The 120,635-nt window shown below is 40.3% G+C and overlaps 2 protein-coding genes across 9 annotated transcripts; one reads left to right on the top strand and one right to left on the bottom strand.

Moving 5' to 3' along the window:
- Positions 1-12,523: 12,523 nt before the first annotated feature.
- NMRK1 (nicotinamide riboside kinase 1) lies at positions 12,524-42,539 on the bottom strand. 7 transcript variants are annotated; one of them, XR_011465146.1, is made up of 10 exons: positions 41,540-41,934; positions 41,106-41,141; positions 37,190-37,243; positions 27,255-27,345; positions 26,919-26,967; positions 20,109-20,256; positions 19,957-20,028; positions 19,226-19,332; positions 13,693-17,072; positions 12,524-13,349 (listed from the first exon to the last, which is right to left on the bottom strand). XR_011465146.1 is itself a non-coding variant. In XM_070375758.1 (10 exons), exons 3-10 carry the CDS (start codon positions 37,216-37,218, stop codon positions 13,330-13,332), a joined length of 600 nt encoding a protein of 199 aa, XP_070231859.1. In that variant the 5' UTR covers positions 37,219-37,243; positions 41,106-41,141; positions 42,488-42,539; the 3' UTR covers positions 12,524-13,329. The 7 variants fall into 7 exon arrangements, 6 of the variants coding, with proteins under 6 accessions (XP_070231859.1, XP_070231856.1, XP_070231857.1 ...); XM_070375758.1 differs by lacking the exon at positions 41,540-41,934 and adding an exon at positions 42,488-42,539 and having other exon boundaries at positions 16,989-17,072; XM_070375755.1 differs by having other exon boundaries at positions 16,989-17,072.
- OSTF1 (osteoclast stimulating factor 1) lies at positions 42,086-103,210 on the top strand. Of its 2 annotated transcripts, XM_070375754.1 has the most exons (11): positions 42,086-42,281; positions 73,401-73,447; positions 80,105-80,155; positions 83,067-83,130; positions 84,959-85,012; positions 86,491-86,598; positions 87,498-87,547; positions 91,242-91,320; positions 94,479-94,577; positions 102,214-102,244; positions 102,626-103,210. In XM_070375754.1, the coding sequence occupies exons 1-11, from the start codon at positions 42,248-42,250 to the stop codon at positions 102,651-102,653; spliced, it is 645 nt and encodes a 214-aa protein (XP_070231855.1). In that variant the 5' UTR covers positions 42,086-42,247; the 3' UTR covers positions 102,654-103,210. The 2 variants fall into 2 exon arrangements, with proteins under 2 accessions (XP_070231855.1, XP_005887913.1); XM_005887851.3 differs by lacking the exon at positions 102,214-102,244 and having other exon boundaries at positions 42,088-42,281.
- The last annotated feature ends 17,425 nt before the right edge of the window (positions 103,211-120,635 follow it).

Below are 120,635 nucleotides of genomic sequence, written 5' to 3'. Positions count from 1 at the left end.
TTTGTAAAAGTTACTGGAGTGGTACAGAGAGTTATCATATTCCCTCTATCCAACTTCCTCTCATGTGAACATCTTGCGTAAGCATTCTACAGTGATCAAAACTAAGAAATTGGTACAGTACCATTAACTACAGAATTTAGATGCATATCACCAGTTTTTCCACTAGTGTCCTTCCACTGGTCCGGAATCCAACCCAGTATGTGGCATTATGTTTACTCATCATGTCACCCTTGTCTTCTCCAGTCTGTCACAGCTCCTCAATCTTTCTTTTCTTCTCATGATCTTGACACTTTGGAAAAGTACTGACCGTTTGTTTTATGAAATGACCCTCAACTGGGCTTAACCCATGTTTAGATTGAGGCTTTGCCTTTTTGGCGGGAATACCACAGAAGTGACGAGCCCTCCCCAGTGCAGCATACTGGGGAGTACATGAGGTCAATGGCATGTTGTTAATCAAGGGAATGGCATGATACAATCTACAGTTTTGAAAGATAACTCTGGCAGTGAGGTGCAGAATAAATAAAAGAGAAGGAAGGTTGTTGTCAGGTCCCCCTTAAAGGGCTGTTGTAATAGCCTAGGCAGGCTATGAAGGTTGTCTGAACAAAGGCTGCAACTGTCAGGATGGGGGTGAAGGTCTGAATATGAGATTTCCAAAATAAAATGAATAGGAGCTGGGGAGTTGTTTCCATGAGTGAAGCGAGGTGAGAGAGGAAGTGAGGGTAATTACTAGGATATTAGGATATCAGGTAGATAGGTGACTCCATTATCAACTGGGCCAAGATCTTTGTAATCCAGATTCCCTAATGAGATTTTCTTTTTAAGTAATTTGCTGGTGTGTATGGCTGCTATAAGAGGTTGCTTGCGTGTTCGTGATACAAAGATATGGAGACAGGGGGAGAAAGAGATCTCCAACTACTTATTTACTCCTGTTTTTAAGTCTCAGGTTTGGAAATGCAGCATCTTTGGTCTGCATCTATGAGTGAGAGAGAAGTCAACATCTCATCACAGCCCTCATGTTCTTTGGTTTAAAAGGAATTTTCATACATCCTTGACAAATATTTATGAAATATTGCAGGAAAGAGTTAATATGTTTGAGTCAGGGGCAAAGGTGACCCCAAGATGTGATGGAAGCCACCGTCCCATGGCCAGGAGGAATATTTCAAAGAAGCTGCCTCTGGTCTTAGCCTGGAATGGTGAAGCCAAAATGGAAATTCAAGCAGAAAGCAGTGAAGGTGAATCTTTTCTGCTCATTTCTACATTAGATATAGAGGGGAAAAAACCTCAGATTTTCCTAATGTTGGAGAAATCTACCTGAGCTTCCATTGACCTAAAAACTGGTCCTACCCCTCAAAATGCATCATGGAGGGAAGAAAGTTCAGGTAATTTGAATTCAATGTGGTATGATTACATGTTAAATATGTCTACTTCCCAATCAAACAGACATTTTTAACTGGACTGCACATAAGGTTATCTGTAGAGGTTTAAAAAACTATAGATGTTCGTGACTTGTCCCAAGTGATTCTGGTACAGAAGGTGTTTTACACAGAGTTTCTTTGATCAGAAGCAGCAGAAATGTAACTCAATCAGTCTCAGCCCACAGCTGGAGTGAGTTGTGAATTATTATCTAATGCTGCACATCAAATTAACCAACTCAGATCTTAGCAGTTTAAAACTGCTAAGATCTGATGGAGGTGGCCTAATTGGTGGTTCTGCCTCAGCATCTCTCATGAAATTGAAATCAAGGTGTCAGCTGGCTTTCAGTCATCTAGAGGCTTGACTGGGGTTGGAGGACCCGCTTCCAAGGCGGCTCAGTTACATGGCTGCCAATCTGTCTCTGGCTACTTGTAGGTGGTCCTGTTGTTTTGCCACACAGGTTTTTTGCACAGGACTGCTTGAGTCTTCTCACAATTTGTTTGCTGGTTTTCCCCAGATCAAGCAATCCAAGAGAACAAGGCTGATGTGGTATTATACAATTTTACAGCTGGGATGAAGCTGTCTTTGAGTGGGAGGAGGGGGACCATTATAGGTGGGATATCTATTGTTCCAAAGGCTGAGGACCATCCTTACACAGTGCTTTAGGTCCTAGAGCAAATATACCATACGTTCCAACATACCTGTTCATTTTGTATAGGGTAAAAATGATTAAAAATGGAAGGCTTGAAGGTGAAAAATAAGAATTTTAAAAACCTCAAGGGGTATATGTGACTCACCTCTAACTGTGATGATAGACTTAGATCTGTCTTACTAAGTCTTTAGTATCTTTGACATTTGCAGATTCCTTTAGAGTTTCTTGGATGATTTCATAACATTTTATTTGATCTTAAGAATAACCTTAGGTTTGTAGGATGAAATCTGAAAGATAGAGCTAATAATAGTGAACACCCACCAAGTGCCAGGCATTTGACTAAGCATTTTATATTCATAACCTTTTTAACCAAATGCCATGAGGTTAATATTAGTCATTTCAGTTTTGAGGGAGGTTTAGCTTCCTTGGGCTCAGAGATGTTAAATGATGTGCCCACAGCCAAGCATTAGATCCAGAAGGAGAACCCAGGTTTTCCTCCACCAGTCCTATGTGCTTTCCACTTGGCTGCTTCCTTTTCCAGTCTCACCAACCACTGATGCTACTTTCTCCACAGGCTATGCCCTTGACTTAACCTTCATCTTATGGTAGACTGGGACTCCCAAAATACAGAGGACCCAATAATTGCAGACCCAGACTTACAGTACCCTAAGTACTGTTTTTTTTGTTTTCTTTTTTTTTGGCAACCACTTTATTACAAGCCTGTTGGAAAGAAAAAAAGAAAGGCAAAGGAAAATATATTGAAATAAAAAAGATAATTCACAGTTTGTACTGAAATAAATTCCATTTTCTAGGAAGGTGTACCTTTGTTTTATTTTTATTAAAAATCTGTCTCCAAACTAGACAACTTGAGTGGCCACAAATAGCATCTTGGCATCTCATTTTCCTTTGTTGTCTAGTTGGGTAATATTTCTTAAGTTTGGCCTAACTTTCATGGGTGTGGAAGGATGGGTGGCATGAAAGATAAAACGTACTTTGTGTGCCTACATGTGTTTGAGTTAAATAATTTTCAAGAGGTAAACATCATCTCTATTACTAACGACCTCAAACCTCTAACTCCTCTTATACCATAAAAGTATGCAATTACATTTCCATGTTGTTTATGGCTTATTAAAAGCAATACATAATAAAAATACCTGAGATTATCAAAAATAGATATCAAGTCTCTCATCAAATAAATCTGTTATTTTTAGCATCTGTATAGCTAAGCAAAATGTCCTCCATTCAGTATTGTCAAGGTGATCATAGCTCCTTTTCTAAGCTCTGTACAACCTTTGCTTCAGTAAGGACCACATCAAAATAGAAATCTGGATGTTCTCTCCTGTTACATACCCTACATATCCTGGCTTACAGGACACTCAGCCAGTCATTTTTGTTGTTCAGTCAGTCATGTCTGACTCTTTGTGACCCCATGGACTGCAGCACACCAGGATCCTCTGTCTTCCACTATCTTCTGGAATTTGGTTAAATTCATGTCCATTTAGTCGGTGATGCTATCTAACCATCTCATTCTCTGTCATCCCCTTCTCCTCCTGCCTTCAATCTTTCCCAGCATCATGGTCTTTTCAAATGAGTCAGTTCTTCGCATCAGGTGGCCAAAGTACTGGAGCTTCAGCATCAGACCCTCCAATGAATATTCAGGATTGATTTCCTTTAGGATTGACTGGTTTGATCTTGCAGTTCAAGGGACTCTCAAGAGTCTTCTCCAGGACCACAATTTGAAAGCATCAATTCGTAGGTGCTCAGCCTTCTTTATGGTCTAACTCCCGTCCATACATGACTACTGGAAAAAACCACAGCTTGGACCTTCGTCAGCAAAGTAATGTCTCTGCTTTTTTATACTCTGTCTAAAGGTATAGACATATCCCTCTATAGCTCTCCTAGGTTTGTCATAGTTCTCCTTCCAAGGAACAAGCATCTTTTAATTTCATGGCTGCAGTCACTATCTACAGTGATTTTGGAGCCCAAGAAAATAAAATCTGTAACTGTTTCTACTTTCCCCCCTTCAATTTGCCATGAAGTGATGGGACAACATGCCATGATCTTAGTTTTCTGCTTGTTGAGTTTTAAGCCAGCTTTTTCACTCTCCTCTCTCATCTTCATCAAGAGGCTCTTTGGTTTCTCTTCACTCTCTGCCATTAGAGTGATATCTTCAGTGAAGTCTTATTCTTTAACCCCCTCATTCCAGTCCACCAATTGTGTAGTCAAGCATTCCTGTTATTATGGTAGAGTGTAGTGGTTAAGAGCATGAAATTGCAAACCAAATTTGGATTTAGCTCTGCCACAACTTGTATGGCCTTCAGCAAGTTATTTTACCTCCTTGTGCCTCAGTTTCTTCATCTGGAAAACAACAGAATCTTCCACGGGTTTAAATGAGATAATATATGCAGGAAGTTTAGAATGATGCCTGGCACATGGTAAGCACTCTACAAGTGATGGCTACTTTTATTATCACATGTGTTTTTCATACATGGTTACTGTCTGTCATCATATGGAGCCCTTTCATAGTGTATAGATTAGGTGGCCAAGAGCTGTGGAGGTCTAGCCGCAAGCTAAGTGCAGCGACAACAGCAAGCTGGGTCACAGAGTTTCAGGACTAGCCTTGTAATACACAGCAGCACAGTAGTTCACCATTTACGTTCATGAAGTCTTTTTTTTTTTTAGGGTCATGAAGTCTTGGGCTCCAAATCTGGTTCCAAAAAATGTTAACACGGTGACTGGGTAGTTATGCTATCTTTCAAAGCCTCAGATTTACATAGTTGCTGTGAGGATTAAATAAAGTAATATATGTAAGGTAAACTGTCAAGATATACTTTCCAAAAGTTAAAAACATGACTCTCATACAAATATAAAGTGAGCATGTGTAGAAGATTCACTTCACATATGACTGAGAGAGAACAGACAAAATGGTTTAAAGAACATCGGAGAGATCAAAGTATTTATGGTGGCTAAAATAAAAAGGTTGAATAAGATACAAAACTGGTTAATGTACATAGCAATAAAACTATAACATGTGGGGTTGTCTTCTTTATCAGGTAAATAATTCACATCACTAGTGAACAAATTTAATTTTCTTCACAATCAGCAGTTGTTCTCAATTAGGGGTAATTTCTCCTTCCAGGGGATGTTTAGCAATGTCTGAAAGAAGCCTGGTGGGCTGTATAGTCCATGGGGTCACAAAGAGTTGGACATGACCAAGCAACTGAGCATGCATGCACGCGAAGACATTTTTGGTTGTTATAGCTAGGTGTGTGTGTGTGTGTGTGTGTGGCATCCAGTGGGGAGCGAGCAGGGATGGTCTTAAACATCCTTCAATGCACAGGACAGCCCCCAACAAAAAAGAAATATCTGGCCCCCAGTGCCAAAGGTGCTGAGGTTGAGAAATATTGTCTATCAATTTCTACAAGTTAACATCTACTCTTCTGAAGTTTATCAATAAAATGTCCTAATCAAGAGAAAATAGCAAGTCAAACAAAGATACACACTCCTGGAAACTGGCTAACCCTTGGTGGCTGGGTGGGTTGGCTAGAAAATGCTGAGATAACTCTGAAAGGATATGCAGGAGCCCTTTGGCCTATTTCTTAGTTTTGGAAAATTTTCTTAACAATAATTGACATCATACCTAAAACATGGTAGGTACTAAGTGAAGGTTAGTTATTTCTATAAATTTATAGGCCACTAGATAGAAGTCCGAACACCCATACAGTAAAATAAATACCATACTTTTACATAAGCATTGTCACTGTTAAATATTTTTTTCCTGTTTAGATTGTTTCATCATGGTCACTTTGAAGTTTTAAGAAAGTCCTCCAATACAACCTTCAGACTTATGATGATAGATCTATTAAAAAAGACAAGTTATATTTTAAAAATTTTCCTGAAAGGCTGATTCAAAAAACTGAGCCTCTCCTCCTGCATGAAAAACTTTACTGTCACATTGAGAATATCCAAGATATCCTTAGGGAATCCATTTAAAGTCTGTTACAGAAAGGATGGTAAGGTACAGATCATAAGATTGCAGGCTGTGGCCCTTTTTACTGGTCAAAGTGTGGGGTTTTTTGACATTTACAAATTGAAGTATAATTGACATACAATATTAGATTTAGGTGTATGACACAGTGATTCAATATTTATATACATTGCAAAAATGATAACCATAATAAACCTAGTTACTGTCACCATACGAATTTATTATAATATTACTGACTATATTCCCTATGCTTTACATTACAAAGGCAAAAAAAGGAAAAAAAGCAGCCCCACAGTTGCCCAAATTCATCTTGTATGAGTCAGTTGAATAGTATTAATATATCCACTGGTTGTATCTATCCACTGGGTCCAATAAGGGAAGAAAAACCAGACTAATATGAACAAGAAAAGTTTGATATAAAGAATTTTATAAATTCTTTACATAAAAATCAATGTAATTATTTTAAAAATAATTTATAGAAATTTAATAAAGAATAAATAGAAAATGTACCAAAATGGCTGTAAATAAGTATATAACATATATTTAAATATATATTTATATAAAGCATGTTTAATGTAAAATAAAAGTGTGTAAGATAAATATATAACACATATAAACAAATAATAATTAAACAATTAATGATAATATTTTATAAATAAAACACCAGCAAGAGATAACATTTTATAAATAAAACACAAGGAAGGCTGCTAAGGAGTAAACAGAACTTTGAAGAAGATAGAGGTAAGGAACACCTAAAACCACTAGGGCTGAGAAGAAACACCAAAGGAAGAGACTTTACCATACGCACTCCCACCCCACCCCCCACACCCCCACCCCCACACCCCCACCCCCCCCCACCCCCACCCCCACCCCCACCTCCACCCCCACCCCCACCCCCACCTCCACCCCCACCCCCACCCATCTCCATTACTAATGAGAGCCAGACCTTGCTGGCGAAGGTATTGCCAAGGCTCAGAGTGTCAGGGAAGTAGCTGTGGTGCAATGTTGGCTAAATTTGCTGGCAATCCATTTAATGGAATTTGGGGTAAATCCGCCTCTAGGATGCCATGGAAAAACTGTTCCTCAGGAGATGTCTCAGCAGAGGCACTCATGGACGGAGGAGCCTGGTAGGCTGTAGTCCATGGCGTTGCTAGGAGTCGGACACGACTGAGCGACTTCCCTTTCACTTTCATGCATTGGAGAAGGAAATGGCGACCCACTCCAGTGTTCTTGCCTGGAGAATCCCAGAGACGGGGGAGCCTGGTGGGCTGTCGTCTATGGGGTTGCACAGAGTCGGACACGACTGACGTAACTTAGCAGTAGCAGAGTCACTGCTTAGAGGCTCAGTCGGGTCCGACTCTTTGCCATCCCATGGGCTGTAGCCCACCAGGCTCCTCTGTCCATGGGGATTCACAGGCAAGAATACTGGAGTGGGTTGCCATGCCCGCCTCCAGGGGATCTTTCCAACCCAGGGATCGAACTAACATCGCCCGCATTGCGGATTCTTAACCGTCTGAGTCACCAGGGAAGCCTAATTCAGCGGAAGCTGAAAGCAAAATCTTTCTCCTGCAACGGCTCTCCAGCGCCCCCTATTGACAAAGCTTAACACTGTTCCACTTGACAAGAGAAAATTATTTAGAGGGCCCAGATTCATTTTCACAGAAGAAGCAAAAAAGAGATAATTTGGAGCTAAGAGTGAGTAAAACCAGTAACTGACACAAGAGTTATTCTGTAATACTTTTAAGGGCTGACAGTAGTGATAATTTCAGGTTGATGGTGTCTGAATAACAGCCAGTGTGGGTCCTCCTGGGCCTGCCCGCTGCTATTTGTCAGCTATAGAGCAGTAACTCCACATGATCCCTGGGTCAGCAATATCAACATCATGTGGGAACTTGTTAGAAATGCAGATTTTAGTACACTACCCCTAACCAATGGAACCAGAAACTCTGGGGTTGGGGACCAGCAATCTGGGCTTTTCATAAGCCCTCCAAAGAATTCTGGTACACACTAAGGTTTAAGAACCATTGTTAACAACAGTAAGTTCTAGAAACTTGCTGTTCAGGCACGAAGAAGAGTCAATAAGGATTTATTTGTATGAGTTTAAATCTCAATCTTTATTTTATTTATTTACTTATCTGGCTGTACTGCCCCTCATGTGAGATCTTAGTTCCCTGATCAGGGATCAAACTCAGCACCCCTTGCAGTAGAAGCATGCAGTCTTAATCACTGGACCACCAAGGAAGCCCTAGTCCCATTTTTTAATTTTGAATAAGACAACCTAACTTCTTTAGGATCTGGAAGCTACCAGGGAGCATGTGATTTTAACCTCTGCTTTCACATTGATGATGTGTTTCTGGACATGTCGGCACGAATGCATCAACTATGCTCACTTTGGTAAGAAATTCTGTTTTTGATGTGCTCTTATGTACAGGTCATGCTACCTTGATGAGGGCCCCAAAGTTGCTATTGCAATTTTCATCTGCTTCTATGGGTGCACAGATGTGGAGTGTAATACCTATTCTGCCTTTCCTATATGTGTGCTTTTTCCCAGGTCTCCACCATGGCTTCAGTTGTTGAAGAACAGCTGGAGCCACAAACCTAAGATCAGCAACAGCAGACAGCACCATGGAGCTCACATAAGCTCTCCACTGCACCTTGCCCCTCAGATAACCTCATGAGTTGGCTTGCCTCCTTGACAAGGCTCCAACTGTCCAGAACAGAAAGTTTCCCTTTCCCCTGACACAGCCTTTGCCTTTCCAAGCTCCTTAATTTTCACCTTCCAAAGGAAAGATGGAGAGATGATATACTCTAGCAAGAGATTTTTCTGCCATTTTTTGCTTTAAAATGGAAAGTGTGTGTGTGTGTGTGTGTGTGTGTGTGCATGTTTGTATGTTGTAGGAATTATGGCCTGGCCCTGGTTCTGCTAATAACTAGCTGCATGGGGTTGGGCAGGTCACCAGCTCTGGTTCTAATTTCTACACTCAAATACAGAGCATCAGACCAGCTGAGACTACTCCAACATCTTAAGATTCTATGTACTACACAAGTGTATCCTTAGAAGATAACTTGTTGGGCTTCAATGTCACCCTATAGTATAACAGTCTATGCACAAGGCCCTCTTCTAAACTCCTTCCTCTGGGCTTAACATTTAGCATAACAAAACCTTCCTACAGCAAATTCAACCTAAAGGGATTGAGGTTATTTATGCACAGAAAAGTGAAGTCTTCAGCAGATTTGCTCCTTTTAGCCTTTCTAAACAAATATCAGATCAGATCAGATCAGTCGCTCAGTCATGTCCGACTCTTTGCAACCCCATGAATCGCAGCACGCCAGGCCTCCCTGTCCATCACCAACTCCTGGAGTTCACTCAGACTCACGTCCATCGAATCAGTGATGCCATCCAGCCATCTCATCCTCTGTCATCCCCTTCTCCTCCTGCCCCCAATCCCTCCCAGCATCAGAGTCTTTTCCAATGACTCAACTCTTCGCATGAGGTGGCCAAAGTACTGGAGTTTCAGCTTTAGCATCATTCCTTCCAAAGAAATCCCAGGGCTGATCTCCTTCAGAATGGACTGGTTGGATCTCCTTGCAGTCCAAGGGACTCTCAAGAGTCTTCTCCAACACCACAGTTCAAAAGCATCAATTCTTCGGTGCTCAGCCTTCTTCACAGTCCAACTCTCACATCCATACATGACCACAGGAAAAACCATAACCTTGACTAGACGGACCTTTGTTGGCAAAGTAATGTCTCTGCTTTTGAATATGCTATCTAGGTTGGTCCTAACTTTCCTTCCAAGGAGTAAGCGTCTTTTAATTTCATGGCTGCAGTCACCATCTGCAGTAATTTTGGAGCCCAGAAAAATAAAGTCTGACACTGTTTCCACTGTTTCCCCATCTATTTCCCATGAAGTGATGGGACCGGATGCCATGATCTTCATTTTGTGAATGTTGAGCTTTATAGGTTTGGCCAAAAAGTTTGTTCAGATTTTTTTCCATAAGATCTGATGGAAAAACCTGGGGGAGCTTTTTGGCTAATCCAATCCAATACCTCATTAACTGCTTTGATGAGTAACTAAATGTGAAAGCACATAGTGGAAATGAAATACTAGTATTCTTCATTTCAAATTCCCAATTTGTTTCTCATTGAGAGAAGTAAACAAAAACATTTCATTCTTCCCAAAATGATTTGAATGTTTCCATTTTTAATGTCTGTTAGTGTTGCACTGCCCCCCACCCCCCACCCCGCCCCAGCACACACACCAAGATAAACAGTCTCTCTCTGATCTATTTTCACATGCTGAAATGGGGAAAGTCAAGTGTGATGCTTCTCAATCAACAGTGACAATATTCTCTGTGGGGAAGAGTATTTCAGAAATTTGAGGAAATAAAGTTTGAAAAGTCATATCTAGATTTTGATACTAAAAAAAAGAAAAATCTTGGGACTTCCCTGGTGGCCCAGTGGCTAAGACTCTGCACTCATAATATAGGGGGCCCAGGTTTTGAGACCTGGTCTGGGAACTAGATCCCACATGTAACAACTAAAGACCTTGTGTGCTGCAATGACAATTTAAGATTCCACATGCTGGAACTAAGACCTGGCATAGTCAAATAAATAAATATTTAAAAAAAATTTTTTAACTGTTTGGATAAAACAAATTACATTCATCTAAGCTTGAGGAAATTATAGCCAGAGAAGATAAGCAGAAAAAAAAATGTGGTAATACTTGCAAAATACTTGCAATTGCTTATCTGTTTCCTCCTCCTTCTTTAGTAAAAGTGTTCCGCATCCCCTAACTTTCCTCAACTTGGCAACATCCCCAGGCAGTGATTCGTAACTGGTTAGAATCTGTCCTAACAACTTCTTCCCAGCTTCTTTTGCAGTGAGAGTGGCCATGGGAGCCATGGCTGCTGGGGTCACTGTTGGGTAATTTGGGGAGCCCTATGGCTGTCTGCCTCCCGTACCCAGTTCCTTCCTTGATAGTTGACACTGTGCTGGGAGCTTCTGTGGGGCCTTCCTGTGACCTCCTGGTGATAGCTCCACAGGCCAAGGATGAAAGACTGTGGCTTTTCTATGACACTTTCGAGTTGTTGAATTTCCGAAGAACAAGTCTTAAATATGAAATAGTTAGGACTTGAAAGTTGTTTAGAGTTTATCTGAAATTCAAATTTAACTGTGTGCCTTCTAATTTTTTTTTTTCCCCCTTAAATCTGACTCTATGTAAAAACCCTAGACTACATGTCTTAAACTTTTGTTATATAAAAAGGATTACCTCAGTAAGTTACTATTAGTCAAGTTAACATACTGCTTGCATGTGAACTCATTCCTGATATAGTAGTAATTTATAAAGAGTACTCAGCATTTATTATGTTCACTATGTGCTAGACACTGTGCTAGTTAACAGGGAGTATTTGTAATTGAGCCTCAGAGGTAGGTCTTGCCTTCAGGGAGCTTGCAGTCTAGCTGGAGAGACAGCCACTGAATGAGTGATTCTGTAAGTGGCAGAGTAATTACAACTGTGACCAGCACTTTGAAGGAAAAGTAGAGGAACCTTGAGAGCACCTATGAGGGCGGGGTAAGGAGAAGGGAAATCCTTGAGAAGTGGCATCACAGGAGTGAACTGAAGGCGGAGTAGGAGTTAGCGGGCCAGTTGGAAGGAGGGTTGCAGAAGTTTGCTCTAAGCCTCAGGAACAGCACGTGAGGCTGCTGTGACATGGGAAGAGTCCTGGTGAGTTTGAGGAGTGGAGGTTCCAGTGGCTGAGCAGCAGAGAGTTGAGTGATGGGAAATGCAGGCAGAGAGGCACTTAGAAGGTGGATCATGGATGCCATGGGGGCCATGTTAAGGATTTCAAAACTTACCTTACTCTCCACTATACCCACAGTAAGTACTGTTGGTATCCTCACCTTACAAAGAGAAACAAAGACTTAAAAGGGTTTGATCAAAAACATAAAAAGTTATTAAGTGAATGAACTATAATTTTAGCCCAGATTTTTTTTTTTATAGTGTATGTGAGCAAAAAACCCCTAATCATTACTGAGTGCAAGCTAGTTACAAACTTCTAAGTAATGGGAGCTGATTAGATGAGTCTGTAGAGATTATTTAAAGTTAATTTAAGAATATATTTTATATTTATGTAAAAACTGTGAATGTGAGAAATCTATTATTAATAAATAAGAAGTTGATCAGTAATTTAAATTCCAGTATTGAATGGGGCATCAAGAAATTATACAATTTACAGATTACCTGTTTGTGCTTTCCAATGAAAGGGCCCCTGTACTGCATACCACTTAAATCCCTGTGGCTTACTTATGCAATTTTAGACCATCGGTTTGACAAAAACAAAATAAAACATGCACACAAAAATCCTTATTTGTAACAAAGTCTCAATATAAGTGACACAAATGATTCAGCAGTTTTAGATACATATGAGAAACAATTACAGCAGTAACAAGGACAAAACATACAAAAATATACCATTGCAAATTGTTGATTTATTCAATATGATTGCTACTCCTGGTAATCCCATTATTTGCAGGAGGTGGGCATCAGTATGGGATGGTAACAAATATTTTTAAAAAATTAAAAATAGAAAAATATAAAGAGTAAACTGTATGTGAAGTAAATGTTATATGATAATTGATATGATGCATGCAACAAATACAGACACATATGCATACATATATAGACTCATCCACACACACACACACATCAATAGATTACATATATACTGGATTGTGATCTATATCTTATTTTTCACTTTGGGTCCCATTCATAAAAGTTTGAAAAGATTTGGGAGAATGTCATTGAAACATGTGAAATGTCATGTATGAAACGAGATGCCAGTCCAGGTTCAGTGCACGATGCTGGATGCTTGGGGCTGGTGCGCTGGGAAGGCCCAGGGGGATGGTATGGGGAGGTTGGGAGGGAGGAGGGTTCAGGATGGGGAGCATGTGATTTTTTTTTAAAAAATAAAATTTAAAAAAAAAAAAAAAAAAGTTTGAAAATCATTAGTGTAGTGAAATGACTCAGTCTTTGTGAGCTATGCTGTACCTGTGCACTTCTTGGTGTGAGAACAGCATTAGGGTAAATTTCTGTCCATTATCATGGATAGCCACTTACTGTTCCATGTGTTAAAGAAATCATGTGTGACAGAACAAACAAACAAAACAACAGACTGTCACTGTACCAAAGCGCACAATGTGTCTTGGTTATGGCACTTGAGTAGATTCCTTTGAATTTCCCAGTTCACTCCAGGAAGGTTTCAGTCCCTTCCAACTTTATACTGTCACTTGCACACCTTGGGAACAATGACAAAAAGAAAAGACATTAATGAAGAATTCCAATTGTCATTTTATTAAATCTTCACACTAACATTAAGGTGTGTTAAGATTACACAGATTCTGGGACCAGAAATGCTGGTTTTCTGTAAAGAACTAAATTGAGTCCAAATCTCATTCTTTTAATCCTTGTGCTAAATTTAAGCCTATTTTCAGATATCCAGTATTATTTGCAATTGCTATAACGATCCTTGACTCTAAGTAATAATTTGAGAACTAGAAGAATATCACAAAAGGTGGCTGATACAGTAATATTCTTGTTTTAGAATGATATCCTTAGTTTGAAGAAAGAAGCATTCTTACCTTTTTTAAAAGTAAGGACGTCGAGCTGAATATTTAGTGACTTTGGCTTAGAAAGTCAATGATCAGCCTGCCGCATTCTTATCACACATCTCATGCTAAAAAGCACACATTTTTTTGTAATCTTCGAAGCATGCAAAATATAAAAATGATTATACTCTTTGACTCAGCAAGTGCTACTTCTGAAAATTTTAAATATCATTCAAGAAGAAGAAAACCAGCAACACACACAGATATTTTACAGTACATTATTTGCCAATGTAAAAATCTTTTTAACAATACTAAATATCTAACAGTAGGAAATGGTTCAATAATTTTAGGGCAATTATAGTGTTACTTTATAATTGGAAATTATATTTTAAATTCAACATAGAAAAATATCCCCCCAAATTCATTTTATTAAATTTTTATTTTGCAATTTTTATCCCTCTGATTTGACATCTTTCTTCTGCAGGAAGATGTCAATGTCAAGTCTTATAATTTACTTTTACTGAGCAAAACAGAACTCAACCTTGAATCCTTTAACTGGAAGAGCTATTTAGTTTTATTGTTTCATTATATAATGGACTCTACAAAGCTTATTCAACATTAAATATTAATTTAAAAATAAAAGTAAACATGGCAATTAACCATGTAAGCCATGTAAGAGAGATTTAAATTCAATCTTTGTTTCTGTTTCATTATTATTGCTGTATCACAATTATGATTCTATATGTTTAGAATAGAAAATTAGTTTATGAGATACTATAAGAAGCCTGAGGTATATTCAACTGAAACATTTGAAGGTGCCCAGAACAGCCTGGTTTAACCTCACTGAGGGTTAAACCAGGCTATGCTAAGGATCCCTCCAGGCTAGCTTTGCCAGGACACTGTGATTGGAAGAACTGGGAAAGGTGATGGGTTACTATAAATAACGCAGTAACTTATTTATACAACAGAAAAAAAAAAAAAAAAAACGAACATAAATCTTGGAGGTAGGAAGAGCTGATATTCCTTGGATTTTATGTCTCATAATATTTCTATTATTTTTTTTTCTTTTAAGCTTTATCCAATATCTCAAACGCAGGCAAGATAGTCTTATGAAGGAATACTTCCTTACAAACCTCTAGGATGTAGGTAAGGAAAGAGGAGGGTGTTACAGACATGGAAATGTACTTTCCTGTGGGTTTTCAGCCCCCGTCAAAACATGCCAGCTTTTCTTGGGTCTTGGACCAGATGGCAAAAGCTGGCATTCTGTATGCAATCTGCCTGAGCTACATGATCAAGGCTTGTTTTTATCAGCAGATACAGCATAAGGCCAAACGTCAGCATGTGACTTGGTCATTAAAGGACAATTGGACCCAAGCCTAACCATTATTGAGAGAATGGAAAGGTATAGGTGTTCAACCACTGCAAGTATCAACACCCTGTAAGTACCCTATCAAGGTCAGCAAGGGAGCAAACAGCTCTCAGAGAAGTGGCTCTGGCTCAGGTGCTATCATTTACAAAGGCTGAGCCCCTCCCTTCACTCTACATTCTCTGTATCCACTGATGCTCCGTCTGAGCTTCGTGATGAGGGGCATGCCTTTCATCAGAGTAACAGATGGCAGGGGTGAGCAGGCAAAACTGGCAAGGATTTTAAGTTCCACTTACAGGAAGAAATTTTAGTATGGTCCTGACATTTCTTTAAATAGGTTCATGCCTACATGAAGGGCTGATTCTGAAACTAGGAGTGTGTTAGGATCAATGAGCTGCCTGGCTGGACTCAAACTTCTAGTCAGTTAGGAATTTACTGAGGACACAGGAAATCTAATTCTTTCTGAGAGATGATGACATTTGCACCAGAGGAGTTGCTTCTCACCAAAAGAGCATGTAATATTCTTCACTGCCAAAGTGACTCATACTGTCTTCTCCTGAGCCAGCTGATGACTGCATTTTGTATGTTAGCCATGAAAAGTGTTAGCTCAAACAGTGCCAGTGAAAGACCTACATCTATAGTTTTGTTTCCCCAGCACACTTTGTCATCCTTCTTCTGGTTTCTACCTCCTACTCTGCCTTCCCTTTGGGGGATTTCTCCCCTTAAATCAGGACGCCTTTCCTAAGGTACTCAATTACAAGATGAGTACCTGATCCACTTCTAGCCAACAAAAGTAAGCCATCTCCCAGGCACAGTGATTGGTTTAACCAAAGTCATGTGACCCAAATAGGACCAATCAAAATGTTTCCTGGGACTTTTCAGCTGGGATAATATGGAAAATTGATTTTAAAATGTTTAAAATAAAGAATTTTAAATATATGCAAAACTAGTGAGAATAACATATAGACCCTTCTGTATCCAATACTCAGCTTTATCAACTCATAGACAAGGATATGAGTTGATAAAGGATAAAACTGTCTTTTTACTGGGGCTATTGGATTTAGGAGGATAGTGTTGCCAAAATACTTCATGTCTGTTAGTGGAGAGAGACTGACCTCAAAATATACCCAAACAGAAAATGAGAAATTGAGGCAGAACCATGAGGACCCCATCGGCGCTCCTTAACTCAGTTGAGTCTGAAGCCACTGCCACTCCTGTATTTTTTTTTCTGCTTAAGCCAGATTTAGGAGGATTTCTGTCACTTGCAAAATGTATTGTCTGATATGAAAACCTTAAAGAAATACTCAATAAGTTATTTTTAAAATCTTGTGTTTATTTTGGGAAATAAGTATTTATGAAAAATCTTTGAGGAATAAAGGAGAAAGAGAACTCTATACCTATTAAAACAAGATTATCAGCATTTAATTTCACTCAATTATAAGAATAATTTCAGTCCTATTGAAATAACAGCCATCTATTAAAAAATTTGAACTAAATAACAGAAATATCATTAAGAGAGATAACAAAGGGTGAATATTTTCACCCTCAAAAGAACTCAGAAAAGTAATCAAGTCCCTAGACCCATTAAGAGTCTCTGATTCTGAACTGTCTTCAAAGCAACGAGTGAATGGATACAATCACTCTTACATTAGCATTCTGGTATACCATTCTTGGGGCTTCCCTGGTGGCTCAGTGGTGAAGAACCCGCCTGCCCATGCAGGAGACCTAGGTTCAATCCCTGGGTCAGGAAGATCCCCAGGAGATGGAAATGGCAACCCACTCCAATATTCTTGCTTGGGAAATCCCATGGACAGAGGAGTCTGGTGGGCTGCAGTCCATGGGGTCACAAAAGAGTCAGACATGATTTGGTGACTAAAATAACAACAACAACATTCACGGGTATGTAATGAAATATTTTTCCTGGTTGGTCCTTCACAATCCACTTTGATTGGACAATACTAACCCTTTTGTTTTGCTAGTTCTTGTATTAGATCTTCATATACTTGTGAAAAGAGGTCTTCCTCAGATTTTGTTCCATCTAGATAAACTGAGAAGGGGAAAAAAGAGTAGTTCAAATGCTAACAGGCTTATTAATATGGGATGCTACTCTGGCATTTGGCATCTCTTGAGGACACCATAAGTTTAAAGAACCCAGGAACTTAATTTTAAAAGAAATTAATAGCCATTAAAAAGAAAAATACAAAGCCGGGTACAATAGGTAAGAGATTTGGGTTATTACAGAGAAATTCAAACTAGCTGATGTGAAAATTATAAAAACAAAAAAGACACAGAGTTAAGTGGCATTGTGCATACATCACTTTAGGAGCACCAAATAGGTGCTTTCTCAAAACAATCATTTAAGGGAATAGTTCTCAAACTTCTTTATCAGGATAACCTGTGAAGCTTCTTAAACCATGCCGTGTGTGTGTGTGTGTGTGTGTGTGTCTGCGTGTGTGTGTGTGTCTGCGTGTGTGTGTGTGTGTGATTTCTGTCACATATGTGCTGAATCTGCATTCTCCAGGCCATGAGATTTAAATTGCCATAGTCAGTTTGGTATAAGAAGTAGGTTATAAGAAAATTCTGTAGGTTAAAGGAAGGAAAGAGCCTTCTAGTCACAATACTGCAGAGGTAGGGGAGGTAGGAGAGAACTGTGCCTGTTAAGAAAAAGATGCTCAGTTTGGAAAGGCTAGAAGGTGGGGAGGCACGAACAGTATAGAAATTAGATTTAAGAGCAAGGCTCTGCCTTAGCCTTTGGAGACCTTGAGATCCTTCCTGGCTGTTTAGATTTTATCCCAAAGGGCTGGAGACTCTTTGGAACCATTTAAGCAAGGTAGGAGCATGAGATGGCAGAGGCGGGGGGGACAGGCAGTAGTAAGAAGAAGACATCCCTGCAACCAATGGTCTAGGTTGGAAATAATGTGACCAAAAATGTCATGAGAGGCCCTGGGGATGTGGAAGAGGGGGTTGGACTGGACTGAAGAAGGGATCATAAGAGCCTCCAGACCATGGGGAGGTCCCGTGTGCCTTCCGTATTTACCAAACAGGCCATGAAGTCTCTCACAGTAGGGGCAACTCCCTTTATTCTGAAAAGATGTATCCGCTCTGGTTGCTCCGGCTCATCCAAAAACCTTTGTCTCCAGCCTCCTGCATCTTCTCCATGTTGTACTCTGTATCCCAAGGATCTGTTCTCAGTCCAGCCCCATAGATCCAGGTATTTATATCTAAATCACTGCTTTAAGTCCCTCAGGCATCTCAACTGCATTACTGGCATGCAAAGCAGACTTGCATTCCTCCTTGCAAATCTGTGAGTCCTTCACGTTTTTCTGTTCTCTGAAATAATACCTGACAATTCCTGAGCTGTTGTCCTTGACACCTCAACTACCTGCACCTTCCATATCTATTCTATCATTCAGTTCCTCTGAATACATATGTCCCATTTCGCACCCTACACATCTACCCTTCACAAAGCCACATGGATCTGACTGAAACAAAAACTTTCTATCTACCATATCCTTGTAATAAACCTCTCTGTAGAGGCCTTCCCACTTTCCTTAGGACGATGACCTTTGGCCTTTTAAGGTCTGTACCCTTCCTGTACCACCAACATCACCCGTTGCTTTGTCTTTCTCTACCACAACCTTCTTGCCAGTGCCCGCTGGCCTTTCCATGCACCATACCCACTGTCTGGGGTGACCTTCTATCCCACCCCCACCTTTGTCCAGTTAAATCTATCATAAAGTGGTTTACATGTGGCTTCCTCAAGGAAGCCTTCCCTGGTTGCTAAGCCTGGGACAGTCCCCCTGAAGCTCAGTGTCACAGTACTCAGCATAGTTAGAAAGGACAGCTTGTGCAGCAAGTGTGTTTAACATCTGTTTCCCTGATAGAATGTTGGTGCATAAGACTGGAGACCAAGTCTGTCTTATTTCCCTTGATAACACCAGGGCAGTGCCTTGTTCAGGGAATGCATTCAATCAGTATTTGTTGAATGAATGACCATTTAGAAGTTGCTACACTTTGACAAGAGTCATAGAGAGAGAAACAGAAGCCAGGAGAGCCAATGTGGAAAAGGAGGGTTCTGGCTTAAAATGTCCTTTTACAATCTAATACATGAGAAATATGCCTTCTAAAATCTTGTGCACTCTTGTGTACTTTGAGGCAATGACAGTGAAAAGTCTTCCTTGAAGGGAAAAAGACACTCACCAATTTCCCATGAGACATTCTCCATTTCTTTTCTGTGTTTTAGGTACATGGGCCACACGTGGCCGTCAAAGTATCCTGGGGCGTCTGGAGGCTTGTACACCCTTGTACTGTCAAAATATGTAGGAAACTTCATGTTGACAGAAACACAAAACTGATAAAGTAAAATAATGGTCAGGACAATGGGGAAATTACTCAGAAATTGAGAAGGAATAAGACCATATTTTTTAGACTCAAGGCCAGTTACAAAGACAGCACAGGATAGACTCAGTGCTCTGATCTAAAAATGAACTTTGTAACTCGCTGACTATCATTCTTAATTATCTTTCCCCCCTCAAGTGATTTATAAAAGAATTAACAATATTAATATAAATAATGATAGCAATACTATTATGTTGTAGTGAGCTTTAAACTAACCAGTGTCCTCAATGGCTATAGCAGAATAAAGGCCAATTAATTTAAAATCATAATCAAAATGAAATTGCTCCATATGAAGATTTAGGAAGGATAAGCCAAACAGCTTGTATTAATACAAGAGCCTTTTCTTAGAAAAGTAATTTGCATTACTCCATGTGGGTGGCCACTTATGGAAAAAGGTCTTGTTCTTTGGGAAGAGTTGAGGCTTCCCTTGCTTGAAAAATAACATATATACATTGTTCAATAATGCTGTTTCCTTGCTTTCCTTAAAGTTTGTCTTTTGGATTACAATCCACAAAGGCATTTTCAAAACTCACCTCCTCCTCCGCTTACATTCTTCATACGGAATTGTCAGAAAATAGCGTCTATTCCATATAGTGTCAAGGGGCCTAAAATAACAGCATATTTAGTGCATATTTAGTTTTTTCCCCATTCATTCAGAGTCATTAATAGAGTGGGGAATGCTTACTTATAATGGAAGAGAAGGAAACCTTCAATAATTAAGATGGGAATTTCCTTAATGCTTTCCTCATGTGTTGATGCCAGAGAGTGTGTTGGGTTTTCCATCCAGCAGGAGATGGCGGACATCATTTCCTCCATGTTAAGTGCTTCGAGCACTTCAAACAAACAGACACAAATATGAAATAAATACAACAAAAGTTTTACACTGTGGCTTTTTATGATGAGGATATCCAGTGACCTATAAACATATGAAATAACACTATTCTATTTTTCCTTCAAAACACCTAATTAACATTTTAGACAAAAAATAATATAAACTCTAACATTGATAAGGTGGTATGCTTGATATATTTTCATTTTGGAAAAATTTAAACACATACAAAAGTAGAGTGTAGAGTGCAATGAACTCCCATGTCCCCACTTACCAACTTTGACAATTATAAACTCATTGCTTTATTTATAACTTCTATTCCCCCTTGACTATGTAAGTGTGTAACATTTTTGGATGACAAAATATTTATAAAATAGTTAGAAAGACAGTGACACATTGGGGAAATTACCTGCAATATACTTGGCAAAGAATGGGTATCCTTAATATATAAAGAGCTCTTACAGATAAATAAGAGGAGGTAAATCATTAAAATAATTTACAAAGGATACAAATATATAATACTCAAAACTTAAAAATGTGCATACTTTCAGAGGTTACAGTTGTTAATTCTAGAAAAGTACCCTATAACAGAGATTCTCAAAGTGTGGTACTTCCAGGAGCAGCAGCTGAGAACTTATCAGAAATGCAAATTCTCACTCCTACTTCAGAATAACTGAATTGAGCCATCTGTGTGTAGAGATATTTTAGTGGAAGGTTTTAAGATTATGAATTAATCCCTTTAATCGATATAGAGCTATTAAGCTTTTCTCTTTGTTCTGTTATTTGTTTTGATTAAGTTGCATTTGGTAAGACGGTTAATTTAAGTTTTCAATTTGCATAAAATTGTTCATAATATCCTCATCTTTTTGATATTTGTGGAATTTTTAATGATGTTGACTTTATTTTTCTCTATTTTTTTCTTGATTAGTTTTGATTAACTTTGAGGGTCACTCAGATTCATCAATCTGTAGGTTTACATCTTAGGCCAAATTTGTGATGTCTTAGACCATTACTAATTTGAATACTTTTCAGCACCACACTGTTTCTCCTCTCCTTCTGAGGCTCTGATAATATAAATGTTAGATCTTTTGTTATTGCCCCATGTTTCTGTTCATTTCTTTTCAGTCTATTTTCTCTCTGCTGTTCAGATTGAATATTAATAATTTCTATTGTTTTGTCTTCAAGTTCATTGATTCTTTCCTCTGTCGTATTTATACTATTATGCTCATCCAGTGATAAAATTTTAGTTATTATATCAGTTTTCAGTTCTAAGATTTCTATTTGGTACTTTTTCACATGTCCTCTTTCTTTATTGAGGCTTTCTAATTTTTTACTTGATTCAAGAATGGTTAAAGTTGTTCACTGAAGCCTTTTTATGGATGTCATTTAAAATCCTTGTTAGAATTCCAGCATCTGTGTCATGGTGATGTTGGTATCTGTCTTTTCTTATTGAAAATTGACAGTTGCCTGGTTCTTAGCATGACAAGTGATTTTCAGTCTCATCCTGGAAATTCTGGGTATTATGTTATAAGGCTCTGGAGCCTATTTAATCTTGTTTGTGCAGGCAGTTACTCTGTTCAGGGGTAGTGTGCAGGTCCAGGTTGGGTGGATGTTCAGCTGTCTGCTGAGCATCACCATACTGAGGTGTGGGGACAGCTGTGGAAGGAGAAAGAGGCATGCAGTAGCATCCAGGTATTGCTTCATTACAGTTCAGTGAGGACAGAAGTTCAGCTCTCCAGTGGGTCCTGCACACAGTAGCTGACACAAGTTGGTTAGGAAAAGTGGAGTGCCAACTCACACCACCCCACACTGCCTTATTCTTTTTTTTTTTTGCTGCCAGTTAGGTGTAGAAGTTCAGCTTTCCTTTTAGCATTATTGATATGATTCCTATGCTAACATGGAAAGCCAATGGACCCTGCTGTGCTGGTGCTGCTGGTCCAAAAGTCTAGAAATGCACTGCGCCCTGTTAACACCATGAGGGGAAGTTGTTTTTCCTTTTGTTTGGCTACAGTAAAGTGGATATTGCCAAAATAATTTTCTCTTCTGTTACAGCACTGTTTTCCTATTCCTTTGACTAAAGGGAACAGTTTTTTGGGCTCCAAAATCACTGCAGATGGTGACTGCAGCCATGAAATTAAAAGACGTTTGCTCCTTGGAAGAAAAGTTATGACCAACCTAGACAGCATAAAAAGCAGAGACATTACTTTGCCAAAAAAGGTCTGTCTACTCAAAGTGATGTTTTTTCCAGTGGTCATGTATGGATGTGAGAGTTGGACTGTGAAGAAAGCTGAGTACCGAAGAAGTGATGCTTTTGAACTGTGGTGTTGGAGAAGACTCTTGAGAGTCCCTTGGACTGCAAGGAGATCCAACCAGTCCATCCTAAAGGAAATCAGTCCTGAATATTCATTGGAAGGACTGATACTGAAGCTGAAACTCCAATACGCTGGCCACCTGATGCAAAGAACTGACTCAATGGAAAAGACCCTGATGCTGAGAAAGATTTAAGGTGGGAGGAGAAGGGGATGACAGAGGATGACATGGTTGGATGGCATCACCAACTTAATGGACATGAGTCTGAGTAAGCTTTGGGAGTTGGTGATGGACAAGGAAGTCTGGTGTGCTGCAGCCCATGGGGTCGCAAGGAGTCAGACATGACTGAGCCACCAAACCGAACTGAATTGAAAGGGAACAGAGTTCTTGGGGGGTTTTAGTTATAGCTATTGATGGTTCCATGTAGCATACTTCTCTACCATCTTTTTCCAGATATATATGACAGGCAAAAAAAAAAAAAAAAAAAAAAGTGCCCAGGGAACTCACAGCAATGTCATTCCTCAAGATTCAAAGTCCCTAGTCAATATGCTCTCTTCATCTTTCAGAGTCTTTGCTTGTTGTATTCTATCCAGGGTTTTTAGTTTTAAGAGGGAGGAATAGCAAGTGATGGGGCCAAGCCATCTTGGGTAGAACAAGAAGTACCATTAGTTTTAATATATTTTCTTTACATTCAGTTAAAATATTTTCTAATTTTCATTGTGATTTGTTCTTTGACCCAAGGGATATAATGAGGAGTCTTGCTTCAGATAGAATATGATGATGTCTGGGATCTGCTTCAAAATAATACAGAAGGAGAAAGTGGGTGAGGGTACAGATGAAATATAATTGGCCAAGAGTTCATCATTTTAAAAGCAGAATGGTGAATTCATGAGAGTTCATTATACTTTTTTTGCCTCCTTTTGCATCTGCTTAAAATTTTCTATAACAAAAAGTTTTTAAAATCAGAAAAAAAACACTGATTAATTTTCAAACACTTTGGAATTTTCTACTTACTCTTTTGCTATTGATTTCTAATTCAGTTCTCTGTAATTAGAATATATCTCTATATTACTTCAAGACACTGAAATGTATTAAGACTTAAAAAAATCCAAAGTCTGACAACCTGTTAACATGTTTAGTTGATTTAACTTAATATAGCTGATACATTTGATTTAAAGCTATCATTTTACACCATCTTCTATTTTTCCACCATCTTTTGATATTTTAGTTCTCTATTTTTTACTTCTTTTATATTTATCAGCTATATTATAATGATTCCATCTATTTATAAATGTGATAGCTATATACTTTAAAACTATTCTTTTGGTAGTTATAAAGATCAACATTACCTTGACTTAACTTAAACTTGTACATTTACCTAAAGAGCTCAGAATTCTGCTTAAGATAGATTCCTGGAGGTGGGACACTTGAACACATGGCATGAATATTTTAAGGTCTTTGGGACATATGCTCAACCTCCTTTTCAAAAAAGATTGTACCAATTAATATCCACCTATAAGTTATTTTGGAGAAGGCAATGGCAACCCACTCCAGTACTCTTGCCTGGAAAATCCCATGGACAGAGAAGCCTGGTAGGCTGCAGTCCATGGGGTTGCACAGAGTCTGACACGACTGAGCGACTTCACTTTCACTTTTCACTTTCATGCATTGGAGAAGGAAATGGCAACCCACTCCAGTGTTCTTGCCTGGAGAATCCCAGGGATGGGGGAGTCTGGTGGGCTGCCGTCTATGGGGTCGCACAGAGTCAGACACGACTGAAGAGATTTAGCAGCAGCAGCAGCAGCATAAGTTATTTTAATGGGCCTATGCCATTATTAATTTATTAGTGCTTTAAAAATCTATTCATGAGGTAAGTGGGAAAAAATAAGCTTAATTCTTTAACTACTTTTGAGGTTGACTTTTTATTGTACATTCATTAATCAAGTAACCTTATGCTTCTATGAATAACTTATTCACATTATTGGACAATTTTCATTTGAGATATTAGTGTTTTTCTTATTAGTTTGTAAGAACTCATTTAAATTAGGAATAAATCTTTATCAATTATTGAAAATATTTTTTCCTTGGTTAACTCTTACTGTGTAATAATCTTTCTCACTAACCAATAGAAGGGAAGAGAAGAAAAAAATATACTGGCTCAAGACATAAGAGCTGATAGCCAGTCAAGGATTTTGCCTCTCTTAAAGCTATCATGTTTCTGTAAGAATTGACTACACACACACACACACAAAAAGAACTGACTACATAATATTTTCCCTTCCAGGTTATCAAAGTTAAAAATAAGGAACATATCTCATGGCTCTTTAAGAGAGCTAGTTTGCATAAGTACTCAATTATCTTATTAAAAGTTAATAAGACCATTAAATATGGTTTCCTAGCACGATATTTCTTTACAGGTATCAGTTCAGTTCAGTTCAGTCGCTCAGTCGTGTCTGACTCTTCGCGACCCCATGAATCGCAGCACGCCAGGCATCCCTGTCCATCACCAACTCCCGGAGTTCACTCAGACTCACATCCATCGAGTCAGTGATGACATCCAGCCATCTCATCCTCTGTCATCCCCTTCTCCTCCTGCCCCGAATCCCTACCAGCATCAGAGTCTTTTCCAATGAGTCAACTCTTCACATGAGGTGGCCCAAGTACTGGAGTTTCAGCTTCAGCATCATTCCTTCCAAAGAAATCCCAGGGCTGATCTTCTTCAGAATGGACTGGTTGGATCTCCTTGCAGTCCAAGGGACTCGCAAGAGTCTTCTCCAACAACACAGTTCAAAAGCATTGATTCTTCGGCGCTCAGCCTTCTTCACAGTCCAACTCTCACATCCATACATGACCACAGGAAAAACCATAGCCTTGACTAGATGGACCTTTGTTGGCAAAGTAATGTCTCTGCTTTTGAATATACTATCTAGGTTGGTCCTAACTTTCCTTCCAAGGAGTAAGCATCTTTTAATTTCATGGCTGCAGTCACCATCTGCAGTGATTTTGGAGCCCCAAAAAATAAAATCTGACACTGTTTCCACTGTTTCCCCATCTATTTGCCATGAAGTGATGGGACTAGATGCCATGATCTTCATTTTCTGAATGTTGAGCTTTAAGCCAACTTTTTCACTCTCCACTTTCACTTTCATCAAGAGGCTTTTGAGTTCCTCTTCACTTTCTGCCATAAGGGTGGTGTCATCTGCATATCTGAGGTTATTGATATTTCTCCCGGCAATCTTGATTCCAGCTTGTGTTTCTTCCAGTCCAGCGTTTCTCATGATGTACTCTGCATAGAAGTTAAATAAGCAGGGTGATAATATACAGCCTTGACGTACTCCTTTTCCTATTCAGAACCAGTCTGCTGTTCCATGTCCAGTTCTAACTGTTGCTTCCTGACCTGCAAACAGATTTCTCAAGAGGCAGGTCAGGTGGTCTGGTATTCCCATCTCTTTCAGAATTTTCCACAGTTGATTGTGATCCACGCAGTCAAAGGCTTTGGCATAGTCAATAAAGCAGAAATAGATGTTTTTCTGGAACTCTCTTGCTTTTTCCATGATCCAGAAGGTGTTGGCAATTTGATCTCTGGTTCCTCTGCCTTTTCTAAAACCAGCTTGAACATCTGGAAGCTCACGACTCACGTATTGCTGAAGCCTGACTTGGAGAATTTTGAGCATTACTTTACTAGCGTGTGAGATGAGTGCAATTGTGCGGTAGTTTGAGCATTCTTTGGCATTGCCTTTCTTTGGGATTGGAATGAAAACTGACCTTTTCCAGTCCTGTGGCCACTGCTGAGTTTTCCAAATTTGCTGGCATATTGAGCGCAGCACTTTCACAGCATCATCTTTCAGGATTTAAGTAGATGCTTTTCTGATGGACTTCACCCTATTAGCTTCAACTCAGTGTTAGAGTGGGCAAGGGGGTGAAGTGAATCCATCTAAAAAATATTTACTAATCTTTTTTGAGCAGTGACAAGACCCAGTACTTAGGTCACTGGGAAAGTAAGGTCAGGAGGCACATAGTCCTAGAGTTTGACCGAGGCAAGATGGGACACAGATGATCGTCTAGGTAGCTGTGTGTGTCCTATGGAGGGATCAGAACAACAGAGACCTATCTTGCCCCACCTTCAAAAGAAAAATCTATTGTTCCAATGTTTTCAGCTTTAACCATGAAACAGGGGAAAGGGTTTCATTTATTTAAACAGCTGAACATGTATCAAAAACCCTTAAAAAAGCATGCTTAAAGTACAGCAACATATTTAAACTTATTCTTAGACTCTCTTCAGAGATAGCAAAGTTATTTGGGTTTGAAAAAGGAATGAACATTAGCACATGATGTTCTGTTAGCTCATCTACTTACCATCATACTGCAGAAATCCATTTTCATCTGTCTCTATCTCAGACTCTGGCTGGAAAAACAATAAAGTACCCAAAAGAACTTCAGTGCAGAAATAATAGAGTCATAGAAGGAAGAGGTGACCAACCTTTAACAAATGCTTTGGTGATGAGGATAAATAAAATCAAAGATTAGCTCCCATAAGTGTGCCATCTGGTGGATAAGTAACACTATTGCATTGAGCCTGTCTTCACTACAAAAGCTCAATCACTTAGCAAAGGCTTTTGGATGTAATTCAAGTAACATTGCTATTATAACTGTTTCTATTTAAATAAATAATTTGAGAAGTTTCATAGATACCTTAAAAAAATCATCCTGAGATAGGACACTGCAATTTGGAAGGTGTTTCTGCAAATTCTTAGCCAGTGTTGTCTTCCCACCATTTGTCACACTGAACCAAAAAAAAAAAAAGAGAATACTGAGAAGGAAGATGCATTAAAAGAACATAAAACATTTTAAATTGACCTTACAAAAAGGATATTTCACACAATAGGTAATAACCAAGAAGAATTATCTCCTTTATAGATAATATTTCTTTGTTTGGCAAAACTATAGGCCCAAGTAGGTCTTATGAAACAGACAGGATGGAGCAGAAAGGTAACTAACTGCTGGGAAAGTGAACTGGGTAATATTAAATACTAAGACTTAAATTACAGCTATTGTATTGGAAGTAAAACAAATTTTTGTCTATGCTGAAACATTTACAGGGTTCACATGGCACTCAGAGAAGGTGAGAAGCACATCTTAGTGCAAGTATATGAAACTGTACATGCTCACTATGATTCCGTCTCAATGTACAGTGAAGAAAAGTGGAGAATATTACAAGCCCACCTATCAAGACTTTTCATCTCCTTGGGGTGCCTCCTTTCCTTCTAATCTCTCTCCACTGGTTGGGCTGGTTGGGAGGTCCATTGTAGCTTATTGCATCCAGTCAGTTACTTGTCTTTTCTGACTGGACTGTGACATTAAGGAGAATGGGGACCCTGACCACCTCCTCTGCGTATGTATCTAGTTTTCTGGTACTCAGAAATGTGCATAGTGGGTGGAAAGCACTTCTCGACTCAGTAACTCAAACAGATTTTTTTTAACCTGGGGTTGACATAACTCTAAAGAGTCTATGGACAGATTCGAGGTCTTTGTGAAATTGAAAGAAATTTACATCTTTATTTTCACTAAATTCTAACAGATTTTAGGCATTTCCTTTCATTATAAATATAAATCAGAAACAACACTATTGTTAATTGTACCTGTGACTTTTTCACCAAAGGAAATCACAAATAGATAGTTTCATAACATGTTGCACTTGGGACAGAAATCTTGTATTAATACCACTGATACTCATTATTACTTCAAATTTACTGTAGTTTTTAGACTTACCATTGGACAGTGCTATTTAGTGAGTTAACAAAGAAGCACGTATATCACAATGCTACAAATTTGCTTTTAAAAATATTTTTATAACTGTACTATTATCACAGTTGGTTTCCTTTGCATTCCTCTTTTATTTTGTGCACTTAAAACCACTATTGTAAGAAATCAAGACTTCACCATACCAACAAATGTCTATAGTACAAAAAACTCCTGACTGCACATGTATTTGTAAGAACCCAGTAAGATGAACTGTAATACGTTTATAATCTAGAAAGGGGAAAAGGATCTAATATTTTTTCATCAAAATTGTTTACTAGATATAATTCAGTTATTACCCAAATACCTTATACCTACAAAGTAAAAGAAACTTGATTCACAATTTTCTTGTTGTTGTTGTTTAACCTCAGTTCAGTTCAGTTCAGTCACTCAGTCGTGTCCGACTCTTCGCGACCCCATGAATCACAGCATGCCAGACCTCCCTGTCCATCACCAACTCCCAGAGTTCACTCAAACTCATGTCCATCGAGTTGGTGATGCCAGCCAGCCATCTCATCCTCTGTCATCCCCTTCTCCTCCTGCCCCCAATCCCTCCCAGCATCAGGGTCTTTCCCAATGAGTCAACTCTTCACATGAGGTAGCCAAAGTACTGGAGTTTCAGTTTCAGCATCAGTCCTTCCAATGAACACCCAGGACTGATTTCCTTTAGGATGGACTGGTTGGGTCTCCTTGCAGTCCAAGGGACTCGCAAGAGTCTTCTCCAACAACACAGTTCAAAAGCATTGATTCTTCAGCGCTCAGCCTTCTTCACAGTCCAACTCTCACATCCATACATGACCAATGGAAAAACCATAGCCTTAACTAGATGGACCTTTGTTGGCAAAGTAATATCTCTGCTTTTCAGTATACTACCTAGGCTGGTCATAACTTTCCTGCCAAGGAGTAAGCATCTTTTAATTTCATGGCTGCAATCACCATCTGCAGTGATTTTGGAGCCCAGAAAAATAAAGTCTGACACTATTTCCACTGTTTCCCCATCTATTTCCCATGAAGTGATGGGACCAGATGCCATGATCTTCGTTTTCTGAGTGTTGAGCTTTAAACCAACTTTTTCACTCTCCACTTTCACTTTCATCAAGAGGCTTTTTAGTTCCTCTTCACTTTCTACCATAAGGGTGGTGTCATCTGCATATCTGAGGTTATTGATATTTCTCCCGGCAATCTTGATTCCAGCTTGTGTTTCTTCCAGGCCAGCGTTTCTCATGATGTACTCTGTACAGAAGTTAAATAAGCAGGGTGACAATATACAGCCTTGATGTACTCCTTTTCCTATTTGGAATCAGTCTGTTGTTCTATGTCCAGTTCTAACTGTTGCTTCCTGACCTGCAAACAGATTTCTCAAGAGGCAGGTCAGGTGGTCTGGTATTCCCATCTCTTGAAGAATTTTCCACAGTTGATTGTGATCCACGCAGTCAAAGGCTTTGGCAAGGTCAGTAAAGCAGAAATAGATGTTTTTCTGGAACTCTCTTGCTTTTTCCATGATCCAGAAGGTGTTGGCAATTTGATCTCTGGTTCCTCTGCCTTTTCTAAAACCAGCTTGAACATCTGGATGTTCACGGTTCATGTACTGCTGAAGCCTGACTTGGAGAATTTTGAGCATTACTTTACTAGCGTGTGAGATGAGTGCAATTGAGCGGTAGTTTGAGCATTCTTTGGCATTGCCTTTCTTTGGGATTGGAATGAAAACTGACCTTTTCCAGTCCTGTGGCCACTGCTGAGTTTTCCAAATTTGCTGGCACATTGAGTTTAACCTTAGTCCACACAATTGGGTTGGATATAGGCAACCTCCTTAAAAATGGAAAAATGGGGACTTCCCTGTTAGTCAAGTGCTTAGGGTTCCATGTTTCCAATGCAGGGGGCCTCAGTTCGATCCCTGGTTGGGGAACTAAAGATCCCACATGCCATGTGGCATGGCCAAAAACGAAGTAAAATGTGAAAAATAGGAAAAGTGGGAGGGTGGGTTTACCCTATATATTGAGTAAATGCCGTTGTGAGAATTTTCTCCCCCTCTAACAAAAATGTCTAATCCATATTGAATGCCCATAGTTTAGTTACTGAATTTTGGTTTAAAATACATAGTAAACAGGGGTAACTTTATTACAGTATGAGAAATCTGGCTCGAAAATGTATTATTTTCTAGACCTAACGTCTTTAGTTAAGATCATGTAGCTGAACTAACAGATTCCTTTTCACTGACTTCAGTTCAGTTCATTTCAGTCGCTCAGTCATGTCCGACTCTTCGCGACCCCATGAATCGCAGCACGCCAGGCATCCCTGTCCATCACCAACTCCCGGAGTTCACTCAGACTCACATCCATCGAGTCAGTGATGACATCCAGCCATCTCATCCCCTGTCGTCCCCTTCTCCTCCTGCCCCCAATCCCTCCCAACATCAGAGTCTTTTCCAATGAGTCAACTCTTCTCATGAAGTGGCCAAAGTACTGGAGTTTCAGCTTTAGCATCATTCCTTCCAAAGAAATCCCAGGGCTGATCTCCTTCGGAATAGACTGGTTGGATCTCCTTGCAGTCCAAGGGACTCGCAAGAGTCTTCTCCAACACCACAGTTCAAAAGCATCAATTCTTCAGTGCTCAGCCTTCTTCGCAGTCCAACTCTCACATCCATACATGACCAATGGAAAAACCATAGCCTTGACTAGATGAAACTTTGTTGGCAAAGCAATGTCTCTGCTTTTGAATATGCTGTCTAGGTTGGTCATAACTTTCCTTCCAAGGAGTAAGCGTCTTTTAATTTCATGGCTGCAGTCACCATCTGCAGTGATTTTGGATCCCCCGAAAATAAAGTCTGACACTGTTTCCACTGTTTCTCCATCTATTTCCCATGAAGTGATGGGACCGGATGCCATGATCTTCGTTTTCTGAATGTTGAGCTTTAAACCAACTTTTTCACTCTCCACTTTCACTTTCACCAAGAGGCTTTTTAGTTCCTCTTCACTTTCTGCCATATGGGTAGTGTCATCTGCATATCAGAGGTTATTGATATTTCTACTGGCATACTTGATTCCAGCTTGTGCTTCTTCCAGTCCAGCGTTTCTCATGACGTACTCTGCATAGAAGTTAAATAAGCAGGGTGACAATATACACCTTGACGTATTCCTTTTCCTATTTGGAATCAGTCTGTTGTTTCATGTCCAGTTCTAACTGTTGCTTCCTGACCTGCATACAGATTTCTCAAGAGGCAGGTCAGGTGGTCTGGTATTCCCATCTCTTTCAGAATTTTCCACAGTTGATTGTGATCCACGCAGTCAAAGGCTTTGGCATAGTCAATAAAGCAGAAATAGATGTTTTTCTGGAACACTCTTGCTTTTTCCATGATCCAGCGGATGTTGGCAATTTGATCTCTGGTTCCTCTGCCTTTCTTCACTGACTTAGCTGGAGCCAATGAAAAATAAGCACCCCATTTTTTTTAGACTCAGAGGAGACGGACCAGCTAGAAGGTAGTCTAGGTCAGAGAGATTTCGGGCAGGGGCAGAGGGGAGAATTTAACCTGTCTGAGCCTAGAACCTATTAGTCTGCAACCATCCTGGTGAGCTGACACCTTAAGACTCAACTCTTCTCCTTCAGCATGCTCATAACCACCTCGCACCAGGAGGCCCACAGCCTCCTGTATGTGCTCTCCAACCCCAGGGCCAGACTGTCCAGATGGAGCAGATTCCATCCTGGGATATGGGGAAGGAAATGGGTGTACTTTTGTTCGCAAAACCCAAATAAATGCACAACTTCTAGTCCATTTTTCCAGTGTGACAAAAATTTTTAGTCCGTTTTTCGTGTGACAGGTAACAAGAGAGGTCACTGTATTTGGAACATGGTATCTGGCTAGGGAAATGGCAACCCTTTCTAGTATTCTTGCCTCAAAAATCCCATGGACAGAGGAGCCTGGTGGGCTACAGTCACTGGGGTTGCAAGAGTTGGAAATGACTTAGTGACCACCACCACCATCATCTGGCTAGGGAGGAGTTAAAAAAAGCTGTCTATAATTACTCCAACAAGTGGAGAATTCCTCCTGCAAGAGATAGATATTAAAATTCTCATTGTCCAGTTGAGGAACTAAGGGTTGAAAAGTTGTATGTTCATAAAAACTTGCCTAAGGTAACAACTGGAGATGAGATTAAAGTTCAACTCTAACACCCAGGGAGTTTACATTTTTTAACATCAAGGAACTTCGTGAGAATCTGATGAAAGTTATAAAACCTTTCCTTAGAAAAATGAATATCTTCACACAAGCATTCAGTTTCACAAGGTTCATGGATGCCCCTTGAATCCTTCAGAAATTTTTTTATTCCTTGCAGTCTCAAGTGAATACTTAGTTCAGTTCAGTTGCTCAGTCATGTCCGACTCTTTGTGACCCCATGAACTGCAGCACGCCAGGCCTCCCTGTCCATCACCAACTCCCAGAGTTTACCCAAACACATGTCCATTGAGTCAGTGATGCCATCCAGCCATCTCATCCTGTATTGTCCCCTTCTCCTCCTGCCTTCAATCTTTCTCAACATCAGGGTCTTTTCAAATGAGTCAGTTCTTTGCATCAGGTGGCCAAAATATTGGGAAGAAGGAAATCAGTCCTTCCAAAGAACATCCAGGACTGATTTCCTTTAGGATGGACTGGTTGGATCTCCTTGCTATCCAAGGGACTCTCAAGAGTCTTCTCCAACACCACAGTTCAAAAGCATCGATTCTTCAGTGCTCAGCTTTCTTCACAGTCCAACTCTCACATCCATACATGACTACTGGAAAAACCATAGCCTTGACTAGACGGACTTTTGTTGATAAAGTGATGTCTCTGCTTTTTAATATGCTGTCTAGGTTGGTCATAATTTTCCTTCCAAGGAGTAAGCGTATTTTAATTTCATGGCTGCAATCACCATCTGCAGTGATTTTAGAGCCCAGAAAAATAAAGTCAGCCACTGTTTCCCCAACTATTTGCATGAAGTGATGGGACCGGATGCCATGATCTTAGTATTCTGAATGTTGAGCTTTAAACCAACTTTTTCGCTCTTTCACTTTCATCAAGAGGCTCTTTAGTTCTTCACTTTCTGCCATAAGCGTAGTGTCATCTGCATATCTGAGGTTATTGATATTTCTCCCGGCAATCTTGATTCCAGCTTGTATTTCATCCAGCCCAGCATTTCTCATGATCTACTCTGCATATAAGTTAAATAAGCAGGGGGACAATATACAGCCTTGATGTACTCCTTTTCCTATTTGGAACCAGTCTGTTGTTCCATGTCCAGTTCTAACTGTTGCTTCCTGACCTGCATACAGATTTCTCAAGAGGCAGGTCAGGTGGTCTGGTAATTAGTTCACAGGGCAGCAAATTTTAAGTACAAGAATGGGAAAAACTAGAGATCTCTTCAAGAAAATTAGAGATACCAAGGGGACATTTCATGCAAAGATGGGCTCAATAAAGGACAGAAATGGTATGGACCTAACAGAAGCAGAAGATATTAAGAAGAGGTGGCAAGAATACAAAGAAGAACTGTACAAAAAAGAGCTTCACAACCCAGATAATCACGATGGTGTGATCACTCACCTAGAGCCAGACATCCTGCAATGTGAAGTCAAGTGGGCCTTAGAAAGCATCACTATGAACAAAGCTAGTGGAGGTGATGGAATTCCAGTTGAGCTATTTCAAATCCTGAAAGATGATGCTGAGAAAGTGCTGCACTCAATATGCCAGCAAATTTGGAAAACTCAGCAGTGACCACAGGACTGGAAAAGGTCAGTTTTCATTCCAATTCCAAAGAAAGGCAATGCCAAAGAATGCTCAAACTACCGCACAATTGCACTCATCTCACATGCTAGTAAAGTAATACTCAAAATTCTCCAAGCCAGGCTTCAGCAATATGTGAGTCATGAGCTTCCAGATGTTCAAGCTGGTTTTAGAAAAGGCAGAGGAACCAGAGATCAAATTGCCAACACCTTCTGGATCATGGAAAAAGCAAGAGAGTTCCAGAAAAACAACTATTTCTGCTTTATTGACTATGCCAAAGCCTTTGACTGCGTGGATCACAATCAACTGTGGAAAATTCTGAAAGAGATGGGAATACCAGACCACCTGACCTGCCTCTTGAGAAATCTGTATGCAGGTCAGGAAGCAACAGTTAGAACTGGACATGGAACAACAGACTGGTTCCAAATAGGAAAAGGAGTATGTCAAGGCTGTATGTTGTCACCCTGCTTATTTAACTTCTGTGCAGAGTACATCATGAGAAACACTGGCCTGGAAGAAACACAAGCTAGAATCAAGATTGCTGGGAGAAATATCAATAACCTCAGATATGCAGATGACACCACCCTTATGGCAGAAAGTGAAGAGGAACTCAAAAGCCTCTTGATGAAAGTGAAAGTGGAGAGTGAAAAAGTTGGTTTAAAGCTCAACATTCAGAAAACTAAGATCATGGCATCTGGACCCATCACTTCATGGCAAATAGATGGGGAGACAGTGTCAGACTTTATTTTTTGGGGCTCCAAAATCACTGCAGATGGTGACTGCAGCCATGAAATTAAAAGACGCTTACTCCTTGGAAGGAAAGTTAGGACCAACCTAGATAGCATATTCAAAAGCAGAGACATTACTTTGCCAACAAAGGTCCGTCTATTCAAGGCTATGGTTTTTCCTGTGGTCATGTATGGATGTGAGAGTTGGACTCTGAAGAAGGCTGAGCACCATAGAATTGATGCTTTTGAACTGTGGTGTTGGAGAAGACTCTTTCGAGTCCCTTGGACTGGAAGGAGATCCAACCAGTCCATTCTGAAGGAGATCAGCCCTGGGATTTCTTTGGAAGGAATGATGCTGAAGCTGAAACTCCAGTACTTTGGTTGCCTCATGCAAAGAGCTGACTCATTGGAAAGGACTCTGATGCTGGGAGGGATTGAGGGCAGGAGGAGAAGGGGATGACAGAGGATGAGATGGCTGGATGGCATCACTGACTCGATGGACATGAATCTGAGTGAACTCTGGGAGTTGGTGATGGACAGGGAGGCCTGGCGTGCTGCGATTCATGAGGTCGCGAAGAGTCAGACACGACTGAGCTACTGAACTGAACTGAACTGAACTGAACTGAGATACAGCACAGTGCATTTGGAGGAAGGCAGGCAGGAACTATAGCTGAGTCTGGCAAGGGCTTTGCAGAAGCAGCAGCAGCAGTAAAACAAAATCCTCGCCCATGCTGAGGAAGAGACAGTGAAGAGAGGCTTTCTTAGGGAGTAATACACATGACAAGAAAGCATGACCCAGATTTCCACATGGAGGGCTGGAATACTGAGATGAGGGGCGTTTACTCGAACGTATGCGGAATGAAGGTTGGACTGGATCCTGTAGTGGATCTGGTAGTGGCCTCCCCGGGCTCCCCCTCCTGCCACCCTGTTCCCAAGGTCTGGTTTGGAGTGACCCGCTCTCAACTTCAGAGCAGGGCATCACTGGCCTAAACCAGTCAAGGTTGTCTCCTTGCTTTTGCCTTTGACTGTGACTATGGGTATGTGACACAGCTGGTCAAGTCTAAGAGACCCTTGACCTAGGGGAAGCAAAGTCCCTGCCCTAGTTCTAGGCTCAGAAGTAGCACGAGGTCCCAGGAACTGCTGGTGGTCTCCTGTGACCAAATAATGCAACCAACTTTAGATGAATTCAAAAGGAGGAAGACACAGAGAGAAATGGAGTCTTTGGTGACACCCCTAAGCTCCTACATCAAATCTTTCCTGTACCCTGCCTGCCCCTGATGCTTATACATTTCATTATTTTGGATGGTCCTCATATATCCAGAAATTCAGACTGCATTTTAAATAATTGGGAACCACTGGATATCATTCATCAGGTGAGAAAATAATCTAAAAATTTTGTATAAAGATTAAACTGGTAGAGGTATGTAGGACAGATTAAGAGGAGGAGACTGGAATCAGGGAATATAAGGGCTTTAATTAGGATGGTGGCAATGAGCATGGAAAGCAAGGGATGGACAAGAGAAGCCAAGGCAGAGAAAAACTGAACTTCCTTCTAATTAGACGGGAGCAAGTCCAGGCAAAGTTCTGGCATTTAATTCACTCAATTTTACTTCTAACTGATGACTCACTATAGTAATGTAATACAATTATATGATGATCTCACCCAAATCACAAACTTTTAATTTCAATAGTCTTAACTATTTTATTAACTAGACTACACATAATGTGAAAGTACTCAGAAGAAAGATGAATATAATGCACTAGCAAAACAAACAATGTCCTCTTGAGTTGCTGTAGTCTTATTTGAATGCCCACTTCTGGTTACATGGGTAGGGTGACCATATAATTTAGGATAATTTAGGACACTTCTAAGAGTGAGAGGGGTAAATGATTAATAATCATGCCACAGCAATAAGGACTACTTCAAGATAAAAAAGTATGTGGAAAAACGAGTAGAGGTGAGGTGGTTCCTCATTCCACATGTCCAAAACTGAGCATAACTGGAAAGAAACCATAGATTTTCTAAGTCACAGTGGAGGAGTTGTGTGGAGAATGATATATCACCCCAAACCAAAGTAGCATCTGATGAGGCCTTGCCGCTGGTGTCAGCTTCAGAAAATAAAGTCAAGCAGGTAGACTTTGTGTACTGACTCTCCTGTTTCTGTTTACAGGAAACTCTCCCATTTCTCGGCATCTACGTAGCCAATACTTAACTCTTTAAAATTCAATAGTGGCTTGTTCTCTTTTCTCTTTCCTTCTCACTGCTTCTCCTTCTCCCACCACATCCACATGGCAACACCCTTTGGACATCCTGAGTATCTTGACCAGCTATTGGTAGAAAAATTACTCACCCACTGATTCCAATGACAAATGTTTTCATAATTAGCTTTGAAAATCACGTCTTCCTAAAATTAAAAAAAAATCGAAGGCATATCACTTAGGTGTCCAAAGAGATAAAAGAGAGAGTCCTAACTTAGGAGGGCCAGCTGAAGGAGAAGATGCTACTGAACTCTGGGTTACCCTCCTTGGATTACCCACATTCCATAGGAGAGCTTCAAACAGTACCAGCTTCCCTCTGCCATACTCTCGTGCTAAGCGCCAATGGTGGGTAGTACTCAGGGCCTGAGAGCCAAGTCAAGGGAACTAAAAGGGCCCCTATGGCCAAGCACACATCCCTGAGGGTTTGTTTTCAAGGGCAGGGAAGAGCTGCAGAGCCCTGGGGCATATTACAGAGTTTCACGCTCCCCTCAGGCAGATGACTCATCACCTACATGACTCAATCACCCAAGAATGACCCATTAACCCCAAGGCAAGGAGTTGGCTGAGATGGCCTCTTTCTCCTGAAATGGGGAGAAAGTCACTGCTGGCCAGAGGCTGGAGGGTGCTCCAGGCACTTAAAGGGTGCTCCCTTTAAGGGTGCTATTTCCTCACTCTAGGGCCAGGGTAGAAAAATTTTCAGTAATGGGCCAGCGAGTAAATCTTTGAGGCTTTGTGGGCCAGGAAACAAAGTCAGGGTTATTATTTAAGAACTTACAAGAGAGAAACCATTTCCACAAACTTTTTGACAGAAGCCAAAACATAATAATAATTGAGTACTTTTTTTTTTTTTGTAATGCATGTCTACAAATGAGAAGAATGGGATTCCTTTTCTATTGGGATAACATTTCCCTTACTGGATTTCAGAATGAGTGTTTCCTATTACAAAATGTTACAAGTGTTCAGGCAAAGGGCTGGGTTTTAGCTGCAGGCCACTGCTGGCTGACCCCTGGTCTGGGGGATGGACGGCAGTTTAATGCATGGCCCCCTAAGATTTACCAAAGTACTCTTGTGGATATTCCAAGGACCACTGTCATCTCTTTAAGTGAGAAGATGAAGCCCAGCAGCAGGGAACCTTAGCACAATGGTTCTAGAAGGTTGTCTCTGACTGATGCTGCTCTTTATTCCTGACTGTTCTAGCGGAATGATTAGGAATCTAAGCTGTGCCACCCTGGGTACATGGTGGCTAGTCTTGGCTGCCCTCCCAGTTCCTACCCCGACCTGTGTCCAGACTCCCTCTGTGGGGTAGTAGGGAGAGAAATCTGGTAGAGAGAGGGATGGCGTTCCTTGGCTTTTCTTCAGCTCTTCCAGAACACAGTTGGCCCTTGGTGTCTGAGGGCTCCACAGATGCAGATTCAACCAACACTGGTTTGAAAGTATTTGGGGGAAAAAAATTTAGGAAGTTCCAAAGAGCAAAACTTGAATTTGCTGCACCAGCAACTATTTACATAGCATTTGCATTGAATTTACAATTATTTCCACAGCATGTCCATTTTATTAGGGATTACATGTCTAGAAATGATTCAAAGCACGTGAGAGGATGTGCATAAGTTAAATGCAAATACTCTGCCATTTTATGTAAGGGACTTGGGCATCTGCAGATTTTGGCATTCCTGGGTTGGTGGGTATTGTTCTGGAACCAATCCCTACCACCCTTAATACTGGAAACAACGGGTATTTCAAATTGAGTGCAACTGGGTAAGGTGAGGTTCCAATTTCATTTACTAGCCTATGTGAGACAAGAATGTGACTGTGACAGAAATAAAATAATACATCAGGTTGGACATCTGAGTTTTACTGGGAGTTGCATAATATTGAATATATTTATCCCCATCCAAATTGCCAAAGTGTATCAAGGGAACAATTACATATAATGAGTATTATAAAATAAATTTTTACATTGTAATTTTTCTGCTTTTGAATTATATTTTACCCTATTCTTATTTTCAGTATGTCAGTGCAAGCCTGCCAACTATCCTTTTTTAGGATGGGAAAGGCTGCCCTTTATCTTGAGATAGTAGATTTCTTACATCTTAACATCTTACACTTTTAAAACATGTCCTTTTTCCTACAAAATTATGTTGGCAGTAGGTAATAGTAGATTCATGTCCTTAATTAGCAAAATAAGAACAAAAAAATTCCGACTTTGTTGTTTCTTGCTTCCAGCTCACCTATTTTTGGATAATTTATCACAGCCTAAATTCTCAAGCCTGGAGAGATACAATCTTAAGAGATCACATGGTCCACACTCCTTCATTCTACACAAGTTGAAACTGGCCCAGGCAATGGAGTGACTTGCTCAAGAGCACACATACAGTACATGAAAAACCAGAGGGAATTCCCGGGTGCTCCATGGTTTAGAACTCAGCACTGTCACTGCTGGGGCCTGGGGTTGGATCCTGGTCGGAGAACTAAGATCCTGCAAGCCACACGGTGCAGTCAAAGAACAAAACAAAACTAGAAACAAAACTAAACCAAATAAGTTAACTTCTAATCATCTTTCAAAGCTGCTAAAAAGCACTTTACTACCAGGAGCAGAGAAAGGATGCTGTACTTGCGCTGCCTTAATTGTGAGGCTCTCCTGTATAACAGATGTTACTTTGATTGATTTATTATTGGTGGGGTATTTTCTGTGCCCCATCTGGAAAAATCATAGTTTTGACTAGACAGACCTTTGTTGGCAAAGTAATGTCTCTGCTTTTTAATATGCTGTCTAGGTTTGTCATAGCTTTTCTTCCAAAGAACAAGCGTCTTTTAATTTCATGGCTGAAGTCATTGTCTGATTTTAGAGCCCAAGAAAATAAAAAAATAGTCTGTCACGGTTTCCATTTTTTCCCATCTATTTGCCATTAAGTGATAGGACCGGATGCCTTGATCTGTTTTTTAAATACTGAGTTTTAAGTCAGCTTTTTCAGTCTCCTCTTTCACCTCCATCAAGAGGCTCTTTAGCTCCTCTTCATTTTCTGTCATTAAAGGCAGTAGATATTTCCCCTGGCAATCTTGATTCCAGCTTGTGAGTCATCTAGCCCAGCATTTCTTATGATGTACTCTGCATATAAGTTCCATAAGCAGGGTGGCAATATACAGCCTTCATGGACTCCTTTCCCAATTTGAACCAGTTGTTCCATGTCTGGTTCTAACTGTTGCTTCTTGACCTGCATATAGGTTTCTCAGAGGCAAGTAATGTGGTCTGGTATTTCCATCTCTATATTTAAATTATTTCACTACTAAACAGTGTACATTTTGTATACTAAACTGCAAAACAGTCAGAGGTGGCATGTGTAGAATCAGCAGATTATAAGAAAGCTAGCAACTCCGTAGTAGGAATGGATGATGACAAAACTAAAAAGGTTTTTCAATCAGTTAAAACAGCAGCCTGGTTTTTCTAGAAGAGTGAAATGTTTCAGGACTTCTCAATTTATTTTCTTCAACATTTTGATTATTTTCTATGTGACAGGTAAGTCTTTTTCTACTATTTTTTTTTTTTTTAAACTTTGCTCCCTTTTGGTAAACACCAAGGCTTGCCTGTCCGAATACACAACCCTTGCCCCTTTGTCTTGGAATCACTGTTTCACTTAATTCCTAGTAGACTTCGAAGCTTCATTTTACATAGACTCTCATGCAAGGTTTTTTCTTCTCAATTTTTATTCCTCCCCCCAAATACAAGTGATTTATCATATTGCCTATGCTATTCTAAATTTTCGCCCATTGCGTTTCTTGTCTGTTCTAGCCCCTGCCTCCCAGTGGAGATTCAACCTGCTAGGTCTGGGGTGGGCAAACTTGCTCTGCTAAGTTCTAGACCGTAAATGTTTGGGGTTTCGTGGGCAGCTGCTCAACTCTGCCGTTAGGAAGTGAAAGTGGCCGCAGGCAATTCAGAAGCAAATGAGCGTGGCTGTGTTCTAATAAACTTTATGGACATTGAAATTTGAATTTCATATAATTTCCACGTACCACAAACTCTACTTCTTTTGACTTCTTTTAATCCATCTAAAAAAAAAAAGTGAAAATCATTCTTAGGCTGTACAGTAACAGGCAACAACGAGGGGCTCTGTTAGTCACTCTCAACGCTAGAGGAGAAGACTGCCTCCTCCGGTAGGGATCAAGACCTCACCCCTACCCCAGTGACTTCTCCCCAAAACCTGTATGGTCTCCAGAAGACCGACTCCCATTTTAAGGATTATTAGGGGGCGTGAGAGTAGTACCCCATCAGGACAACACTTTCTCCTGGGCAGGCCACTTATCAGTCCATTTAGGGTGGTAGATAGCCTAACAGAGCTTGCAAGACACAGCCGGGCTCAGGCTCCAGCGCAGGAACACTCTGGAAACACCTCCAGGCCCCATCGAGTCTGTGTGGCGGGGAGCGGCGGAGTCAGGTAGGTACTCACCGGGCGCTAGTTCGTTCGACTGCTCCCGAGCAAAGTGGCACAGGCGATCGCTAAGCGCGCGCCTGTCACTAACCCGCCGCAACCCCCGAAGCTCGTTAACCAAGAGAGGCACAGCCTCTTTCCCCGCTCCCCTTCCGGGTCAGAGGCTGCCCAGGGTAGAGAAGGCCAACCTAGGTTCCGTACCACCTGGAGCGGACGCGGCAGCAGGCTCTGGCCGGCGTTGCGGGGGGCGGGCCTCCGGCGTGCGTGGCCCTGCGCCTACGCGCGCACGCGGTCCTACCCTGTCCGGCCCTTTCCCGATCAGGGCGCGCGCGGCCGGCGCGAGCCTGGGGCTTCCCCGTCCGGCTCCGCCTGGTTCTGCCTCCGGGCGCGCAGCCGTGCGCGCCGCCCGCGCTCCTGCTGCGGCGAAGCGGGCAGCCGGGGAGCCAATAAGCGCTCGGCTAGGCGGCGGCTACTTCCTCGTCTACGGGGCCGCGCGCTCCAGACAGCTCGGTCGGCCACGGGGCGGGGCGGGGCGGGGCGGGGCACTTCGCTGAGCTGCCTTGCCTGCCTCGGCTTGTCCGGCTGCCGAGAGTAGACACAGGTCCCTGAAGGGGCACCGCGGCAAAGCAGACAAAAAGAAACTGAGGCGCTCAGAGTGTCGGCTGGAGGCGCGTTTGGCTGACTTTTCGTGCGTAGTCTTCAGAATCAGCCTCTCCAGGAAGAGAGATGTCGAAGCCGCCACCCAAACCAGTCAAACCAGGTAAGGGAGGTGTTCGGGGATCCCGGGCCGGCCGCGGTGCCCCGCGCTCCCTCTGCCCCTTGGCAGGGCAGGTCAGGCACGTACCCCGCCCCGAGCCTCGCTTTCGCGACCGACGCACCAGGGTGGGAGTTGTTGCGTTCGCGCCAGGAGACAGATCGCAAGATTTTCGAGGAATTTAAAAATTTTCATTTTTAAAGAGGACTCACCCTCGGTTTTTCAGCGTTGTCATTCGCTGCAACTTTCCCATCGATGTGATGGCTACGTCCCATTGACGCTTTCCTGGAAGACAGGGCCATTGATCTCCCTTAGGGGGAAAAAAAAAAAGTCTTGAAATGGTTTTTTCTTCAGCCACTTCCTCTTTTTTTTTTTTTCTTCACTGTGTGTCAGTGTCAAGTTTGAGTTCTTGACCGGCCAAAACGAACGGGAAGTGCGCTGCTTATAGGGTGGGGTGGGTGAGCGAGTCTCCTTTGGGACTTTACAGGGGAGCAGTAAATTGACCTTAAGATCTTGGGAAAAGCGTTTAGGAAACTGCAGTTGAGCTCCTGACTAGAAGAATCTAGGCTGCGGCAGGGTAATCTCAGTTATTACTATTCGGAAGTGTCACTTTATAGTGCTATACAAGCCCTTTGCTTTACTCCCTCTGTGAGTTTGTCGAGTTAAACTGGAAAGCGTGAGATTTCCTCAAAGGAGCTCTTTTGGCGAATGTTCCTTGTTCATTTCTTCTTCGATCCCTAGAATATTTTCTGGGACACGGAGAAAGAAGTATTTAAAAGAGACTGACGTATTTCAGTTCGATACTGTAACAAATTCATGCCTTCTTTGGGTAGGTGATTACAGAAAACGTAGGAAATGGACGAGAAATGGCTCAGACATACTCTCAGCTTTTTTCTTCCTGGTCTCAGGTAACTTCAGTATATTACAGACTGAAATGTATCTATTTACATCCAGTTTCAAAGTAACCTTGATTAGGAGAGAGTCGTTTCAGTGATTGATTTTTTTTCTTGATTTTTCTAAACTTTTGTCAAGCTGTTCAACTTTTCATCTCATCCAGTTTTCTTTCTTCACGACATCATGCAGTGGTAGTTTCAAGTCATTTTATTTGAAAATTCTGTACACACTCACATATATGACATAGTCACCCGGGACTTGAATTTTGGTGGACTGGGTGTGACTTTGCTGGCACTTTGGCTCTGGTATGAGCAAAGGTGGGACATGGCTAGGATTGGGCTCTCTGTTTCTTTAGAAATGGAGTCTGATGAGGAATTTGCCTTCTAAGTGCGTTTGTGGAAAATGGCAGCTTTCTAAACTTATGTATAAATCAGGACCTCAAGTAATCAACACAGCAGAGTTATTCTTTGATAACTGAACAGAGTAGTTTATTTCAAAGAAGGTCCTGAGAAGCCATTCATGAGGTTTTTCATCTCTAGACATTCAGTGACGTCTGTGCTACAGCTGGAGGGGCACGGACGTGATGTGTTTTTGTGTATTTGCCTGGGTGTGGTTTAGGGATCACACTGTGACCAGTTGGAAATACACTTTCAGGAACCATTTTTGTTGTCTGACCTTACTGCTTTCTCCTGTTCAGTAAGTCAGAAAGCAAATTATTAAGAAATGACTACTATTCAGACTCCACACTGATTTGTAAATGAGATCCAAACTAAAATAAGATCACCCTAGAAATAATCTGTCAGTGACCTAATTTACAGTGAGAAATACTACTTTTAATCCAACTTGAAACTTTGTGTGGCCTGGCTTAGTTGAAAACAGAAGGGGCCTATTATAGTCCTGGCTCTCGTTTACAGTGTGCCAGGCACTGATCTAAGCACTTTCCGTGTATTATCTCATTTACCTCTCACAATAACCCTATGAGGTCAGTACCTGCATTGTTCCCATTTCACAGATGCGGAAATGAAGCTAAGTCAAGAAAGGTCAAGTTAAGGAGCCCAAGATTAGCCACTGAGTGGAGAGGAGTGGGCAGAATTAGAACCCAGGTAGTTTGGCCCCAGAGTCTGAGCTCTTAACCTTGATGTTACTATGCTTTACATCAAAGCATACCATTAACTCCTGTCATCATGTGTATTTTAACTTTTTTTACCTTCCTGGTAGGCAGGAAGTGGGAAGGAAAGTGTCTCTGGTCCTCGGTCAGACTTTCTTGTCACAAACGCACCCCTTGGCTGTAGCAACAAGAAGGGTGGTGCTGACATTTACTTTCTTGTCCTGCAGGCAAGATAGATGGGTGAAAATGTCTAAAGCATACTTGGAATTGGACGACATGGTGTATTTAATTCTTAGCTTTTTGGTTTGTTTATACCCCTGCCTCATCCTGAATGAAACTTGAAAAAAAAAAAAAAAGATGCAGGAAGTGGGGTCCTATAGAGGGAGGAAAGAATAATAAGAGGAAACTGGAGAGAAAGTTATCTTACAGACATGTATGTTGTAAGGTCCTGCAAAGTTTCTAAAGAAGGCCTGTAGATTTGGCTCTTTGCTTCAAGCAGAGAGAGAGAACAGATCAATTACTAAAATTCGCAGTGTTCATAAAATTAAAATGTATTACTTGCTCTGAGAAGAGTTATTACAGTGGTAGTGAGATCTGAAATGAACTTCTCATGGGTGGGTTCTCTTTAAGTATTGCAGTGGACTGGACATCTCTACAAGAAACACAAGTGGGACATCATAATGCTAGTCTTTAGAGCTTCCTGCAGTACAAGATCCGGGTGAAGCAGCATGGTTCAATTTCAGAGGCAGTGTGGAAATGAGGGGAGCTAGGTGAAGGAGGACAGAGGACTTACGGGAAGATTTTAGTAGCAGTGGACATGTAGCTATAATGTGGGCTGATGTATATCTGTCAGGGTGATTGGCGTATACTCAGTAGGGGTACCATTTTCCAAAGGAATGTTCTTTCAGAGTCCTGGTCAGCTGCTGGCAGGAGAGCCCTGCCACTTCATTTCCTTTTTTACCTTCCTGAGGTTATACCAGAGTTTGGGTTAGTGGCTATATCCAAAATTCGTTTGCTAAACACTTCTTAATACATGCAGCTTGTATTTTAGGCCCTGTGCTGGACCCTGGGGCTCCAAGGAACAATAAAATAAGATCTTGTCCCTGAAGCTTTTGAAACTAATGGGGGAGATTTAGGTATCTCCAGAAAATATCTTAGATTGTCGCCTATCTACAATTGGATGGCTGACTTATCCATTTTGCTTAAAAAAATCTTACAGCTAAAAAAGGAAGGAATATGTTTTTGTTATAGAAAATTTAGAAGCTATAGTACAGAGAACAATAAATAAATAAACGAAAGTATAAAAATCATCCCTAGCTGTCATCTAGTGATAGCTTTAACTGATTCATTTATTCAGAGAGGAAAAAATTTTACAAAACTTCAGATCATTTTAGATGAAAACCTTTTCCCTCTCAAAGGTGTTATATAAGCAGCCTATGTGTGACATCTTTGAAGATTTGTGATGTTTTTACTGTAAATATGAAAGAACCTAAAACATTGACATTTGCTTCTTCAAAGCCCCTTGAATTTATTTTCCCAAGACAGTGAAATATTTAGACCGCTTTACTTCCATCGCGAAAATCAATAAGCCATTTAAAAGAATTGGTCAAGGTCAGACAGACATCAGGTTTCCAGCCACATGGGAAGGTTATCAGACCTACTTAGAATGAGAGGATTCTAGTCCAAATCTCATTCAACGTCCTTTGGCCTATTTTTACATCTTGGGATGACATTTTCTGATCCCCTTCATCTCATACCTCAAGTCCAGTGAAAACCATTGCCAAATTTGTCTTCACTTGCGTAACGGCCATGGGAAACAAAATACATGGGCTTGGGAAGAGGGAGAGAGACGGGGGACAGACACATCCTTTTAGTGGGCTGATTTGAACTGTTAAGTCAAATTCTCTATTCATTTGTCATTTCATTCATACTTAAATAAAGCTGGGGAACAAACATTATCAAACAAATTAAATGAGCTTGGGAAAATAGTTTCAGATACCAGTATATAGAGAGATTTTTGATTCTTTTGAACAGCTTTCTAGTACTCTGTTGTATTTATTTAACCATACCCATGAACCACGCTTCAGTCATTTCTTCTGTTATAGCAAATAGTGTTAAAACAGCCTTGTTGCTTACATGTGTGAGTGTACACACAGGACAGAGTCCCAGCAGTGGGATTGTTGTGCCAGAGGGTATGTATTAATACATTGCCACATTCACACACACTTCCAAAACGCTCTCCCAAAGAGGTAGTTCTAATTTACTTTCCTACCCAAAATGTTTGAGCATGCCTTACACAGAAAAATTGCCACACATGTGATAGGAGGTATTATCAAAGTGTAGTTAGAGGGCTAGAAGTACAAGGCAAGGAGCTTGAAGACGCTGAGATGGTGTTGCTAAAGAGGGAAAATTTAAGCAGGGTCTCCAATGCTGAGTAAGAATTTAGTAGGCAGAAAAGAGGGAAGTCATTTGACATGTGGAGAAATGAAATAACTTGACACGATGGCCTGTCCATGTTTGCTTGACTGCACAGGGCCTGAGCTCCTCTCACAGAAGCCAGGGATATTTGGTGTGGAACTGTGAACTGGAGAAATTTGTCCCAAATTAAAGAGAAAGCCTTCTGCCTAGTGTCGCAGTTTGTGAAAAACATTATTGCTTCACACAGAAAATGAGCATTTGAATGTCCACATGTGAACCATCTACTCCCACGTTTATCAATTTGTCAGTTGTTAACAAGAGCTATGGGTGATTAGTTTGCAGACGTGAGTTAAAGAGGATCACAGCTTCAGCTCACTCACACAAGTCACTGGTGGGGCTGCTGAGGCCACGTCCTTTTTATTAATTCTTTCCAGTTGTTTCCCACTCAGTGTTTGAGTATCTGTAGAATTTTTAGAAAGTTACAAGGCAAATCCCTCAACTTACTCTTAGGGTAAGAGTTAGGGGAGAGTTCTGTATTTGTGCATTTTGATGAGCATTTTTAAACTTATTAGCTTCCTTAGAATTTGATAAATTGCTTTGGTTTTATATTCTTGGAATCAAAGAAGGTACTCATTCTCACCCCTGTCTCCACCTCCTGCCGCCCTTGTGTGAACTTGAATTTATTAGGGGCGCCAGGTCAGAGGGGTACAAGTTGCAGATTGGGAGAAAGGGGTAGTGGGCCTGGGCAGCCCTGTCAGCCACAGGCCAAGAAGACTGGAGGCCTGAGGGGCCACACCCAGTAGAGCACTGCATCAGCAGGCAAGCAGACAGACTGTTCTTCACTGTGCAAGTGTCAGGGCTGAGGGCATGACCGTAGCTTTGAGAGGAAGTGGAAGAGGTAGGTGCCTGGCTTCAGTGGCTGCTGGGAGGACAGAACAGTGAGGAAGCCCCCATTCAGGCACTTGTGTAAGACAAGCAAGGGGTGGGGATGGTGGCAGCAGCAGCAAGCCATAGAGGGGACCATGGAGTGGTGAGAGCTTGGGGTCCCTGGAGGGGAGGTATCTGGTGGTTCTTTCCTAGTCTAATGTTCCTGTTTCCCAGGGAGCCTTAAAGTCGTTTAAATTCAAATTAAGGAAGACCCTAGAAACTGACTCTAGGGTGTCTAGACCAGGTTTTTTCTCTTGCTGGAGGGTCTGCCTCCAGCCTCTTACAGTGATCTGAAAGCAGCCCTGAGAGCCTTTCTGACATCCCTGACTCAGGGATTTTGCTGGGTTCTGGGAAATTCAGGGCTTCTATGTCGGGATTCTCTTGTCTATGAGGACAGACTTGATTCAACCCACTGGTATGATACTTGTGTGACTTCCACTTGGAGAGTATTCTGGGATGGCTGTATCTTCTAGAAATGTCTTGATCCAATCCATGCTTATGGAGAGGATCCCTCCAAATTCTAGTTCTCTGAGCACGGATGAGAAATGCTAGGCTGAGAGAAGACCCTCCAGGTTTTTTGGGACAGTTGGCAGGTATCTCCAGACTCCAGATTTGGAAGATTCCACAGAGTCTCATATTTCCTTTCTTGGAAATCAGACTCTTAGGACTTTCTCTAAGTTGTTGTCTATGCAGGTTTACAGGGTTTGGGAGCTGCTTTTGGGGCCTGTTGTTTTGATGAGTTTGTGAAAGTTTGTTGACAGTAGCCCTGTTGTTGTTCATTCGTTCAGTTGTGTCTGACTCTTTGTGACTCCATGGACTGCATCAAACCGGGCTCTTCTGTCCTCTGCTATCTCCTGGAGTTTGTTCAGATTCATGTCCATTGAGTTGGTGATGCCATCCAACCATACCAGTGGCACCCTTCTCCTGCTGTCCTCAACTTTTCCCAGCATCAGGGTCTTTTCCAAAGAGTCGGTTCTTCACATCAGGTGTTCAAAGTATTGGAGCTTCAGCATCAGTCCTTCCAATGAACATTCAGGGTTGATTTCCCTTAGGATTGACTGGTTGTATCTCCTTGCAGTCCAAGGGACTCTCAAGAGTCTTCTCTGGCTCCACAATTCAAAAGCATCAGTTCTTCAGCATTCAGTCTTCTTTATGGTCCAGCTCTCACATCCATACATGACTATTGGAAAAACCATAGCTTTGACTATATGGGCCTTTGTCAGCAAAGTGATGTCTCTGTTTTTTAATACACTGTTTAGGTTTATCATAGCTTTTCTTCCAAGGAGTAAGTGTCTTTTAATTTCATGGCTGCAGTGATTTTGGAGCCCAAGAAAATAAAATCTGTCCCTGTTTCCAGTATTTACCATGAAGTGTTGGGACCGGCTGCCATGATCTTAGTTTTTTGAATGTTGAGTTTTAAGCCAGCTTTTTCATTCCTTTCACCCTCATCAAGAGGCTGTTTAGTTTCTCTTCATTTTCTACCATTAGAGTGGTATCATCTGCGTATCTGAGGTTGTTGATATTTCTTCTGTCAGTCTTGATTCTAGCTTGTGCTTCATCGGCCCGACATTTTGCATGATGTACTCTGCATATAAGTTAAATAAGCAGGGTGACAATATACAGCCTTGACATCCTCCTTTCCCAATTGTTAATCAATCTGTTGTTCCATACCTGGTTCTAATGGTTGCTTCTTGACCTGAATACAGGTCAAATAGCCCTGGGAGGACCTAAACTGAAGGTATTCTTACTGGTGTTTCAGACCAGAAAACTGTCTGAGAAACATAGCAACAAACACCAGTCTTTGCAAAGTTAGTTTCTGAATAATATATCACACCCAAGATTGTTTTCAGCCTAGTTTTTCTGCTGAGGACTTTTATTCCTCAGAACTCAGGTTCTAAATCGAAGTCACCTAAGGAGCTGCTAATCACAACCTGGGTGTACATTAAGAAGAGCTATTGAGTGGGAGTCAGTGCTTATGGTGACTGCCCACTTCCTCTTTCAGGGAGCCTGTCACATCAATAGAGCTGCTTCTAGTTCTTGCCTAATGTCTTCCTACTCAGGAGAGTCCAAGTTTATACCTAAATATTGAGTCTCTAAATGGTCCCTAGGACTTGACACTGACTTAGTAGGAGCTCTGTTCTCCACAGTGGGTTCCTGCTCATTTCCTGATTCTCGGTTGGCACGTATCTCTCTGAAGTTTTGACATCTAACCAGGCACTCTCTTGTTGACTGGCACTGGGATGTATACTGCTTGGTCTGCCCTGAACCCTTGTCTTTAGCTTGCTTGGACACATGTTTCCTGTTATATGGCCCTCTGGCTAACACACTGAGCCTTTCCAGCATGCTGTGACCTTAAGATTGGCATGGGTCTATGTCTGATCTTAGACAGATTTCCCATTGGGTGTCCATCCTTCTTCAGACCTAACCTTTGGTAGACCTGAGTGCCATAGTCCGTTGTTGTTGGAGCTCTGATTTGGGGACCAAGGCCACGTGCCCAGAGAGCCTTACAGCAATATCTTGCCCAGGCGCATCCTGGTTTTCGTCACTGACATCACCTGGCACTTGTCTTCCTCTTTTCTCAGTTCCATGGACCTCTGAGAATAAACTCATTGCTTCACATATGATGAGCAGATTTACCTGTGGTGTTAAACAAATCATTGATTTATCAGAATCGTCTTCCCCAATGTGCTTACATTAAAAAATAAGCTAAAAAAAAGATTCCTGAGAAATTTCCTTTTTCAGATGAACTAGTTGTTACTGATAGGAATTTAGGCATAAAGATGGGCTAATTAGGGTATTCTAAGACCAAACTCTGATTTGGAGGGGAGAGAGGCAGAATATAGTAATGGGAAATGAATGTCAGCTTTGGAGTGAAATTCTGATCTCAATTTTTTTTTTTTTTTAATTAACTTATTAGGTCACTTTGATAAGTCAGTCCATAGACTACTCGGGACCTCAGTTTTTTTGTTTGATTCTAAATCTGATTCTGAATCTCTATTGCCTTAGACTGACTTTTCAAATAATTCCTCAGATTTCTACATAATTTCATCCTGTGCTTTTTATAGAGCCCTGGGACATTTTTGATAGTCCCTTACCCATCTCCCTGCTACTCCCAGTGATCAGTACCATGGTAATGAAAACATGGAAGAGTTAAATACTTTTTAAGGGCAGTTCATAAATTCAGATTTCTATGAGAGAGAGAGGATGGCAAGTGGGCTAGGATGGGGACATAATATATTCTTAATTAGGTCTGGCGTGATTTTCACTTAGGTTTCCGGCTACACAGGACAGTGGAGTGTGTTCTTTTTTCCTTGCACCTGCCTAGAAGGCAACATTGGGGTGGTTCTGCAGAAATGTGTCTGGGGTCTGCATGCATGGATGCCAATAAGATGCTCGCAAAATGTGGCCATTGTTATTGCAGGAAGGGAGACTACTTCCAGGGCCCAAGAGTGGGCTTTTGTCTACACTCAGAAATTAATTGTCCAAGGAGACGCATGTGCTGACAAAGCAAGAGACTTTATGGGGAAGGGATGCCAGGGCAGAGAGAGAAGGAAAGAGAGAAGGGCAGGGTAAGGGAATCCAGGAGAACTGCTCTGCCACGTGGCCTGCAGTCTCTGGTTTTATGGTAATGAGGTTAGTTTCCTGTTTGTCTCTGGCCAGTCATTCTAACTCGGATCAGATCAGATCAGTCGCTCAGTCGTGTCCGACTCTTTGCGACCCCATGAATTGCAGCACGCCAGGCCTCCCTGTCCATCACCAACTCCCGGAGTTCACTCAGGCTCATGTCCATCGAGTCGGTGATGCCATCCAGCCATCTCATCCTCTGTCGTCCCCTTCTTCTCCTGCCCCCAATCCCTGCCAGCATCAGAGTCTTTTCCAATGAGTCAGCTCTTCACATGAGGTCCTTCCAAATGGCATGTGCATCTCTCAGCCAAGATGGGTTCCAGTGAGAAGGATTCTAGGAGTTTGGTAGGATGTATGGACTGGTGTCTTCTCTCTCCTTTTAACTTTTCCTAAATTATTCTAGTTGGTGATATCTTGTTACTTCTGCATTCCTTAACTAGGACCTCCTGTTGTAAGATAACTCATGCAAGTGGTTACTAGGTGCCTGGCTGGAGGGTGGTTTCAGTTAGTGCTTCCCCTAACAATTCCCCGCTGAGACTTTATACTCAATATACTTCCTGGGAGTTGAGGTAGAGGTCTCTTTTACAAATCCTTCCTGTTGAGAGTGGGAATAGTCCTGCCTAGTAGAGTAGAAGTCTCTCACCACCTGGCTTAAATCGAGGTAGTCTTCACCCAAAACCAGCATTCTCCCTCAGAGTAGCATGAGTTTAGTCTGAAACTGTTGGATCCTGTCAGAGGTAAACCTTGTAAGCAGTTGACAAAAACAAGAGCCAAACAGGAGGCCCAACAGGATGGTCATCGCTGGGCCCTGAAAAGGAAGGCAAAATTTGGGGTGGGGGCTGCACGGTGTGTGGCTCTTTTAAGATTGGTTGGTAGTGAGGTAACAGGGCAGTTGCTCCAGGAATCTAGCACTCAGCCTGAAGTTACCATTCCCCACCTGCACGGGGGTCTTATTTCCTGCAGAAGAACTCAAAAGTACTGTTATTCATAGTCCTTGAGGAGGAACTAGGACCTTGCTCTGAGGCTGCACCACTACTTAACTGCTCCTCCCCTGTTTCTGTGTCCCTTCCCTTCCCTGGTTAGCAACTGTTTGAATCTTTGCTTTAGAACTCAGGGAAGGTCATAGAGGCTGAATGAAGCTTGTATCCTACAAACAAGAATCGGGGGACACAGAAAGGATTTGTACCCTGGAGCCCCACAGAGCCTGCTCAGTTTCAATTCAAGGAACTGGACGACATTGGCTCTGGCCACTCCCTGCTAAAATTGGGCACAGTCCCTCAATTTGGAGAACAGGCACTGAATTGGACATATTTCTGAGTTCCAGGTCTTGGATCTGAACCTTGTATGATTAAAATCTCAATCCCTTGGCATTCTATTTTGGTGTAAAAGACCCAGTTAGAAGTAGTTGGAGGAGTGACACCTAGAATTTTAATAGACAAAATAAATCTCATTCCCTGAGGAATTTGGGAGTGTAAGCCTGAATGCCAGTCTGTGTACCTTGGGGAGACTTATATGTAGCCAGGTAGCCAATTGTTTGCTTTTATCTAAGTAGATTTTAACTTCAGATGTGCTATTAACATCTATATTACAGGAGCTATTGGTCACTTCAGTTCAGTTCAGTCGCTCAGTCATGTCCAACTCTTTGCGACCCCATGAATCTCAGCACGCCAGACCTCCCTGTCCATCAGCAACTTCCGGAGTTCACTCAGACTCATGTCCATCGAGTCAGTGATGCCATCCAGCCATCTCATCCTCTGTCGTCCTCTTCTCCTCCTGCCCCGAATCCCTCCCAGCATCAGAGTCTTTTCCAATGAGTCAACTCTTCACATGAGGTGGCCAAAGTACTGGAGTTTCAGCTTTAGCATCATTCCCTCCAAAGAAATCCCAGGGCTGATCTCCTTCAGAATGGACTGGTTGGATCTCCTTGCAGTCCAAGGGACTCTCAAGAGTCTTCAACACCACAGTTCAAAAGCATCAATTCTTCGGCGCCCAGCCTTCTTCACAGTCCAACTCTCACATCCATACATGACCACAGGAAAAACCAGCCTTGACTAGATGAACCTTTGTTGGCAAAGTAATGTCTCTGCTTTTGAATATGCTATCTAGGTTGGTCATAACTTTCCTTCCAAGGAGTAAGCGTCTTTTAATTTCATGGCTGTAGTCACCATCAGCAGTGATTTTGGAGCCCCCCCAAAATAAAGTCTGACACTGTTTCCACTGTTTCTCCATCTATTTCCCATGAAGTGATGGGACCGGATGCCATGATCTTTGTTTTCAGAATGTTGAGCTTTAAGCCAACTTTTTCATTCTCCACTTACACTTTCATCAGGAGGCTTTTTAGTTCCTCTTTACTTTCTGCCATAGGGGTGTGTCATCTGCATATCTGAGGTTATTGATATTTCTCCCGACAATCTTGATTCCAGCTTGTGTTTCTTCCAGTCCAGCGTTTCTCATGCTGTACTCTGCATATAAGTTAAATAAGCAGGGTGACAATATACAGCCTTGATGTACTCCTTTTCCTATTTGGAACCAGTCTGTTGTTCCATGTCCAGTTCTAACTGTTGCTTCCTGACCTGCATACAGATTTCTCAAGAGGCAGGTCAGATGGTCTGGTATTCCCATCTCTTTCAGAATTTTCCACAGTTGATTGTGATCCACGCAGTCAAAGGCTTTGGCATAGTCAATAAAGCAGAAATAGATGTTTTTCTGGAACTCTCTTCCTTTTTCGATGATCCAGCGGATGTTGGCAATTTGATCTCTGGTTCCTCTGCCTTTTCTAAAACCAGTTTGAACATCAGGAAGTTTATGGTTCACGTATTGCTGAAGCCTGGCTTGGAGAATTTTGAGCATTACTTTACTAGCATGTGAGATGAGCGTAATTGTGCGGTAGTTTGAGCATTCTTTGGCATTGCCTTTCTTTGGGATTGGAGTGAAAACTGACCTTTTCCAGTCCTGTGGCCACTGCTGAGTTTTCCAGATTTGCTGGCATATTGAGTGCAGCACTTTCACAGCATCATCTTTAAGTATTTGAAATAGCTCAACTGGAATTCCATCACCTCCACTAGCTTTGTTTGTAGTGATGCTTTCTAAGGCCCACTTGACTTCACATTGAAGGATGTCTGGCTCTAGATGAGTGATCACACCATCGTGATTATCTGGGTCATGAAGATGTTTTTTGTACAGTTCCTCTGTGTATTCTTGCCACCTCTTCTTAATATCTTCTGCTTCTGTTAGGTCCTTACCATTTCTGTCCTTTATCGAGCCCATCTTTGCATGAAACATTCCCTTGGTATCTCTAATTTTCTTGAAGAGATCTCTAGTCTTTCCCATTCTGTTATTTTCCTCTATTTCTTTGCCTTGATCACTGAGGAAGGCTTTCTTATCTCTTCTTGCTATTTTTGGAACTCTGCATTCAGATGCTTATATCTTTCCTTTTCTCCTTTGCTTTTCACTTCTCTTCTTTTCACAGCTATTTGTAAGGCCACCCCAGACAGCCATTTGGCTTTTTTGCATTGCTTTTCGTGGGAATGGTCTTGATCCCTGTCTCCTGTACAATGCCACGAACCTCATTCCATAGTTGGTCACTACATGTCTCATTTTCTGCTAATATCTGATCTAATGCAATTTCATTTTCTAAAAATTTAATAGTTACAAGAGGATACCTTGAAACCATAATGGTGCACATACCAGCTATTAGCAGACATTGTTTTGAAAATAGCTGGTAGTGTCTCAAGTTTGACCCAGCTCAGAAGACTGAAATTCTTAGCAATACAAGGACTTGTCTGTAATCACATACATAATGTCACCTAGTATTACCTTGAATATTTGAACCACTCCTATTCCATTTTGACTTTCAATTACATTTCTGTCCTTAGTGGCCAAAGCAGTTGACACTGTTAATGATTTTAGTGCTTTTCTAGATATGAGAAGATGCAAGAATTGGGGTGCATAAAATCTCCTCCTGAAAGTATCTATCTGCAGGCCAGTTCTGCTGGTTTTTCCCAGTGCACAGTGTGTCGCAATTCTGATTTCCACCCTGAACTCCTTTCAGGGTGTGTTGAAGGTCAGTGGCTGCAGTGGCCGTTGGCCTAGTCCTTGAAGAGGCATATCGCAAGTGCCAATTTGGCCCATTCAAAGTCATACATTTGACTATGGTTTGGGGGCATTTCATGACCATTTTGTCCCTTGGTACTGAGAGTGCTCATTCCTGGGTCTGGGAAAGATTTCACTGACAGGCCACTCTATCTGCTGTTACTAGTCTAGGCCTTACTCAGCAATAGCCAAAAGTGTCTGGACCACCTGTCTTAATAGTCTTTTATGGTCCCGGAAAATATTCCCTGTTGTTTCTTCTTCCTATAATTAGAGTTACACTATTACCATTGTTGATCTTGGTATGCTATGGAACTTCATTTTTTCAGAGCCAGAGTCACACTTTTGGTAATGCAGAGAACAATTTAGCTAGCAGTATTAGTAAAGTCCTAAGTACTTACTTCTTGGAAGGAAAGTTATGACCAACCTAGATAGCATATTCAAAAGCAGAGACATTACTTTGCCAACAAAGGTCCGTCTAGTCACGGCTATGGTTTTTCCAGTGGTCATGTATGGATGGGAGAGTTGGACTGTGAAGAAAGCTGGGCGCCGAAGAATTGATGCTTTTGAACTGTGGTGTTGGAGAAGACTCTTGAGAGTCCCTTGGACTGCAAGGAGATCCAACCAGTCCATTCTGAAGGAGATCAGCCCTGGGATTTCTTTGGAAGGAATGATGCTAAAGCTGAAACTCCAGTACTTTGGCCACCTCATGTGAAGAGTTGACTCATTGGAAAAGACTCTGATGCTGGGAGGTATTGGGGGCAGGAGGAAAAGGGGACGACAGAGGATGAGATGGCTGGATGGCATCACCGACTTGATGGACGTGAGTTTGAGTGAACTCCGGGAGTTGGTGATGGACAGGGATGCCTGGCGTGCTACAATTCATGGAGTCGCAAAGAGTCGGACACGACTGAGTGACTGAACTGAACTGAAGAATTTAAGTCAAGAACTTCCATTAGGTGTGACCCGTTATATCCCAGATCGTCTTAATCTGTTCTGTACCAATCCTTATCTTTAAGGGAAATTATGTATTGGCACTGTTCATAAGGCACCTAGCCCAGTTTCTTAGTGTTACTATGCTGGTTATCTCTGCTGCTGCTGCTGCTGCTAAGTCGCTTCAGTTGTGTCTGACTCTGTGCGACCCCATAGATGGCAGCCCACCAGGCTCCCCCGTCCCTGGGATTCTCCAGGCAAGAACACTGGAGTGGGTTGCCATTTCCTTCTCCAGTGCATGAAAGTGAAAAGTGAAAGTTAAGTCGCTCAGTTGTGTCTGACTCTTAGCGACCCCATGGACTGCAGCCACCAGGCTCCTCCATCCATGGGATTTTCCAGGCAAGAGTACTGGAGTGGGGTGTGCTGGTTATCTCTAGTATGGTTTAATTTTCCCCAGCATGAGGGGAGCCTTTATGTTTAAATGACAATACGCGGGTGTTAACCTCCCGGTTGCAGGTCATGGAGCACCTGATCTTCATCCAAAGATAGGTTACTCAGTTGAGCTTCAGAAACAAACTTAGAGTGCCTTTCTCATAATTCAGTTAAACTTTGCAACAATATAACATAACAGCAAGGAACTAAGAAATGAGTCTCAGGGGATACAGACCTCATTAAACAGAGTTAGATTTTGATATCCACTGAAACATCTCTTGTTCTCTAAAATTACCCTCATTTTTTAAAATGTAGTCTACTGCTTGGTCGCTCAGTCATGTCTGACTCTGCAATCCCATAGACTGTAGCCCACCCAGGCGCTTCTGTCCATGGGATTTTTCAGGCAAGCATATTGGAGTGGGCTGCTATTTCCTTCTTCAATATAGTCAAATCAAGGTTAATTTTTTCACAAATTAAGTGTGATCAATTGATGAAAGGTATCTCTGAGCCAGGAAAGCCAAGTCAATGACTTGTCACAGATTTCTGCTTAGGTAAATTCTTCTTACTGAGGCCTACAAAGTACCTTCAGACTCCTGCACCTGTCAGGAGGTGGCTTTTCTGTTTTATCTGATAAAGCTGCTGGCAGCCTAAGAGTTTCCAGTCCATGGAGGGGTCAGGTAGAGATAAAAGAAAAATATTTCAGTCCTGCTTACAGAGGTGTAATTATTAAATTGCTGGTACATCATAATTAGTTTGAGGGGAAGGGTTTTTTATATCTGGAAAACACAGATTAAAAGTAATGTTTCGGATAGAAAAATAAGCATTATAACTGTATTCACCAGTTCACTCAGTAACTAATCCTCTTGTTAAACTTTTGATGAAGTCATCAAGTTTCCTTAAGATTCTTTCTTAACCAGTTCCTCAGTATAATTTGAGATTTAGCAGAGTACAACTGTCTATAAATGACAGAAATATTTAAAGAGTCATGATTAAATATCCAATCATAATGTAGTTGATAAGAAATTTGCTATGACATGCAACATTTTGAAATAACTGCTGCTGCTGCTAAGTCGCTTCAGTCATGTCTGACTCTGTGCAACCCCATAGACAGCAGCCCACCAGGCTCCCCCGTCCCTGGGATTCTCCAGGCAAGAACACTGGAGTGGGTTGCCATTTCCTTCTCCAATGCATGAAAGTGAAAAGTGAAAGTGAAGTCACTCAGTCGTGTCCGACTCTTCAAGACCCCATGGACTGCAGCCTACCAGGCTCCTCCGTCCATGGGATTTTCCAGGCAAGAGTACTGGAGTGGGGTGCCATTGCCTTCTCCTTGAAATAACTAGAATAGAGCATACTAAATTTTTAGAAATTTCATGTAATTTCTAGAATAACCCCAGTTTTAGTCACTCAGTCATGTCCAACTCTTTGTGACCCCTTGGACTGTAGCCTGCCAGGCTCTTCTGTCCATGGGATTTTCCAGTCAAGAATACTGGAGTGGGTTGCCGTTTCCTTCTCCAGGGGATCTTCCTGACCTAGAGGTTGAACCCTGGATTCGATTGCAGGCATATTCTTTACCATCTGAACCACCAGGAAAGCCTAGACTAGACTGTACTGTATTAATAATGTACTAATAATGTACATTATTAATGATAATAATGTACGAATCCATACTGTATTAATAATATCCATACATTATGGATATATATATTTTAAAAGGTTATCACTCTTGTAATAATAATGTTCACTAAATAATTTAATGTACTAGTTAAATATTTCTCTCTGAGATGCATTATGGCCTTCTAAAACATCTCAAAGTTAGCTGGAGGTCAAAAGAATTACAATTAAAAGTTGATATTTTGGAAGTTTGTCAGAAAAATATCAAAAGATTTTGAAGTTTGTCTGAAAGATATCAGTCCTATCTACTCAGTCAAATAGGATCATGGGTCGCTCTGAAACAGTAGTTATTCACTTAGCCCAAGTAACAGTACAGTCCACGGGATTGCAAAGAGTCAGACACAACTGAGCAACATCACCAAAAAAAAAACAAAAACAAACCCAAAAATAACAATAAAATATTTCAAAGGCAAATACAGAACAGATCACTTAAAAGGTAAAGAAACTTAAAATCTGTTATCAAAGGCAATCCAGTATTTTAAGAAAACTTGTCCTCATCAGAGAGAGAAGCTTAAGTTATAGACCAGTTTAGTTTTAAAATATACTCAATTTAATTTATTCTAAACTTAGCCAGTCCTGACTATGTACAAAGCTCTTTTTTCAAGGTCCACTTCCCACAATCCTCCCCTCACTTTCTGTATCCATTACTTTTTCTTTTTCATCCAGAAATCATTAGCTCTCAGGCAGACTTCTTTTCTTTTTTCTAATAAAATGCAATTCTATTCCTCATATACCCTCTTTATTCCTCATATACCCTCATATAGCCGAAAACATATATCCGGCTTCCTACTGTATACAGAAATGCTTCCTTTATTATTTCTGTTAACCCTAATTACATGTTTGAATTAGACTCCTCAACTCTTGAAAACCTTAATTTCTAGTGAAAACTAAGAATGAAGCAATTATGAACTGTCTTACTTTAGCATTCTGTAGATTGGTCAAAATAAATGCCTGTGATAATTTTAAAAAGATTTGCTTTTTTATAGAGAACATCTCAGGGTAGCTCCAAGCATATTCATTAATAGTCCTAAATATCTTTAGTTTCTCTATTTAGTAATTGATGTCTCAGTATCTTATTTTATTTGGGAGTGACCAAGCTATTCAACAGATTTTCATCATTTAAAGCTTAATTTAACACAGCTGTAAAATTTCACATTACCAAATATCTGAAGAGATCATGCTCAAGTAGACATTCCTAAAACATAATTATTCTTTAAAAGTTCATCCAAAGCATTTATTGCACTTACAAAAATTTCATCATACCAAATTATTTTTCTTGCTGACAAATTTGCAACAGATATAATAAGGCCTTATTTGACTTCTATTAAACCGAGGCACAATAAAGATATTATGTTTAATGTTGGTGACTTTAAAGACGTGTCTGTGTTAATTAAATCAACAAGCTTAAACGTTAATACCAAGTATTAATGTAATATTGAATATTTCCCAGTTCATGTGAACTGAAATTAATTCTGGCCAGTTATCTTGTGTGTGTGTGTGTGTTGTTTTTTTTTTTTTTGAGAATTTATATAAGCACTTAATTTCCTTTAATCTAATTAAGTAGTGCTCACTTACAAATTAATTTTGATAATACCATCCAAAGGTAAAAACAAGGATAATGCACACATAAACGTATAGACAGGCACAACCAGAGATCCCATAGCCTCATTTTCTAAACTTAGTTATGAATCAGATATTACAATATGAAACTCATTAGCTTATAAATAACAGTTGGAATAGGTAAAGTTTAAAAGACTTCTTACCCATTCCCCGAGCCTGAGAGCTCTGATCAGGCACACAGAGAGAAAATCAAATTCTCTGCTCAGTAGTGTTCAACTCTTTGTGACCTTGTGGACTGTACCCGCCAGGCTCCTCTGTCCATGGCATTTTTCAGGCAGGAAATACTGGAGTAGGTTGCCTACTCTAGGGGATCTTCTTGCCCCAGGGGTCAAACCCTTGTCTCTTGTGTCTCCTGCATTGGCAGGCGGATTCTTTATCAGAAAGGAGGGTTTTCATTGCTTTTCTCTAAAAGTTAATTGATAGTCCTCCTCTAAGAGAGTGATTCTCAGCCCACCCTTTACACTGTCAGCTATGTAGATCTGACACAAGAAACCAATTTTTTCAAGAAAATAACATTTACATATTTACAGGGCTTCTGATATAATGGCAATATTAAGAACGTAGACTTGTACTAATGGGAATAAGTTTTATTGCTGTAACTGTAGACTCAAATACAAAAAATTTGGTTCACAGTTGAAAATTATTATAGTGATCTTGAGTGTTAATTTTTCACTGAATGTCTTTATAGATAAGGGACTGCAATTTGTTAGGACAGATGACAAGAAGGGAGGGCACTTCTGCATCTGGATGGTGGGACACATTCCTAGCAATTATTATGGAAGCCTGCAGTTTGGGTGACCACTGAATATTGGTGGAAAGCCAAACCCTAGAGAGTGCAGAGTTTCCCCTCTTCCGTCCCTGTGGGCAGAGCAGTTATTTTCACTGTCTACCCTTCCACATTATAAACAGCAGATAGTTTTGCAAGCTCAAGGGAGGGGACCAGAGGTTTTCCTAGAAGTTTAAGAACAAATTCCAAATTCCCTATGACCCCATGCCCATGTTTCTGAAAAAGAGAAATGATCTTCTGGGCATCCATTAATGAAAAAGAGTTAAAAAAAAAAATCCATAAGCAATTTGCCTTGGGTCTTAGAGTGCTGAGGTTAGTCCCTGAAAGTAAGTATGTAACCCTCAGGAATTTTATCACAGCTCCACCCAAGGCCTCGAGTAGAAGGAAGATTTTCCTAAGAATGGTCCTATAATTATCCTGTTTTAATTATAGCTCCAGAAAACTACAGCTCTTTGTGTTTGTCTCTGTCTAGCCTTTGGGGAAATCCTCAGGACTTAATTCTCACTCCCTTGTCCTCCTAATAGCTAATCTGGTTTGGAAAAATACCTGAACGTTTGTTTGGGTTAAGATTCTCCCCTGACCTTTTCCAGGAGTCATTTGGACTCTTTGGGTCTTTCCAGACCTTCCAGTTGTAGCCCCTCCTTTCCGTAAACAGTGTTGACTTTCAGAACCAGGTTGAGTTGGGTGGAGGAGCTCACAACCGAGCACATCCCCTTTCTGGGGCTGAGTCTTCAGCAATGCCAGGTCTGGCCCTGGGATGGCCACTGGGTGTAGCTTCCAACAGAGGTGTTATGTCCAACTTTTCTGGGGCCACCAGGCAAGGTTCACCACTGTCGCACCAGGAACATGACCCTTGGGAGCACTTCATAAACCTTTTGAAGGAGCACTAGTATATGACTTGAGAAGGAATGTAATTGGGGAAACAGTTTCCAGTTTAAAGGCTGTTGTCTTAGTGAGTCAATGATCTTGGAATAGTTTAGACATCTTGTTGGTTTCCTATAGGTGACCTCTCTAAACTCACTTTCCTGTTTTTGGTTCTGTTATAATTTTGGATAGAAACTTGTTTAGAGTCTCTCATATGTGCTATAGAAGAAAATTTGAATTATTTTTTTCTGAACTGAGAGAGACTCAAAGTTTTTGCTTACTCTTTGCTTCCACTTATTACATTTTCCTGTTGTATTTGATAATATTTTTCACTCATCCAGAGTGTATTATATAAGAGTTCTAGGATTAACTAGAGGTAGTAAAATGCTCTCACTACAGATTTGACCCCTGTGTGTCTATTGGGTAAGTAGGAAGTGAGTCCTTTAACTCTGTTCTATGTCTCTAGAGATTCTCTAATCATTTTCTTAAATATAGTGTATATCTTTGTCCCTATATCAGATTTTAAGGGGTTCTGCTTTAAATAAAGGAAAACATTTTATCATCATGTTATGGTGCTAGCTTTTGTTTTTATAGAGGACTAAGACCATTTGTTTTGTTATTGTTGCAGAGTTTTATTTTCTATGTACAATTGTAATTTCCTAAGGAATTAGTCATTCATGAAAGTCATTCTGTAAGCTTGTCCATATATTATTTGCTCAAATTTTTAAAAAATTTCTTGAAAAAATAGGATACTTTCCAAGGCCATTTTTAATATATTCTGAGAGTATTTTATTTTTACAAGGAGTACCAGATATCTAATCTGAAAAATTCCCATTTGATCTCTAGACACTGGTTATATACATTCATATATAAATGTAATGATAAGTATTTCTGAAAAATTTTTTTGTTTTTTGAGTGTGTGTTTCCTGGGTCCTGATATGCAAAATGTTTATTGTTATGGGTCTCAGAAAAATTTGAGAACTCTGTAGCCTGTCTGCACTCATGTCCCCAGCCTAATCTCTCACTGTTTCTCCTGCCAGGCTTCAGGCCTGTTGATATTCAAGACATTCCTAAGCCACCTTTCACCCTTTCTGGCCCCTCTGTCTACTTTCTGCTCTGTATTCTAGTCTGCCCTACACTGCCACCAGCCCCTCTTTTCAACTCCTGTTATTTTTCCAAAAACAAAGTAGGTGCCATCTCCCATATGACCAGCACTGACCTAAAAATCTACTCACTGTCTGTGTTACTTACATGATCCCTGTATTCTCACTTTTGTGAGCATACTTGGTATTACAGTTGCTTGTCTTTCCACCCATAATTTTTTTTTTTTTGGTAGTGAGATCAGAGAGTCCAAGAGGACAAAAGAGAACTCATATTAATAAATACTCTGCTGATAAATAAAGTGCACATAAATTTTTGGTTGTCCTTCAATAGGACATTAAACTAGACCACCTTTTCCTGGTTATATATGGGATTTATATTCTTTTAGACAAGAAAATAGAGAAGAAAATAAATATGAATTATAGTTCCATCACCCAGAGATGAGTGTTAACATTGTAGTATTGTTTCCTTCCAGTTTTTCTTCTATGCATATCTTTATTTTACATAGCTGATTGTATATATAATATTACCACCTGTGACATTATGTTTATGTATCTGTAAAATGTAAGCATATCTTCCAAAAGCTTATTTATAAAGGTCATAATAAATCCTTTTTTAATTAATTACTGTGATAACCTATATTCCAATGTACGTATATTTTTATGTTCATGCATTTCTGTTTTTTTTTCCCTATAATTCTGTATTCATTGCCATTATAGACTGTGTTTATGTTCCCCCCAAATTCATGTACTGAAGCCTTAAACCCAATGTGATAGGGATGGGGCCTTGGAGGAAGTAATTAGGGTTAGATTAGGTCATGAGATTGGGACCCACCTGGTGGGATTTGTGGTTTTTTAAAAGGAGTGAGAGAGAGATCTGTGTGTGTGCATACCAAGGAAGGGCCATGTGAGCACGCGGTGAGAAAGTAGCTATCTGCAAGCCAGGAAGAGCCCTCTCACTAGAAACCAAATTTGCCAGCACCTTGATCTTGGACTTCCCAGCCTCTATCTAGAACTGTGAGAAGTAAATGTCTGTTGTTCAGGTGCCCAGTTCATGGTATTTTGTTGAGGCAGCCTGAGCTGACTGAGGACACTGGCTATAGGTTTCAAAATGACAGTGAGGTTTAAAACTCTCACTGAATTCTTTAATAGCCACTAAAGAATATAATATTCTTCCCTGGTGGCTCAGATGGTGAAGAATCCGCCTGCAATGCAGGAGACCTGGGTTCGATTCCTGGGTTGGGAAGATGGAGCAGGGCATGGCAACCCACTCCAGTATCATTGCCTGGAGAATCCCATGGACGGAGGAGCTATGGGGTTGCAAAGAGTTGGACATGACTGAGCAACTAAACATAGCACATGCAAGGTCTATAATATTGGCTGTTAGGCTTTGTTTGCTTAACAGAAGCATTTCAGCTTCTCTGTGGGGGTATTATAAATGATAAACTAATATATAGGATATAAGGGTATATATATAATATAAAGGATGTACATATAATATATAGGATTTTGATAAGGCTGTCTTGCCAGTGAAGATAAAAACACAAGGGATAAAGTACAAATTTATAGTAATTAATAAAAGCTAACATGGGTACATACAGCGTCTCAGGAATTGCACATAGTACTTTACATATATAAATTTGTTTAAATCCATTTAATCCCAGTGTGCCAGCAATAAAAGCTCAGATCTTTCTGAGCCATGTTCATAGTGTTCAGAGCATGAACCCTGAGCCAGACAGCCTGGGTTTAAACCTTATTTCTGGCACTTCCTAGCTGTGTGGACCTGGATTCCTTACCTACTCTAACCTGTTTCTTCAGCTGTAAAATAGTGTGAATAGGTAATTATGTTTCAGGATTGTTTTGATTAAAAGTTGCTACAAGTCAGCCCTTTGTATGGTATCTGGTCTGTGTTAAGTGTCCCATAAATGTGAGCTTTGATGGGTCATTCCCTTTTGGATTAGAGATATCAGTGTTAGGAAATTCTGTGTCAGTCTTGGATGTATGAATTCATTTGCCCAACCGGTCATTTCCCACAGGACAAGGCTGAGCCCCAGGCTGCTTGCAGGGCAGTCAGAGGCAGACCTACTGCCTCCTCAGGCTGTGACACGTGCTTCTTTGGTCTGACTTGTCCTTCACCAGATCAGGGGGCAGCAGACTTTTTCTGTAAAGGTACAGATTGTAAATATTTTAGGCGTTGTGAGCCACAGATGGTCTCTATTATAACCACTTGACCCTGCCATGGTAGTGGAAAAGCAGCCGTGGATGACATATAAATACTGACTCTGTTCCAGAAGAACTTTATTAATGAACACTATAGTTCGAATTTCAGGTAATTTTCATATGCCATGAAATGACATTCCCTCCCAGCCAATTTAAAATATAAAGCCATTCTTGGGACTTCCCCGGTGGCTCAAATTGTAAAATGTAAAGCCATTCTTAATTCTTAGCTCACAGATTGTACAAAACAGGCACTGCTATCACGAGTTGGTCCCCAGACTCACCTCGTCCCTTCGCAGAAGGTGCTGTGATCAGTGGAGCCTTTTTACTTTAAATTCCAAAAACTGAAATCAAGAATTTTTCTCCATTCTTCTCCGAGATCTCCCCAAGCTGACTTTGGAAGCAAGGTGTCTTGAGATGAAGAGTTTTACGGACCATTGCTCTCTTTCCTCTAATTTTTAACCCATCAAAACATATTGGCAGTGAACTTGTCATTTGAAAAGTCCTGCTCTTAGGGACTTTTATGTTATACTGAGAAGAAATAAAAATAACCAGCGGATGTGAAAATAATGAAATTTGCTGAAAAGCACTGAAAAGTATAGGCAAAGGAAAAAATGGGTAAGAAAGGCACACTGTTAATAAACAGAATCCTCTTGTCAGAAAACACACTGGCTACTGTTTTTAATGAGTCTGCCATTCCTGCAGCTGAAATCAAGACACATTTCAAATTCTTTAGTTTTTTTTTTGAATTGCATAAGAGGGCAGCAGGAAAGAGATGGTGCTGGAGTAAGGAGAGATGAAAGCATTACTTTCATAGTCTTTTCTGCTAATTATAATCTTTAAAGTTACATGTAAATAGAGTTCATTGGATTTGATTTAACTCATCCAAGAATATAAGTATGAAGGGAGAAACTTATTGCTGTACTCACATAGTGATCTTCTTTGCAAGAAAACCATTTTATTTTCAAGAGCAGTGGACTTTTGTGGACTGACAAGAGATTTTCACCCAGAAGCCTGTTCTGAGCTGACCATCCTATTTATGGGCGTTGGAGCCCACAAAGCCCATGGGAGCCCCATGTTGACCTAACAGAGCACAGCTGTTTCCTTTCACCCCAGCAATGGAAGTGATGGCCTTGACTCTTGAATGCTATCACATAGGCTCCTTCTGTTTTGTTTTTGAACAGAAAACATCCTGTTTCATCATGCTTGTTGAATAGAATAATTTAAACATGCCTTGTGGAAATAATATTAATACTTTTACTTAACCTAAGATTTTTTTTTTTTTCATACCCACATGATGTAAAGTAAGAAGAGTAATACACCCTGCTTGTGCTTAGTTACTCAGTCGTGCCCGACTCTTTGCAGTCCTTTGGACTATAGCCCACCAGCCTCCTCTGTCCATAGGATTTTTCAGGGAAGAATACTGGAGTCTGTTGCCATTTCCTTCTCCAGGAGATCTTCCCGATCCAAGGACAAACCCAGATCTCCTGTGTCTCCTCCATTGCAAGCAGATTCTTTACCTGCCAAGCCACTGGGGAAGCCCAATACTCCCTGTATGCACTTAGATAAATGTGAGGAATATACATATAAAATAAGTTCTTATTTTTTCTGTAATTTTCCCTTTTTGAAGTAATTTTCTTCCTATTTCTTTTTGGTTGGTTATAATTATTTAAAATGGTTAGAATATCTGCTTTGGGGGTGATGAGAGAATATTATATTTTATATGTTAGCTGAATTTTGAGATTCATGAAATAAAAGAATATTACCCATTCCTTAGAGTCCTGTAGCAAATCTCTAACTTGATCAGATAGTTTGGAGTAGTGGCTTTCACACTTTTTTTTTGACCTTGACCTCCAGTAAGAGATGTATCTTTTACTTAGTGACCTGGTACATTCAAAAATGCACGTGCATAGACACACACATATACACATGAGCATAGGAGTACACAGAAATTTACCTTCGCCTCAAATTTCTTCCAAAACCTGCCATTCAGCTTTGGGTCACTGACCATATGGTGAAATGCATACTTCAGTGTCATTTTTGGCACACCTTGTATTTTATCAAGGATTGTAGATTGCTTAGGTATTCCTCATGCCATGCCAGTGATGCAAATAAGGCATGTCATTTGGATTTATTGTTTTCTCATGTACTTGTGTCTTTCTTTGAAAGACAGGTATATAATACTCTAACTTTAATTTAGTTCCGATATCCTCTTTGTACTTTATATTTGAAAATTCTCTCAGTCAACTGAAAGTATAAGTGTACGTTTTTATTGGAGAATAAAATATTGTGGTAATTAACGATAATTGTGAGGCTATGGATTTTAAATGTCCAAATGTTATTATATAAATACTTAAGATCATAGGTGTGAATTGACATTGTTGAGAGAATATGATCCCTAATAATTTGGGGGAAACCATTGTGTCTTTGTGGGATTGTTTTCAGTGAAATTGCATCACCAGCATTAGGCAAATCTTTTAGCCCAGGAGATGAAGAGGAGGTGAGTCTGGACCCCAGTCAGTTTCTATTAGGGAGGAAGGACCTTACAAACTGTGGCAGAATCATCACAGGCAAAAGCTACGCTGGCAGAACTAGCGCCATAATATCTTGATTTTACACAGACCTCATTTTATAGAGAATGTTTATTTAGTTTTGCAGAAGCTTCATTCAGGCTACAGTTAGCAATGTTGAGGAATTATAGTTCCTGCCCTTTTATATCAAGCTTTAAAAATGGGTCTACTAGAATTTTTAATAATAAAACTATAATCGTAATTAATTTTTGAATAAAATTTCAGATTTATATTTGTTTCCCAGCAGTTCATTCTGTAAAGGCAACATTTAGTTTTGGAAAATGTTGATTTTAATATTTGACCATTTGGTGTTATGTCAAAATGTGTATTTGGTAAATTTCTAAAATAAACACTCATGTCTCTACTCATTTGTCCAGTCCCAGTGAAACAAAAGTTTCACAAAATCATAATTGGTTCCATTATGTGCAGTGTACTCTGATCTTTTCTGTTTTATTTAGTATTTTTAAAAACCACTAAGTTAGTTTTACCATCTGCTAATATGTCATGATCTACAGTTTAAAAATGCTGAGACTCAGTGTACTCTGGGGATAGTAATACCATCTGGGAGGGGTCATTTTTGTATGCAATATTAGGATGGTTTTCTTCCTCAGAATGCTTTTAGGATCTCAAAGACATGTTAAGACTTGTAAAAAAAAAAAAAAAAGTTAATGCTACTGCCAAGTAATTTTCTGTAGTGGTTGTACCAGTTTACACACCCACTGGTAGTGTCTGAGAATTCCAGTTGTCCCATATCCTTCTTAACACTTGGCATTGTCAGTGTTTTTAGATTTAACTGTCATAGTCAGTGTGTGGTAGTTATCATAGCCATTTTAAATGAAGTCCATCTAAAATGTCTCATGCCTCCCAACATTTTTCAGCAGAATGTAAATGAAACAGTTGATCTGTTAGTTCTGGTATTTTGAATAGTCATTCTCTTGCTATTTATGGTATGTTTATCCACTGTAGTGAGCTGTCACCTTTTATTGCTGTCATAGTGGCTCAGACTAGCAGCTTCTTCACTCTTTCACCAACAGAGAATAAAGTAGATTAGAAATTTTGTGTTTGGGTTTATAAGCCCCCAGTCCTTCTAAGTGCTGCTTCAGAGCCTTAGTGGTGCAACAATACATATTCTTTTTGCAGACCTCAGAAACAGCACATTCTCTTATCTGTTGCCTGTTCAGGTCCCTGTCCCAGATCCCCTTCTACTCCATCAGCCTCAATTACTCTGGACAAGGATTAGTTTAGTGAAGTCCGAGAGTGTGGATGAGGGGAGCAGGGACAGTCAGCCTAACTCCAGAGGAAAACAGTGTTTGGCTGATGACTAGTAGATTCAGCTCTTCACTACGGGTCTGGGTGGGGTTTCAGAGAAAAGAGAAGGGAGTTCCTGGCAAGGTAAGGAGCCAGCCACTGTTGGTATCATGGGAATTTACTTATTTTGCTTATGTCAGGAGGCCAGCCCTACTGAAATCCTTAGTACCATTCACACGCTAGTTCATGTTTATGAGAGTCACATAAAGCATCAGGCAAAAGATTGGGCCCGTTTCCAGTCTTAATTCAGGGTGAATTCAATTCATGTTATCTTCTTGGCTCCACTTTCCCTTTGTGGCATGTGTAACCAGACTTCCTTGAGAAAATGATCAAGAGGGAGGGCACCTGAAGAAAGCATCTAATTTAGCCTCTTGGCAATGTACAAGAACACAACTATTTTGCATTGTGACTCCGCCTTCGTTAAATATGTTTGGAATTGATCAGCGCAATGATTTGTTAAGACTTTTTTTTTCTTCAATGTCTGCAAAGACCGTACTGAGCTTCCCAGGTGGCACTAGTGGTAAAGAGTCCACCTGCCAAGCCAGGAGATGCAGGAGATGTGGTTTTAATCCCTGGGTCAGGAAGATCCCATGGAGGAGGAAATGGCAACCCACTCCAGTGTTCTTGCCTGGAAAGTTCCATGGACAGAGGAGCCTGACGGACTACAGTCCATGGGACTGCAAAGAATCAGACATGGCTAAGCAACTGAACACACACACACAAGGACAATACTATAGAAATACAGAGGACCCTGATTTTTTGCCCTTCATTGCTCTGCATAAACCTGTACACCTATAGACCATTGCACACAGTTGAGTTAAACATGATATAAGAATGATCAGTGAGTTAAGTCTTATTAATTGGTATTTTCTTGAAAGGCTCTACCCATGGTTGGTAAACTGTAATCATGAAAGTCATCTGCTTTTCCTCTTTATGGTATTCTTTCATAACCTCTGCCTGGTCTTTGTATTGTTTTGTTTCAACTTGACTCAGCCTTGAGGATGGAATAAATTAAGGCCTCAGACTTTTATGATATATGGGTTCAAAGGGATTCTTAAAGGGCGAATTCTCAATATTAATTGATTAAAAGATTTGTATGTGAAAATGTTTTCTGCAACATTACATGAAGAGAACATTCCCTCATGTGATGGCCTGAAGAGTTGCCTGATGCTCTCTGCTTAGTATAAATAGAGATGAATAAATCTCCAACTTTCTTCTTAGTTGTATACATTTTATAGTAAGACAGTCACAAAAGATACAGTTACAAAGAATCAGCAGCTTAGTCCCACTCCATTTAATTTTTCTCCAGGTTTTAAAATTTAAGCTCATTAAGTTGACATTGGATATTGTTCCCAAAGTCAGCCATCACTTGTCTCATCACTGCCTTGCCCTCAAAGGAGCAAGAAAGTTCTGTCATTACTGATTTTGGTCACCAGTGTATGCTTCTTTGTGTAACTTCTCCTTGGAAAGTTTGACGTAATCAAGACAGTTAATCTCCCCTTAGACAGTTAGGTCAGCAGAAAATATTTCTCCTTCCATTTAATGTTTCCTTTCTTAGACCTAAGGATATGGGGGTGAAAAGCAAACTCCAAATGAAAAAGAGTTTTCACTTTTGCTTCTGGAAGTGGCACTAGAATTCAGATTGCAAAAATAATGTTTTTTTGCAGCCACACCAAGTAATGGGATTTGAGCAGCTCTTCTATATTAGGGTGTTTAAAAGAAAGTGATTTCCTGTACCTCTGTGCCTCCAGTGAAAATATCTTTTTTGTTTTCATTGATAATAAAAGTAGTACATGCTACTTTTATTAGTAATAATGAATTTAAACCATGTATGTAAAGTAGAATGTGAGGATTCCCATAATTGGTGTTTCCAATCAAGATGTGTGTGGTCAACATAAATGGATGGTACTTGGCATACTGTTCTATAACTTGTTTTTTCCCACTGAATATTTTACAGGCTCTTTGCCACATCAGTGTCTGTGAGTCTGTCTGCAGCATTCTTTTTAAATGACTCTATCATGTAGATGAATTGGAGTTGATTTATGTAGTCCCCTCCTGATGGACATAACATCACTTCTCATTTTCTCATGTTCTAAATTTGTGTTGTTCAAGATGCTAGCCACCAGCCACTTGTGGCAGCTTAACTTAATTCAAATTAAATGATGCGTAAAAATCAGTTCTTCAGTCACATTAGCCATATTTCATGTGCTCAGTAGCTCTGTGTAAGTAGCACAGATGGAGAGCTTTCCCATCATTATGTAAAAATGTATTGCTGCTGCTGCTGCTAAGTCGCTTCAGTCATGTCCGACTCTGTGTGACCCCATAGACGGAAGCCCACCAGGCTCCCCCGTCCCTGGGATTCTCCAGGCAAGAACACTGGAGTGGGTTGCCATTTCCTTCTCCAGTGCATGAAAGTGAAAAGTGAAGGTGAAGTCGCTCAGTCGTGTCCGACTCTTAGCGACCCCATGGACTATAGCCTACCAGGCTCCTCCATCCATGGGATTTTCCAAGCAAGAGTACTGGAGTGGGGTGCCATTGCCTTCTCCGAAAAATGTTTTAGACAGTGCTATTCTAATCTGGTTTTCAGACTGCTTTTTGAGTGCATGTTCCTTTCTTTTATTCATCCATTCTTCATCCCTTCAGTAAATAATTATTAAGTGCCTCCTATGTGCCAGGCATTGTGCTAGGTACTTGATATACCACGCATAAAACACTTGCCCTCATAATTCTTAATATTGTATCAATGAAAGGTTTTAACTGCTTCCAATAATGTATTTTTGGTTTAGTCGTTAAGTCATGTCCAACTCTTGCGACCCCATGGACTGTATGGTTCCCCCTGCCTGCCAGGTTCCTCCGCACATGGGATTCTCCAGGCAAGAATACTGGAGTGGGTTGCCATTCCTTTCTCTAGGGGATCTTTCTGACCCAGGGGTTGAACCGGGTCTCCTGCACTGCAGGCAGATTCTTTATTGTCCGAGCCACCAGGGAAGCCCTATATGTATTCTATATCATGCTGTTATATTTTAAAACATGTTAAAATAGGAATGAAAACAAATAAGATAAAAATGTACAAAATTCCACTGTAAAAATTTTTTTATTGGGATATAGTTGATTTATGGGCTTCCCAGGTGGCTTAGTAGTAAAGAATCTGCCTATCAAGCAGGAGGCAAAGGTTTGATCCCTGGGTGGAGAAGATCCCCTGGAGAAGGAAATGGTAACCCACTGCATTATTCTTGCCTGGGAAATCCCATGCACAAAGGAGCCTGGCAGGTTACAGTCCATGAGGTCGCAAAGAATTGGATATGACTGAGTGACTAAAGAGCAGCAGTGGTTGATTTAAACGTCGTGTTGCTTTCAGGTGTACAGAAAGCGAATCTGTTATACGTGTATCCACTTGTTTTCGGATTCTTTTCCCATATAGCCCTATACAGAGTACTGGGTAGAGTTCCCTCTGCCACACCGTGGTCCTTATTAGTTATCTGTTTAAAATGTACATAATTTCTGAAGTAGTCTTCCCACCGTGGGAGCCACTGTTCCTAATGGTGCTCTTGGACTAGGCGGTTATCTCTAAAGGTTCTTCCAGTACTGAAATTGAACTGTTGTCACATTTTAAGTAGGTCTTTGATTTTGATATTTGTAGGCTTTTCCCTATACTATCTTTGTTCTTATCAATTTATTTAGCAAGAATTTATTAAGTTCGTACTATATGCCAGGTAGGTGCCAGGAGATTGAACAGGTCAGGGTTCCTGCCCTCACATGAGACAGGCTTGCACATCAGTTATTTCTGATACCAGGTATTCTGGAAATGCAGCGAAGGGACATATAAAAAGGGAGATGGCTTGGCAGAACAGAAGATGTGTGCTGTTTTGTTATGTACTCCGTTGCTCAGTTGTGTCCAACTCTTTGCGGCCCCCTGGACTGTAGCCCGCCAGGCTCCTCTGCCCGTGGAATACTGGCGTGGGTTGCCATGCGCTCCTCCAGGGGATCTTTCCCATCTAGGGACCAAACGCATGTCTCTTGCATCTCCTGCATTGGCAGGTGGGTTCATGGTTTGGTAGAACAGAGGATAGTTCTCATGAACATGACTCATTTGTGGATTGCACTCTGTTGTGGGACTTCATGGAATCATAGATTTTTCCAACAGGTAGTTTTTTTCTTCCTGGTATTTCCTTTCTCTTGGAGAATATAAAATCATGAGCCATTGATTTAAGAATATGTAATTACTGTTAATTTTCCCAGTAAGTATCTTTATGTTAAACTTAGATCTTTGGGTTGGAGAGGCTTTACATAGGACAGAAGCTGAGTACAAATAATTAGGTAGCTCCTGTTGTTTGAGAGAGGGAAGCAAAATCACCCCCCAGAGGTGTGTGTTTATTCATACTTTAATTTAACAAATATTTAAGAAAATACCTTCTATGTAGAAAAAACATTTAATTCCAAAATAATTTCTCAAGAGGCTTTTAGTTAGGGAATTCTGAAGAATATAAAGGATAATAAATACTATTTACCAAAAATTAAGAAATGAAAAAACTGATCATGTGTTTTTTGTTTCCTTTCTTTTAGGGCAAGTTAAAGTGTTCAGAGCTCTTTATACGTTTGAACCCAGAACTGTAAGTATATTGGTCCCAATACTGACGTAAAGGGACTTCCCTGGCAGTCCAGTGGTTAAGACTGTGTTTTCACTTCAGGGGACACAAGTTTGATCCCTAGTCAGGGAATCCTGCATGCCATAGGGTGTGTACTTCCTTTTGTCCTAAATGGCCATGACCTGCTGCAACCCTTGAATTGACTATGGACAGAGTCCCATGTGGTTCAGCCCCCTTCTAAGTCCTCCTGTCCTCTGCTCCTTCCTCTTGGTGGATTATTCCAGTCTAGATTTGGTGCACAGTAGAACTCACCTATGACCTCTTTCTAGACTTATGGCTCTGCACCCCTCTAAACTCTGATTACACCCTTCTTCTTCCATAAAGACTTTCTGATCATCCCCCAGTGGAGTGAGATGTCTGTCCCTGCTCTGAATTCTACACTTGGCTTGAAATCCTGCTTACCAGCACAGTGTCTAGGGTGGAGAACACAGGGGTTTCAAGCTGCCAGTAGCTTTAGGACCCACTGTGCCTCTTTTAACAGCTGTGTGACCTGTTAAATTCAGAAATTACCTAACCTCTGTGCTTCAGTATACTTTTCTGTGAAGTGAAAGTTATAATAATAATTTCATAGAATTTTAATGAGAATTAAGTGATATTATTGTGTAAAGCTGCTATTACTATTAAGGAGTCATTGTTACTGTTAGAAGGAGTGCTATGCTATGCTATGCTAAGTCACTTCAGTCGTGTCCGACTCTGTGCGACCCCATAGACGGAAGCCCACCAGGCTCCCCCGTCCCTGGAATTCTCCAGGCAAGAACAGTGGAGTGGGTTGCCATTTCCATCTCCAGTGCATGAAAGTGAAAAGTGAAAGTGAAGTCGCTCAGTCGTGTCTGACTCCTAGCGACCCCATGGACTGCAGCCTTCCAGGCTCCTCCGTCCATGGATTTTCCAGGCAAGAGTACTGGAGTGGGGTGCCATTGCCTGTGATTTCTATATTCATAGACTCTTGTTGTTCAGTCACTAAGTCGTGTCGGACTGCAGCACACTAGGCTTCTCTGTCCTTCAGTATTCCTGGAGTTTGCTCAGACTCATATCCATTGAGTCAGTGATGCCATCCAACCATCTCATTCTCTGTCTCCCCCTTCTTCTCTTGCCCTCAGTCTTTCCCAGCATCAGGGTCTTTTCCAATGAGTCAGCTCTTCACATCAGGTAACCAAAGTACTGGAGCTTCAGCTTCAGCATCAGTCCTTCTAATGAATATTCAGGGTTGATTTCCTTTAGGATGGACTGGTTTGATTTCCTTTCTGTCCAAGGGACACACAAGAGTTTTCTTCAGCACCACAGTTTGAAAAAAGCATCCATTCTTTGGCACTCAGCCTTCTTTATGATCCAGCTCTCCAGCTCTCTTAACACATATTTTTGATTGGTTGATACATTGATTACTTTAATTCAACTCCAGTTCTACTCCAAGATGGAATCTCTACTGCTTTTTAAAAGTCTTAGTTATTATCAAATGCACAGGAGAAAATATAATTCATTGCATGCTAAGTCGTGTCCAACTCTATGCAACCTTATGGACCATAGCCTGCCAGGTTCCTCTGTCCATGGGGATTCTCCAGGCAAGAATATTAGAATGGGTTGCCATGCCCTCCTCCAGGGAATCTTCCCAACCCAGGGATTGAACTTGCATCTGTTATATCTTCTACATTGGCAAGTGGGTTCTTTACCACTAGTGCCACATGGGAAGCCCATTTAACTCATTCGGGTCTTTGTTTTTGACCACAGCACACAGCCTGCTGAACTTCCCCAACCAGGGATTGAACATATGCCCCCTACATTGGAAGTGTGGCATCTTAGCCACTGGACCACCAAGGAAGTCCCTACCTCATTAGGTTCTTTGAATATTCCCCATTTAAAATGCTATTTTTAATATCCATGGTCCTGAGGATCCTGGACTATAGAGCAGTGCTGCCAATTCATTCTGTATGTACTAGATGGTCATTAATGACTACCCCATGCCCTGCTGGCCGCACACTCTGCTCCTCTCCATCTCCCCTCAGTCCAGATGTTAATGGGGAGGCATCTGGCTGAGCAGGTAGCCCCTAGGTCTTAGAAGGTCTTCCTGACTGGTTAAGTGCCTGTGCTTTACCAGTTGTTCAGTATTTTAAACATCATCCCAGAACTAGGTTAGTCTTACATTTGTTTTCTGAATGAGAGTTTCTGTTAGACAAACTCAGTTTGGTCTCTCCCCTGAGACCAAGTAGCTATCTTCTCTAGTGGGATCAGTGTACTGCCAATACATCCTAAACTCACCTAAAAGTCACTGAGACAAAGCAAGTTGGAAGGGCTGAGCTGTGAGAATATCGCTGACATGTGCAGTACCCCAGGAAGACCTGGGTCCAGTTTTTTGCTATTGTACTACTCTCAGGAATAGGCACAGCAATGCCCAGCTTTCTTGGTGAGCCACTGAACAAGTAGGACACTGGAAGCTTGTCGCTCCTGGTTCTTCTGGCCAATCTATTTCTTCTCTGTCTTGCTCGAAGGTAAGGTAGTCCTGGCACTACCCAGCCTTGTTTGGTTCTCATTTCTTGCCCAACCCTCAGTCTAATAAACCACCATATAGAGGTCCTGCAAGACTGGATAGACCAGTGTACAGTTGCACTGATGCAGAGAGGGCAGTATTTCCTATGTGCTGGATTTATGTTGATTTCTGCAAGGAAACCAGTAGGACCCACCTCTATCATATAGTGCTTACTGGACTCCTCTAGGTTTGCAGCACTATCTGTAGTGGAAGGAGCCCTAGAATGGGATTCCAAAAGCTGTTAGGAGCCCAGCCCTACCACTCACAAACCGTGTGATTTGTGGCAAGTTCTTGAACCTCTCCAAGCCTGCTTGTGAGATGGAGATTATACCCATGACCCAGCCCTCCCTTAATGGATTGTTGTAAGGATCAAATGAGATTAAGTATGCTTTGCAGGTATAGGGTACTGCTGTTGATTTTGCTGTATTGCATTATGTTGGGCTAGGGTAGGGAGAAACAAGAGATAATTTCCACAGCCATTGCCTTTTATCCTGGTCATGACACCATGGCAACCAGTAATGGCTATGCAAGATGCTCCGGTATGACAGAAAGCAGAGGTGGCACTGAAGGACAGGGACCCCAGAATCTGCCTGTCATGGTTCAAGTTCAGTGTCTACTGTGTACCTGCTGTGTGGCCTTGGACAAGCTCCTCAGTTCTAATGTGATGATAAGAATAGCACCCACTTCACAGTGTTGCTGGTGAGATTATAAGTGTCCAGGTCAGTGCCTGGCACATGGTAGTACTATAAAGTGCTAATGAAAGCATCTGTAGTGAATTTGATCTTTTTTCTTTTATTAATTCTTGGGACTCCAGATTGACAAAAGTGAAAAATTTTTAAAGGATGTCACAGTCTTTCCAAAAATTTTCATAAAATATATATTTGCATAAACCAAGAAAATTAATGCCTTGAGAATTATATGTTACCAAGAATATATGGAATAGGAACAAGGATATACATTACCAAGTTTGTACTCATCGCCATAACATCCCAGTGGCCAACAAGTAGGAGACAGGAAAAAAAATATGGTTAAAAACCAAAGAACAAACTGGAAATAGAGAAGTGCTTACTTGATTGTGTCACTCTTTTCCCATCATATTCCGTGAATATGATGCCAGGAATTTAAAAGTGGATCCTCATTGAACAGTTTACATTAAGTGTCCCACAAGTGGTTTCTTAATGGAAAATATGAATATTGGAGATAAAAATCTAACTTTTAAAACCATGAAATTGCCTTGTTGTCTATACTGCCAGCAGTCTGAAGAATTTGATGGAGCACCTCCTTAGCTCAGTTAGGGAAAACTGCTCCTAGTTTCTTTGCAAGAAGATATTTTACTCTTACTAGAGAGTAGCATTGTGTGCTGGGAGCTATTGATTAAAAAGAAAGTAAACCATCCATTCTCTTTTCTCTGGCTGAAAAATAGCAACACTTTTTCTACCTGACTGAAATCGACTGCCTATTGTTGCTGCCTTAGTTGAAAAATAAGTCTGATCTAATACATGGCTGAGGCAGACACCGCTACTGAACAGCATTCATTAATTTAAAATCTGAAATAGCGCTGAGAAGTTTTGAAATGACTGTACTTGGTGACATTTTACAAATCATGCATTTTACCAAACCATGAATGACAATAATTATTTGAGACCATACAATTTAAAATATTGAGGTAAAATTCACATAAAACTAACCACTTTAAAATAAACAGTTCAGTGACATTAGTACAGTCACAATGTTGGGGAGCTGTCACCTCTGTCTATTTCCATAATATTTTTATTATCCCCAAGGAAAACCCTGTACCCATTAAATGCTTACCTCCCACTCTTCCAGGCTTTATTCCTTTTTATGATGAAGACTAATAACAGGGACTCGCGCGTGTGTGTATATGTGTGTGTGTGTGTGTGTGTGTCTGTGTGACTGTGTGTTCTTTGTTTCTTTTTAAGTCATTTGTTTGGTTCTTTGTTAAAATGTACCTTTTTTTCAAGGGTGAATGATCTTTGTGGAAATTTAGGCAGACTTGACCTTTGTGATTTTAGAAGGTCAGAACTGTCGGTAGAGATGACTGTGTCACTTACACATAAGCACTGATTGAGGAGGATTCATTATTAGACATAAGTGGGCAAGGTTAACTTCTATTCAAGACATTGAAGTCTTTCAGAACTCTTAGAAACTCAGTTACTCCAAAAAAATGCGAAGTTTTCACATATACCCTGTTTTCTTTACTTCCTTACATTCTGCTTTTTGCTCTCTTCCCATTCTTTACCGTCATCTAAAGGAGAGAGAGTCTATTCAGATTGCCAACGAAGGCCAATCTTACTGTTGTAGGGGTGGCCGCTGTGTCCTGCCGGGGATGCTGTGGTGGAAAGTGAGTTCCCTTTCTGGCCTCTGACAAGTAAGCCAGTTTGCAGAAGGGAACTCCTAAAGTAAATAGTTTGTTTCTCTAATTACTTATTATTTCCATCACACATTGGTTGTAATATTGAGCATAGATCATCAGAGCATTTTAGAGAAAGATTAGAGAAAATCTTAGAAGGCTTTACTCTCTTTCTTCTAAATGCCTATTTGCAGTAATTTTAAAATGTATGCCATTAATCTACATAGGTTCAGCTGATTTTGCATAGATATACTATGTGTAAGTCTAGTGTCTGCAGATCGAAGTGTAAATTCAACAGATGTTTCAGGAAGTGCTTTCTAGAAGAACTCAGACATTTTTGGGTTTCCTTAATCGTTTGCTATTTTATATATGAATGCATATTGCATCTAAATATTTATGAATTGTGGTTGCTTAAAGCATGATATACTATTCATTTATATTCAAGGAAAATAAAATAATAATAGAGATTATCTCTGAAACTAAATAAACTACTGGTACAGAGTCACATTTACTGCCCAAGTCTGCAGCTGAGAGAGCTCAACAAAAGGAAAATGAAAGAGTGAAGTAAAATTTGTTTCACTAGCATAATTGTTATTTGTATGGAATAGTAACCATAATCAAAAATATCAAAGCCTTTAAAAAATATTTTTCACACCAAAATTATGAAAGTAGTCCATGCTCATTATAGAATTTTATTCATAATTTTGATCTTATCCAGTGTGAAATTTTGTGCCCTACACTTTTCACTCAATATGGTAATGTAAACATTTCCCAATATATGAAACTTGCTCTCAATAGATATTATATATATGTCTGTGTATAATTTTTTTTTTTTTTTTTTTGGTTGCGTGGCGTGCATGATCTTAGTTCCCTGACCAGGGATTGAACCTGGGCCATGGCAGTGAAAGCACTGAGTCCTAACTACTGGACGACCCGGGAACTCCCTAGACATCATTTAATTTAATAAAGTTATGCTGATAAATGTTATCTACTGATGGGAAAAAGAAGATGTTTAATCAAAGTGCCTGGCTTTATTCAAAGAGTTTGGTTGGTCCAAAAGCACATATTGTCCATGTAATCAATTAACCCTTTAGAACTGCTTGTGGTCCAGACTGAGTTACTGCTTCATATCTTTCAGCTCTTTAGCTTTATTAATGGTTGAATTATTTATTAACTGTTTTCATATATGAGATGTTCATTCTCTCCGAGCATGAAGAGATAAGGTAATGGTTTTCTCAAAATAAGTAGATAGTGATGTTGATATGAAAATGTTTAGATTTGAAGCCTAATCATTTTGGAGAGAGCCAAACTTCTAGCTGTTTTTTCATGGTTTTAATTGTAGACATTGATCCTTTTATGAAAATATATATATCACCATTTGAAATTTTTATAGTAAGAGACTTTTATTAATAATCCTGTTTTGGCATAAAAGTGCCTTTCTTTTATTGTGCAGGAAAATAAGATGTGTGTATGTGTGTTTGTGGAGCTGGGAATTCTTATTTGTTATGTTAAATCTTTGAAGCTTCTCATGGGAAGATTCACCTTATACGTATGTTAACTTGTCAATAATGTTTTGTTATGTGGTTATGTGCAGATTTAAGTATGTAAAAATCTATGCTGCCTATAAGGACATTTTAGGATTTGGAATTTATGTAATTATTTTCATGATTGTGTTCTAATTCATGAAAAAAATCGCATAGAGTAAAACTTAAAGTTTTTTTTTCTTCAGCCAGATGAATTGTACTTTGAAGAAGGTGATATTATCTACATTACTGACATGGTAAGCCCAGTTAATATTTTTTCATACCAGGCATGAATTAAAGATATATAAGACTATTTTTCAGTACATTATTTACATGTACAGCTTTATAGAAATACATACACCCAAGTCGATTCACTTAACACAATTTGTAATAGCATAAGATCGGAAGTAACCCTTATGTCCATCAGTAGGAAAATAGTTGAATGAACTTTGCTGTATATACAAAGAAAGTATTATTCAGCCATAAAAAGGAGTGAGGAATATCTCTATATAATATTATGGGGTAATTTAAGTGAAAAACAGCAAGGTGAAAAAATTGCAGATAGTGTGCCTTTTCTTATCTAAAAAAGGATGAGAGGATATACGTATACTTATTTTCCTCAATTTAAAATAAAAAGTCAACGGAAGAGTTACACATTTTTAAAAAGTAGTTTCCTCTCTGAAAGGAAAGGGAAATAGAATGGAGGAAATATATAGACGGAATAGAGACTTGTAAAAAAATTACATCTTGTTTTGGAGAGCACACTTTGTAATCCTGTAAAACTTTTGTGTAGTTATAAAATTGAATGATAAAAAAGCAGTACCTGAAAATGAAAAGCAGAATGAATCAAATGAACTTAGTTGTATCCCAGAGAGGTAGAACACACAGAAAGGAACTATTTCAATTGACTTTAAAACTCGGCATTTTGACTGAATATCTCTAGTCAAATAATATAAGGAACAGAAAGAACTGCCGCCCCCACATTATAGACTGTTTTTAATCATGATGTTGTTGGAGAAATGTTGGTATTGTTATTCTGAGATTGCTGCAAGCATGTTGCAGTTTAGAGCAAATGAGTCATTAGGTCAATGATGTAGAAAACTGGGAGTTTCAGTCTGCAAGAAAGGGTATATAGATAGATATAAGATCAATGAACTTAAGTAGCTTTACATTTGAATTCAAAGTGTGTTGTTTTTTACCTAAAAGAAACAAAAATATTTCTTAATCTGTCCTTTGAATAGGTGAAAAAAAAAAAAAAAGACCATCCTGATAATAATATATTTCCCATTAAAAGAAAAAAAGTTCTTTTGAAAAATGTCTGGTACTAGGTTGAGAGCAGCAGAGGTATAAGATAAGCCCAGGACATCTTCCTATTAGAAAGCAAGGAAGCCAGCAAAGACTATGAGGGTCACACTGGAAAAACACTGGAACTAAATAGAAGAGGCTGCCACTAGTCAAAGATAGGACAATTTTAGCAATCAGTTAGGGCAACAATCCCAAGGATTGAAATACATCTACTCTGTTTAAATTCATGAGCTCCTAATGGTACTTAAAAACAAAACTAAACATCATTGGTCAACCTGAGAGAATGCTAGGGAACCAACTTTTTATTCTGGCAACTGTTAAGGAAAAGAATCAATATTTGTTCTGCCTTTTCTTTATGAACTTTATCTCCAGGTCACGTGAGAGTTGATGAGGAAAAGTTTGTCTTTAAAGTAATATTCTAGTTATTTAAGGGCTTCCCTGGTGGCTCAGCAGTAAAAAAATCCACTTGCAATGCAGGAGACACGGGTTCAATTCCTGGGTCGGGAAGATCCCCTGGAGGAGGAAATGGCAATCTCATGAACAGGAGAGCCTGCCGGGCTACAGTCCACGGGTTTCCGAAGAGTCAGACACAGCTTAGGCACTGAGCATGCAAGTGCATACTAGTTATTTAAATGAAGAAGGAATGATAGAATTAGAATGTCACCATTTGCAAGCCTTATGAAATAATGGATCCAGATGCTCATCATTGGTTACTAATGCTACAAATAGAGAGACCTAGACACTGAATGTCTCCTGATGGAAGAATCAATGCTACAGATGAAATAATCTTGCTGAAGTTGAATCTGAATCTAATTAAGCCTTTAGAACTAATCAACACTTTTTAAACAATACAAGGTGCAAAGGAGCACATTTTTTTTATAACAAGGGATGCAACATGCAAAATCCAGACTATTTGAAACTCTTCAGAACAAACTATTTTCTTCAACAAGCATATTGTGAAGGAGTGAAAAAAAAAAAATAAGTGAAGGGGGAAAATATAGACTAAAAGAGACGTAAGAGACAAATCATCCAGTCATAGTGTTTGGCCTTATTATGAGACATATCAGAAAATTTGAATATTGTACATATTTGATGATATTAAGGAATTGTGGAAAAAACTCTAAGCTGTGATAATGGTATTATCATTATGTCTTTGAGAAAGTCCTTATCTTTTAGAGAATCATATTGAAATATTTACAGATAAAGAAGATGATGTCTAGAATTTATTTCAGAATAATCTGAAGGGGAGGGGAGTTGTAAGTGAGGTAATACATTAAACAGTATTGGCTATGAGTAAATAATTCATGCAGTTAAGAAATGGCTATGTGTAGGTTCCGTACAGGTTTGCATTTTTTTTTATGATTAAAAAGTTACCAAAAAAAACCAACAGTGAAATAAAGAGATCTTTAGAAAATCAAATATATGTATATCTTGAGACTAAGAAATTAGACTTTGGGCAAAAAAAATCCTATAGATAGTCTGAACTAAACATAATTGTTTTACTTCTCTTTCATATTATCTTTGTGTGATTTGTTTGAACATTGGAACTCTTCTATTGAAGTGTATTTGATTTGTTACAGGCAGATGTGTGTATATTTGTAATTTAATGATAAAGGGAATGGATAACCATAAGTAAGGAAACAAGAAGCTTGATCAATGTGACCAGGGCCGATGGAATTACTGTTCAAAGCAGTAACTCCACATTTGAATTGGAAGCGTGTATTTTATCTAAAAGAAGACAAAAATATCTCTTGCTCTAGCCTTTGAAAAGGCTAAAATGAGGCCAGCATGAGCCACATGGTTTAATAGTGATTGAATGTAAACTGGATTTGGTGCCACTTAATTTAACTCTTCTTTCACCAGAGTGATACCAATTGGTGGAAAGGTACCTGCAAAGGCAGGACTGGACTGATCCCAAGCAACTATGGTAAGATGGCTGCAGTGGCTTTCTTGGGCTATATTCTGTGCATTCTCGATTATCTGGTTCCTGAGACCTTTCTGCTTTCTCCTATGGCTGAGAAATTGATGGGGTCATTGCTAGTCTGAGACATTTTCTACTCTGAGCCTTCTCTTAATAGAGTGGTCATGGACCCTGGAGGTGCTTGAACTTGACTCTTTGGCTTAAGAAAATGCCCATTGTAACATTCTTGAAAGAACTTAAGGTTTCCAGGGAAATGCTTTTGGCTTTACTTTATTCAAGGTTAGAACATTTTTCTTTTTTTTTACTTTCTCTTTTGTTTTTTAGACTAGCCCTTTCTTTAGTAAGTTACTTTGCCTTGTTATGTTAATTAATGTCTGGGGCAGTGATGTTCATTAAATGAATAATAGCACAGTGAGACGTGGGCCCTTGCCATGAAGCCACTTCTAGTTGCAAGGAGGACAAAGCAGACTTTGATAGAAATCTGCAAAGTAAAAAGTGTACACAAATTGATAAACCAAGGGTCCTGGTTTTTAATTCTTCTTCTACTCCTAACAATGAGGGACCTTACTTAAGGGACTTATCTGGTGCCCGTTGGACCATTTCTCCATCTGTATCATGAGAAGTTTGATTCAAATCACTTCCAAGGTTCCTTTGGACATTTTAATTAGATATATCCTTGGACCAATAGTGCTTGCATCAGGCACTAGTTCCAAACACTGTAAGGTGACTTACGAAATTTCTAGGAAGCACTTCACAGTTCCTAGGGGAGGAGAGGGGAAAGGAGGAGAGGGGAAGTTTGCAAAGGAGAGGAGGGGAGGGGAGGAGACAGAGGAAAGGAGTGGAGGGGAGCAAAGGGGAGGGAGAAGGGAAATGAGTGAGGCTAAGCCCTTCACACAGGGGCCTCACTTACCTGGTCTAAGGGCCATATCATTCTGGATTTTAGAAGGCTTTAAACATTTCTACACTCCTCTTTGAAATCCCAAATAAACAACTTCTGTGCACTCCCTTCCCAGCTGCTCAGAGACACCGAGGGTGCAATATGTTCCTCAGTTGCTAGATCCCTGGTAGCCAAGGGAGTGTCCAGTTACAGCCCTCTGGTGGGAGGGGTGCATCTGAAGTCTCATTTGAGCAACAGTCTTCATGTGGTCACTCCTGCTGATTCTGTGACAGCAGTGAACACACCTTTCTTAGAGGCAGGTAGGCGTGCTGATTGTGCTGATTGCCCTTTCTGAATACAGAAAGCAAAATATTTCTGCTTTGCCCCACCCCTCTTATGCATGCATACAAGGGAAACAATTATTTTCAGCCATCTTCAAAGCAGGGTGTTTTTAAAGAATGTAAAAATGAATCTCGAATGCTTTTGCAGTTTCCTGACTAAATTTCTTGTTGAAATATTTGAGCAAGCTAGTATGCAGGCCTTGGATCTGTGTGTTTTTATTTATTGTTGTTCAGTTGTCCAGTAGTGTCCAACTACTGCGACCCCATGGACTGCAGCCCACCAGGCCTCCCTGTCCCTCACCATCTCCCGGAGTTTGCCCAAGTTCATGTCCGTTGTTTTTATTTATACTTCGAATTAATTACTGCACTTATTTCTGTTTATACTCCCAGTTAATTGTGTTATTGTCTTAACTTGGTTTCTTTTGACACATTTAGCTTCTTTCAAAGCATAAAACATCACTTTGATTTTCTGCCATTTTTAAAATCCACAGTAAGTCAGGGTAGCTGTATGGTGGAAAGATCCTGGCATTTCTGAAGCTTGGGTACTAAGCTGGTTTCACGGAATCCTTTGAGTGGCCTTCTCAGCATTGATTTGCACTTTTTCTTTTCAATCTAGTGGCCGAGCAGGCAGAATCCATTGACAACCCATTGCATGAAGCTGCAAAAAGAGGTAGGTATGATTCTTTTTGATTGAGATAAACAGTACTGTAAAACACACAGATAATAATTATATAGTTTGATGACTTTTGACAAATGTATACACCCGTGTAACCAACACCCAGGTCAAGATCCAGAACATTTGCATTATCCCAGAAAGTTCCTTTCCTAGTTAAATCCTTGCCTCCCACAAAGACAGGCTCCATTCTGCCTTCTTTCACTTTACAGAAATGTGTGATTTTAATTTTTAAAATGTCAACAAATACTTTTGAGCCCCTTACCTGCCTTGTGCTTAGTGGCAAGTGGAAAGGCATGGTCTGTGACTTTCAGAGCTTAGAATCTAGCAGGCAGAGACGTGTGTAGCACATCTTTACAAGACGTGATAAGGACCGTTGTTGAAGTGTGGGTCAGTTAAACAGGCTCTAGAGGCCAGAGTGAGTAACTGGCCTCATTCTGGGCAGAGGGTTGGGGCTTCTCAGGGGTCTAGGCTCTGGGAGAGTGTTGGTATAGGGCTGGTATGTATGGGAGGATGGACTTGGGGAGGAAGGGAGCCACCGGAGATGGGATTTGAATTGGGCTGGCCAAAAAGTGTTTGGATTTTTTCTGTAAGATGTTATAGAGTACATGGGACTTGATCCTATTGATCAGTGGTTCTCCACTGAAGGGTAATTCCTCTCTTCAGACTTTGGGCCATTTGGCAGTATCTCGAGGGATGCTGGCACCTTTTGGGTACAGGCTGGGGGTGTCACTCAACACCCTGCAGTGCATGGCACTGCTCCCATAACAGAGAATCCTCCAATGCCAGATGTCAGTTTGGGCCACTGTTGAGAACCCTGCCCTAGATAATGGGGAGTTTTTGTCAGGCTACAGTAAGCTCCCATTTAATTTTAGATTTTCTTGAAATCTGAGTATATAAAAGGAAATTATTAGTTTAGGATTATGTGTAAATATAACTACTAAATCGACATTTTAAAATTTCTAGATATTTAAAAAAATTTTTTTAAATAAATATTTAGGCATTTAGCCAGAGGATTTTAAATTAATAGCTATACTTTAACATAAAGAACAGCACTTAGAGTAGGTTATTTAGTTTTTATGTCCTTGTAGGAACTGAAAGTGTGTTTTAAATATGAATATGAGTAGTGTCTGCTTGTTCTTAGGTTTGATTGTTTTTTTTTTTCCCTCCTCAAAGTTTTAGGAGTTCACAAAGGAAAAACAGGTTTTTCCACAGTGTAAAAATACCTTAAATAGACCCATTTTAGCAACTGTTCCCATTAACCTACCATTAAAAATTGATGTGAATGCTTTCCATTAATAAACTGAAAGTCAAGATGCACCATAGAGAATGCATTACAAGGGCAGGTTTTAATTTCAGACTTGCTGACTAATCCTTTGCAAATACAAATTTAGGCAGGATGAAATTGATTTAAAAGCAAAACAAAAAAATGAGAATATTTTTCATGTGTTTTTATAATTATAAAACGTTTTCAGGCAACTTGAGCTGGTTGAGAGAGTGTCTGGACAACCGAGTGGGTGTTAACGGTTTGGACAAAGCTGGAAGCACTGCCCTCTACTGGGCTTGTCACGGGGGTCACAGAGGTATTGAGTTTTGTTTGTTACCGTGAATGTCTTTGCCACTGAAAATGTGCTTCATCCAGGGGAGCCAGAGTTACAGAAATGAAAAAGAAAACTTGCTTATTCTTTTTAAATTCTTCCGAACATCAGCCTTTTAAAAGCCCAGTTCCTGAAAGTTCTGTAAAACTGTAGGTGGAATGTGACTGGTCAGCCTCACTGTGGGCACCTTTCCACTTAAAAGAGTGAAAGCTTCCTTTCCTCTCTCAGGCTTGGAAGAGCAACAGGAAAACAACAGTAATAGAAAAACACACCCCACTGTCTAACCTCACTGAAACAAGGGCCACAATTGACTCCTCTGGCTTAGTTTATCCCCCAAAGCTTTTACGATTTACATTCTAAGTTTAAGGTTTAGGAGAAAGACAGCATTTGCTTGAGTTGGTGATTCAGTTGATAACTTTCTCTCTTACAATAAATAATAATGACAGATGGAATTTCTGGATGTATTTCAGCCTGGTGGAGAATCTACCGCAACCTACTCTCTTGCTCCCTCTCCCTACAACACACAGAAAATAATCCCAATAGTATTGGGAAACAAAGAATCCAAAAAGTTAAATAGCATGGCCAAAGGAAAATTTAAGCACAAATTAGTGATATGAATTTTAGGTACCCCAGCAAGTGTAAAAATATTCCTATCACAGATGTCATGTGACAATGCAAAAGCCAAAATATTTGAAAAAAATTATCCCTAAATAATTCTGTTTTTTAGAGTCTTATGTCTTCTATTTACATAAAGGTTGAAAAATTTGTGATAAGGAGTTTTTTGAAGATTCTTCTAAAAAGAATCCTTTTAAAATTATTATACAGAGTCTTATCAGGCTTTTATTCCCATTCTTTAAAAAAGATTGTTTCTATTTGAATTTCAGATATAGTGGAAATGCTGTTTACTCAACCAAACATTGAACTGAACCAACAGGTGAGTTTGCTTACATAGAAATCATTTAACCCGCTTGCCTTGCTCTCATAGTACAGCTTATAGGTGTGTAAAATCCTGTCGACGTCTTGAAACTCAATTTTTCCCATTTATTATCTTTCATAAAACTTTTAATCTAAATACTTCAAGCACATAGTTAAAAATTATTTTTGCATTAAAGTGCAAACTGTATAAAGCTCAGAATGCCTGCCACACTCCTCCTAGTATATCACTTTAAGCTTTTGGTGCTTTCCTCTTAATCTTCACATTACTGAGAAATATGTTTGTGGAGCTGTCTCACAATTCACCATCTTCATAAGTGTTTTGGGATCCTATCTGGTAGGTAGAGCGATCCATACTTGTCAACAGCCTGTCATCTTCCACCACCCAACTTCCAATCTCTCCTCCTTTGGTTCTCCTAATATGTCATAATTTTTGGTTGTATTACTATATGATGCTCATGGTATTGTGGCTGTTTCAATATTGTTCGCTGTTTATATAATTTCTTTTGTTTCTGTATTTATAGCCTTTTATTTAGTACTTTTTTTTTGTATCCAACAAAGACCTCTACACTGTTTTGTACTCTTTTGATATACTTTTCTAAAATGTATATGATAGTTGCTTTCTTGTTTTTCTTTCTGGAATCATACTGAAGGCCTCCATCTTCATCCTCTGATGGGAGCAACTTGATCTCTACTACTCTTTGATGTCTTCCTGGGAAACCCTTCACTGCCCTCCTGTGTTGTGTCCTCACTTTTCTAAACCCTGTGTCTTCCATTAGTTAAAGAACACCTTCAATAGCTTCCTGAGAAAGGGGAGCTTGGGCTTGATTATTTGGCTGATAGAATGCTGGGTTGAATCACTTGTATTTTTGAGCATGAACAGTAATAATTCAGCACTCTTTTTCGACCACCGACTGCCTCACTGTTTGGCCTGAGCACACCTACCAACTCCACCGTGGTGACGACAGAATGGCACAGATTGCTTCTGGAAAGCAACATTTTTTTGTAAAGCAACATTCTTCTGTAAAGCAATATTCTTCTGGAAAGCAACATTCTTCACCTGTTAGGTGGCTTTTTGGATATGCATGCCCTTAGTGGCCTGGGCAGTTTCATGAGTGTTCTGAAAGTGAACATGAGGATTTGAACCTCTTGATTTGCATGATTTCTGGGTTTTTCCAGGTTTTTCCGGGGTTTTCTGGGTCAGGTGAATAGCGAACCATTTTTAGAGGTCACTGCAGGCCGCTTACCAGTAAAGCAATTATATACATATTCAAAAACATTTCCTGCTATTCACTGTACTGTATCTTTTCCCTCTGAGATCTGTTAGTTTGGTTTTGATCTTTCTTCAAATCAGTTCAGTTCAATTGCTCAGTCATGTCCGACTCTTTGCAACCCCATGAATCACAGCACGCTAGGCCTCCCTGTCCATCACCAACTCCTGGAGTTCACTCAGACTCACGTCCATCGAGTCAGTGATGCCATCCAGCCATCTCATCCTCTGTCATCCCCTTCTCCTCCTGCCCCCAATCCCTCCCAGCATCACGGTCTTTTCCAGTGAGTCAACTCTTCGCATGAGGTGGCCAAAGTACTGGAGTTTCAGCTTTAGCATCATTCCTTCCAAAGAAATCCCAGGGCTGATCTCCTTCAGAATGGACTAGTTAGATCTCTTTGCAGCCCAAGGGACTCTCAAGAGTCTTCTCCAACACCACAGTTCAAAAGCATCAATTCTTCGGCACTCAGTTTTCTTCACAGTCCCAACTCTCACATCCATACATGACCACAGGAAAAACCATAGCCTTGGCTAGATGGACCTTTGTTGGCAAAGTAATGTCTCTGCTTTTCAATATACTATCTAGGTTGGCCATAACTTTTGTTCCAAGGAGTAAGTGTCTTTTAATTTCATGGCTGCAGTCACCATCTTCAGTGATTTTGGAGCCCAAAAAATAAAGTCTGACACTGTTTCCACTGTTTCCCCATCTATTTCCCATGAAGTGGTGGGACCAGATGCCATGATCTTCGTTTTCTGAATGTTGAACTTTAAGCCAGCTTTTTCACTCTCCACTTTCACTTTCATCAAGAGGCTTTTGAGTTCCTCTTCACTTTCTGCCGTAAGGGTGGTATCATCTGCATATCTGAGGTTATTGATATTTCTCCTGGCAATCTTGATTCCAACTTCTGCTTCTTCCAGCCCAGTGTTTCTCATGATGTACTCTGCATAAAAATTAAATAAGCAGGGTCACAGTATACAGCCTTGACGTACTCCTTTTCCTATTTGGAACCCGTCTGTTGTTCCATGTCTAGTTCTAACTGTTGCTTCCTGACCTGCATATAGGTTTCTCAAAAGGCAGGTCAGGTGGTCTGGTATTCCCATCTCTTTCAGAATTTTCCACAGTTTGTTGTGATCCACAGAGTCAAAGGCTTTGGCATAGTCAATAAAGCAGAAATAGATGTTTTTCTGGAACTCTCTTCCTTTTTCCATGATCCAGCAGATGTTGGCAATTTGGTCTCTGGTTCCTCCGCCTTTTCTAAAACCAGCTTGAATGAACATCGGGAAATTCACGGTTCACGTATTGCTGAAGCCTGGCTTGGAGAATTTTGAGCATTACTTTACTAGCCTGTGAGATGAGTGCAATTGTGCGGTAGTTTGAGCATTCTTTGGCATTGCCTTTCTTTGGGATTGGAATGAAAACTGACCTTTTCCAATCCACAGTGCCTCAAATACATACTGCCTTTGTCCATTCATGTTTGAGTGTGTCTAGAAGCTCTGTGTGCTTGTGAGGCTTACTGACTGGTAGGTTTCTCTGTAGGGTAAGATGGTGAGGTCCTCAATGTTTTTCTGGCTTATACCCAGATGCCAGTTAAAATAGTCACTTCTTCCTCTCTGTTGGGGCTGTTCAGCTCTATCAGAGCAGCATTCTCCAGCCTCCTTCTTGGGGTAGATGCTAGACTATACACACTGGGGCTGTGTTTGTGTGTGTGTGTGTGTGTGTGTGTGTGTACACTGGGGCAGTGGGGTGTGTGTATGTGTGTGTATATATGTGTATGTACAAGCTGGGGCAGTGGGGTGAGGGTATGGGGGGTAGGGAAAGGCAGCTAGGAGAGGGGTCTTACTGCTCAGTGTGTAGGTTTTTCAGCTAGCCCCCTGCTTTTAATTCCTGGCCTCATTACCACCTTCTCTTATGCCTCCAAGTTCCATAACCTTGGAAACTGTCTGGGTAATTTCAAAGTATGATAATTCTACCATCTGTACTGGGTCATCTGGCAGCCAGGAGAGAGAAAGGTGATCTGGGGTTTGGGGGTTCTAATTACTCAGTAGAAACACTTTCACCCAGTACTCTTGGTTTCACTCCATGCCTCCTTCCTGCTCCAGAGTCTCCAGTGTCTCCAATTCCTCATTCATGCTGATTTCTACAGGGACAGATCTGCTTGCTTCCTCCTAGTATCTCCGTCTGTGAGCATCTGCATTTCCACATGTGCTCTGCCAAGTCAGTTGCTCCTCCGCCATTGCATTCCCTCTCCTCATATGACTCATCGCTCATCTCTTGAGTCTCTTTTCCCTCTTTGGAATTTTATATGGTTTTTTCACTTTATTCTCATTTTAGATTTACTTAAGCTAGAGTAAACCTAAATTTGTGTATATTTTCAATCCTCACTCTCTTTTTAAAAAATGCTACTCTCTCTTGTTATCACCATAGAACAAGCTGGGAGACACAGCTTTGCATGCTGCTGCCTGGAAGGGTTATGCAGATATTGTACAGTTGCTTCTGGAAAAAGGTAAAGTGTTTAGTTTTTCTGGTTTTGCATCACTCTGAAAATCAAACTCCATCCAATTACACCATTTAAAAATAGCAGGGAAAATAATGGGCTTCTTATTTTATAACCGGGATTTTGATCTCTGTCTGCATCATGGTGTTTTTCTGATAAGATAAAATTATTGAGGTGGTTTCTGTTTTTCATTTTAAATTAAAAGTTTGGTAAGCTTTAGCATTATATATGTTACTTTTAGTAAGAATTTATTTTTCTGCAGGATTTAATCCTACATTTGTTCAGGATTAAAGGGACCTAGATGGAAGGTATGTGTGTGTGTTTGCATACATGTGTGTGCACACATACAGAGGAGATCTCTCTAAGAAAGCTGTGTGGGTAAAGTTGCTGAGGCCCCGGGTTCTCACAGGCAAGTCTTGATTAGATAAGAAAGGATGCTGTGGCACAGTGTCCTGCTTTGAGCTGAGCAGGTGCTCAGTGTACAGCAAATGAGAAGAGGCCTTGATTCCACATTTTTACACAAGTCAGAAGGAACACTGAAATAATGGACTCAACCATCTATTCATCTGTCTGTCCCACAAGCTTTAGTTAACCCTTATAGGGGGCCAGGGATATCACCACACACTGCACCCTGGTCTAAAGCTATAATATAGGATACTTGAGTTCCCAGCCTGCATGTCATGTGGAGGTACTGTCATTAGGGATCCTTGGAGCAATGTTGTGAGTTTTCGATTTAAAGTTTGTTGATGATGTGAACTCTAGGAATAAGAGATCAGACGCCTTGATGACCTCTATAGTACCCCTCACAAGTATACCAAGAGCTGTGTTGTCTGCTATGGCAGTCACTAACCACACAGGTTGCTGAGCACTTGAGATGAGGCCAGTCTGAATTGAGATGTGCTAGAAGTGGAAAATGAACATCAGGTTTTGAAAACCTAGTGGGGAAAAAAAAGTGCTGTATCAATAATTTTTATATTGATTACATGATGAAGTGATAACATTTTGGATATACTGGGTTAAGTAAAATATATTGTTTAAATGAGTTTTACATGTTGAAAATGCAGCCACTAGAAAAGTTTAAATTACATCTATGGCTCACATAATTTTCTGTTGGGCAGTACTGGTTGAAATGGTTTTCTTTTCTGGCATCCTGTCTCTGAACATTTCCTGTCCTGACAGAAATTATGTATGTGAGTTCTCAAGTGTAAAATAAGATATGATTAATCACAGAACTGTGAACCCACAGAATGTTTGACCTGTAGCACAGCGAGAGAATGAGGTTTTGTATATAACCCCAGCTGTGGATAGATCTCAGGCTCTTGACGAGAGATTCTTCACACACAATCACCATATTCCTAATTAAATGTGCTTTCTCTCTCTTTTTCTCTTGGCTTTTTTTCCTTTTTTTTTTTTTTTTTTTTCTTGGTGATATTTTTGTGCCTTTGAGTTTTAGGACATTTATTTTTTGTTTACCAAAGAGGATGTGTTTGTAGAGAAAATGGCACTCTCAAACACTGTGGCAGAAAGTGTAAATTGGTAAGCCTTCTTGGAAGACAATCTGACAATAGCTAACAGAATGAAGGCATACATATCCTTATATTTCAACGCTACTTCTAGAAAAACATCCTTCAGAAATACATAAAAGATGTGTTTCAAGGAGGCTCATGACAGTATTATTGTGATAATGAATATTAGAGTCTAAGTGCCTCTCAGAGAGGGGTGGTTATATAAATCTTGGAACATCCACAAAATGGATTAATTATCAATGTTTAAATAGATTGAGTTATAAGTTCGTGTACTACTAAGGAACAAATAGCATGATATATTGTTAAGTTAAAAAAACCAAAACTAGTATGGCAGAAGCCAACACAATATTGTGAAGCAATATTCTCAAGTCAAAAAAATATCAAAACTATTGGTTATGAGTGAGGAGAGGGAAGGGGGAAGGATAAAATAGAGCTAGGGGATTAAAAGGCACAAAGTACTGTGTATAATAACTATAAATGGAATATAATCTTTAAAATTTGTGAATCACTGTTGTACAACTGAAACATATAGTATTATACATCAACCACACATCAGTTTTTTTAAAAAAGGAAAATACCACTGGCAAAAAAAAAAAAAAACCCACATCAAATTAGACCAATACCTGTAGTATGATTTTGTATATGTGTGCACAAGTGTCTGTGAATGCACTCTTGCATGTAAGGGAGATGGGAGCTGATGCCCACTTGTTGGGAATGGTCACCTATGTGGAAGATAGAAGATGGGGAAGGAAGGGGTTAGTTGAGAGCTGAAATGATACATAAGCTTTTGTTTAGCATATGTCTGTATTTTCAAATCTTTGACAATGAGAATATATTTATGAATTCTGATGTAATTTGTAATAAAGATGGGGAAAAGGTGAGTGGAAGATGGGCTATGCAAACAATAGATTGCCTCCAGATTTCAAGGTTTACTAATTCTGCTAATAATGTTTGAAAGTATACTTAAGATAAATATTAATCTCCTCAAGCTCAACTCACATCGTCTTTTCTAAAGACCTTCTTGAATGAAAGAGGCAAAGGGTGTATAGCAAGGCACGTTGACTCTAACTGAGCTAGTGTTGTACATGGAGACAGTAAACTTCTCAGGGAAAGTTTCACACGCAGGGACTTGAAAGGAAAGGCTGTATTTCAGTTGTATATAATTATTACAGGTGCAGCAGTAAGCTCCCTGATTAAAGATGCCAAATATGCTGTTGCTGTTTTGTGAAAGTTTTACTGAAAGAGCTTACTTTAGGGTCAGATGATTCTGTCCTTAGTTTTGCCAAAAGCGATGTTTTGATGGAAAGAAGATTGGCTGCTCTATAACTAACATCATTACTGTTTGTTATGTAAGAAAGTTAAGAGAGTAAATCCTAAGAGTTCTCATTACAAGGAAAACATTTTTTAATATTCTTTTAATTTTGTATCTATATGGGATGATGGGTGTCCACTCAACTTGTGGTAATCATTTCATGATGTTTCATTATGCTATGTACCATAAGCTTATAGTGTTGTGTGTCAATTATATCTCAGTATAACTTGAAGAAAAGAGAGGAAAAAGAAACTTAAAAAAGAAAAAAAAGATTGGCTGCTACTATAGAGTCTTCAAAACACCTAATTTCTTTTCTTGTGTTGGGGAAGGTGCTAGAACAGACTTAAGAAACAATGAGAAGAAGCTGGCCCTGGACATGGCTACTAATGCTGCCTGTGCATCTCTCCTGAAAAAGAAGCAGGGAACAGGTACTTGATTTTAATCCTTTTCCCTCATAAGGCCGTCACGACTTAAGATTTATCAATTCAATATTGGGGAAAGTTTTTTCTTGCTGAATTCTACAGGTGATTCTAGAGTTAGATTTTATATCCTTGGTCTGAATCAGAACCTCCAACATGGACAAATATATCTATAAAAATAAATTTGTAGAGACATTGATCTTTTGCTGTGATTAGTATGTTTCTTTTATTCCTTGCAATCAAGTTCTAATTACCTTGCTTTCTATTATATTATATATATAAAGAGATATTTCTGTTTCTTTTATCAAAGAACCATTGTTTCCATACTTTTGTTTTAGATTATATATATATTTTTAGATTTTTAATTGAAGGATAATTGCTTTACAGAATTTGTGGTTTTCTGTCATACATCAACAAGAATCAGCCATAGGTATACCCTTGTCCCCTCCCTCCCAGATCTCTCTCCCATCTCTCTCCCCACCCCACCCTTTAGCCTGTCGCAGAGTACCTGTTTGAGTTCCCTGAGTCATACAGCAAATTCCCATTGGCTATCTGTTTTACACATGATATTGTAAATTTCTTTACTCTCTTCATACATCTCCCCTTGTCCCTCCTCCCCTCCCACCTTGTCCATAGGTCTGTTCTCGGTGTCTGTTTCTCCATTGCTGCCCTGAAACTAAAGCCATCAGTGCCATCTCTTCAGATTTCATATATATGTGTCAGTATATGATATTTATATTTCTCTTTCTGACTTATTTCACTCTGTGTAATGGGCTCTAGTTTCATCCACCTCATTAGAACAGATTCAAATGCATTCCTTTTTATGGCTGAGTAGTATTCCATTGTATATATGTACCACACCTTCTTTATCCATTCATCTGTTCCATGTTCTGGCTATTGTAAATAGTGCTGCAGTGAACATTGGGGTACTAGTGTCTTTTTCAGTTTTCATTTCTTCAGGGTATATGTCTAGGAGTGGGATTATTGTCATATGGTGGTTTTATTCTTCACTTTTTAAGGAGTCTCCATACTGTATTCCATAGTGGCTATATCAGTTTACAATCCAGAAATGCAAGTGTTCCTTTTCTCCACACCCTGTCCAGCATTTATTGTTTGTAGACTTTTTGATGATGGCCATTCTGACTGGTGTGAGGTGGTATCTCATTGTAGTTTTGATTTGCATTTCTCTAATAACAAGTGATGTTGAGCATCTTTTCATGTGCATAGCCATCTGTAAATCTTCTTTGGAGAAATGTCTCTTCAGGTCCCTTTCCCTCTTTTTGATTGGATTCTTTTCTTTTTTGGTATTGGGTTGTATAAACTGCTTATATATTTTGGAAATTAATTCTTTATCAATTGTTTCCCTTGCTATTATTTTCTCTCATTCTGAGGATTGTCTTTTCACCTTGTTTGTAGTTTCCTTTGCTGTGCAAAAGCATTTAAGCTTAATTAGATCCCACTTGTTTATTTTTGTTTTTTAATTTCCATTATCTAGGAGATGGGTCATAGAAGATCTTGCTTTGATTTATGTCATTGAGTGTTCTGCCTGTGTTCTCCTCTAAGAGTTTAATAGTTTCTGGTCTTACATTTAGGTCTTTAATCCATTTTGAGTTTATCTTTGTGTATAGCATTAGGTAGTGATCTAATTTCACTCTTTTGCATGTGGCTGTCCAGTTTTCCCAGTACCACTTATTGAGGAGGCTTTGTCCCATTGTATATTCTTGCCTCACCCCACTCCAATACTCTTGCCTGGAAAATCCCATGGATGGAGGAGCCTGGTAGGCTGCAGTCCATGGGGTCGCGAAGAGTCGGATATGACTGAGCAACTTCACTTTCACTTTTCACTTTCATGCATTGGAGAAGGAAATGGCAACCTACTCCAGTGTTCTTGCCCGGAGAATCCCAGAGACGGGGGAGCCTCATGGGCTGCCGTCCATTGGGTCGCACAGAGTTGGACACGACTGAAGCGACTTAGCGGCAGCAGCAGCATATTCTTGCCTCCTTTGTTAAAAATAAGGTACCCATAGATACGTGGGTTAATCTCTGGGTTCTCTATCTTGTCCCATTGGTGGCCTAAGTATTGGAGTTTCAGCTTCAACATGAGTCCTTCCAATGAACACCCAGGACTGATCTCCTTTAGGATGGACTGGTTGGATCTCCTTGCAGTCCAAGGGACTCTCAAGAGTCTTCTCCAACACCACAGTTCAAAAGCATCAATTCTTCTGCACTCAGCTTTCTTTGTAGTCCAACTCTCACATCCATACATGACCACTGGAAAAACCATAGCCTAGACTAGATGGACCTTTGTTGACAAAGTAATGTCTCTCCTTTTTAATATGCTAGGTTGGTCTAGGTTGGTCATAACTTTCCTTCCAAGGAGTAAGGTTTTTTGAGTGGTTATTGCTAAATATTTTTTATTTATGTATTCAAGAGTTTTATGATTATAATTTCTGTTGTAAATGATGGTATCAATAAGCTGTGATCAAAATTATTCTAGACTTTGGAAACTTATCTGGTCACAGTTCTGTGGGTGGTTTTTAAAGATAGAGTGTATGATCTCAAAGATAATATCTATTCATGTGGGAGAAGAGGTTTGAAAGGTTTACATGCACTTCTGAACAGTTTGGTGGTTTTGAAAGTGTGTTAAAGGAAAGAAAAGGTGTTAAACACATTTGTGCCATTCATGATACTATTCATAAACTGGCTGTTTATTTGACTTCTCAGTATGTAGCCTATTGAATGTGCTCCTCCAGATTCATTCTGATACGGTGATTTTCCGAAAAGGAGTGCTGGGAGGAGTAGAAGGATGTGCCTTGAACTTTTCTTCCCATCCATCTCTCCTTTGTCCCTCTTTCATTCTTCATTAGCCTCCTGGCCCATGAGAAACCCAGAGGGGTTTAAAAAAAGGATGCTTGGTTGGAGAGAACATTTGAATTCAGTCCCCCTGCATTGGGAGCATTGATTTTTAGCCACTGGACTACCAGGGAAGTCCCATGGATACATTTTTACTACTATTTTCTAGAAAGGAACTGTGCTTAGTCACTCAGTTGTGTCTGACTCTTTGTGACCCCATGGAGTGCAGCCCACCAGGCTCCTCTGTCCATGGGGATTCTCCAGGCAAGAATACTAGAGTGGGTTGCCATGCCCTTCTCCAGGGAATCTTCCTAACTCAGGAATCAAACTGGGGTCTCCTGCACTGCAGGCGGTTTCTTTACCAGCTGATCTACCGGTGGTGAGGAGGTGGGGGCAGGGGCAAAAGTGGAAGACTCGCCTTTTGCATGCGTTCACATTGCTACTCATCATTCAGGACTTTTTTTAGTATTGCTTTAGGGTCCAAAGTTTAGTTTGATCCCTGTTAGTGGAGAATCACCAAAACAACTTTGTAAGAAATTTCTATTATAGAGGGTAAGTGCATGTATTTTCATTTTATCCTTAGAATATTATCATTTTCAGAGTTCTCAAACTTGGGTCAATGAGATACTCATTTCTGTTTTAATCATTTGAATCAAATTCCAATTCATATTTGAATTCTTGGGAAACTTATTTCTCCTATCCCTTGATTTATGAGAAGAGTCAATATTATGCTGTCCCATAGTCCATTTCTAGCAGTAAAGTACAGTCAGTTGCCTGGTCTCCTGGCTTCACCAGTCAAAAAAAGCAAACATCCTGTCTCTCTTCTTGGCTTACCAGGGGCGCTTCCCAGAATCATCCTTCTTGTGTACATGTGTGCTAAGTTGCGTTAGTCATGTCTGAGTCTGTGCAACCCTTTGGACTGTAGCCTGCCAGGCTCCTCTGTCCTTGGGATTCTCCAGGCAAGAATACTGGAGTGGGTTGCATGTCCTCCTCCAGGGGATCTTCCCACCCAGGGATCGAACCCACATCTCCAGTGTCTCCTGCATTGGCAGGCAGTTCTTTACCACTAGTGCCACCTGGGAAGCCCCATCATCTTCCTTACCTATCATCAAATTCTCATCATAGTTCTCCTCACAAATCCATTGCTCCTTTTGTTCCTTATTTCAGATGAGTGTTTATACCAGATTTTTATTTAACCTCAGTCCAGGTATAGTATAAACTATTAAGCAGTTAGGGATTTCTTAATTATTCAGTGCCATGAATGTTCACTGGCAGAGCAAGTTGTCCTTTAAAGGAATTACTCATGCATAGATTTATACAGGTTCTACTAACAAAGTAAGAAAGTTTTTACCAGCCGAGTGGTGCTCCCCAGCAACATTTTGACCGAGAAGCCATATTTGAAGCTGTGTGGGAGAAACCCTTTTATTTGAGGTAGATCTCCTACTCCCTGCTGCCTTGGTTGAGTCAGGAAGAAGGACTGTGACCTAGTTTCCTTTCTCTGCCTCTGACTTCCTATTGCTATATTAGTAGCTCCAAAGCATCCTGACTGAGGAGTACCAATTTCTTATGAGTTAAAGGTTATCAGTCTCATGCACATTGAGTGTGATTGTGATAGATAAGGAAAATATCACACCTGCTCAGACCCCAGAGAGTTACACCTAGAAGGCTCCAGATGAGCAGGAGGAAGCAGGTGACAAAACTTTTCTCTTTTTTCCCTTAGGTTTTTTTGTAGTCTTTGTAGAAAAGGGCTGGGAGGTGGATGCCCTTTTTCTCTGTTTACTCCAAGTATCTTTAGTCTACCTCTCTAAATCTGTGCAATACTCAATTCAGTATTGAGGTATAATCTTGGGACTTGGCACACAGAACCAAGAAATGAATTTTCATATTTCAGTTTTCATATTACCTTTTTCTCTCCTTTTTTTCTTCTTTCATTCCCCCAGTCATCCAGTTAAAATTTTTTTAATTTGTATTTTGATCCTAGTTGGAATAAGAGCTTGAATTCTGGGTCATATAGCTAATTGCCACCATGAACTCTAAACTAGAAAAGGTATATTTTCATATTGTTGGCCACTTTTGAAAGTTTCTCTTGAATTTCTTATAGGGACAAGGTAATTTACATGTTACACTAACATGAAGAGTAACTTTAGGATATAGGGGTAGGGTCAGGCCATGACTGAGGACTGAACCTTGAACCTTTAAGTTGTTCTTCCAGTTTTTAAAAGCTGGGGTATAATTTATACTAACTAAAATATGTAAATCCTAACTGAACATCTTGATGATTTTTTTTTTTTTTTTACTGTGCTTTGCTTTTTTTTTTTTAATTCATTAACCTGGTTTAATTCACACTGAAATTTTGTTGTTCTTGTTGTTTTTTGGCTGCATCGTGAGGCTTGTGGGGATCTTAGTTCCCCCATGAGGAATCAAACCTGGGTCCCTGAAGTCGAAGTGCAGAGTCCTAACCACTGGACGGTCAGGGAATTCCCACTGTGCTTACGCGTACTAACCACAACCCCGATCAAGATGGAGGACACTTCCCGCATCCCAGAAGCCTCCTTCAGCATCCCCTGCTTCTCTCACCATAGATTAGTTTTGCCTGTTTTCAAACTTGATATAAATGGAATCAAACAGTATGTGCTTTTTGGTGTCTAACTTTTTTCGTGTAACACGTCTGTGAGATTTATCCATGTTGTGTTTTTCCCGCCATCATTTATTTATTCATTTGTATGTCTGTCTTAAGTTCTGGTGCTTGACTTGGAATGTGTAATCCAGGGCAGTGAGACTGAGAAAAAAATGGAAGTGAGGTAGGAGAGGCTGAGAAACACCGTTGGGAGACAGAGTACCATGATGGTGATGCCCCAGGATGGGCTGTGAAGATACAGCTCATCATCAGCACTTGGCCGTATTGGAAGTTTCCAGAGAAACTGTGTCTCAGAGAGTCTATAGAAGTAAGGAAGGAAGGAGAAGGAGTTTATTAGCCTGCCTACCTCTCACTTTCTATTTGGTCAGCATTTGTACCATGGCAAGTTATCTTTCTCTTGCTTAAAGCAAAGTGCCAAAGTAACGATTGAAGGATAGAGAATATTTCTGATATAGCAAAACATAGGATTGTAGTAGCAAAGTACAAAAGAAAGGGGAAGAGTTTTGCTATATTTGTCTTTTTGTATTTAACTTAAAAAGCTACCAGTTCACAGCCAGTTGTGAAGTTCATGGGTGTGTGTGGGATAGAAGAAGATACCTTCCTCCCAGGTCTCCAGAGCTCCTTTAAAGGAGAATGGAGACAAGTACAATCAACCTGGAGACTTCTAGTAGTTTGGAAGCTGGTGTGAAATCGCTGAAGCACACTTCTGTTCTGCTTATACCTACTTGTTCTTTTCCCTTTCTTTTTGTTCCATGTATAAGATGTAAGATAAGTTGGTTTCTATATCCCTCATATTGACTCTCCCCTGCCCCTCCCTTTTTAAAAATAATTATTTTCCTAAACATATTCTTTAAAAAACTACAGTATCATCAAATATCTTGTTATAGTCTAGATTTACCATTTTCTTTTATATGTTTATTTATTCTTTGCTTACTTATCTATTTATAGTTTAAGTAGGGTCCAAAATGATAGCTATGTCTCTTATTTATCTGCTTTTTTCAATTAATGCTTCCTTCCCCTCTCATTTTCCTCTTTGTTTGGCCTTGCTTTTTATTTGTTAAAGAAATTGGGACAATTTCCCTGAATTTCCCAGTCTAGACATGGCAAGCATGCGTTTCCATGGTGTCGTTTGTCATGCTCCTCTGTCCTCATCTTTTTGTCAGTTGGTGTTATGTCCAGAAGCTTGGTTAGACTTAGATTTTTTAGGGGTAGAGGGAAGAATACTTAATAAAGAAAATTGTGTTCTTCTGTCAGAGGCACATAATATTAATATCTGTTTGTCACTTGTCCTGTGATGTTGGCATCCATGGATGATTATTGTCTAGATCCATTGTTTCACTGATGGTTACAAAATGGTGATATTTTAATTTCATTCCCTTCTCGGTTATTAGTTAGAACATCCTATAAAGAAAAATTTCCCCTTATCAACTGTTTGCTTACTTACAGCAATAGTTTGTATAGCAGGGGCAGAGTAAGAGTTCTGCCCCTGAAAGCCCTTTAAGAGTTTTCAAAGTAACCTGCTGGTTCTCTGTTATTTTTTGAAGGGAACCACACACTCTTTGGTGGTTGTTGAAATATTTGCTGTGTTTTCATCCAGTATTGTTAATTACTGGTAGCCTACCTTTGGCTAGTGGAGACCCCTTCTGGTTGGATCCTGAGCCCTTTTAAAATGATGCTGTGTTTGCTAGAATCCTTGCTTTATAGCTTAAGAAGGGGTTTCAGGTCCATCTTTTACAGTTTCTGTCCCAGACTTGGAATCAATCATATCTCCAATGAGCAGGGGCTTATAGTGTTTAAAGACAATGTTCTGGGTGCTATAATACACATTTATTCAACTGTAACAATGTGTTTATACTTGCATTTCAGTTTTTCCCTTAAAACTATACCTTGTGTAAGCTGTTGCTGTAGGAATTTGACTAGACTATTTGAATTTGAATGGACAGGTGAACAGGTAAAAAGATCAGATACCTTCCTTTTGAATTCTGTTTAGGGTTGACAACATTTGATGGGATTCAGCTCTTTCTGTTTTAAAACATTATTTATTTTTCATTTCAGTTTCCTTTTCTTCTGCATATTCTTTATCAATGTTTGCTAAAATGAAACTGAAGCTTCTGTGTTTTCATTCTCTTTCTTTTCCTTTTCCCCCCTCATTAGTTATCTTTCTACCCAGTGACCTTGCCTTCAGGTAAGGCTACAGGTTGTGGACTGGCTGAAGCCTCCTGTGCACTTGTCATTGGGAGAGGAGGTTTGGAAGCACAGTTGTCAGGGTGGACGGGCTTCTGGCGTGTCCCACGTTGGTCATGGTGCATGTGGCTGGTGGTGTTCTGTGGTGGGAGGCAGACTAACAGCTCCTCAGCACCACGTTTGTTGCTTTTTTGCGTGTCTAGGTAACGTGCAGACAAATGTAGCTGTCAGCCTCTGTGGCAGCAGAAGCTGATAATTAGACTGGAAAGCAAAAGTAGAGAAAGATCCTTGGGGGAAATACAACCCCTAGGAGCTTTGAAAGTGAAAAAGAATCCAAGCCATTTCTAATTTTTCTGTTTTGCTTTTCCCCCTATTCCTTTAGATGCAGTCCGATCATTAAGCAATGCTGAGGACTATCTTGATGATGAAGACTCAGATTAATTCCCTTCCGGAGCTTTGAGATCTAAAACTTCTGTTGCTTTTGCCATTTCAAAACCTTGTCTTTGTCAGAAGAGTGTTGATAACTGTAAAAAAAAAAAAAAGAAAAGAAAAGTCTATATGAACGTGGCAGTATTGCACTGTGTTTGAATAAAACTTGTAAGTGACTAGTTCTCACCTTCAGTTTGCCAATAAGTGACTGGATATTTTGCTGTATAAAGTACATGTTTGCTCACCAGAGTAGAACAAGAAGAGATTATTTCTATTTATCAAGCTTAAAGGAATTTTAAGAATTTTTTTCTTTAAAAAAGTCAGGTTTTTTTTTTTTTTTTTAAAGTTCTTTACCTCAAGGATTGAGATATTTTGAATGGATTTTTCAAGGGAAGAATGCTTATTATAATAATAAACCAAAAGATTTAACAGAAAATTGTCAGCTATTCTGACAAAAATAAACATTTTAAGAGACTTTATTTCTTTTGTCTGTTTTATGGTATTACTCTTTGCTGATAAATAAAGCTTTTTATATTTAGGTAAAGCCTGATTTGATTTTTTTTAAATACATTTTGTATTATTAGCAGAGAAGAGTCAGCAGCCAAATTTCTTTCTTTTTTTCTGGGTACAGTGTACTTTATTGTTGGTACAAGACAAGGTGGGGCTCCCTAAGCCCCTCCCCTTCTTCAGGGATGTGGGATGGAAACTGTGTGGACATTGGAGATTCTCAGTGTGTTAGGGGATCAAGTTTGGCATAGTAGTGGAATTTCTGTTCAGCCTTCTATTGATATATCTGCTTTGATTAAAGTCAAGGCAGCAATCATTGAGGAGATACATTTCTAATAAAATATGTAAACTTAAAAAAAAAACTTTTTATATTATATTGGGATATAGCCAATTAACAATGTGATAATTTAAGGTGAACAGGGAAGGGACTCAGCCATATATATACATGTATCCATTCTTCCCCAAACTCCCCTCCCATCCAAGCTGCCACATACATTTAGTAGAGTTCCCAGTGCTATGCAGTAGGACCTTGTTGGTTATCCATTTTAAATACAGCAGTGTGTATGTGTCCATCCCAAACTTAAACATTGTGAGACTTTCGGTTTTCTCTCCAATGTTATACTTAATGTGAAAAAATTTAGCAGCTCATTACAGTTTGCTTAAGATTTGAAAGATGAACAAAAAAATGATTTCCTTATTATGAAAGATGCTGTAGTTTTCCATAATGGAGGAGTCATGAGCCATGAAATTTTTTCCCCATTCAGTTTTTTACTTTGGTAAGTTATTTTCTCTAAACATGGCTCTAGTTCATAATGATCTGGCTTCTTTTGATAAAAAATCAGTGTAACATTACAGGGAGCCTTCTGTACTACCGAAGTGACACTTCATTTGAGATTCTAATTTTGATCACAATAGTGATGATACTAAAAAATGACATGGCCATTGGCATTTGCCTGGATTTTAGGCCTCAGATCCAGAAGTATGTTTTGCAAGAGGAGTTTGATGATAATTTCAGAAAACACATTGGTGATGAGAAGGAAATGTTTGAAGAAGGAAGTGGGCTAACTCAGGAAATGAATAACTGCCTGTAGAGGAGTTTCCTCTGTCTGTGACTTTGGTTTTTCTCTCCATGGGTGCTTTGAGAAAGGATACCCTGAGAAGCCTGTTCAAGGTCAGTCAAATATCCCAAATAAATTTTAATAGATATCTGTATAAGTATTAACAGAGATGAGCACAAAATCTGAAATTAGTTAAAAAAAAGGATATTGTATTTTTAAAACAAACACCTAAATTTAAACATTTTTATTGCTTTATAAGCATAGTCTTGAATATATGAAATCCTTGCTGAAATTCTTTTCCCACAGAACCTTTTAAGTATTTGTTTTTTAAAATGGGAAATCTCTGACTTTTTATTCTTGTGTACTTTGGGCCTGGGACAGTCAGGATAGAGGCCAACTAAGCACTCAAATTTTTTTTTTTTTTTTAACATTGGTAGAGATAATAAAGTTTGTAGAAATATAGATAATTTTAATGAAAATACTGTGTACTTGATGTAAATTTATAATGCATTTGAGGAAAAGAGGCCTTACTGTCATTGCTTTAACATTAAGAGAATTCTAGAAAGTTGGCCAACTATATATAGTTTTTTTGGCAGTGAAGGGCAGACTTAGGTATATACTCAGTTTTTTCTGTTGGAACAGCCACAATACACAATTTGGCTGTGGTTGAAACTCCATGAGAAAATTTACTTTGCTTCTTGTTTATTCAGTCTAGCTTATCTGAGCTTTCTCAGAGATTGTTTAATGCTGAACTCAGCAACAAAATTCAGTTCCAGGAAATTGCCACCACTCAGACTCTGCAGAGGAGAGCTCTGATTATATTCTAGAAATGACATTGGAGGTTTTACTGCAACCCGAGCTTTCTGATAGTCACTGTGGCCTGAACTCCTTCCCAGCCGTTGCATCCTTAACAAAGAAGATGCCTTCCAGCCCCTCGGGCAGTATGAGATTGGTCCAGCTATTGGCCCAGTGTATGTGCTTAGTCGCTGAGTCATGGCCGACCCTTTTTGACCCCATGAACTATAGACCGCCAGGCTCTTCTGTTCATGGAGATTCTTCAGGCAAGAATACTGGAGTGGGTTGCCATGCCCTCCTCCAGGGGATCTTCCCAACCCAGGGATCAAACCCAGGTCTCCTGCATTGCAGGCAGATTCTTTACCATCTGAAGCCTCATGCAAAAAAAGCCCAGTTTTTATCGTAGGTTCCCATTTTAGTTTCTTTCCAGGACTGCTGTGGTGCAAATTATTTGTTGTTGAAGTGCCATGCATTACAGTTGTCAATTTCTGTGTTTCTTCACTGATCCCCCCTCACCCCTATTGGCTACTTTTAAAAATAGGATTGGCTATGTTGTTACCCAAAGGGAAATGTTGAGCAAAGCCATGGTGACCTTATTTTTTTTTCCCATCTTAAAAACCAAACTAGAAATGCTGAAAATGAAATCTAAGATAATTTTAGGCAGAAGAAAACAATGTTTCCATATAAGCTTTCTTCATAAATGTTTTTTGCTGTGTAGAATTTCTGATTCACTGGTATTTCTTCTTTTCTTATAAATGATGCTTTCTGATAGGCTACGAGAGTCTAACATTGACACTGATCATCTGCATTTCCCTGTTAACTTTGACTTTGTGCTTGTTCTCCTTAATTTTGTGTTGTAAATACATATGCAGCAGTAATACACAGACAACCATACGTTGTGGAGTCAAACTTCAAAGTGTCTGATTACTAAAAGTTGAGGTTTTGGTGGGAGAAGTATTGCAAAAGACCCTGCTCTTGCTATTTTAACTGAAAATATAGCTTTGGTGAACAGTTTTCTTAAGTGAAGGAAAAATTCCAGACCACAAATGTATGGTTTCTGTCTCTTTATTTCTTAATAACAAGCCTGTACATCTTCTCCTCCCTTAAAATGACATAAAATTAAATAAAACAGCCATTTATTAAGTGTCTATGCTGCCAGTTCTGTGCTAGGCACTTTCTTAGACATGACATCACTTGATCTTTACAGCACAACCCCGGGCAGCAAACATTAATGCTCTTACCTTTCTACAGAGAAGACAAGGTTTGAAGAAGTTAAGTAACTGTCTCAAGGTTGCACTGCTTAAAGGTGGAAAAGCAGGTCTGGTTGACTCCTGAGCTCGTGCACCTGCTGCCTACTGCAACTGGCAGGTGACGGAAAAATTGACGCAGACCTGCTCATTTTCTAACTCAGGCTTTGGATGTAGCATCAAATAAACTGAGCTAACTTAATTAAATGTGTTATTTAACCTCAAAAAGAATTTTTTTAAAAAAAGATCTCCTTTTTTTACCCCAGAAAAATTTTGGCAACATTTTTGGGTCCTTCCCTGCTGGCTCGGACAGTAAAGAATCTGCCTGTAATGTGGGAGACCCAAGTTCCACTCCTGGGTTGGGAGATCCTCTGGAGAAGGGAATGGTAACCCACTCCAGTATTCTTGCCTGAAGAATCCCATTAACAGAGGAGTCTGGAAGGCTACAGTCCATGGGGTCGCAGAGTCAGACATGACTGAGCAACTAACAACACACACAGCCCTGGAGAAGTATGATCTAACGAAGCAGGTCATACCCTCAAGTTCCCCAAATTTCCAAGTTAATGCACAGTAGACTGAGTAAGTGTTAAAGAAGGAAAGTCAAGATTAGCAGCTATTCACCTTGCTCTGAGTTTGCACTGCTAACTTCACCATTTCCATCGGATAGTCTGAGAGCTCCTCACATATTTACATCTCACCATGAAAATAAGTGCGTCTCTTTGGAAGGGTCAGGGAATGTTTCTTACACAAGTGTGCAAGCTCATCGTGGATATGGTTGTAACCTCACGTTTCCCAGGCAGTTCTGCTATTCTGCCGGTGGCTTTCTGCTAATGGTTTCCATCTAAACTTGTGCTGTTGCCAGCTAGGAGCTGAGTGAGGCCAGGTTCCCTGGCTGTGGCTGGAAAACAAAATGGAGGAATCCAAAGGTGTGAGTTAGACTGAGAGGAAGCAGGAAGGGAAATGGAAGAAGAGACAAAAAGGAAAAGAGGCTAATCAGCAAAGGAGATAATGGTGACCTTCTCTACATCACCCATAGTTCTGATATAAAAGAAGAAAGCTTCAAGAAGTGACTAAGAGTATGGGCTGTGGAGTGGAATTCTCTGATTCAAGTCTGGTTCTGTTGCCTGTTGCTGAGTCACATGGACAGGTTACCTAAACACTCAGATTCCTTAACTGTAAAATGAAAGAATAGTACCCATTGCCTGATGTTAAAAAGGATTAAATAAAATGATCTATGCTGATGACTTTGGGTAGTACCTGGCAGAGTAACTGCTAAATAAATGTTGGCTGTACTCATAAGCTTGAATGAGGAAGTTTTCATTAAAAACAAATTGATGGGTACAAATGAAGAACGTGTTAACAAACTTGTGTTTCAAAAGCACCATTATCTGTGAAGAGTGGATTCCCCAAAATACTTTTAAAATGGGAGGAAAGTGAAAGTGAAGTCGCTCAGTCGTGTCTGACTCTGCGACCCATGGACTGTAGTCCACCAAACTCCTCTGTCCATGGGATTCTCCAGGCAAGAATACTGGAGTGGGTTGCCATTTCCTTCTCCAGGGGATCTTCCCAACCCAGGGACTGAACCTAGGTCTCCCACATTGCAGGCAGACGCTTTAACCTCTGTATCACCAGGGACAATGGTATTTCCTTAATGGCCATTTAGGTTAGTGGTTTTCAAGATAAATATACTTTCTGTGAAGTATAGGGAAGAGGTGCATAACTTGACCTGGTTGTTACTATTTTTATTAAAATAATTCAAAGATGAAGTGAGGAGATTATCCCTGCCACTGCTTCAGTTTTGTTTTGTTGCTTTGGAGTGCTTTGATGGGCTTGAAAGACCATAGGTCCTGTATTTAGTATGTGATGATTTCGAATTGAAAGGCTATTTGGTGTTACCATTTTGCTCTTATTTTGTTGTTCAGTTGCTCAGTTGTTTTCAACTCTTTGTGAGACCATGGACATCACTTTCACCATCTTCTGGACCTTGCTCAAACTCATGTCCATTGAGTCGGTGATGCCATCCAAACATTTCATCCTCTGTTGTCCCTTTCTCCTTCTGCCTTCAGTCTTCCCCAGCATCAGGGTCTTTTCCAATGAGTGGGCTCTTCCCATCAGGTGGCCAAAGTATTGGAGCTTCAGCTTCAGTCTCAGGCCTTCCAATGGATATTCAGGATTGATTTCTTTTAGGACTGACTGGTTTGATCTCCTTGCAGTCCAAGGGACTCTCAAGTATCTCTCCAACAGCACAGTTCAAAAGCATTGATTCTTCAGTGCTCAGCCTTCTTTATGGTCCAACTCTCACATCCATACATGACTACTGGAAAAACCATAGCTGACTATACAGACCTTTGTTGGCAAAGTAATGTTTCTGCTTTTTAATATGCTGTCTAGGTTTGTCATAGATTTTCTTCCAAGGAGCAAGCATCTTTTAATTTCATAGCTGCAGTCACCATCTGCAGTGATTTTGGAGTCTGAGAAAAGAAAGCCTGTCACTGTTTCCCCAACTATTTGCCATGTAGTGATGGGACTGGATGCCACGATCTTAGTTTTCTGAATGTTCAGTTTTGAGCCAGCTTTTTCACTCTCCTCTTTCACCTTCATCAAGAGGCTCTTTAGTTCCTCTTGGCTTTCAGCTGTGAGGGTGGTATCATTTGCATATCTGAGGTTATTGGTATTTCTTCCTGCAGTCTTGATTCCAGCTTGTGCTTCATCCAGCCAGGCATTTCTCATGATGTACTCTGCAGTTAAATAAGCAGGGTGACAGTATATAGCCTTGATGTAGTCCTTTCCCAATTTTGAACCAGTCTGTTGCTCCATGTCTGGTTCTGTTTTGCTCTTATATATTGCCAACAAAGGTCCGTCTAGTCAAGGCTATGGTTTTTCCAGTGGTCATGTATGGATGTGAGAGTTGGACTGTGAAGAAAGCTGAGCACCAAAGAATTGATGCTTTTGAACTGTGGTGTTGGAGAAGACTCTTGAGAGTCTCTTGGACTGCAAGGAGATTCAACCAGTCCATTCTGAAGGAGATCAGCCCTGGGATTTCTTTGGAAGGAATGATGCTAAAACTAAAACTCCAGTACTTTGGCCACCTCATGCGAAGAGTTGACTCATTGGAAAAGACCCTGATGCTGGGAGGGATTGGGGGCAGGAGGAGAAGGGGACGACAGAGGATGAGATGGCTGGATGGCATCACTGACTCAGTGGACGTGAGTCTGAGTGAACTCCGGGAGTTGGTGACAGACAGGGAGGCCTAGCGTGCTGCGATTCATGGGGTCCCAAAGAGTCCGACGACTGAGCCACTGATCCGAACTGAACTGAACTGATGCCTTCAAAATGGAAACAGCCTATTTAAATAGTAAGTTTTGCAACATTGTATGTTTCCACCATAAGGTCAGGCCTTAAAGAATTTGGTCTCCCAGTGTCAACAATATATGGTAAAGCAATGGTAAAGCAATGGTCCTCAACTTTTTTTGCACCAGGAACTAATTTTGTGGAAGATAGACTTTTCACAGATAGACAGGGTGGGAGGCAGATAGGATTCAAGCAGTAATGCCAGAGACCGGGAGTGATGAGGAGCTGCAGGTGAAGCTTTGCTACCTTGCCCGCCCCCACCTCCTGTTGTGCTCTCTGGTTCCTAACCAGCAGAGGACCAGAGGACCAGTACTTAGTACTTGTCTAACAGCATTGTCATTATACCCACCAAGGAATCCTAAGAATGAAACTATGGTATGTTATGTTTCCCTTGAACCAAGAACCCAGTAAACTTGTATTGACTGCAAGTGAGTGAGAATAAAAGGTCAGTTTCACTTCTTCATTTTTTAATTGCTTATTTTAATGGCTTGCATATATTTTTATTGCTGTGTTAGTAATGATTTTACATAAATTCACACCATTAGGAAAAACCTCATTGTGTTCAAATTAGTTTGTGGGTCTCTTCTGCTGCATATAATTGTGGTTTAATACTAACAGTACACATCTAGTACTATCAAATTTTCCTTTTTCTGCAAGTTGTATAACAAGCTTTATTCTCTATATGTCATTTTTATTTCTCTTTCAACATAATTTCTTTATTGTGAGAAAAGCCACCAATACTCGTTTTTTAAGATTGTTTCAATTTATACTATTTTCTTGTTCTGTATTTTATAAAATCCATGAAAATTCTTTCCTCATCTCAGTACCAGTAAGGAGTTTTAAACTGTGATCTGTGTGTGCTCAGTTGCATCTGACTCTTTGTGACCCCATGGACTGTAGCCTGTCAGGCTCCTCTGTCCATGGGATTTTCTTGGAAAGGATACTAGATCAGGTTGTCCTTTCCTGCTCCAGGAGATCTTCCTAACCCAAGGGATCAAACCTTGTGTCTCCTGCACTGGCAGATGGATTCTTAACCACTGTGCCATCTGGGAAGCCCAAATATGATCTGAGGGATTGTTTATTATTTTGATCTTTTTGGGTTACCTCATGCTGTTGCTTAAAATACTTTTAAGTTTTTAATTTGAAGTTGTGATGGCCTGTTTCCAAACAGTTTTTATTGCCCTACATGTATTTTTTTTTAAGTAAAGAAAAATTGGTTTCACTTAAAAATATTGATTAAAGCAAACTAATATTTAAATGCAATTGTTGGATAATAATAAAATCATCACTATGTGTATTTCCTCCTTTTAGAACTTCGAAACCTGTATTTGTTCTTTCTTCCCTATTCCTTTATCCCTTACATCTAATTTACAACTCTTGTGAATCCTAACTCTAAAATGATGTCTCTCAAATCTGTGCTTTCCTTTCCATTTCCACTACTACTTCCTGGATTTTCAAGAAGGAGTTTGAGTCTCTGTTTTAGAGGCAGCATCTAAGTAGAGGTTGGTGGTAAAAAAAAAAAAAAAAAAAGCTGGAAAGGGATATCCTTGAGGATTTGAGGACAAACTACAGGCAAAAGACACCATAATCATAATTAAGAAGAGCCTAAGTTGAAGCAGCTCACTCCAGTGTTCTTGCCTGGAGAACCCCCAGACAGAGGAGGCTGGCAGGTGATAGTCCATGGGGTCGCAGAGTCAGACACAACTGAGCGACTAAGCACGCAGGCAAGTTGCAGCAAGTAAGATGAAGATATATGCCACATTTGTAAATGAGGCAAAAAACTCTCGTGGGAATAAAATGAAGATGTGGACCAGGTGAACCTTCTACATGGTATCCAAGGTATCTTGCAGGGGTGGGTCCAGCTGCCTGGAAAGGCTTACTGTGCTAGATGGCCAGCATGCCAACTCAGGCTCTCCCCAAACTCCTTACCATCTAACCAGGCACACTTTTTGCCCTCAGGCACTTTCTGTTCTGTTCCTTCCTGCACACCAGTGATAAGATGATCTAGCTGACCATTTTCCACAGGGAATGATCATCTGTCTTCTCTTGCTCTTGAAACTGAAATCCAAGGCAATCTCTTGCCCTGAAGCATTTTCTGTTTAGTTAAGCTGGAAATGATCTCTTTCTCCTTTTATTTCTTGTAACATTTGCTGTTTTTACTTTTCAGTTATCATGTGTCAAATATTTTGTGCCATAGTTACTTTGTGTTTATCTTCACTCCTTATCTCATTGAGCAAATTGCTTTTGCTTCAGATAACATAGTGCCTGGCATAGAGTAAGTGCTTTAAAAAAGTTATGCAGTCAAGTTGACTCTTCCCCCTTTTCTATGTAGAGTCCTATGAATTTTAACAATGTGTATATTTGCATAACCACCACAATCAGGATATAGAATAGCTCCCTGCCTCAAATAACTTCATGGGCTGTCCTTTTATAGTCATACCCTCCTGCTACTTCACCGGCTGTCAATTACTCCAGTGACTGTCAATTACTGATCTGTTCCCCATCCCTGCTGTCTTCCAGAAAGGCATGTAAATGGAATCATTCAGCATATAATCTTTTGAGACAAATTTCTTTCAGCATATCTCTGAGGTTATTCAAATTTGTTGCACGTATCCTTTTTTAAACTTCCATTTTATGAATGTAACACAGTTGTTGCTGAATGTTTGGGTTGTTTCCAGTTTTTGGCAATTATGAAAAGCCATAAACATTTAGGTACATGTTTAGTACTTTTTTGTAAGAATGGAAAACAAATCAGATTTCCCTGTATTTCCATCTTTAGCAGCGGGTGAAGCTGCAGAAATGGAACAGGGGCTTGAATTCTAACCTCCCACAAGTGCTTGGACCTTTTCTTGTGCCCATAATTTCCTTCCCCGTCCCGTCCTTCAAATTGTTGTTGTTGCTAAGTCACTTTAGTCGTGTCCCCCTCTGTGCGACCCCATAGACAGCAGCCCACCAGGCTCCCCCATCCCTGGGATTCTCCAGGCAAGAACACTGGAGTGGGTTGCCATTTCCTTCTCCAATGCATGAAGTGAAAAGTGAAAGGGAAGTCGCTCAGTCGTGTCTGACTCTTAGCGACCCCATGGACTGCAGCCTACCAGGCTCCTCCGTCCATGGGGTTTTCCAGGCAAGAGTACTGGAGTGGGGTGCCATCACCTTCTCCAGTCCTTCAAATCTGTTTACTTTGAAAATCTACATTTCTTTGGCCACACACTCAAGGCTTGGTGCTCCGATGTGTGCTACCTTAACCAGGCTATACTTGTATATCAGATTTTCCTGATGCATTCAGCAGCTGGTCCAGGGGGGGTCTCCACAGGGTTCTCCCCTCCAGACTAGTATGGGGTCCGCGCGGGCCACTACTGACTACCTGTTGTTGAAGGGGACCGTGGGCAGAAGCACAACTAAGGAGGCTGGATTGAGGCAGCGTGGGGCAGGTCTCTGGAGGACCCTCCCCACTGCCCTCACCTTGTTGGTCCGCCCCCTCCCACCTGACCTGGCTAGTCTCTTGAGGTCTGGGCGAGGAGGGTTCTCCCCACTACCTGCAGCCACAGGTTGGCGTTTTGGGGAGGCTGTGGCTTTGGCACCTGGAACAAAAGGCCTCTCGCCAATGTGTTTTGTGCTCTGCTGCACCCTCTGCCTCTGGGGCAGCCAGCATCCCTGCTGTTGCCACATTTCCGAGCGAGTTCCACAAAGGAAGGCTGCCGGCGTCCTTGCATTCATATCCCCTGCCCTGGGGCACCGGAGCCCAGGCCTCCACTTCCAGCTCGGGCGCCAGCCACCTCTTAAGCGCCTTTTCAGTGAGTAGATGACACATGGTCAACATTGTTTCAACTGCTGGCTCTTATGGACTGCTTTATGTTAGCAAAACTGGGGATAGGCCTCAGTGGAGGCCAAAAGAGAGAATCTGTTTACTGTTCACCTGTAATTCAGTCAGTTCTGACACTCAACCTCGGGTTAGCACTAATATCGCGCAAGTTAAGGGCTTAGTCCTACAAGACTGCCCCTGGCCACCCTTCAGAGGCCAGGCACAAGCCCAGTGTGCTTCTGACCTGCTAGTTATGATTCAGATATACTTATGACCTCCTGCCCCATCTTGAGTGTGATAATTTGCTAAAGTGGCTCATAGAACTCAGGAAAATAGTTTACAGCCAAGTGGAAGAGCTGCATAAGGCCAAGTGTGGGGGAAAGAATGAGGTGGCGGAGGCGGGGGGGTGTCCCTGCCTCTCTGAGTGTGGTGCTCTCCACATGTTCACTAACCCAAAAGTTCTCCAAACCCCTTCCCTTAGGGTTTCTTAATGGAGGCTTCATACACATACATGGTTGATTAAATCATTGGTCATAGGTGATTAACTCTACCTCCAGTCCCTCCTTCCTCCCAGGTGGGACTGAATGTTCCAACCCTCTAATCACAGGCTTGTTTCCCTGGATTAACAGCCTTCATCCTGAGGCTTTCCAAGATCCCCAGCTGTTAGTCATGTCGTTAGCGTACAAAAAAGACACCACTTCAGAGGTTACAAGGGTTTTAAGGAACTGTGTGCCAGGAAAAGGAGTGGGAGATCAAATACACATTTCTTAATACATATTTTCTCTCTATATGTATAATTAATGTATATTTTATACATACATAAAAATTATACATACAAGTTACATTGTATGTGCATATATAATGAGTAGTTCTGAAATAGTCATACAATGATCTTTCAGATTTCAGACAAAGAGAATTACTTCTGGCTAATTGTGGGTGTCACTGAGGTATGATCAATATTATTTGGATTCTGAAGTCAAATAGTTGCTTTCCAAACAGAGGCTTGACCTTGCAAATCAAGGAAATATAGGCACTTATATAAAGATTTATTTTGTGATTTATGTAGAACTGACCATTTCTGAAATGCTTGTTTGTATCATTTATATCAAATGATCTGAAATGTCAGTTTATATATCATTGATAGAATCATTCCCTATGATTCAGAAATACAGAATATTTTAAATATAGCTGTTTTTATTTTAAAAAGAAATTGTCACTGTAGACATTCTTAGAAATTTCAAATAGAGCAAGACATTCTCAGAAAAAAGTCAAAAGAGTACAAAACATTCTGACTTCTCCTTTTACTAACAGAGAGCCATATGTTTTACAAAATATGGCATAGAGAAAAAGGCATTCATTTTCAGGGAGAATTGTTTTAAGTCTTGGATTAGCTGCAAATTTCCTCATCTCTTAAATGAGAGTACTGTTGGCTACCAAGCAAAATGGGTTTGCAGATGTCGAGATAATATACAGAAAATACTAGTTGTATTATTCATTTAATAAGTACTAAGTTCTTGTCTTCTTCTCTGAAATTTAACTTCCTTATCTGTAAAATTTCATTTTAAATTGTCTACCATGAGTCAAACCTAGAGAATAAAAGAGAATGTAAAACATAATGGGCTTCCCTGGTGGCTCAATGGTAAATAAAACCCCCCACCCCACCACCCACCCCCCGCCACTGCAGAAGACATGGTCTCCATCCCTGGAAGATCCCCTGGAGAAGGAAATGGCAGCCCACTCCAGTATTCTTGCCTGGGAGATCCCTTGGACAGAGGAGCCTGGCAGGCTGCAGTCCATGATGTCACAAAAGAGTCAGACATAACTTAACTGATCACCAACAACAAAGGACATAATAGTTAACTTGTTGATCTTGAAATATTGTGTCTGGAAGATACATCTGTTCGCAATTCAAGCAATCACAAAAAGTAAAAATAAAAAAATCCAGAGCTTTAAAAATTTTTATAAATCATTTGGTTTTAGTACTACACTTAAAGATAAGGAGGGCTTCCTGGTAGTTCAGCTGGTAAAGAATCCCCCTGCAATGCAGGTTCGATCCCTGGTAAGTTGTTTTCTATTTAAAATTTCTTCAGAGGGTATGATGCAGGAGGTTATGCATTGTGATTCTATCTTTCAAATTAAGAACTATATAAATAAGGAATAATGACATTAAATGTTTAACCTTGAACTCAAAGATTCCCAAATGCTCTGTCAGTTCAGTTCAGTTGCTCAGTCATGTCCAATTCTTTGCGACCCCATGGCCTGCAGCATGCCAGGCCTCCATGTCTATCACCAACTCCAGGAGTCCACCCAAACCCATGTCCATTGAGTTGGTGATGCCATCCAACCATCTCATCCTCTGTCGTCCCCTTCTTCTCCTGCCCTCAATCTTTCCCAGCATCAGGGTCTTTTCAAATGAGTCAGCTGTTCACATCAGGTGGCCAAAGTATTGGAGATTCAGCTTCAATATCAGTCCTTCCAATGAATACTAAGGACTGATCTCCTTTGGGATGGACTGGTTGGATCTCCTTGTAGTCCAAGGGACTCTCAAGAGTCTTCTCCAGCACCACAGTTGAAAAGCATCAATTCTTCAGCACTCAGCTTTCTTTATAGTCCAACTCTCACATCTGTACATGATTACTGGAAAAACCATAGTCTTGACTAGATGGACGTTTGTTGGCAAAGTAACGTCTCTGCTTTTTAATATGCTGTCTAGTTTGGTCATAACTTTCCTTCCAAGGAGTAAGCATCTTTTAATTTTATGGCTACAGTCACCATCTGCAGTGATTTTGGAGCCCCCCAAAATGAAGTTTTGCACTGTTTCCCCATCTATTTGCCATGAAGTGATGGGACCAGATGCCATGTGTTAAGATTCTAATTATTCTTCTTATAAGATAAGGCAGTTTTCCTATAAGAATGCTCTTTATGGAGATGGGTACTTCAGTCTTATGATAGCCTTACGCTTAGTCACTTAAAATCCTTTCCCAGCCTAATGGTACAAGCACTCCCATTAATGTGCCAAGATTGGCTCTTACCTAAGACTGCATGCCCAAAGCAGGGTTTTGTAGATATTGCATGAGCTTGCATGCTCCATTCTGTCTGACACCTTGCGACCCCATGGACTATAACCTACCAGCCTCCTTTGTCCTTGGCATATTCCAGGAAGAATACTGGAGTGGGTTGCCATTTCCTCCTCTAGGGCATCTTCCTGACTCAGGGATAGAACCTGCATCTCCTGCATCAGTAGGCAGATTCTTTACCACTGAGCCATCTAGGAAGCCAGATATTGCATAAGTGCCCCTAAGTTCAAGTTCCGTTCCAGACTCATCTACTTTTCTTGGCTTGGGACTTACCTGGTTCATTTGTTAAGAATCAGTGCAGGGGACATGGGTTCAACCCTGGTAAAGGAACTAAGATCTCACATGTCTCAGGGCAATTAAACCTGCATGCCCAAACTAGAGAAGCTACAATGAAGACCCAGCTAGCCAAAACAAAACTAAAATACTGTGGCTTGTACATCAACTTTCCTGTGCCCCTTAGCCAACTGATGTCATGTCTATTCATGATCAGTTTCTGTATATCTGTATTTGCATTTATTTGTATGGCACCTTTAGACTTTTCACCTTGACACAAACATGGAGGTTCTGTAGGATGGTTCTTCCAGTAACTACTCAGTGCTGCATACTGCAGTCACTGGCAAGAATTGCTTCTCTTCTAAATTCTGCTAGATGAGTCTGATGATCCTCTAACCCGCTTACCATCTGGGTATTAGCCTAAGATCCTAAAACAAGCCATGGAGATGGGAATTGAATCAAGATCTACCTGACTGCAGAGCTCTGTTTTCAAGTTTTAAGCTAAATTGCTAATGCAGTCCCACTATTTGGGTCTCAGTTAACATGAAAAGGGCTTCCCTGGTGGCTCAGCTGGTAGGGAATCTGCCTGTAATGTGGGAGACCTGGGTTCGATCCCTGGGTTGGAAAGATCCCCTGGAGAAGGGAAAGGCTACCCACTCCAGTATTCTGGCCTGAAGAATTCCATGGACTGTATATAGTCCATGGGGTCACAAAGAGTCGCACACGACTGAGTGACTTTTACTTTAACATGAAAAAGGTAAATTTGTGTTAATTGCATCGAACATTTTAGTTTTTCAGATTTTAGCTTCCTCTAAGGATTATGATGGTTCATAAATAGATAAGGAATTTTGGAATCACCCAGAAAGTAGGCATACTCACTCTTCACTGATACTGTGCTCACTTATCCATATCAGCTCTCTAGATTGATCTGAGATCACTGAGGGAAGCACAAAGAGGTTCTGAGTAGTGAGAAATGACACAGAAACCACAGCTTGCAAAACTGTACTATAACTTGCAAAACAGAGAAACTTGTACCAAACCATGACTGCAAGGCAAACTAAGCTCTGATCCCTAACACCAGCTCATTCAGACTCCTACATTCAAGAGAAGTCACAAACTTGATTTAATGGTAACTGTATAAGGACTTGTATCTTTGAAAGATAAAAACCACTGATTGTACCAATAACTCACCTAGTTGGCAAATTTTTACTGATCCCCACCAAAGACCTTGCTCGTTATCTTCTGTCCTAAAACAACTGAATGACAAATTCCAGGCTCCCAAACCCTGTAAATACCTTTCTGTAAATATTCTAGTTTGAGATGTGTGTGCTCCCTCTTGCTACATGAAACTAATAAACTTAACCCTTTTTAAAAAAATTTTTTTTTTATTTTACATTCCATGAACTGAGGAGCCTTGTGGGCTACAGTCCATGGGGTCACAAAGAGTCAGACATGACTGAGCAACGAACGCTTTGATTTCATAGCCAATTAACAATAGTTTCAGGTGCTCAGCAGAGCGACTCAGCCATGCATATACATGTATCCATTGTCCCCCAGACCCCTTTCTCATCCAGGCTGCCACATGACATTGAGTGGAGTTCCCTGTGCTATATACAGTGTGTCCTTGTAAAACTAACCTTCTTTTGATCAAGACTGTGTTTTGGTAATTTTTGGTGAATCAACTTTAATAGCAGAAGAAAGAGACTAGTGAAACAGAAAAAGAAGAATCAGATATTACATCTCGAGAAATATAGTACTGTGTGTGGCCGCTCCAACGAAAGATCACGGACTGGCTGGCTTAAAGAATAAAAATGTATTTCCTCAGTTCTGGAGGCTGGTGGATTGAGATCAGGATACCGGCAGGTTTGGTTCCTCCTGAGGCCTCTTTCCTCTCTCCTGAAGATGGCTATCTTCTTGCTGTGTCTTTCTTTCGTGGGTGTATACCCCTGGTGTCTCTTTGTGTGACCACATTTCCTCTTCTTACAAAGACATCAGTCAGATTGGATAAGGGCTTACCTCAGTGGCTGCATTTTAACTTAGTCATCTCTTTAAAGAGATGTAACCACAAGCATAACACAGTGAGTAAAATCTTTTCCCCTCAGAATGGACACTTTTTTAAAAAAAATTATTGTTTAATTGAAGGATAATTGATTTACAGAATTTTGTTTTCTGCCAAATATCAACATGAATCAGCCATAGGTACACATATGTCTCCTCCCTCTTGAACCATCCTCTCTTTTCCCTCCCCCTCTCACCCCTCTAGGTTGATACAGAACCTCTGTTTGATACAGAACCCCTGAGTCATACAGCAAATTCCCATTAGCTATCTACTTTACATGTAAGTTTCCATGTTATTCTCTCCATACATCTCATCCTCTCCTTCCTCCCTGCACACTCCCCCCACCCCACTGTGTTCTTAAGTCTGTTCTTGTCTGTTTCTCCATTGCTGCCCTGCAAATAAATTCATCAGTACCATCTTTCTTGACTCCATATATATGCATCAGTATACAATATTTATCTTTCTCTTTCTGACTTACTTCACTCTGTATAATAGCTCTAGGTTCATCCACCTCATTAGAACTGACTCAAATGTATTCTTTTTTATAGCTGAGTAATATTCCATTGTATATGTACCACAGTTTCTTTATCCATTCATCTTTTGATGGACATCTAGGTTGCTTCCATGTTCTAGCTATTGTAAGTAGTGCTGCAAGGAACAATGGGATACATGTGTCATTTTTATTTTTGTTTCCTCTGGGTATATGCCTAGGAGTGGGATTGCTGGGTCATATGATGGTTTTATTCCTAGATTTTTAGGAATCTCCATACCACCTTCCATAGTGGCTCTATCAATTTACATTCCCACCAACAGTGCAAGAGGATCCCTTTTCTCCACATTCTCTCCAGCATTTATTGTTTGTAGATTTTTTGATGATGGCCATTATGTCTGGTGTGAGGTGATATGTCATTGTAGTTTTGATTTGCATTTCTCTGATAATGAGTGATGTTGAGCATCTTTTCATGTACATCACACTTACGCAGATAGTGAAGAAGAACTAAAGAGCCTCTTGATGAAAGTGAAAAAGGAGAGTGAAAAAGTTGGCTTAGCTCAACATTCAGAAAACTAAGATCATCACATCCGTCCCATCACTTCATGGCAAATAGATGGGGAAACAGTGGAAACAGTGGCTGACTTTATTTTGAGGGACTCCAAAATCACTGCAGAAGGTGATTGCAGCCATGAAATTAAAAGATGCTTACTCCTTGGAAGGAAAGTTATGGCCAACCTAGATAGCATATTCAAAAGCAGAGACATTACTTTGCCAACAAAGGTCTGTCTAGTCAAGGCTATGGTTTTTCCAGTGGTCATGTATGGATGTGAGAGTTGGACTGTGAAGAAAGCTGAGCGCCAAAGAATTGATGTTTTTGAACTGTGGTGTTGGAGAAGACTCTTGAGAGTCCCTTGGACTGCAAGGAGATCCAACCAGTCCATCCCAAAGGAGATCCGTCCTGGGTGTTCATTGGAAGGACTGATGCTAAAGCTGAAACTCCAGTACTTTGGCCTCCTGATGTGAAGAGCTGACTCATTTGAAAAACCGTGATGCTGGGAAAGATTGAGGGCAGGAGGAGAATGGGATGACAGAGGATGAGATGGTTGTATGGCATCACTCAGTGGACATGGGTTTGGGTGGACTCCGGGAGTTGGTGATGGACAGGGAGGCCTGACGTGCTGTGGTTTATGGGGTCGCAAAGAGTCAGACACGACTGAGCAACTAAACTGAACTGAATTAGCCATCTGTATGTCTTCTTTGGAGAAATATCTGTTTAGGTCTTTTTCCCACTTTTTGGTTGA

Source organism: Bos mutus, chromosome 8, assembly GCF_027580195.1.
Source record: "Bos mutus isolate GX-2022 chromosome 8, NWIPB_WYAK_1.1, whole genome shotgun sequence".
In the NCBI taxonomy this organism is placed as follows: Eukaryota; Metazoa; Chordata; class Mammalia; order Artiodactyla; family Bovidae; genus Bos; species Bos mutus.
Note: the sequence above shows the minus strand (reverse complement) of the source record. Positions and strands in the feature narration are given on the sequence as shown.

What these genes read in the sequence shown, in the direction of transcription:
- NMRK1 (XM_070375758.1), bottom strand. Translation starts at nt 37,218, where the DNA reads ATGAAAACATTTGTCATTGGAATCAGTGG. An exon ending in CTCAGGATGATTTTTTTAAG is followed by an intron (nt 26,968 to 27,254) that starts GTATCTATGAAA and finishes TTGTTTTTCCAG; the next exon opens with CCAGAGTCTGAGATAGAGAC. An exon ending in TTCCTTCTCTTCCATTATAA is followed by an intron (nt 20,029 to 20,108) that starts GTAAGCATTCCC and finishes CTGTTATTTTAG; the next exon opens with GCCCCTTGACACTATATGGA.
- OSTF1 (XM_070375754.1), top strand. Translation starts at nt 42,248, where the DNA reads ATGTCGAAGCCGCCACCCAAACCAGTCAAACCAG. An exon ending in ACATTGAACTGAACCAACAG is followed by an intron (nt 87,548 to 91,241) that starts GTGAGTTTGCTT and finishes TTATCACCATAG; the next exon opens with AACAAGCTGGGAGACACAGC. An exon ending in CCCAGTGACCTTGCCTTCAG is followed by an intron (nt 102,245 to 102,625) that starts GTAAGGCTACAG and finishes CTATTCCTTTAG; the next exon opens with ATGCAGTCCGATCATTAAGC.